Here is a 101,872-nt window from a genome sequence, read left to right on the forward strand (position 1 = left end):
TATTTAAGTAATAAAGCATAATAGATTGGAATATTGAATAGTGTTATCCATTAATGTGTTTCAACACCCTTTTGCAGCATGATACCACACTGAATCGCTTCCTCTGTGAACCCTGTGGCAGCCAGCAACAAAAAATCCTCACAAGAATTTAAAAGCTGTTGTATTTTTACCATGATGTTCAGCACATTAGACAGAAATTTGAACAAAAATCTGAAACATGCGTATCACAAATAACTAAATGTTTTTTTTTAATGTTTAATATACAGTATAAATATGATTTTTCACTGTGTTGTACATGTGGACAAATACTTTTGCCTTTATTTGTGGACACCATTAAGAATTGTAATACAATCTAATTCAATCTAAAAAGTAGACTATCTGTTTTAAACTCAGCATAGTGCTGACCTTGATTTCAGAAATCATCCTGTTTGTTTCCTGACCAGGCTAGATTTCACCCACACTCCTAAAAGTAAAAGTCTCAGTCTTCTATACCTCACCACACTACCTCCCTTCACTGATTTTAGAGAACAAAGACACTCTCTTTAATAAATGCATGCATGTAAAATTGATGGATTTTATGGGATTGTATGGTTTGCATTGTCAGTAAATTACTTTGACCATTCATCTCTGGTCTCATTAGTGTGAGACAAGAAGCAGTTTCAAGGCGAAGAAGCCTCTCAGATCAAAGCCATCACAGGGGTGACAAAAATCATCCCTGCTGCTTGTTTGAGACCTTGCAGTGTAATGCGAAAAACTGGTGCGGCTGAACAGCGACTACCATTAATATCATTGCATCATTTAACATGTCCCTTATATACAGTATAATTTCAGAAAATTGGTTGCTTATCCTTGAAGTTACAATAACTATTTTTTAGTAACAAGTAAAGGTTTATTCCATGCTGAAAAGAGAAGAAAAGAAACACAATGTTTCACCTGTGGAACCTTCCTTCAGTGTTCAACCTAGAGTACTTGAACTACTTCAGAACTATTTTTTATTCATGTTTGCTCAGATTTACCACTGAAAACTATTGAATAGAATTATACCTCTTTAATTCTATAACTGCTAAAAAAAGTGCATAACAATTCTCTTTGATACCTATAGTACAGAACAGCTAGCAAATAACACATTTCCCATATTACCCAAAACTCTAAATAGATAAGTACTTTGAGATTTCAGCTGTGACAAACAGTGGTAAATAGTTCAACTTACGTATGTAACTTACGTACTTACGTAATTAAGGTATGTTAATTCCTTTTTTCACTAAAGCTTTCTTGAGCAACTTTTTTTTTCTGTTCATTTTTCTTTTTCATCTTGAGAAATTAAGAAATGTTTTTACCTTATGTTTTGGACAGAAATCCCACATTTCTGTTGTGTTTTTTATCATTTGGAAGTCTTATGTGTGTTGGTTATATTTTTTGGTTAGATTCTATATTTACAAGATTTCGGCAGCCTATAATGATTTTGAGACAGATCTCAATTTTTCACTCTTTGCTACTATTAATAATGGAGGCCAACACTACAGAGTATGACATTGCTTTCTCTGAAGTGCAAAAACAGCATCCTAGCCACTCCAGAAGTCAAAAGAAATCACATGAACTTGACTGCTAAAAATATCTTGAGTAATGACTGCACCTCTCACATGGCTGGGTATTCTGCCTGATTGGGAATAGGATTTGATAAGCTGAATGAACATGATAAATCTGTTTGTTTGAAATAAATGGCAATCAACCTGAGTATTAATGTGCTGCATTTTGATGAAATGGTATAACTTTTTTCTACTTTGATGAAAGTGAGTTTCTGCTGAAGTCAGAAATGTCCAGATTCTCTTCCGTCAAGTCTATAACAGGTTTGGAAAAGACATCAGGAAAAATTACAGGTCTGAAGCTAACGTTTGGTTGGTAAATTCTACATGATTAAGTAATTGCATGCTCAATCAAAGCCTAACTTTGTGTACAGTATGTTATTCAAAGATCAAAGAACTCCACCAAATACCAGAATGAGTTACTGTAGGTAGTAACATTGAGTAAGTACCTGAGGTTCGATGCTGTGAAAAGTGGAAAGTTCTTCAAATTTAAATAACAAACTGCTGATCTTCACAAGAGTCATACAATTACAAAAGGAAGTGAAATGCTTATTAATATTTAACAATAATATTTTTAAGGGAACTGCAGTCCCAGTTTCTCAGACCATTTATTAAATAACGGTAACAAAATAAATTCATTGATGTTTCAGAAATAAATCCTGAACTTAACTTTTTTAAAGTACTGTAAGTCACCATGTTGACACAAACACGCATTCGAGTTTCCCACGAATTGCCATATGATGCAGCCCTCGCTGGTCACTAGTCTCCGTAATGAATGATGTAATGTGATGTACAAGCATATAAAAACAGGTTGTGCAGCAGACTTCTCACAGCAAAAATGTTCCAACATGATCTGCATGCAGAGTTAACAAGTGAGTAGCATTTGTCAGCAAAACTGTCTTGAAATCAGAAGCAATATTTCTATTGAATTAAAAGAGATGAATTCTGAAGTCTACTTCTTTGCCATGTCATAGGGCTGCACACATAACCAAACGTTTTGTTGCCTCATTCTGAATGCCTCATTCTGGGTATACCTGGAACTGTTGTCAATTTTGTGATGTACTGTAAAGTAGAGGTTTTACAGGTACTGTGTACATTTTACTGTTATTGCCGTTTGAAATACACTCATCAATACTGATTCTTTCTAACCCCAAAATATGAAAATAGCATTGCAGTTCCCATTTAACAATATTAGAGGTGGGGCTTTAGATTTTTCTATGTTTAAAATTTTAGTTTGAAGAAAGGAAACCAAGCCTTAGATATTGCAAACTGCAATAGATAGTGTGTGTAACACAGAGCACCACTGTTAATGAAATAAGATGTTTTTCTGATCTCTAACTTCAGTGCAGTGATTATCCCTCCATAAACAGAGAAGGGTCTCAGAAACTCTGAAGAAACAGACCAAGCATAGAGATCTGAATTTACCAATTGAGTCATTTGTGCCTGTTGGCTCACTGACACACCATGCAGATTGATTTGGCCATTTTAAAGAATTACAGTGGGGCTAACACGCAACTTACAATCATTCCCATTTGTTTAGCTCAAATCCAGCAGCGTCAGTATTTTAAGCAGTTCAGTGTTCTACATACAATATCCCAACTAATGACTGTGGTGGTTTATTGTGCTTTAAAAATAAGTAAATAAGAAAAGAGCAATGTAATACTTCCTACACGACTGACTCCCACACAGCTGCACTTGCCAAGAGCATATCACAGCACTTGTGTCCTGGGAATTCCCTTTCGAAAGTCTTTCCAAGATTAGAGCACAAGCTTTATTTACAATGATAAAAATATCATACGTCTATATACGTAGCTTTGGTGGAGACTTTTAGTGGGATTAAAGTTTTCAGATGCTCTGGAAAGGCTATCTTTGCAGAAAGAACTGGAGAACAAACACATTCAGCAGAGGAGGGAGTTTGTCCAATGAATTTTTTTAGATATTTGATTTTTCCTTGCAATGACCACAGCAAATTGCTACATGCTTGCTGACAATTTGATTAAAGAAATGAATACATCTGCCTTTGCTATTCATCCACAGCTATTTCAGTATTTTTACATCAGCAGTATTATGAAAATAAGTATATAGATTCAATATATATCTGGATTACCACAAATAGTATAAATTAAGCTCAGTGATTGTTGATATTATTCACCTTTAAATGTAAATAAAACCACACAGCTGAAGGATGAAGGAAAACAATGAGTAATTACTCTTCTTTCCTTTTCAAACACAATTTCAGATACAAGTGTATTTTACCATGAACAGAATTCCATTTTTCTTTCCACTCTGCACAGAAATATGTTTACAGGATATGTCCAGAATTGATAGCCACTATTTAAAGGTTTTTGTTTGTGAATTACATTTTCATTAGTTTTCTCGAAAACAGGACAAAACAAAACAACATTCCCCACCTTGAATTTCTTTGGTGGTACCCTCTTATATCTCAATAAAACATCAGCAGCACTGGGTAGTAATAACAGAGATACTGTGCACTAAGGATTTATCAATTTGAGTTGAACCCTATTTTTTTCTGTATGATGAGTGAAGCCAAACACACATTTCTGTCACTAGAAGAAGCCAAGATCTGTATTTTTCATTAATCAAAAGTACTCATAAAGACCAAGGGATATCCTTTATTAAAAGAGAGAATAAAGAAGGTGAATCCTGTTTCTGAAATGTAACCACACCTGGACATTACCAAAACATGTGTAAGTAAGGGAACACAGTGCATTCTGAACAAAGTGCACACTAGTTAGGAACTTCAAACAGCAGTGTCTTTGATGGAATATGGGAGCAAGATAAAGCATTACTAGTGCAACAGCAAGTTAACTCTGCATATGATTGGATAACTGAATGAGCACTATTACATAGACCTGGCCCCAAACCACGCCACTCTTTCATCTTGCTAAACACACCATTAATCCCACTGTCTGGAGTGAGCCTGCCTATCTGATGTTACTGTGAAACCAGTGCTTTGAAAAGCAAGATGTGGCCGTGTACTACCTAATAAACACTAATCATACCACTGGTATTATTAGAAGTGATGGCTTGAGAAAAGTATTTTTGTAGATCATTTGATGTATTTTTGTTTTCTTCTCATTAGCAAGCTAGGGAATATAACAAGGATCTTACAGTGCATGCTGAGAAAATAAGGAAAATTCTAAATCTTATTTTTCAGGATTACTGTGTCTGCACGCAACCCAGTAAACATTGGAAGTACTGTAAACATCAAGGTTTAGGCACAAAAGGAATTCTTAATTATTATTCTACAGAAGGCTGATTTTTTCAGCTAAATGTATTTATAGATAGAAGAAAGACCTTACATGTGTGAAAATGTTGTTGTCAAGTCGGAATTCTTTTAAACAAATAAAATAATGTGGTAAATACAAGTTCTATTTTGGTGGACATAAAATATTTATGCTCTGAAGTACACTTTCGCATGTAGAATTTTTTCTGCAAGACCACTGCATCAGTGCTCCACCTAAAACACTCTCCCTCTGTCTCTGATGCTAATGGACCAGCTCAGTCTCAGAGAGGGAAGAGATGCCTTTTCTTTGTAGAGCATTTGTTTCAAAACCATCTCATTGATGATCGTACTAAACATATTCTTCTCTGATGTTAGAACTGAACATTTTTAGAGAAAAAAAAACATCAGTCCAACCAACATGCCATTCAATTAAACTTGCCTGCTTATCAGTATTATCTGTCATGATGCCTGACTTGAGTGGGTGTATGGGGTGTGTTGGAATGAACAAGGTTGTTGTTGTGTTTTTGAACATTGAATAGTTCATGAACTAGCGCAAAAGGGTTTAGTGATCAATGGTGTGTGGGTGTCTATCTTTACTAATCATCTAATGTTGAATTCACTAATTCAGTTTACATATTAGCTTGCCATTGTGTATACTGTATATAATAAATACATGGAAAACAGCATGGTGTATTTCAGTGGATGGGTCAAGGAATAATTACTAAGGGAAAGAGGAGTGATTTGAATTAGTTCACTTTATTGGCTTAACTTAACTGGCAGAGAGAGAAAATCACAACCTGGTCATTGAGACAAAGGTGCCAGGACTCCCTTCCCAAGTTTTTTTTGAGGGATGAATCAAGGAAGTGCTCACCCATAGGGAGGTGAAAGTGGCCAAGATTACAGTTTGACCTCTTCCTGAACTTTCACTAAAAAACCCCATAAACTTATTTGAACATTGCTGCACAAAACACATTTCTGACTATCAGCATTAATTCCATTGTAAAGTGTGTCAGTATAAGGCACTGTTTTATTATCATGAGTGTTTTGTACTGAGACTCTGCGTAGCCAATTAGCAGGAAATCCTCTGCTCTAATTGCACTGATTAACTTTAATAATGAGAATTGTTATCTTACAGAAACATCTGCTGCGTGCAAACATGCAAACAGACCAATAGTCACACATGGCACTGTAATATACTGTAACAAGATACGTTTTTGGAAAGCACAAACATTAAAGACACCATGGTTTAGTCACTACACCAACCAAATAATGAAACATGTTGAAAATTAATGCCTTACTATTAATTTGAACTGCCTTCTCTGTGAAAAGCAGCCTGTGCAACTATTTGTCAGTGACTCGTTTTATTTTATGATTTAACAGCTTTCGGATTATCTATTTGTTACTGTACGTTCGTTTAGTTAAATTGTGCTATTGCATGCGGTCAACACGCACTGTAGTATTATAACATGCGCAAAACACTGAAAATTGTTAACGGATTTCACAAGCAACCGGGGAATAAATGCTTGGTTTTCAATCTCTAAGGACAAAAAACTAAGGTAGTTTTTCCAATTTTAGTAGTAAATTATACATATCACATTTGAAAAACAGCTTATCCTCCAGAAAACAATACATTAGCTTTGCTATATGAACACTATATTTCATGTATGCATACTGTACATTGTTTCTTCCAAATCAGCAACACTAAAATAATAATAATAATAATAATAATAATAATAATAATAATAATAATAATAATAATAATCGCAGTTTCTTTGGTCAGTTCATTAAAAATAACGGCATTATTTGCTCAGTTGTCTCCAGTTGCCCCCGGCGTAACCACTTAAGAAACAACACCATAAAATATACAGTAATATTAAAAAAGTTGTACACCCTGAAAAATGCATTCTACTATCTTTCGATCAGTGTAACCACTGTAAGAGACCACTACAGTTCTCTTGGCACTGAACCCTGAAAAGGAGATGAAAATGAGCCAGGCGGTTTGAGCGGCGATGGTTCTAGCACAACGCAAGTACGCTCAGTGGATCGCAGCATCACCTGGTCTCCAGACTTGCTGTGCAACCGCTGTGCAACCTGATCGATTGCACACCATTGGCTCGGGACGCCGTCGAGCCAGTGCGAGACGATCTCATCTTTCGCTCGGTCCTCGAAGCGCCGCTCCGCGCTTCAGGTGCTCGCTGTGCTGCTACCGGAACCTCTATGGCAGTTCTGCGGCTGTCTTTGGATGTTGAGTGTCAGCTGTCTGAAAGCCCGTGAAACAGGCTAGCTCGGATTTCCCCTCACTGGATTGTTTCATGTGGATCTACACCTACAGTACAGTACAATGAAGTTGTCCCCCACTGACAGGAGGAAAAGCATGCGCGACCTTGCTTTAGAGATTGGGATAAGAGTTTTGCTCTTCGGAGTTTTTGTGTAAGTACTGGAGCATTTCATACTGTATAAACAAATGCTAGTGGGATTCCACTGTAGTATAGTATTGTTCCACGATGTATTATTATTGAGTATCCACACACAAAACGAAGTATTTATTAATAAAAAAATAGTAACCTCAGTCAAAGCTAATAAACTATTTTAAGTGCTACATTGGTAAATATTTTAATAGTAATATTAGTAAAACTACGCTTTTTAGATTTTATTGTTCTTCTGAAAGTATTAATTAAATTAAGGTGCCTTGAAACGGTTATTTCTATCAGGAGGGCTCAGCTTTCATCTTTACCTTCTTTTTCGTTATTACTATCCAGTAAGTGAAACTTATGTTTCTATTTACACTTGTTAAGATGAGGTGAAGATGATAATGATAAGATATGCATGCCGCAATAACACTGTCGATTTATAGGACGCGTATAATCTCTATTTCCTCTTAAACCTCGTGCTTTACTTTCTGTACTCCGATTAAGTTTTCCAAGACGCTGTTTTTTCGTGTGACTTTTATGATTTCATTAAGAAGATTTTGCACTTTTTAAATCCAGGTGTCGTTGTACAGTGCATTGAATGACAGTGACAGAATGATTGCAATTTTCCCTTCGACTTGCTAATAATCACTGCTCTAAAATGAAGTAAAATACGCAGCCTATACAGTAGCTGTGCTTGGTTCTGAAGTGACAGCTCTTGAGTGCTGTCTTTTAGCTTGTGCACTTCTAGTGTGCAAGAGGCAGAAATTTAACATCTGGCACATTATGTGGCTGTTTAGTTTTCCTCGCGTAAAACATAACGCTTTTCATCTTCTCTTGATGACGGGTTTGGACATTTCGATGTGCAAATGAAGGGTGTAATCAAATCTTGTGGACCTGGGTTTTCGATATCTGTGTTGTCTCGGCGTTACAAACTCCTTTGCTAGCTCCTGCACAAAGATCTTCGATAATTCAACGTACAAGCGGAAAAGAAAGAAGCCGGCGTGGTGTCATCCAAATGTACTGTAGCCCCTTACACTTTAGCTTTGCCCATATCGCTTACATTCTCGTTGAAATGCAGGTCAGGGCTACATACAGTAATTCCATTCTGAAACACCGACACGTAAAAGCTTTTCTACTTGTGGTTTTAAACATCTGCTGTTTCGGCTTTTATCACTTTTGACTAGTACTACTTGGGTGACATGCTCTTTGCCTGTCGATGTCTTTTAACAGAGGTAAACAGTTATCAACCCGACAAGCAGATGGAAGATGTTGTTGCTACCCTGCAGGACATTTTACTGTATGTCCTGTTTTTTATTTTGATTAATGTTTTTTTTTTTTCTGTGCAGATTTATAGCGCGACCCAGAATAAAAAATGATGAGGCTGGAGAGTTTCGATACTGAAAGTGGAATAGCCTTTTGTTTAACAAGTTGGTGAAGAGACTTAAGATTTGTTTCCCCACAAATCATTAGGATCTGTTGATGCCACTGGCTCTGTGTCCATCTAGACAGCACATATGAATGAAGGGTTCATACATTCAAGCTCTGTACTGTATATCCATCAGGCAGGAGGTACTGTACACGTTAGGCAATGTTACTGTAGCTCTCTAAGGTCATTCATCCATCCATATGAAGCATTTTCAGTACAGACAAATACAGTACATTTCTATAGACAAATACAGATATTGATTTCATTGTGGAATCAATGGTTCAGTAAACTGGATTTATAGTTTCTGTCTTCAAGTTCTCTCCTACCATCCTTGAACTGATTTATAAACAAACATACATTTTGATCTAAAAGTTTCATCTTTAAATATTGACCATACAGGAAAATATAATAAATACAGAGGAAATCCCACTGTACACCATTTCTGTCAATGAGTGTCCCACATTAATGGCTGATTGATGACAAAAGCTGCTCCATCGCGATCCATTTAATCAACCCTGATTTGATCCTTCTTTCTGGAAATATATTACTCACGCTTAGTAGCATCATTGCTTTTTAGTGGTGTTATTAATCTCTAATCAGTACAGAGCCATTTACTATAAACGTACTGTAGATTAGGACAATGGAAATAAATAATCTTGTTTCTTCTCGCAAAACACATACAAAAGACACCTGCACACCCACACGCTTAGACACACAGATACAGTATACTGTACATCCACGGTGTAACACCATGACAACTGTTTTTGTTATTTTCTTCACTTCATCTGGCAAGAGGGTAAATGTAAGTCTTTTCTTTTTCTATGGAAACCATAGCAGAGCATACAATTGCAGAGCATAGATTTTCTTGTGCAGAATCTTTGTAGCAATTAAGCAGCAGCACAATGGTAGATACATTATGTTCATATTATTTCCTAAAGTATTTAGTGGGAACAGTGGAACAGCATCTCCCCTATTTTCAGTTTATAACATTCCCTCGGTTTTTACTGTGTTACCTGACAACCTTCTGTTGTTTTGCTTTCTTCAAGATTAATTAATTCTTTTATTGCATTAAAAATGATGCACCCCGTTAAACAAAATTATTTGGTACAGGCACCAACAGATCCATGAAATGCTTATGATAAAATCATTTAAAGGATACTGGAGATGTGTTAAATAAAGTGAGCAACTAATTGCTTACTACTGCTGAAAAACTCTTAGGGATCATGAGAAATATTAGTCTAGTTGATCATTCAGATGTCAAGTGATGCCAATGGTTACGTATGAAAAGTAGTTTAATTTTCAGGCAGAGAGCATGTTTTCAGTAAAGGCCGCTATTTGTAGCAAGAGTTGAGCCCTATAGTCCAGATGTGCTCTGTTTGATCTTGGTCGGTGTCTTCAGCGTACTGTGATTCATCATGTGGCAAAACATGTTGGGGCAGCTGAGCTTTGGGAGACTAAAGCCTGTTATGGTGTCCTCTGCTTGCCATGCATTGGTGACCCCCATAATATTCCAGGAATGTACTGTATGAGCCTGCATTGCTTTCAGTGATGAAAATAAAAAAATCTGCATCTTCATATTCAAAATCAAAGAATTACTGTAATAGTACTGTTTGTCATATATTTTTTATTTTACCTATGATTTTGATCATGCTTTAGTCAATATGATATTACATTGTCTAAAAACATTTGACATGATCAATTAATATTTTTGAATTAAAAGAACATAAGAAAGGTTACAATCAAAAAGAGGCCATTCGGTACATCTAGTAGGAGCATATGTTCAATTGATCCAAGGATCTCAATCAACCATTTCTTAAAAGAAGCCAGAATATGAGCTTCAACAACATGGCTGGCAAATGTGTTCCATACGCCCACAACACTTTCTGTACATACTGTGAGTACCTCCGGTTCTCTGTTTTAATTACACTTCCATGTGGTTTCCACTTGTGTCCTCTAGTTCATGATTTACTGATGATTCTGAAGAAGTCCACTGGACCCAAAATGTATTAATCTTGAGTGCTTCTCGTACCAGAAACACCTCTCCCTCTTCTGTGTTAATACTTTGTCCTTCCATTGTCTGAGACATGTTGCTGACTTCGTCCTCAGAGGACCCCTGATTGAAATGTTAATTTAGTACATCAGCTATTTCCCTCTTGTTGTCTGTGTTTTATGCTATGTTACTTCCCTGCGCAGTGAGCTCCCAGGCAGGTGTGACTTGGTCAGCTTTCATTCAGTTCTGACAGCAGCTACTGTACATGTCCTGCTGCCCATTTCAGACTAGCAAGGTAACTGATGTGACAGATTAGTAATTCCTATAGAAGAACATGTAGTCATAAAGGTGTCTTGTTATCTAAGACTGGGTGGCTGTGCTTTTTCCCCTTGGCACTCCAGTGAAGTGAACACAAACTGATATGTGGTCCTGATGATGACTTGAGCACTGTCTCTGGGGGTACGCTCCTTAAAAGTGAGGGAATGGGCTGGTCACTTGCCTCATCAGCTGCAGACTGACATTTGCATTGCTGTTGTGGAGCAGAATACATTTCTTGAGCTCTATTACCAAAGCCAGGCGGATTCAGCCTCCGGGAGCAGTGCTGTAGGAACAAGCATGCCCAGCGGCAGCCAATAAACGGCTCTTAAACCAGGGCAATGTTTTAAGGGGAGAAAAATTAAAATCTATGAACTGTGTGATGGATGTGCTTGCTGCTTAGATTCTTGTCATCGGGGGTATTTTGTCTCAAGCTGGAATAGAATGGCATCCTAGGAGACTGATCATAAACTGCTAAGGGCTTTGATCCCTCATGCATTTCTTTGGGGAGGAATAAGTGCACTAGGTCTGTGAATTTCTTTAAGGAGACAAAACATCATAAAGCTATTGGGAAAATAAACATGCTGTCGTTTTTGTGTGTGTCAGAGTAGCTTTTTATTAATACTGATACGTCTGCACTTTTGTAAACTGACTTGTGTAAACTGGAAGACTTGTGTCAACTAAAAATTCTACTATCATCCTGCAGAAAAAATCTGAAATACTGCAAACATTATGAAAAAGAAACCAGATTGCAAGGGAATGTATTAGATGTTTGTGTATGATTACAATCAGCTACCTGAGGTGAGTGTGCCTTGTGCTCTCTCTTTGAAATAAGGGTATTGTTAACACTGTCCATGTTGAGCCTGGAGATAGGGGTACTGCAGCTAAATGACTTTCATACTGCATATTGTATACCCATTTTAATTAATATATTAGTCATATTAAGGAACAAAGTGAGGCATTTATATAGTATTGACATTCAGTAATTATAATGCAGTACAGTTATATACTGTAGCATAAAAGCTAAACTGCAAGCCAAGGTATTCATCAAGTAATTGAGGCAATTCATTGTGCAAAGCGCTGGACTGGCCATATGCAGTAGACCATTTTCCACCACACTGCATTAACCTCATAATTTTTGAAAACGTAGAGAAAAACATCTTTTGGCAGTAAAGATGCATATACTGTATGCGTAGTACATGCATATGTGTGTACAAATAATCTTAATTGACTCATACATATAAAAATATTTATTATGTATAAATATTGAATATTTGTGTGACATGAAGCATTTCCATTCTTAGGAAAAAAAGATAATCCTAACAGGATGAAGCCGTAGAACCTATCTTAGCAGGGTAAGAAATTAGAATACAGATTTCTTAATCAGAATGAGAAATTATTATACTGTTAAATTTGCTGATTAAAGCTCTTTTTTTTACAAGTAACTATATAAAGCTCAATAATTCTGAATTGTGTGCATGAACCACAATTATAAAAGGTATGTACTATAATTCAATAGGATTCTGAGTATTTGGCTTAGTGTCTACTATTACAAAGCACCTCAATTTACACACAATGGACCTTTTTCATAACATCGATCTTGCATTGCAATGGAATATAATGTTCAGAGTTATGGAATATTTGTTCATCCTTTTAGATAAATTAAGATGTAAGTATAGCTTTAGAAACCCAACTATGCTTAATACTGAGAGGCACAACTATAAATTAAGAAATGAAAGTAATTGTAACGTTACCAAAAGATTGTTCATCCTTACAATTAAACAAAAGTGATGAACTATGATAACGAGCTAAAGTAAAAATAAAAGAAACAATAAAAAAGCAAACATAAAATAGTTGAGTAGCTTTCTGTCTTCAGGTACAGTACATACAGGATATGAACTGAATTTGACTGCTGACAGAACTTGTGTGCTTCACAGGATGCACAATGTACTGCTGAAACTACAGTAGGTGTGGCGGACTGATCACGTCTTTTTAAAATCAAGAAAAGGGAAAACATCTGTTCGTTGCACAAGCATTAGCCTACCAAACAACCAAAATGATTGCAAATGTGCATCATACTCCTTTCCACATCTCTGACATTCAGTAGTTTTTCTTGATTTTAGACTGTTTTGTCTTCTTTCTGCTTTTTTTCAGCTGGTCAGAACATAAACCCTTAAGCCAGATGTTGCAAAGTTCCAAGCATGTACTTGATGTCATACTGCATCCATTACCTCCTTTATGGAGCCTTGCCACTCTCTTGGGCATAGTCCTGCTCAGGTGTGCTGCCATGCTGGTGTTTGTTCACTAAATCCATTATTTGCTGGTTGTTCCCAACAGTAAATATCCAAAACCACTATTCTTTTAAAGATTGAGAGTACAAGCAAAGGCAGTTATTGCTTTGTGTTTTTTTCTGCGGTGTTTGTTTTTTTATTCTTGTCTCATACATTTGAACTTCCCAGTAATTCATTTTCTTTTATGGCTTTAAAGAGTGCCAGCGTTTGGACTTTGAAACTCCATTTAAGGGTAAGCTGTTCTCTGGGGGCTGTGTTATTGCTCAGGAACCACAGGCTCAGCCTCATAAACCCATGGTCAGAAATGAGGTCAGGGCCATCTCATTTGATGCTTTGATGCCAGGGGAAGGTTTACGATATACAGTAACTGAACTGGTTGATGCAGAGAGCCAGTTCCTCCTGGAAAATGAGGTCTCAGAAATTAGGCTGCTCCTGAGCATGGGTGTAGTGGACTTTATACCTGCAAGAGACCACGAGCCAAAACACACACACAAATCCTGTCATCCTCATTCTAACTTCTAACATGTGACATGCTCAGAAGTTTTTTCATTTTTTTTCTGTATTTTTTGCTTATTTTTTATTTTTACTGTATTTGGATGATTTATTTGTACATTTTACATTACACTGTTACGTATTATTGTACAGTATATATTTTAAGTAACACTACTATTACTACTACTAATTTTCATCATCATCATTATCACTCCACTCTCTATAGTACTTCATCCTTATCATCTCCAGTCTTCTGTATTTTTGGATCACCAAGATATACAGTAAGTAGTTTTATCTTTTTGTTGTCTGTTTTAAATGCTCAGGATGTAATACTTTTGGTTTTTATCTAAACAGGCTCTCTTAAGCCATTAAGTTTAAACACATCTGTGTGCTGAGGCATGCACACTTTCTTACCAGTGAAAGATAATGACATTGCCGCATTAGACTACAGTACAATCTTTATAGGCAAATAATGCAAGTGTTAGACCTGGAAATGATCTCACTTTTATTTTTTTCTGATCTCACAATAGGTTAGAGGGTATTAAAAAGACCAACATCTTCCAATGTGACTAAAACGTGGTGAAAGGGTAATGGAAAGGTCTTAGAATTGAGTCATTTCATGTGTCAAATTACAAAATAATTGACATGTAAATCACATGACTTAGACAGACATTGACTTGTTCTGAAAATGATAAACATGCATCTAAGAGAAAACAGATGAGATCCATTTCTGGTATCTGTAATGTGTGGTGAGTTTTATGGATGGTTTTGAAGTTGAAACTCTCACAGAGATGCTGCTGAGGCACTGGAGATTCCTCTTTCTGTGAGAAAATATCCCCAAGGACTGGAGGGGGAATCAACACTGACAGGGAGTCGGGTTAAAGGTGCCCTGAGAGATTAAAGAAAAGATACTGGCTGAGGTGTGGAGTCGTACTATACATGAATGCGGAGTTGTAAAGGCTGGGGAAGGGATGAGGAAAGGGAACAAGCATCTTTTATACATTCAGCAGTCAGGCAGGTGTGCCCTGGAGCAGAAGGGTTAGACATGAAAGCCGGGGCTCGTTAATATCAGTTTGGTTTAAACTAATAGCAGAGAACTGGGAGGCCAGGGACTGGTAACAATGAAGAAGGAGAGATCCTGTCATCCCCCAGTACTGCAAGAAAAACAACCTGAGATTGTGTGGTGAAAGTCTTATTATGGCAAAATTACCTGACCTTCCATAGTGGTATCTGGAGTCGGGGACTGGAGTGAATTTAGATTGGAATTTTACTCTGCACAGACTACCATTCTTTCTCTGCCTTTACCAGTGTAATTAATTTCAATTGACCTGTCAGAATCAACTGATTACAAGAAATAATACAATATATATACAGTATACTGTATATATTCTATACAATATATTTATCTCGATACATATCGGTAGCTATAGATATCTATAGGCATATCTATTGTTACTTGTCTAGACAAATAAATATATACAATTTATTTCACCAGATAAATCAATTGAGATCACATTCTCATTTACAATGATAACCTAGCCAAGACACTTACACTATTGAAGCATAGAAAACAGAACAACGGCAGAAAAAAACAATCAAGAACACGTGCTGTGACAAGCAGAAATAGTTTAAACATACTGTACTGTATAAATGGAAACACTGCAAGTTACAAAAGTGGACATTTCTCACATTATACTAGTCATTAGTATGAATTTAGAATCAATTTCACCCCAAAGTGGCACACAGAACAGTAATAAGGAAGCAGTTTTCCACTTAAAACTATGTAAATTAATATACTGTACCAGTAAGCAATGTTCATCTAATATAAAGATATGTCTAACCAGTAAAAGAATAAAGATCACAATGATAATTCTTATAGCAGAATGGTATAAGATTTTCAGGCTTCTCATGAACAGCTGTAAAGCCCATTCTGTAGCCAACATTCTCAAGTGGATATTAAGATAAGGAGGACAGACATTTGAACTGATGTACAGCTAGAGGAATGTACGTAGAAACTAAAACTAGATTTGTTGCAGTAAACCAGCTTCAGTTTGTAATTTATCAATACATGTTTTGAACATTAATTATTTATAAACTGACCTAATCCAGCTTTATATATAGTACTGTGCTGGTATATACTGTATGTAAATTGGAATTTCTTTAGTATGTGCAGTCATTGTATTTTTTCTCTAGATGTCACTCTAGATATCTGCTTTCATGATGCAGAAAGCACATAAGAATATTTGTTTTCTCCAAGTCAACCCACTGAGCAATGAAGTTTTTAGGATTTGAAGGCATTGATTTGGCTTCTTTTTGAAATCACTTTGCAGAATAGATGTGTGCTGACATAAATTAGTTGGAAATGTTACTTGACTTGCTCTGCTGATATACTGTAGCCTTATGAGAGACAGTCTTATTTTGAGCACTAGAATAAGGCCATGAGCCATAAAAACTACCACCCAGCTGAACACTTCTGAATGGAGAGCCAAGTCTTGTTTTGAACTAACAGTGATTATTCAGTTTTTCTCAAGGTTAGAGTACTATTCAAAATCCTCTCCTTTAAATGCAGTACAGCTTGTTCTAAGGACAATAGCACAGAAATTTAGCTGCTCTGAGAAATGGCACTATTCAAGTACTAAAATAACAGGATAGGTGTTTAGTTTGTCCTAAGACATGTGAACTACAGTTTTTAACTGACAGTCTTATCTGACCACACTGCCTACATGATACTGTATGCTGACATCTCAGGGAGCTACCCTTGGTTATTGAGCTAGAGTCTTCTGGCATTGGGAGCTCTTATTGCAATTCTTCTTTGTATGCATTTGTTACTCTTCATTGTAATTGAGAGGAAGACCTTGTGATATCTTTTTATCCATAGGAAGTGAAAGGAAGTGAAATCTCTGCCCTGGATGGCTAATTCTGGTTTTCATTCCAGCTTCAGCTCTCAGTTGCTTCTTCTACCTAATTATTTGTGTAATTGGAAATATTTAATATTTTTCAGAATATTTTTCTTTACGAATGCACAAGTCAAGCCACACTTTATGTTACACATTCTGCAGACCCTACCAGTTTGCATTTGTCTACTAATCAAATACATGCTTGACTTGTGTGAATGGGTAAAACACAAAATATACTGCAGTTCTCCAGGAACTGTATTTGAGATGTACAGTCTTGGATAAAAGATTACTTATTTAACTATGTTTCATTGTTACATTGTTTTTTTTTAGAATGAACTCTTGAATAGTTCATAAAATGCCTGACCTGAGGGAGAATTCTGCTGCAATGAGACACACATGTTGGAAGACAACAAGACTGTTTTTAGACAGTTAACCAATGGTTTTCCTTTCTTATCCAAGGGAGTTTAGCTCTTCTTACACTGATATCAGCACCTGGCTGACCTTGGACAGCTCCCAGCTCAGTGCTAGCACATTTCCACTTTCACAACAATAGTACATTACTCTCTATGGATTATGGAGTTGAAAGTCACCATGCTCATTCCTTGTGCTTTTTAAATAATAGAATTCTGAAAATTTTATTAATGTGGCTTCTCTAAAAACAAAGCAAATTAAAGACAAATGGACTTAAGATCTGTACATTGTTGGGTGATATTTGTTCTCATCATGTTTAACAGGACCTTAACATTTATCACTGTGAATAATGAAATATTGATGAAAAACAGATAGATAATTGACTGATACCTAAGCTGACTCAGTTCAATGTTACTGTTTTTTTTCTTACTTTGAGTTCACCTGTTTATTTAGTAGGTTTATCTGGCACATTTTACGTAATCATTTATAAGATTCAATATATACAATGATCAGTGAAAAAGGAGATAAACCTTTTGCAGATTACATTCTGTAAGATTATAAAATCTTACTGTATTTTTGCTCTTCTAAATCTCCTAGGCACAAAAGCAGTTCTTAGATATCAAAATATGTTTTTTAATCCTTTCTCCTCATGCCTCTGAGCTATTTCCCCATCACCCGTGTAGTAATCTCTTTTGTTCTTGTAACAAGTGCCTGTATCAACATCAGACTATGACCAGGAAAAAAAACAAAACATCAAAAACACTTTCAGGCTTCATCTTTTTTTATTTTTTTTTTAGACACTCCACAGCTTAATTGTTTAGTTGTTTTTTTTTTTTGCAGTCTAAAACTTAAAAAAAATAGATTTTATCTTTCTTTTATTCTGGGAATTTAAAACCCTCATGTACTCTATGGATTTGAAAGGAATATTCTGTCCTTACCTACATGTATTAAACCATATTGATATAATTGAATTCAGCTTGTGTATATTACACGTGAACACTGAGATCAACCTTGTTGTTCTCTACCGCTTTCCTTGTAAAGGTTTAACAGCTGTTTTTGAAGTACAAGGGCCAAAAAGCAGGGTGGAAGAGTGTTGTACGATAAGAAAGTTAGAGCTGTCTAATCTCATTAAGACCGATTGGGCTCTGCCCCCCACTCGGTACCAGATGCAGTGGGCTGGATATTGTACGTCAAACACTTAGCGCCGTTCAAATTCTGCATGGTTGTACTGTAGCAGAACAAAGAAACCAGTTTTGCAATAGGAATTCTCGTAAATGCCTGAAGGAGTCTTTGTCAATCCTTCAGCAATCAGTTGCTTTTTCTCATCTGTACTAGTGAATCGGAAAGCATACAGAACTAGTAAAGTGCTAAAAGAGTTATGAACCCAACCCCATTTTCACCTTTTGACTTAAAACACCACTGGAGCAGATCAACACTCTGGAAATAACCTGTACAGATTCCATATCGAGTAAGGACAGGTGAAGCCAAGATAATCATGTCCTCTGTTACCATGTTGTTTTAGTGGAAATTGGAATTGTCTGGATCTGACTCCTTTTGAGGTACAGTATGGCTAAATGAGTGTCCTTTAATGTGTCTGGAGGAAAAAAAAGGTTGTCATCAGAACTGGAAGTTTGTGACTTTAAATTAAAAAATTAAGAAAGTGCTATTTTTTTTTTGGTTAGGGGAAGTGCATACCACAAGATACTAAGTTTTGTTGACTGTAGTGAGATAGAGACCTAAATAAAAGGATACATTTATTTTTTACTGCTTATGATTCAATGTCATATAAACAAGGGATGCCAAAACTATTTGTTTTTATAAAATGCTTTAAGACATATGGTGCTTCTTGACTGATCTATTAAAAACAAAGATTACCTCCTTGTGACAGTACTAGAGGTTGCTACAGTACATACATTAAATAAAGTATATGAGTGTGAGGAGAGTGAGATAAATGTCAAGTCTTGAATGAGCAAGACTGTAGTCCATGCCTGTGCACTGCAGTCCAGTCCATGTTCCCCTGCTAAAAAATGCTCTGAATACTCAAAAAATCAGATGATGCAAAATATATACTACTGTTTATTTATGTAATGTTTGAAGTTTATTAGAAATGTTAGGAATGTTAGAAATGCTCTTTGTACATTGTTTAGCTATACTGTTCAATTCATCCAAACTAATTGTTTGGTAAACCCAGACGTTTGACCACAGGAGTCTGCATTCCTTTTTATGTCATATTTTTTAGCATTGCATTTCTTTCAAGTTAAAATTGATATAAGGATTGAGGAAGGTGTGTCCCCCCCCCCCCTCAAAAATTCATAATCTCAGGCTTTTTAATAGAATTTGCATTTGAAGTAATCTCCTTGACAGGTGGCTGAAACAGAGTGTGACTATAATGGCTTGTATACAGACAGCGTGTCCAGTCCTGCAGTGACAGGCGTATTTCCCAGCCTGTTGCCTGGCCTCTGTTTGAGTGAGCAATGAGCATGCTGTCAGGGTGCTGCTTGTGGAAGGATACTGGAGCCTGCACATCGCTGACACAGCTGACTGGCAGAGCTGCCAGCCATAGTGACAGGTCTGTTACCAGGTTACTAGACATGAAATTGAAAAACTGTTTCTCCCCATCAGTCAATGGTGTCCACCTATCATGCAGCCAGATTTATAATAAAGTTGTCCATCACAAGTGAAAACCATCACGTCTGGTATCATCCTACACTTCTTATGAAAATAAAAATAATATTTATATGAAAATAAAATATAAAATAAAACTAATATTTACCTATTCTATGAAAATAAGAATAATATATTTTATGCTTTTCTCTAATTTATTTTAGCTCATCCACCTCCTAAAGTGACAGAAAGAAGGGAGGATACACTACAAGAGAATCTTTATTACGGTCCTGCACCAATTACTGTCCTGGAGATCAGCGGGTGAACAGGGTTTGATAGCTTCAGTCACATGATGGTGTATTTGTGTGGGAGTGTGTGGGGATTTAGAAGGCTGTGAGAGAAACAGAGTTAACACAGCACAGAACCCTGCCTTACAGTAGCTCTCATCAGCAGGTGCTCTGTGCTCTGAGAGAACAGCAGATGGGTGTGCTCCCATACTCCCAAGTATCTCCCACAGCCCCACTGATGATGATCTCTTTCACAGAAGGGACATTGAGGAAACCTCTGGGGAGGTGCAAGGTTAAATGTTTTCATATTCTCTTGACACACAGTTCATTTCTCATTAATTTTATCTGAATGTCTAATAGGAAGACAAATAATGCTGTTAATTGTTATATGAGACTAAAACCTGTTTTAGAACTGCCTGGGCACAGGAAAGGGAAATTGTAGCAAGTCTGCACTGAACTAAATATGCAAATACATATCTTTTAATGCATTTATCTATAGTTAGAATTAATTTTCTGTACTACAAGAATAATGGATATTGAGGTATTCTAAGAAAACTGATGAACACATAATTATTCTTTTTGCTGATACATTTATTGTCAGGATAGTATTTTATTAATATTCTTGAATGTTTACAGTAATGATGGTAATCAAATTTCGTGAAGTGAAGATTGCAGTTTGCAAGTGAGTACCTAGTCAACCAATGTTCTGTGTATACTTCGCATTATACAGTATTCTTTTTTATATGCTACACCTCGGACGAAGCTTCTTTCTTCTGAAAAACAAACACTGCACAGACAATCCGCAGTTCTTTCATCCCTCCTCTAGCTGTTGTGAAGGATTTATAATGGGTTTGCTGTTGAGCTGTAACAGTTCTTATCTTATCACCACAAACATTAATGTTGTCATATCTCAGTTCACAATATGCAGCTGCCAAATGAGAAAATATGCAGCTTATAATGAATTATTTCCTTCTGACTTATTTTCCTGGACACAGACATGTATAGTACTGTATGTGTAGAAAAAAATAAGAGGAACCTAAGACAGGTGCACCATACACCATTTTATCATTTCCAGACAATCATTCAGTTAGGGAATGAAAATATATTATTTTTATGAGGTACATGCCATACCAGTAAACAATATAAAATATTATAAAAATTCAGACCAGGAAACACCAGGAAAAACTTGATTGTCCAAAATGCATGTTTTATCCCAATAAGAACAGTTTCAACTGAATGATTTCTCCTTGAATCATATAGAAGAAATAAAAAAATTAACAATGCCAACTCCCTTTTTTAAACCACTCTGGAAATGCAATGTTAGGTTGTGTTTCATGAAAATGTTAATTCACTGGAGTACCTATTTTTTGTAAAAAATGCTTAAAACATTAGTGACCAAACTCATTCCAGCTTTAGGGTGATATCAGATGGAAACTGGTATATTTTGAGGTGTTTGCATAAACCTTATAGATTGTGCTATTATGTCTGCTATACTCTTCTGTTATATGCACACTTCTTACAGCTGTGCCTGCCACTTGCACCAATGTTGTTTTGAATGAAACAACAGGATGAATGTCTGCTTTTACATCCATGTCACCTTTTATTCACAGCTAGACAAATCAAGAGGATGTCATTCAGTCCACCTAGCTCATTTGGTTCCTCATAATTAAGCAATTTGAGGATCTCATTTCATGAAATGGCTTTAACAACATGGCTAGGTAGCTTGTTTCTGACACCCACAACCCTTTAAGTTCCATAGTGTCATTCTGCTTTCTCCCATCAGCTCTCTTATGTTTCATTTGGTATTTTCAGCCACGTTCACGACTGAGGCCAGTTTTCAAATGCGCCGGTGTTTGCAGTTGATTTATTGGTGTTCATCTGTGGAAGGCCTCCCTGGGGAGAAGCTGCTCTTTGTTCACTCTATCTCTCTGCGTAAAACTGGCATCAGAGGAAAGTCTTAAAGACCAGCCGAGGTGTAGAGAGTATCTGAAAAAGCAATGAGTTTATTGTAAAAAGCTGAGTGAAGAGTATTTCCCAGCATCATAAGAATCAAGATAGAGACTCTTCAATTTTTATTCAATTTCTAGAAATGTGCTTTTGAGGACTTGTGTGATGAGATGGGGGAGAGAGATGCTATATGTTGCAAAACACAATGAACAACACTTGCAAACAAAAGATGAAAACAATGCCACTGCATCTAATAGCCTCATGCCCCTCACCTGGAAGATTCTGTAGTAAGTTGTACGGACTATAAGTATAAGTTGTACTTATAATTGTGGCATGAGTCCTAGCCATGTCAGACAGAGTAACAGGAAAGTAACACTGAAGACTCGGTTGTGCCCTGGTTTTCTAAATACTAGGATTAGGGGTATGTAAGATGTTGAGAAAAATAGAAGCAAGCTGTTAAGCATGCCCTACATATTTTTGCAGCAGTGCAGAAATTAGGAGACACAGAGAGAAATGCAGAAAAAGAGAGAGACAGATGGTAAGTAAGTTTAATGAGAGGGAATAACTGACATACAGTAGGAGTACTGTGCAACATAAAACAATATAGTACAAAGCAATGTCAAACAGTAAAAGTAAAAAAATAAAGCTCTTCTAATTCTGCTCTCCTTACTGTCCCCCAAGCCCGTCTACATTGTATGGGTGACAGGGCCTTCTCCTGTTATGTACCCAAGCTCTGGAACTCTCTACCCAAGGACATCAGAGTCTCACCTTCTCTAAACTCCTTCAAATCCAGACTCAAAACCCTCTTCTTTAGAAAAACCTTTACTTAACTGGTTCAATTCTTCACCCCTCTGCTTTTCTTAGTACCACCATCCATGTCTCCTCTGTATATTGTAATTGTGTGTTATCTTGTGTATTCTTTTTATTTTTTGTTGTTGTCATCCTTTAAAGTGCTTTGTGAAGCCACCTTTAAAGGCACTATATAAAATAAAGTTTATTATTATTATTATTATTATTATTATTATTATTATTATTATAAAGCCGATCCATACCCCTTTTGTCACTAAGAACAAATTGCTTTTTGATACATTGGGTAATAAAATATATATTCTTAAATGTACTGTATTAAAAACGCTAGTTTTAAATACAGCTGAATACACGAGTGCTGTATATTCAGTTTTTTTTTTAGAATCAAGCTTTTGCTCTATTTGATGCTGTGCTAATTTATATTGGTGACACAGACAAGACAGCTTTAAAGGTGAGTTTGGCTGCGGACAGTCACAAGCCTTACAAGACTCTTGGCAACGAGGCTGTCTGCTGTGTTGTCTGTCATGCTTTGAATGCTTTTAGAAATTCTGATTTCACAGGGCTTATTTTGTCTTCCTCGTAGCTGTTGAATTCTGAACTAGCTATAACAGGCACAGCAATGAGAAAGTTCACAAAGACATATGCCCCAGAGAAACCATTTCTGGAGGACATAAAACAGGCCTGTCTCAGCATCAGGACCAACAGTGCATCTTCACTCTTTTGCAGGCAGCTCAAGAGATGCCTGGAAAAATCCTTGGTAGATGCCTGAGTACCATAGGATACAAATAACATTTACATGAAAAACTCACATTTATGAATGTGAGCATTATGAATAAAAAACACAACAAAGTCTTAATTAACTCACATTGTTAAGAAAGTCACTGGCAATCAAAAAACAGCTTCTAATTTCATGTTTTAGTGAAAACATTAAGGAGAGTTTATATAAAGAGAGCTGAAAGTTTTAAAATTCTTTGACATCCAACACTTAGTATCAGCAGCCGATGATTGCGGGGATGCCCCAATAGCTGTATTATAAATATATTCATGCAGTTGATTGTCTCCAGATTACTGATGAAAGCTACTTTATTTCTAGAAGTTTAGTTTGAGACACAGCAGAGCAACTGGTAGAAAGGGGTAGTGTTTGTTAATTTCGAAAGATAACAGATGTGTGGTACTGTTTTTGTTACACTGAATTCTCAGAATAATTCACAGATCTTGCAGGAGTCATGGAGCCCCATGCCATTCAGTCTTGCCCAGCACAATGTCCTTGCCTTTCTTTCACAAACTGGTAGCTGTATTCTCCTAAAGACTTTCACCTCCATCACTGTTGGGTTAGAGGTTTGAACATACTGTACCATAAAAGTAGGTGTTCTGTAAGGCATGCCAGGAAATTTATAATTAAACCATACAAGCAATGGGAACAAGGGTTCATTTATTATAACAAGGCTTTGCTGCTAGATGTGTTGAGGAAGCCGTGGCATGCTAATTGCTGGATCCTAGCTGATAAAGGGACCCTCAAATAAAGAAATGCTGAAGAATGGCTTTGCTGAATGTTAAAATAATTCCTTAACCATGTTATGATCACTCTCTGACAAATTTTCATACACAGAGCTCTCTGCAGTATTTTGCAACTTCCACATGTATATCAGTTTTTCAGCTACATTTACTGTATTTGCTTTTGTATTTCTTAAATGCTACGTTGTCAGCTCAGAATATCCTTACAAAATTCTCTCTCCCTCTCTGTCTTAAGTTATTCTTATACAAATCCAGAAGTACTGACACAGAAAAAGAGACATTTCCTTTCTTAGTTTTCTTTTCACTGCATTAGCTATTTTAATAAACTATATCTGCTGGACTTTCGGTGGTTGATCACAAGTTGCACCATGTCTTTATAATGTGAGCTGAAGAGTGTTTAAATATATATTGAAACAATCAGCACAGCCTTTCCTGAACTGTCAGACACTCAGGATCTCTTCTACCCTTCGGTTAGATAGACGGCAATGCCACCGGGGATGACTGACTGGCTGATTTATTGATCAATCTGAAAGCGCATTATGGAATTGCTCATGTTGTTTATTTGTCTAGTCAGAACATTCCACACAGACCTACAGTATCCCTGCCTGTTACTGCTTCATCCAATTTAAGTGCAAGGTGGGACACAACCTGGACAGGAGGCCAGTTCATCGCAAGGCACACTCAAACCTGGGCCACATAAGCCAACTAACCTACCTCTATGTCTACACATGAATGTGGGGAGAGCATACAGTACAAACTCCAAGCAGACTGCACACAGGTCGAGAATTGAACCCAAGACCCCAGCGCAGCAAGGCAGCAATGAAAATCACTGTGCCACTGTGCCGCCTGCCTTTTATTCATAATATAGCAAATGTTTTATTATTTCATGCTCTGGTTCTCACTAATTGCTCATCCACCTTCAGCACAATTATCTCCTCCATATAAATATAAAGACACCTAATGGAAACAATCCCAGGAAATGTATAGTTATGAAGAGTGTTTGCATTGCCTTTCATACCTTGGCAAATAACTGGTCTATCTGAAAAGAGAAATGTTTCCTCTTGTAAATTATATTGACTAGTCTATCTAATCCATTCAGGTATACACAGTATACAGTGTAAAGTAATTTCCTGGGGAAAACTGAAAATGGTGCAGTCTGTTTTACCTCTTTCATGCTAACATCTTTTGTCAGGAAAACTATGCTAGTGATTAATTAGAGAGGAAGGGAATTTTGTTGAAGGTGGTCTTACAAATTTAGTAAAATATTCCTCTTTGTAATCTTTCATAGTTTAAAGAGGAGATATTTTTTTATTCTTTCAGATAACCTACTATGTGATAATTTCATGTGATAATTTTGCATTTTTGTTCAGGTTCACCGAATTCCTGGAGCCTTTCGAGAGAGTTATCCAACCTGAAGAGCTCTGGCTGTACAAGAACCCCCTTGTGGAGTCTGACCACATACCAAAGAGAGTGATGTTCGTAAGTATAAATCCATAATCATTGGTACTATCATGAAAACCAGTAGAATAGTACTGCTACTGATACAGCTAAGAAGGGTGAAAAGAATTTAAGTTTTTTTTATGTTAATTTTTAAGCCTGAATTACTCCTACTGAATTACTTTTAAGCCTCTATACTGTACTGTAAGAAACAAAAACACTCTTCAGCAATTTATTACCTACAAGGACTTTGGAGACTGCATCTCATGTGTATGTGTTTATTCACATTATATGAGTTCTTCTCTGAATGAATCCCTTTATAGTGTGAAGGTAACATTAAATCCACTGAAAACCTCTCTAATAAGACAAAGCAGATCCACAGTGTAGAATTCATTTCCAGCTCTGAAGTATATTGTAAAACCTTGCTCTTTCCAACAGTGTAATTTCAGGAGTAAACTAATATACAGCACATAAAGTAATTTCATTAGTAGGGCAAAATGGTGCTATGGCAATTTGCACTGCTGCCTCACAGTTCTTATGTCGTAGGTCCCACCCTGAAGTGTCTTCTGTGTTCAGTTTGCAATGTTTTTTTCAAGGTTTGTGTAGAGTTTCTCCAAATGCTCCAATTTCCTCCCACCTCACAAAGACATGCTGGCAATGTTATCAGTATCTTCATTTTTTGCTATGTGTGTGTGAGATGGACTGGTATCCTGTGCAGGATGAAGCCCTCCCTTGTGCTCTAAACGTCCCATATAGTCTGAAAAGCAACAGGTAAAGGTTTATTCCATGCTGAAAGGAAAAGTAAAGAGACACAATGTTTTGGTTGTGGAGCCTTCTTCAGCTGTGATTCAGGTGTGGAGACTGATTCCCATATACTCCCCAGGTTGCTCTGATCCACATGAGGAATGAGTCACTTTCTGATAAGGGATTGGTATGGTATTTGTCAGTAGTATTTTTTCCTAGGTAAAAATGTAGCTGATTTCTTCCCTTTCATGCTACAATTCTCTCACTAGGGTTCCAGAACACAAAAACAAGAACGGATACAAACGTTGCCATTAGCACCATCTAGCCCATTTGATAGTTAGTACTGTACTGTAGGTAAAATTTTCTAACTTCTGTGTTAGCTGGAGAAGTGGTACAGCTAATAATGACAACCCTCAACATGTGACTCTCAGGTTCTCCAGTCCTGCCCATTTTCTGTCAATGAAAGAAAATTCCAAACACAGCATCCAATTTCACTTGGAAAGTTTTGTGTTAATTATTTTTCCCAAAATCTGTATGATATGTAGAAGTCATTGTTTTTGTACACTGTTGTACAAAAGCCCAAAACATCTTGTTTACAATAAAGGGTTGCAATTGTATGTATGTTATGAGCATCAAAAGTTTATTCATATCCTCTACCAGTGTTTTCTATTATTATAACAACTTTGACTGTTATTAATAGAGTTTAGTTGAGGAGAGAAGAAACCAAGTTTGCAATTTAACAATCTTCAATTACCACTGATTACAATCTTCAAAAACATGTTTATTGAAGTACTTCTACTTTTACCTACTTTTCCCTGCTTTTTCCTACAGTAGTTATCCATCACATTTACCAATCAAATCAAGTTTCAATGGTTCCTTGTCTTTGTTTTCTTCCTACAGTACACATCCATACAACAAAAAGACTACTTTTGGGCTACAAAATATGGATCTGTCAGGATTTATGGATTTAGTGTAGTGTATCTTAAAACCAAATCAGTAAAATGTCTGTTGAAAGTCACCACAGAATTGTGTTTATGTATAAAGAAGGAAAAGCACTGAATGTAAAGAACAAATAATGCTGAATGTCTATATCTTTTGCAAAGGTGTGTACCGTGTGGAGTGTGTATAGATGTTTTTCTATCTATATGAATTCTGGACTATTGCAGCTCTCCAGAAAAACCAAGCCTTTCCTTTAGCAAACAATTCCTCTGAGAACAATATGAATGTTGAAATGTTGACCATGGAACCTTTTCCATAGAAGCTCCATTATTCATATCAGATAATAACTAATGGCTTTGGACTTGTATCTCCACACGCACAATGGTACACTAGAAATAAGGACTGCGAGTTGGACTAGCCAATTCAGTACAAAATGTGCTTATAGTTCATAATCTGTAGGTCCTTTAAACTGCTTTAGATAGATAGATACTTTATTGATCCCGTGAGGGAAATTGCAGTGCAACAGCAGCTTATAAAACACAATTGTGTTAAAAAACACAATGGATGCCTCATTCTTGTCAGGGTCCATATACTGTAAGTGTTTTAGGCACTAATAAAAACAAAAAAGGCAGATATAATAAGCTACAGCACAATAACTAAGCTCACCCATCATTAGTGTTCTGCATTTTTGCTGTCAAATTTTTTTGCCACAAGAAGCTCCTTTAGAATTATCTTTGGCCAATTATGTTTCCCCAATAAAAACAGTAGAGTTCTGTTAATGAGTAAACAAGGCTGGAGCTGAGTTTTACATGACACCACAGAGAGTTTATAAATGATTTCTATCAGTAATCCTTGTCTTTCCGTTCTGCAGTTTGCTAACTATGTGTACATGGTTACGCATTTATTTTCACCTACTGCTGAATGAGACATTCAGCTGTTTTCTTTACAGAACAAAGAAGTATGTGGTGTGCATTAATCATCACTGATATTTTAGAAAAATATGTTAAAGAATGAATTGAAAATATTCTGTATTAATATGGCAATGGATATGTTTTGCTAAACAGTGATCCAGTGACAATTCAGTGACATCTCATTGCTTTTTAAATATATGTTATTGTAAAATAAATCTTGATCTTGGTGTATGAAATTGATGCTCTCAGAAGGACACATCTCTAAATCACAATGTCTTTACTTACAGGGAATGGACAGGAACACATTTTTAAAAGACCAATGAGTGTCCTTAAAATGGACAGTAACTCTGTTCCAGATGTTGCAAGGTCGAATACAGGTCTTGTCTTTAACTGGGATTCTCCAAGCAATAGCACACAATTGGCCCAGCACTGCCAGAGAGATGGGTGGGGATTAGTGATTAGCACTTCAGAAGTGTAATTTAACAAATTTCTTTTTGTTAAATAATGAGCTGCATTCTCCTGCAATGCATGGTTTGACATGAACTGGGTCTAAATCAGCAATGAAAACAGTGGAAGTGCAGGTTGCAAATGAACATGTTTATAGTTGCTTGTGACATGTTTTGAAGGTACAGGCAATGTGTAGAACATATTGTAAACTTACATTTGAAATCCAGAAATTCTGTTAAAAACCCGCAAATAATCTGAAATTTAACAACATGTGAGAGTTGGCAAAAGCAAAGTGTCATGGCTAAAGTTCAGTAAACAACTCAAGACTCAAAGCAATCAATGCACACAGGTCCCTGATCAGTCAATGAACCAAAGAAATCAGCCAGTGAACGCGAGGTTCTGTTCAATAGAGGGCTTGTCCAGGGAGCAAAATAATAATTGTTGCAGCAACTTCTGAAAGTCTTGTTTAAGTCTTAAACATTGTGACCTACCATCTAAACAACATTATTCTATAGATGCCAGGCTGGCAGTGGCAGAGAGACATTTGTGTAATTATTGTTCAACATTGCTGATCTGCCCAGGGACAGGATGTGACTGATTGTCAATTAAACACTTTAATACTTGTTGTGTTGTCTGAATTTTGCAGTTCTAACATGTCTCTTTTATGTACATAGGCAATTTCCTTTCTTACTCCCCTGGCAGTAATTTTTGTGGTGAAAATCATCCGTCGGACAGATAAAACAGAAATCAAAGAAGCTTGCCTAGGTACAGTAAATGAATCGCTAAATTATATCTATTTTGTTGTTTTTAAAGTATTTTGTTTTCTGTCATTTCTAAGATACCAACACCATGCTTCAGTGGGTATTATTTCAGGTACACAAAGTTATTGCCTTTGAAGAAAACAGAAAATAATGAACCTTTTTTGTTTTTAAGTACACTTTATGGAGGAAAACATGGTTCATTTATCCTAATTGGCTTGAAAATTCTTTGCATTTAATACATACCACGAGAGGAGTGTACAAAATAAGCCACTGTAAAAAATAATGTAACAAAATCCATTTAGAAGAAAGTAAAAGAATCAAGGATGCTTACTCTTTGAAATTCAAGGTAAATGCTTCAAATCTTTCTGTTTCCATTCAAAAGTCATTTGAATTGGTCAATGGGATGACAACAAGCTGATTAAATGAGACATGTCTCAGTCCAGTCTTTGTGTCTAACCAGAAGCTACTCACTGCTGTTCTGTGCAGAAGTCAAGCCTTTGAAATACTGTAATACTTCACAGTTTCAAGGCAGACAATTCTTAACAGACTTCCAACACCCAACAATGACAAATTGTTTATTAATGGATGAAGAATCTCACTGGCTTGTTTTCAACACACATTAGCTGCTTTCTGATATTTTTTATGTTATTTCAAAATAATTGTTGGTTAAAGTTGGTTAATTGTAAGTGTGAACATTTTCCACAAAAAAATTAAAAATTTAAAATAAGGCATAAAACATATAGGAAAATGCAACTCTTTTGTGTGAGCTCCATACTGTATACAGTCCATACAAAAATACTTGTGTGCATTCTTTAATTTGTTTTGTGGAGCCCATATGTCTGATTTAATCAATGGTTTCTTTTATGTAAGGTGGCTAGAGGGATATGCATTAACTTTTATACAGTATACTTAACTGCGATATACTTTACTGTACTGTATGTCAGAACAACATGCCTAAGCATTATCTACTATTACAACATTTTAAAATGGAATTTTCATCTAAATGCAAGGATTACATTGAGATTGAGATCCAATTATGGATAAAGTAATTGTTTAAATATTAGTTCTATTCTATGTATTTATTGAGAGCAATAAGTCAAAAATAAGTACAATATACTGAGTGCTTTAAATTTGAACACTTAAGTACTAGAATCCTTTTGACACCATTTATTCCAAAGGGAAATTTTGTAGTGCTCTCTGCTCTCTAAAGAATGATGAAGCACTGGTTTAATGTTGCTGAAAAATGGAACCTGTTCTTCAGTTATGTTCTGGGACTCTTTACTTCTCCTATCTAACTCATAAAAATCCTGGTTGCTTTTCTTCCAGCTGTTTCCCTGGCTCTTGCCCTGAATGGTGTCTTTACAAACACAATTAAATTGATAGTGGGAAGGTAAGCTGTTCAGATTCTCATTAGAACATTTTATTACATGGACAACAAATAGGCTTGCTGAAGTCTGATCATTCAAATGTGTTATGTTATTATTATTATTATTATTATTATTATTATTATTATTATTATTATTATTATTATTATTATTATTAGTAGTAGTAGTAGTAGTAGTAGTAGTAGTAGTAGTAGTAGTAGTAGTAGTAGTAGTAACTGCAACTTTTAAATATATAATATTCATACTAAAAACTGCTCAGAACAATCTCAACTTTCCCTGCAGTGTTGAAGCACAATGGCAAAAGAGTCAATACCTTTTAAATTTAAAAATCTGCCAGCAGAATGCTGGAATGTGACTTCAGTCATGTTTGACCATTGTCTTGATAGAAATGATAAATAATTACAGACAATGAACCAGGGATGTAGAAATGTGTCCACTTGTGGACAGATCAGCACAAATTTAAATGTTATCAGAGAACAATACCATAAAAAAATGTTTAATCTGAGCTAGAAATTTACATGGATCCCATTGCTGAGCTTCAACTATGAATTTCTCTGTTGCTCCCATTTAGACCTCGTCCAGACTATTTTCACCGCTGCTTCCCAGACGGACAGGTCAACGCCAAGATGCTGTGCACTGGGGAGCCAGATATGGTATCGGAGGGACGCAAGAGCTTTCCCAGCAGCCACTCCTCCTGTAAGTCCTTCCCAGCATACCTCAGCACCAAAGCAATGCTTTAATAAAATTAAAACACATAGGGAAATTCCACTATAGAGAGCAGCAAGAGACACATACTGTACTTAGAACATCACAAAAACTGCAGGAAATTAAAGTGCATAGTGCTGTCATAGTCTACACCAGCCTACTTTTAGGACTGGTCTGTGAAGTTTGCTGCACACAGGGAAGCAGGTATGAGTCCCACCTCACAGCAGTTTCACATTTTGATTCCACACACTTTTCAATACAAATGTCAGCAGAATAAAATAATATACTTTTGGAAATATGCACCTCCTGGTGTTGAATCATAGAAGTTATAAAACTAGAAATGAATCTAGAAATAGAATTCTCATCTATTTCCCTGATATGGGGCGAGGTTTAGAGAAAAATCTGCAATCACAGAGTCAAACACAGTGTGTAAATACACAGGAACCAAAGATGGCATATTGCTGAAGTAAAGCTACAGTACTGTACAGTATATGCTCTGATATACAAAAATCTAATCTAGCAATATCTTTTATGATTTACCACTATACAGTATATAATGGACTTTTTTAAACAGATGTTCAGAAGGTGGTAGAACATTTATCTTGCCCATTTATGATTTCCCACACACATATATATCTCACCTCCTGAGCATCCTTTTGCACATCTTTCTCACATTTGGCCATTTTTACCAGTGACACAATTTAACTCCCAGTGCTCTGTTTCTGATCTTTACCCATTGTAGTACATGCACATCACCCATTCTCATTTTTTTGGCTCTGAGTTACTCCAAATTAATTTTCAATACTCTGTAACTATAGGTTTCAAGATTTCAACAAATTAATTACAAACTGAATGAAATACTGTTAAACGTGTGTGATGCAGCCAGCAGCCATATCACCCTGCACCTCACAACTGGCAACCCACTGAAGCTGAGCGGGTGTGAGCCTGGTCAGTACCTGGATGAGAGACCTCCTGGGAAAAACTCAAGGTTGCTGCTGGAAGTGATCTTAGTAGGGCCAGTAGGGAGTGCACACCCCATGATCTGTGTGAGTCCAAATCCTTGTGAATATTCTCCAAACTGAATACAGTGCAGTCCACTGTATGAGACAAAGAAGCAATGAGAACAGCATTTACATCATGACATTTTCATAAAGGAAACCACTGCCTGTGGTGTCCTTTTACTTACCAAGCAGACCAGCAAATAAACACATTTTATGAAATAGACTCTTGGCACTGAGTTTTCAAGCCACACCTTTTCATAAATGCAAGACAGAATTCATATTCTTTCAAATCCAGATATAGCTGGTGCCTATAACCTGCCAAGAACTTTTAGAATTTATAGATACTCAATTCAAGCAGAGTATCAAGTATCAAAATCAGAACTAGTCAGGGAAAGCTTTTCTTTTGAAAAATATTTATTATTTAGTGTACACTCTTTTCTCATTATTACACTGTTTCTGGTTAATATATGTATTTCATTTCACCAGCAGATGAAGAAATGTGATTTGGTGCCCCAAAGTTATAAAATACTGATCTGCAGAAATTTGCAGAGAAGCAGCTTGCTGTTTTCCCATGACTGGGTTTGTCTGGAGGTTTGTTTTTTTATACAGTGTCTTTAAATTTAAAGACCTTAAATTGATAGGGTCAGGTCATGGCCTTTGGACAAATGGAACACTTAAATGGAGTTTTTCATGAAAGTTCGGGAGGAATGAAAGCAGCCGAGCTCATTCGACACAGCTGCCGCAGTTCTCACTAATCATGACGTAAGCAACCGGTCTCCGGTTCCGGCTCCGTTCGTTTTCTGCATCCCTCCTCCACCCCCTCTCCACCTTTGCAGCTACCCCATTGGTCGCATGGGGGTCCTATCCTCCCCGTCCAACGGCCGGGAGGTTGGCCCTCAGCCAAGCGGGTTACGCCAAATCTCCACATCTCAATAAATGATTCTAATTTCTCCCAAGCTTTCGGCTGCCGTCATTCCTCGTGAAATTGTTAAATGGAAGGGAATGCCTTATATTTTTGGATTGCGTGCAAATAGGGTTTGTATCAGGTATGACCTCCCTGACATTTTAAACAGTCCTAGAAGCATGGACACTTAGACCTGATCAGCCTCTGGACAGGTTCATGTGAGGTTTTCCTGTGTAGCTGCAGCCAGCAAATGAGGGTTGACCAAATCACAGAAGTCAATTGCAGTCAGATAAGGAGAAAAATCTGCTCACAGGAAAGCCTCAACATTGTTTTCTTTAAACTGTGTCATTGTGATCATAGCATAGCATGGACTTGCATTGCCGTACTGAAAAATCCATACCAGATTGGCTTCGCAGGAATGGAAGAAGTTTTGATTCCATTACTGTTTTATTGTTATGCTGAAAAGTAAGGTTCTTTTCATTCTGTGCCAAAGGAATTCCTTTTTTAATTCTTGTTGTTTGGTGATGTCTTCATGACATCTTTCCATATCTTGTCCTCCAAGACTGTTAGATGTACAGTATTAATGAATAAAATATTCCACCACTCTCTGTCTGTCACCACCTCAGGTGCTACAAAAAACAGTGAATTTGTCTTGTACGTTTGACACCTGAGTCATCTTTGAGCTTTTGGATCATGTTCATACAGGTGGAAATCTAGTTATTCTTCTGATGTGTGAAACTTATTTCTTTCTGGAAAGTCTCATGTGGTAGCCACTGCAGGCTGAAAACAATTAGACAAACCAATCAGATGGATGTGATGACCTTATGTCTTCAATGATCCAAGATGTGCCCTGTCCCTCAAAGAGCCAGGTTTCTCTGGATCCATCTGCTCAAAATTGAATCAGAACATCTCATTCCCTAGGCAACTTCTCAAATAGACATGTTGATATTAATCCAGTGATCTTCATTACTCATGCAAGGCATGGTCTTATCTTTTGCTGTTTTGCATTAAATAAAATTATTTCTTTCTAAAAAGCTGTTTATACAGATTCATAATCAAACAATTTTGACAATTTTAACTCAGCTCTGAAAATGAAACACCTAGCACCTGGCATTTTGACAAAATCACGTGACCTGAATTAAATATTTTGATATCCTAAGAAAAAAATACTCTCGAACAAATGTATTTGCTCAGTATGTAAAATTTGAAATGTAAATATCATTATGTGTGTGCCTAGTGAGCTTGATTCTTTCGTATTCATTGTGCAAACCCAAAAAACTCTGCATCCCTCTAGTACCAGTGCCATGGAACTTTTGAGAAGATAATTTTGTTGTTTTCATTTGTTGTTTTCATTGTCTCTTGATATTTGAATGTATTTACGTAATATAAACAGCTTTTAAATAAGGTATCTGCCTTCTCTTTAATGCCAAATGTCTACAAGAGCCCATTTGAAAATAAAAGATAATAACATGTAATCTTTGCAGATGGTTTGGCAGCTGTTGTGAAGTTTAAAAGCAGTGACAATTTTTTTATGTTTTATATTGTGTGAGTGTCAGCTTCCTTCTCTCTGTTGTCTGTCTATTGATTGCCTAGATCTGAGGCCAGAGCTTCTAACTAATCTTTTGTTTTTGGAAACTCAGACAGGGAATGGAAGAAATATCTTAATTAAAATGTTCTGTTGTCAGACAAATGAGTGCATTACTTTCATGATAAACATCAACTTATTTGTCTTGGGAGTATATGAAATGACAGTCTTTTCAATTATATTTAAAAGACGTATGCATCCTCTGACTTATACAGTATGCACATACCTGTATAATGTATACATTCCCTCATAATTATCAAACCAAAGTTCAAAGAAGAATATAATTGAGATTTATCCATTTCATATTCCTCAGTTCTATATTAGCTTTCAATCGGATAATTCTACAGTATACTGTATGTACTGTATATCTATCTTCTAGTAAATTCCAAATTCATTTGAAAAGGAACTTTGCATTTGTTGACTGTACTGAATTGTTTTATTTTCTTTAGCTCCTTTCATTTTATAGCAATGGAATCTTTGAGCTGTGAATCCAGGCTACAGAGCATAAAGCAATAAAGCTTCATGTCAGTCTGGGGAATGTTTTTGTTTATAATTGATCAGGAAGGGAGTATGCTTACCAATGCTTCATAGATATGGTCCTTTCGTAAAAATAGGTCATTTTTCATGATGTGCACTAAAATCTTTGGATACTAGTTTGATGTCAGCACTTGTTCCCTTCTCCTGAGTTTAGTACCAACAATAGAAAAGATTGTTCTTCCACTATATTAATGTAAATGTATCCACAGCCAGGAAAGAGTGCTGTCTTAGTTGACTTCTATACTTGATAGAAAGTTTATAGTGTGAATGTGGGTCATTGTTCTAATGTGATTAATCTCACCCTTAGGTACACGTTTAAGCTATTTCAGTAAGTGATACCTGATTGAAACTAAAAATTAAACAAAAATAAAAGGATTAAAAGCTATGCTCTTCTTGTACAGAACTTTTTTTGCAATCAGTTTTAGTTGTGAGTCATTAGGTAAGGAAAAAGTAGTAGCATTTTTGTGATGTTATACTGGGCTGTGTGTAATTGTTTCACACTCCATTATGTCTGTGCATGATGGTGGTGCATCTCATTATAGACAGGATGCAGCTGTATGCAATGTCATGTGCCTGGAGGAGAAGTAAACAAAGTCATTCAGACTTGTAAAGAACCTTACCAAGCACAGATACAGAGATCATTAGCAGAATGTTGCACTTGTGGACATCCATTATCTGTAGCATGCCACAGTTTTAAAAGCTTTCACATTATATCATGAGAATAAGTGAAGTCTGCACCATATAATATTTAGTTCTGTAATTTTGAAACATTACTCCTCGCCATTGAGATCACCTGATAGTCTTCAGTACTTCCCACTAGTCTTTCCTCTTTTCTGTTTTTAAAGACATTTCTCTCTTGCCACTACTCCACAGCAGGTAGCAGTGTGAATAATTGTCAGGGAACCTATAGGTAGAATAGGAAGATCCTTATGCGTGACTGGAATCCCACAGAACGCAGAGTAGCAAAGGGACGATCCAAAAGACGAAATCCAAAGGCTGGGTCGATAAGGGAGGCAAAGGGTTCGGTAACGAGAGATATCCAAAAACAATCCAAAAGGCAAAGTCCAGGAGGCAAGGTCGATAAGGGAGGCTAAGAGTCCGGCAATAAGAGATATCCAAAACAATCCAACAGTCAAAATCCAGAAGGCGAGATCAAGAGGCTTGAAAAGGCTTGGAAACGCGCACTGGAGAATACTACGAGAGGCTTCTCAATAGTGAGTGTGGGAAGATGTGTGAGGGGAGTTTAAATACTGAAAGGAAAGGGGTGTGATTGGATGATTGGTTAGGGAGTGAGAATTTGAGGAATCTGATGAATGTGAGAATGTGGTGGGTTCAATCAGGGATGAGATTGTGAAGCAGAGGGAGAGTGTGGGGTGTGACAGGGACAGAACGGCGTTTCCTAGGTAGAGTGTGGAGCGTGACAATAATAGACTTGGTGCTCTTCAGTGTACTGTAGGTCAAAATGTGACCTGGTGGCAAAGGATGGGAGGCATCCTAGCACAGCATGCAAAAGGTTTAAGGAACCATGCCTCCTGCAAAGCTCCTGCAAAGCTCAGTGGGTAAAGGCACTCACCCAAGTGCAGGTTGAGTTATCATGAAGGGTTTTAGTCTGCATGAGGTCAACAGGTGACTGTGAAAGGGATTCCTCATATAGAGCAGAGTGGTTTTCATCAGGTCTGGGATCAATTGTCTTTCAGTTACTCCATCAGTACCTATAGGCATGTAGTGCTGTCAGTAAGGGATGTGCTTATCCTCCAGTCAGTGCCAAACCGCTGGTAAAGAGCTGTGTTCCCATGATGTGTTCCAACTTGAGCATGAAGAAGGAAATAGGTCAGAGAGCCTACACTACCTCATTCATCTCTGTGTGCAGTCTCAGGGTTCACAGCCATGAACTGAGACATGAAAAATACACACCTGACTATTCCAAATCACCCAGTTCAACACAAATAGCTTCAGATTTATAAAAGAGTGAAAGGGGGAAGCTTGAAAGAATTCTGGTTCTCTGGGTGCCCGTTGCAGGTTTATTGTGATACAGTAGGTAGGAGGTCTGTATTTTGAGATATTATCTAGGGGTGCCTGGGAGTGTCCTGGGCAGAGTTCAGAATGAGTTACTGTACATCCTGAGTCAGGATGTTAAACCCCAAATTTTGTGTAAACCTCATTTTAGGAGGAAAAATCGTCTTACCTGCATCATGTAATCCAGAGTCTTTGAAAGAGAAACATAAAAATATCACTAGTGTTTGTACCCAAGAATCCTATCGAATATCTGACAGTCACTGTAGCTGTTGATGAACATGAATCTGTCTTTACTATTAAGAGTTATTGTTTTATCTGTAGCCAGATAATAAAGCATGCTCTGAAATGGAGTCAGCTCAGGAAACACATAAATACCCAGTTTCCTACACATATAAAACAGCCTTTTGTACACTTGTACAAGGTCTTCCAAGTTTTTTTTTCTATATTTTTAATAGTGGTAAAAGTAGAGATTAACCTCTTTATGAGCAATACGTGGTATGTTAATTGTGATTCTGGTTTTCAGCCATTGCTGCATTATTTAGTTATAACAATTGCAGTACAGTACAAACAGTAAGATTTGCAGAGAAAACACTAGTCAGTCTATTAAGAGCATCATACCTACACTGATATAGAAATCTTGTGTTGAATATTAAAGACACAAATCGCATACTTTTTCTACACAACACTAACCTTATTGAGTTTGTATCTATTTCTGGCTTGTTTTTGAAGGCCTCTTTCTATTACCCACTTAGAAACAACCAATCACATAATCCTCTAAGCCCTAAGACAGCAGCTTTTGCTTGTTGGTTCTTTGATCCTTTCTGAACATTTTGCTTTAAGAGCCGTTGCAGCAATGATTACCAGCTGATGCTTCATAAAAGGTTCTGAGACTGGTCAGACTCTTTTCCTGAGCAACAATAGACCTATTGGAGAATAGAACAATGTGCAGTGTAGGAAAAAGTGTTGCCACTTTAATACATTACTTATCATTATGCTTGGCTGTAGTCTGAATGTCAGTATTTTAATTGAATTCCTCCTTTGGGATCTCCATGCTTTACAGAATAAATATTCTTTCCATACCCGATGTCAGGCTGCATTTTAAGTGCTTGCAGCAAGCAGCTGTGGACTAGGTTCACCTCCCTTGATTATAAAAGGTTGGCCTGTGAAAAAGCACATCTCGAGAATTATTGGTAAAGAATTTTAGTTAATGAAATCTATAGCTGATCTCGAGTCGTAGTTTACTTGAGATATGAGAACTTGTTTAATATCCAGTCTGCTGCCAGTGAAACTTTCCAAACTAAGAATAACAAAGGCCAAAGGAAATATGCATAAATTCCAAGATTGTTGTAAAAATTATTGAAAACAGATTATAGAAAAAGAATCTGAGACCATATTTGAGAAAAAGTGATCTTGAAAACCACTTGAATAGACTATGAGTTTTTTTAATGATTCATTTTGACACTGGTGTAGTATGAATATTGATTATATTGAGTAGGTAACCCATCAAGGTGGAAGATATGTTAAATTCTAAAACCATATGCTTATTACATTAGTTATAAGTTCGGCATGTTTTGTAGATAATCAATAAATCATCAATATATAATGATCTGTATCAACTAACCAGGTCATTATTGTTACATTGAGAAGTCCAATTTAAAGATCATTTGGAACACAAATCAAAATATCGTTCAGCCCTTTAGATAATTAAACTGTTTCCTTAATTGAACAAATTACTTGCTTAATTGAACAATAACTCCTGTGTGTTTCTAATCTTTTTTTTACAACAAGGAAATACAGGACTGGAGTTCCACAGCACTAGCATATGGCCCCCTAATATAGAACTGAAGAGAAACAACCCATTGACTGCCTGTCACGTTCGTAACCCCTCCTTTTAAGGATGCTCCAGCCCTTCCTTGTTTTTTACTCATCTCCCACACCTGCTCCCTGTTCCAGCCCCCTTTTCGTTTCACCTTAAAAGCCAGACGCTCACTCTGTTCCTGGCTCCGCATTGGTTTCCGTACCAGGCACCTGGAAGCGCCTGGTCCTGTGCCGGTCCCAACCCGGTTTCTGTTTTTAATCCCGTTTGTCTTGGATGGACCGCCCCGGCTTTGGACTTTTGCCTTGTCTCGTATTCCCCCTTGGACTCACTTCTGGACTGTTTGCCTCGGCCACACTTCCCCTGAACACCAGCGCACCATAGACACGCCCCCTGTTTTCATTCCCGACTCCGGCATGCTTTTTCCCCCGTGTTTTCCTCACTCTACCCCGGATTGTGTCGTCTGCATAGGGTCCTGAAAGAACGCTTTCGTTACATAGCCGAAAACATAAAAAACGAATCATACCATGAGAAGAAGGGTGAAAAACATCTATCTTTCTAAGAAAAAATAACCTGTGAAAAAATAGAAATATAACAGATACTATGATGTCTGCATGACGACTGACATTACTGCAAATTTGACGAAAAAGGCTGTCACGGACGTCCAAAGGGACTAACCGTGGGGAGCAGGAGAGCGGAAAAAGACCCATATGCGTAGCGGCGAGATGGGAAAAAGGCCCGGGCTCATTAGTGCAAAGAGTTCAGGAATGCCGTATAGAAACCTATGCCCTCAGGGAGCGGACGTGGGGCGCCCTGGTGCTAGGCGGGTCTCAGGACATCCGAACGTCAATGCTGAGCGAGGACAGAGTGCAAGACCCGGAAATATATAGCCCAAGGGAAAGAGAGGGACAGGAAGGACAGCAGACCAGAAACTAGGGACAGGACAGAGAAGGAGCGCCCTCTGGCTGCAGAGGGCGTGACAAAGGCTTTTGTGTGAAAAGACCCAATTTCACTATTCATTGTAATGTTTACTGTATATACAACAAGTGCTGACTAATGTTAACAATCCACATTCCTAGGACAGAGGCTGCTATCAATCTTCGTGAGGTTTATTTGCTGTGACAACTGTTATAGCACAGGCATGACATTTTAATTACAGCCAGTGTTTGCACCTAACAGAAAGATATTTATTACAGGCAGTCAATAACAGTCATCCTTCCTGCTTCTGATACATTTTGTGTTATGGTTATGATGAGAGACCAGCTGTGGTGGATACAGCAAGACAATTTACAAGGTTTTGCATATGGAACGCAAAATACAGTAATGGCTCAAGCACACCTCATTTCCTTTTTGCTGTGCGTTTTGTATGAGTATTAAAAAAACAATTTGGCTTTTTATATATACATATACTGTAGCACTGTGATTGTTAATAGCAGCTCAAGAGTACTTGTACAAATGTCGGGAAGAATTTATCTTTTTGTCCGCTTGATACCCGCTATGCTACTATGAATAAACAAATTTATAAAACTATTTCCTAAACTGTAGCTGTGGATATTTGTTTATTTATATAAATATCCATAGCTGCAAATACCTTACCTTTAAACATTTTGCTCACCATGGTGAGGAGGCTACATAAATTTAAAAGCAATGTTCTGTTTAACACATTCTTTCATTGCACAAATGCCAGCTTTTCTTTTTCGGATTGTACCTTAACCCACACTTTGTAAGCCTACTATAAAATCTGTAGCAATAAGAATTCAGCTAACTTGACAGAAAACTATATCCCCTTTGAAACTTTTAATAGAACCTTGAAAGCATCACGAAATCAGATTAGCATCAACTCCCTTTAATGACTTGGAATCTAATTTATTTGACTATTTATACTTGGGAACAATTATTTCAACATGTTATAAATATGCATGAGGAGCCATAATCATGATGCTTTCTTTTTTTAAAACACTGTTCTTGACAAAACTGAGGTTTTTGCCGTTTTCAGTCTCATGTAAGTGTTTCAGTGAGTCTGAAGGATTTAAAAGGAAAGTACTACATTTCGGAATTAAGTCTCTGCTTAATGGATTAAGAAACTAGCACTGAACTTTATTTAAATCAGTTCAATTTCCCTGTAGTTCTTGTTACATGACAGGCAGAGTTTCAGTATAAGTGAGCCCAGTGATTATAAGGTAATTTATTAATCTCTTGTAGGAATACAGAAGACACTTTTGTAAGCAGTGGGAGAATGTACATCAAAAGTATGTGGTGTTGCCAGGACAACAAAATCAAAAGGATGTGGTGTTACCAGGACAACAGATCACATACACCTTCTGTTTCCATTAACCAAGTCAAAGAAAATCTTTCAATGTATAGAAGAAACAGTTAATTGTATTAAATATAACACTTAAAAACAGGTAATCTAAATCTGAAACTTATCTGAAATTTAGCTGCAAAACATTTGACTTAATACCTAGCATTATACAACAGTTCTTGTACATTTTACATTTTCAGTTCTTAATGTCTGAATGACATTCATATCTAACAGCTACATACAATAAACCTACCTTGTATTTTATAATTTCCTAACAAAACAAAAATATTTGATGTTGGAGATGCTGTATACTGTATCTGGACACTGGGCAGCAACCTATGAATTTGCTTGAAAGACAATTTGTTCATGAAAGCAGCTATAGGGGTTGCTGGGGCTTTATCCTGTCAAGGTATCTGTCTTGAAGGCAGGTTGAAAGATGAGAAATTGCCGATCTGAATCTAGAATATCTTATCAGTTCCGGTCTGTCCTTGCAATCTCCTGCATTTTGTGCGTGATCAATCAAGTGCAACATGCTTTGAGAAGTAGTAAAACATTAAAACTTTATTCATTTCTCTTTCCGTGCCTTAAAAATTAGGTATGCTCAAAATGTTTTCATATCTTCCTGATCTGAGCTCCCCTGAAGCTGACTCTGCCTGATCTCAGTGTGTCTGTGGTATTGCTCTTTACAAATTGTCAGTTAATCTGTGTGACTCCACAGTGTCAGTAAACAAATGACCTTGTCTTGTTGCTGCCACTAACAGTTTTGTCATCGGGATTTAATTTACAATTAAAATGCAGCTTGGTGCAGTGATTCACGGTGCTACAGTTATCTTTGAATAAAGTTTTAGTCCTCTAAATAGTCATATTATTCTTCAAAAGCATTGTCAGTATGGCTACTTAGCTGACATGTCTAAGCACCCATTTCCATTAAATCACAGTGTTACACCTGATGTGCAATTTGGTGCCTGTGGAAAACATGAGGAAATATTGACTGCTTTTGCAAAGATTTGCTCATTAGTTACAACAAATTACTCAGTCTTGTCAAGCAACGTTAGACTGGTGGAATCTTGTTATTTTTTATTTCTTTTATTTTACCCAGTACGTTAATTGAGAAGAAATTCTTGTTTTGTGATGACCTTTATAGAGAGCCATTATATACAGGTATACAGTATATAGCAGGGCTTAAATGGATCTGAGTGAAGTACAGTATCTTGCTCAGGGGTACAACAGCATTGTCCCACCCGGACTTTAACTATACAGCCCTCTAGTCTGGAGTCCAGAGCCCTAACAACTGCTCTCCACATGTTTTATTATGTATGCACATTAAGCAATTATTGCTTCCATTTATAGCCAAAAACTAACACTGTGAGGGGATTAGGCTTCTGGCTGTGACTGTTCCCTATGGCAGCTGGCACAGTAAGTGCTACATTATGATACAATGCTTGCAAAGCCTCATGTTATGAAGAATGAAGTACAGTGCACAGGAATTTCTGTATTCAAATACCAAACATTAATGTAATCCAATGTGCTGAAGAAACCTCACTGTGATGGTCAGGAGGCAGATTTGTCTGTGTACTGTATTATAAAAGGTTTCTAGGGTGGTGGGGATGTTTAGTTTCCAAATGACACCATGTGTTGGAAGCGAAGGAGGGGAAATTAGCTAAAAATCTGAAGTAATCAATTAATTATATAATTATAAAGTAATATGTGGAAGGTTATTGAATTTATGTTGTTGAATTCATACCAAATTCTTGTTGTTCTTGTTCCATAATTCTTGTTACATAATAACACTATAGGTCATTATCATTATGACTTAATTATACTATTTCAGTAGCGGTGGAGATTAAAACATAAACAAATATGGTTAATTCACTACCTGCCATCAGATCTAATGGATTGCAATGTTGTCTGTATTTGGGATTCCCCTTAAGAAGTGATAATAAACAGTGAAATGTTAATTATGTGGCTAGGTACAGTACATTAAGCATGATTGTTGATATACGTACAGTATGTGAATGTATTTGCATACATAAAATGGGAGCATGTATACAGAAATGTCTTCTTTCATATTTAATGTAGATCAAATGATTATTAGACTGCAGATTACCAGAGACGTTGCTCTGGTTTGTTGACTGGGGGTAAGAGGCTATGCTGAGGCTCCATGAAGGGGACTTTCCTGGCTGCTCTAAGGAAAGACGCTGGGGCAGTGGATAGCCTGTAACAGACAAATTCACTTTTTAAAAAATAAAAGGAGTCTTCTGACGCTTCCCTGTCTTGGTATGATGATGGCTGAAGAGTTTAAAAATCAATTTTCCAAACACAACAAATCTCTGACACAGGAGGAAAAAGTGCTTCATTTAATCCTATCCTTACAAATGTAAAACATCTGATGACAATCTCAAAAGCAAAGCCTAAAGCACAGACTTTTTTTGGCTTTCAGGGCAAAACATGAAATATTTAACGGGACACAAAGAAGAATTGTGTTTGTATTGTATTATGCATAAAGAATATTCTGTCTCAGCCTGGAGAATATGAAGTTAATGTGAGGAATGCAGACAATGATAAAACATGGGCTGGCAGATCCCCAGAGAAAGAGTTAATTATTTCAGCAGAAGGATCTCTATACTGTATATCTGAGGAGACATGTAGAACTCTATTGTATATGGAATCTCACTGAATCTGGATAACGGTGGTACCTAATTTAATTTATTGCAAAAGCCTTTATAAATACTTAGAATTATCCTATTAATGCTAAACTTCTAATGAGAAACATTAAAAATTTGTACTGGAAAACAGAGGCATTAATATTAGAGTTCATTATAGTGGCTTATTTACTATACTGTATATTTGGTTAATGGTACTGTACATTGAACTACTGTATATTACCCTTAAATATGCCAATGGTACTTTAAATATCTAAAGGAAAATTATGAGCAGATACTTCTCTATTTGGCTAATTTGTAACATTTTACAGTTTGAGAGAAGAGGTGTGTTATTTTCAAGGTGATAAAGGCTTTGCAAATAGGATCTGCAATCCTTAATTTAAAGTGTTACCAGCTGACTTGTTAACATCTCAATACATAACCTGATTCTCTCTGTGTCTCTGGTGCTGTACCACCCTGCTCTAAGAACTCCCTCTATTTCCAGTTGCATTCTCTGGCCTGGGCTTCACTTCCTTCTACCTGGTGGGGAAACTGCAGTGCTTCACTGACTGTGGGCGTGGCCGAAGCTGGAGGCTCTGTGCTGCCATCCTGCCCCTGTATAGTGCCATGATGATCGCCCTGTCCCGCACCTGTGACTACAAACACCACTGGCAAGGTCTTTATTCATTACATTTATTCCCATTCTCCTTTTCTTTATATAGTCAATACAGAATATACAGTATTGTGAATATCTTATACTCTGTTGGTATAATAGAATTGTTTTTACCTTGACATTATAGAGTATTCTCTGTTGATCAATGGGAGTAAATCCCAATTAAATGGAATCAGGATTCCATATTGTGGACACAATAAAATGTGACAACTTCCAAGAGGGGTGTTTTTGAGAGCCACTGTACATTGTGAGTTATAGGCTTAAAAGCCATGCTGCAGAACAGGAGGGATAAAATCAGCATTATGATGGAGAGAGTAAAGACCTTTATTTTCCTTTTTAAATTGTTTGCTGCAGTCAGCGTGAAGCAATCCCAGCCATGAAACAATTACACAAACAGAGACCATTGTGTCAGGTTTTGACTTTCTGGTGCTGTATTTGTCTGCTCTGAAAAGCCTAATCAGCTTTTTCACTGTCCATTTAAGATAACACCTTGTAAGCAGATATTTGAAGGTCCTGGAGCAAAGATCATCAAGAAATACATTTGCACAATTAGTGTAAACTGTAAAGATTTGAAACATTCGTTTTTCGTTGTGGGACAGATTCTCACTAAACCCTGATGAGCAGAGCATTTGATTTCTCACTCAGAACAAATACAAGATATCTTTTTTCCAGGCTTCAAGAAGCAATGCAATCATTGCTCGTTTTGCATCATCTCTCTTTATTTGCTTTTATGTCAGTGGATGTGTTTAATCAAATTGCAAAATTGAAAGTTGATGCAGACACAAACATGAGGCCTTAGCACAGTGCAATAATGCGTTCAGATGTCAGCAGAATTATCAGAGAACATTGTTTAGAACACAGAATTTAAAATATCTGTAGAATAGAACATAGAACTCTATAACATTTCCCAAATGACAAATTGACAGATTAGAAGAAATAAAGGACAAAGGACATAATGAAATGGAAAACTGTGGCATGATAAAAATAAAATGTATTTATTTTTGTAGGCCTATTATTTAATAGTATTTAAAAATATAAATATGATAATATTATGTACATTATTTATGAAAGTACCCCTTTCTTATATACAGTGACTAGTATTGTGAAACATACTGTAAGGGTTTATCTGGTAACAATTGTACCTCTGATTTTGATGTTTTTAAAGATTCCTACACACCTAGCAGCATAATAACAAAACCCTTTACTTATTAACTCAGGAACCTTAAATGATACACTTTAGCTATTTTCCTTTTTAAAATATGGGCGATTTTAAAATAATGCATAAATGGAAATATGCACTCATCACTTCAGATGAAATACACTTGGCTCTTGCTGAAAGAGCCTAATGGAGTAGTGAAGTGCAACCTTGTGATCTCTAGCGCAGACTTTATCCATAGACAGTAATTACACAGTCATTTGAATACATTCTCAATAAAAAACAAGCAACAAATATTGTGTACAGGTCTGTAAACATACTTGCAGTACAGACTGTAGGTTGAATGGAGACATTTTTTTGCCAGTGTTTGCTTGACCTCTGGATGGATTTTCATATCAAGGTCATCAGCTATGATTCCCCCCCTTTTTTTAGGAAAAGCATGTCCTTTCCTCAAGCTCTCACAAAAAAATGACTTTAAAAAAATGTATGAAACAATTTGAAGATATAAGAAAAAGATAAAGAAAAAAGAAAGTAATATCACCTTTTATAACTTCAAACATGGAAACTGCTTATTAATGCAGTTGCAATAATCCTGCAGGCATTTAAAGTCAATTGATTTCCAGGGGAAGAGTTTGGAAAGAGACAGGGTTGTACTAAGTTGTGTGTTTACTTCAGGGGTGAGTTACCCTTGGAAATTTGAGATGAGCATGCAGATATGGAAGTGTAGAAGAAAGCTTAGTATGAATACAACTATCAATCACTGGATATGATCAAAATCCGATTGCCCAGTAGTTTTCATGAGGTTTGTAATTGGTGTCAGAACTAATAAACAAATTAATGAGTCTCAGAACTGCCTCCCTTCAGGTGCATTAGCTAAAATTGTAGTTGGTATCTGCACAACCACTCCCTTCCTGTAGGGTTGTCTGATACATCAGGGTTTCCCCAATTCTGGTCCCAGGGACTTGCCCACCTGGTTTCTGTTCCACCTAAGCTTCCTTTTTAATCATTGAACCCTTTATAGACCTAATAATAAGCTTAATTTTTTCCAGTTCCTTATCAAGTTGGAGTTTGTCTTCTAGTGTGTTTCATAAGTAACTCCACTTTTTGAGTAGAAAAAAACAGCTTGTAAAGATTCCAACTGAGCAATATATTGGTTAAATTAAGGATTCACTTCAGAAAAGAGCTCAGCTGTAGTGAAAACCTGCAGGTGTGTGAGTGCCCAGAACCAGGACTGGGAACCCCAGAAATTCATTGTCAGTCTGTTCATCATGCAGTGATCGTCTGCTAAAAGCTTTTTAATTAAACACTTTAATGAGAGAGTAAAGTCTTAACTAGCATGTTGAGGAGAGTTTGAAAAAAATTCTTTATACTGAAGTTAGAAATAATATTCTTTAGTCAGGGTATTTTTGAAACCAAGGCCTTACTGCAGATAAAAGTCTAAGCAACCCAATAGTGTAATAGCTAACAGATTGGGTACTAATTAAATTGCTGAGCTGCAATGAAAATGAGCAGACAAAGGGGTCACCCAGGACTTTAAGAGCCACTGGGATAGAGTACAAGATTTGCTGTGCCTCTTACAGGCAGGGTGTTAATGAAAGTAAATCATTGTTTGATCTGTATAGATGTGTTTCTGTAGATCTGAGATGGTGGAAGTGCCATATAATTTTTTTGATTGTAGTCAGACAGATTAATAAGGAATGTTGTTTTTTTGCTGCAAAAAAAGAATGCATACATTTCTAAGTGAATGAACAGAAAAAATAAAAAAGCGGGAAAGTGTCTGTATGAACAGAGATGAGAGAAAAAGTCCAGGCTGCCCCCAACAGACCAACTGAAAAGAGAAGCTTCAGCTTTTGCAACATAATTTTACAGATTAATGATGGAGGGCGATGAGGCATAAGAGGCATACGAGCCTGGCTGTTCTAGTAGCTCATTAATAAGCAATGAGAGAGTCAGTTCTCAGTTTTCAATTCTTTCACATCCTATACAGTCCTAAGACATTATGAGGTATAAATTGATCATGAAAAGTGCCACGTCTATGTTTTCGTGAAAAAGCAAACAATAAATTACAGTAGCCTCTCTATATTATTGTTACAGACATTTGTATAGTGTTATTATTTAGAATAATTCCCTCTAAGGCTGCTTTCCTTTTTCAAACAGCTGTGCGTTGGAGGCTACAGTATCAAGCAGAGTGTAATCAAACATGGCACACATACAGTATAAATGAGACCATGGAGAACATATTTCCTAGACACTGGGCAATAGTAGCAGGCACCAGAGGGATTGACTAGCAGGACTAGGTCAATACCTGGCATGCAAGCTCAGATTGCTTTTTGGGGTGCAGATGCACACTGTAGTTGTCAAAGTTAGTGAGTTTTCTATATACAGCTGTGTGAATGGTTAAATGGTCATTCTAAGAGCCCCTATACATTCAAATAAAAATATACATAAATTAACAATATAAAATGTATGATATCATATTCTGAATGCCTTTCATTAAGCTCTCTGCACAATTCTGAAAATTTCAATATATATGTAAAATTGATATACGATACAATATCCATATGGGAATAAACAAAGATTTAATTGCAAATTTACCTCAACACAAAGTTGTAGTTGTACAGGGACACATTCCTTCAGGGATAAAGTCATTCTGACAGCTCTCATAAAAACAACACCAGTTATAATTAGTTAAAATTAATTTAAAATATACAATAAATAATTACAATGTATTACATATATTTACAGTTAAAGTTATACTTATTTTTCTTCTCACTGGCATTACACTGGGAGAAGCCATAGCCTATAATCCTCTAGGTAATATAATGTCCTGAGTTTAACACTAGAACCAAAATTAGTTATGATTACTAATCACTGATTAGTTATGTCCAGAATACTCCAGAATATTCTCTCTATTGGAGAGTAGAATATAACTTGACTATTTAAATGACTAGTTTACTCTACAATTGACCACTTTTGAACAGTATCAGAAAGACAAAACTACTTAATCTGTTATGTGCTTTTATTTAGCCTGTAGATTCATTATCAAATATAGCAAACATTGTCCATTAAATCTGATCAAAATTAACATCATGGGGACATATTTATATTTGTCTTACTTTTCATAAACAGTAATTGTATCTGTGATTGTAACAATAGCAGCTTTATAAAACAACTAGTTCCTCTGCTGGCGTGTTAAGAGAGATGGGGAGGTTTGTTGGACAAGTAGGGCTGGGGACAGCCTCGACAGTTACTGCATGGCTGCTTGTCTGCTCTTCTGTGCAAATTATTCCTCCAGCCATGCTCCAGTGACCTGCATAGTTACTGTACAGCTGGGCTATAGTAATTAGAATAAGCGAATCAGAGTGTTTTTGACAGAGTACTTACACCCTGAGATTGTGTAGCTGTATCTGAATAAAACGTCCTCTAAAGCATTTAAGAATAAATAATGTGAGTGACACTGAACTGGTGTGTGCATATATCTGATGTGAAGTCCTTTGAGGCAGTTGGTTATTGTAGCAAAATAGATGAATGTTTCAGATTCCCAGTGCTCACACATAAGAACTGTTGCTTCTTAGTGCCTAGCAGCTAGCAGCAACAACAGTGCTAGTTTAATTCATAATTAAGCAAGAAAAGGTACAACTTGTTTCTTCCCTGAGGAAGTGTGATACAGCTGTTATTGCTCAAGTAAAACACAGAAACACTTCATGAAACTGGCCTTTATTTTTGTAAGAGTAAGATTAAATATTAATAAGACTACAAATTGAGACTAAAACAAAACAATGAGGAGCAGTTTGAATTTGTTATAATACTTAATATTTTGATCTTTCAAGGTCATGATTCAGGTCAAATCGTGATTTGTGACTGTTTACGTACAGTGTATACTCAAGTATGGACAACAGAAATCCAATGTTGATATAAAAACAATGAAGGTTAACATTGATCTTGACTTCTGTGCAGTCTTTTACATTTGATTTTACAGCTATGTTCTTGCACACTATCAAGCACAGTGATGAAATGGTGCTCCTAGGCAGATGATGTCAAAGGCTATGATGGCGCAGTGTTGTTGTTCAGATGATGTCATTGCAGGCAATGGTCACCTAGTGTTACTCTAAAGATTAAATCGGGCTGTTTTAAAGTAGTGTTAGTGACAGTGCAGTGTTGTTTTGCAGATGCCTTTGTGGGCGGGGTGATTGGCCTGCTCTTTGCCTATATCTGCTACCGGCAGCACTACCCGCCCTTCCTTCATTTGGAGTGCCACCTGCCTTATGCCAGCCTTGTGGCTTCGCCCAACGATGCTCCAGAGGAAGAGGCTCCATCTACCGACAATGCAACAAGCCTCCCTTTGGAGGGGCTGACTGAGGGGCCAGTATGACTATCGCAGCAGCTCAATGGACTTCTAGCACTTAAACATTCCAATGAACAGGACGCTCATTTTTAACTTGTAGCATTCAATCTATAGTAGATTTCCAGGAAAAAGTACAGTTTTGCATAATTGTATCATATCTAAGGTTTCTTGGTAGTATTAAGGATTACTTCACTTTCCAAAATGATGCATACTGATCTTACATTAACATTAATGTCACAGCAAGTTTTTTTTTCTCGTTTGTTTTCTTTTCATTGTGCTGACCTGACCTGATTATAACCATTTCTCTGTGGTTAAAAGGCCACATCCACAAGGAGGAGATCCCAACATAAAAGAAGAACAGAACATATCACTTTCCGAAAGTCACATCGGGTAACAGACTGATTAATAATCCCAAAACCACACCAACTTGATCATGGTAATTTACAACTGCAATAACCCCAAAAAACATGCTAATGTATTTTAATATGTGACAGGTGCACCAGTTGCATAAACAGAAAACACTGCTTTAGAGTACATCATAAAGCCATGTTCAATATTCTTGCAGTTTACGCTGACATCATGAAAACTGATCCACTGCTGAAAATGTCTGTTCATGCACATTTTCATTTACTACACTAATGGGATGACACCAGGAAACAGACTTTACCTGGAAACTGCTAACAAGAGTAGCAGGAACTTTACAATTCCTCTCACACCTTGTGCAAGACGATATAAGGGAAGCAGAATATTGGAGTTAAGATGTCAAAGACTCTCTGGGGAATGACTGCTGCCAGATAATGCAAAACACATTCAACTTTCTTCATTTTGTGATGCATGGCATCTATGTGTTTATTTGTAACCATTTAATGATTTGCCCATGGTTGCCTGTCACTGCCTTAACCCCATAATCACGCACATTAAAATGTATTATTCATAGCCAAAACATTTTTTTAATAGCAAGTATGACATGAGATTAAATATCCAAAATAAAATGAAAAGAAAGAAAATCAAAGACAAAATCATACCAATGCTTGACTTACCTGTCTCTGTATATTAATTTCAAAATGAGTACTTGCTATTAAGCTATGCAAATTTTAAATAAACACATCTGTGTGACTTTAGACAGACTGCAAGCATAAAAAGGTAATTTCATTTATGTGCCTCCATTAATGTTTTTTTGGATCTTACAGTGTGATTTTAAGTGAGAGGGATTTTGTTTAATATAATGGTGGAGAGCTGTTTCTGTGGTCCTGTGATCTCAACATAGTGAGGTAGAAGGAAATAAATGATTATTTATTTGAAATTTTAACTGCAGTATTTCAGAGAAATTATGTATTTTTTATCATTTCAAACTGACTTGCACAAGAGAAGATTAAAGTAAGTACAATAAAGGTGGGTTCATGCATTGTTTGATGAAAGAAACAGAAAGATCTTTTTTTTTGTTTTACTCAGTCATTTTAAAAAAGTCTAGGATTTTTTTATGACTGAAAAAAAATAACATTCCCTTTACATGCAATTATAAAAGAAATACTGCATGCATATATTTTTGTAATGTAGCGTATAGGTTTACTATCATCAATAATCATCCATCTCTATTACAGCTACCAAAACTAATTCTGTTGTGTTTTCAGTATAAGGCATATTCTTACTTCTCATCTCTGAGAGAGTGGAAAATAAGACACAACATATTCCCATTCTCCTTTGGAAAGATTCTTGTTGTCCATAGCAACTGGCTGACAAATACAGGCTTGGTCTATTTCTTCAGATGTCTTTTGCTCAGTCATAATATAAAACACAATATAGGGATAATAAAAGGTCACAAAAACTCTAATCCTTTGTGGATGGGATGGTTACACATAAGAACTGTTGCTTCTTAGTGTAAATGCTGGTAAAAAGCAGGAGATTTAATCATAAACAAATCAATTAACTAAAATGGGGGAAACTCAGAAACTGGCAATGAATGCATTTTTCCCTCTATAAAGGTCTGGCACAACTAAAACAGTCTAGAAATTCAGTTTCATAACCACTTTGATATCATGGAATTCTGCACTTCAGCCATCTTCCAGAATGAACATTGCATTTACAGTAAGTGAACAGACACAATAATAGAGGGATGTTTGTTGTCCTTGAACACTTCCTACAAAAAAGGAATAGTTTTTCTAAATATCGTTTCTAAATGTCATTTCTGCACCTTCACGTTCCATCCTTAGTAACTGCACAGTTAGAGGTAAGCCACGGAAAAGAGGCAGCTCTTCATATATTTGTGTGAAACACCTTTTCTCATCCTTAATTTTGAGAACTCGGGGTAGTAATGTTCTCCATATCCCATTCTTGTCATAAGCATTTTGGATTTTCAGACCAATTCCTGCCTCGTTCTTCATCTCTTAAAAAGTTCATAACCATACTTTTCTGAAAATGTAATGGCTTTCTTGCTGTATCGACCCGGTGCAAGAATATTTAGATAGAGCTATTTGTGATTTAGAGACTTTCACAGCCAATACTAGTGGTTATGGTGCAATAAGCATATCTAATGAGCATGACCTTCATTTTGTTTGTATGATAGTGTGCAAAAATCTGTAGGTGCTAAGCTGTTTGACCATAGCAATGAGTTTTGTTAGAAATGAGAATTGTTGCTAAGTTGACTAAAACACAAATCTCAGTTTACATTTTATGCAGGCACTGCCTGTGTAATAAGAAAGAATGGATTTAGTAAGCATTGTTTAAATACATTACTTCAGGAGACTGGCTCCAACGGAATTGAGCATTCTTTATTGAATTTACAGATGTTTAATTTTCTTCATTAAAAATTAATACAATCATATACTGTGGCATGCTTTTGTGATCAGATTTTCTATGGGAAAAGCATGAAAGGCTGTAAATGAACTTTTGAACTGTGTATTGTTATTTATAAATGTATATATAAAATGGAAATGCAACCTTGTTCATGTACTGTACTAATAGAGTAATTTTGAAAAAGAAATGCATATAGGAAAATATTTTGATTTTATTATTTTAGCAAAAGAGAGAAAGAATACCCTATAAAAACAACAATTACATTACTGGCAAAACAAGTAGGTAGAGAATGGTAATTGCCCATGAATTTTGGTGATATAAAGGCCTTTTGTGAAACACTGTATGTTAACATTGTGCTCTGCTCATAGTGAAAGTATGTGTAGTATTGTTATGCTTCAATAAAGCTACACATGATTGTGGTTTGTTTGAAACAAATATGCTATTCAAAATTATTTGTATTTCAGTACATCTAGCGCAATATCCAAATAATGCAAACAGTATGCTTGTTAAAATTTGCTTAAACTTTTCTTTATCACTCTGACCTACAGCATTAGCAGCACTGAGCTCATAGAAGCTCAATTCTGTTTTTGTAAAGCAACCTATTTTTTATTCTGGAAATGCTCATATGAAGATAAATGAATGTCAAAGTGCTTTAAGAAGCAGGTTTTGCTCCACTGTGAAATATGAAGCATCTGGTCTGGGTTGACATCCTGCACATTAGAATAGGTACATTAAAGCAGCATTCACTTGTTCATCTATTTCTCACAGGACGACTGGGGCGTTTGCCATTTCTTCAGGCCAGTAGCTGTCAGTGGGTGTTTTCACAGTATTAGAACTATCTTTGCTGGATCGCAAGAAGAATCGCTTTATGTACCCAGTGTGATCTCCATTATTCTTGATGAAATCTTCTAGCCTATTGAATGATGTTGGACATTTTTAACATTTGTGTGATGATCAATGCTCAGTTGAGTCTTGCACTATAGCCCGCTTTGCATCTGTCTCTGTCATTCAGTTATAAATTTGGACTGAGCTTGCTAAAGTATAAGTAAATGGAAAAGTATAGAGATGTGCTGGAAGAAAAACTAATGATATTTAGTGTATTTCCAGTCTAGGATTCAATGATTGAGGGACAGTCATTTACAAAATACTAAACTTTTTTCTGAAGGTTAGAGCTTTACTGAAGCTTTTATTAATCTCAAACAATATTAAACTAAATAATTAAACTGTACAGTATTTGGCAAAAACACAAAAAACTTAAGATTATTTCATTTGTAAGATCTACAGTGAATAATCTTACAATAATCTTACCTTTTGAAAAGGAAATCTCTAGCAACAACAGGGACTGATGTTTTACACACTATTCCCACAGGAAGAGCATCTTCTTCCACCTGGTGTGGACAGTGCAATAAAGAGCCTTGCTGTCAACACCTTTATGCAAAAATATCTTCAAAGGGATCCTCACTGTCAATTAATCTCTGAGCAGCATGGGTGAGAGTAGACAACGATATTCCTCTGCAAATGATTTTGACTTTTAACCATCCAGTGATCTTTTGAATAAATCAGGCAAGCCATGAAAAGCAAACCCAGTCAACATGATGTTATATCTGTTGCACATTTCCTTTGTCTGCTTAATGTATTTAGTTCATAGCTGTCAAAAATAAATGTGCAACATAATTCACTTGTTACATGGGAACATCTGCAATTATAAAATGCCTAAATCTCCTTTGACTGCAGTAAGATTGCAATACAATATAACATGAATCATCCATTGTACATTTAGCTTACACATCAAGATTTATCACAAGAAATGTAATATTTTCCTGAGGGTATACTGACTGACAAAATGTTGTTGCAGAAGTTGCCCTATAAATCCCATGGGATAAAGGTTTTGCACACACATTATACTATATATCAACTTTTGAGAGCAACATATAGCAACTTTTGAGAGCACAATAAGAATAGAGCTACTTGAAGTTGAACGTGATCCACTGCTGGAATGTAAAATGCTCTTACTGTTGACATTTTGTAAACATGAGAAGAAAACACATTTCTCTGATGCAGTGTACACACAAAAATATTGCAGAGTTAGTTTATCAAAAACCAAGCTGACTTATTCAATTCAATTATTCAATTATTGCAGGGTTAGAAAGTACTGAGATACATATTGTATAGAACTTTCATTCCTTCTACTGTATATTAAAGGATTTACATATATTCACATACCTACAGTATTGTAAACTAGTGTTGCAAACTAATCAGCCTTTAGTTGGGTGTCAAATTATCATGCCACATCTGGTGGGTTTTTTTTTGGCCATGTCCTGTGATCTATACTTCACTGATGTGTGAAAATCAAACTACCTACTGTGCGTGGCCAGTTAATAACCTCAGTGACATGCTGTAGAAACACTTTGAGAGAGCCAGGTCCTTGTCGTGATTAAATAAACAGCCTTTATATTTTAAAGAAGAAATAATGAGCTACCAACCAAAACGGCACTCAGCTCCAAGTCGTCTGCTTTACAGCCTGCTGTGCGACTCCGGGCTGAACTCTTCACCCCTTATTCTTACAAGTCCTACAATTACATTTCCTGTATATTTAAATTACTTGTGTGTCCAGTACATCACAAAAAAAGACGTTTGATGTGGATATGTAATTTCTTACAGGAAAATGCGACCAGGTTTATTCATTACCTTTGAGAAGGAAAATGACATTTTCAAGTAGACATAACATTACTTTCCCCAATTTTCATCCATTAAAAAATCCCATTTGTCCAGGGCAGTAAATGATATATTAGATAACCTTTAAAGCATAATGTACAGAGTAGTCCTGCTGGAAAGAAAGTCCTACAGGCAAGATGAGTCAGTTAAGATTAGACACAGACATTTGTTTCCTATATGTCAGTATGTCTGTGAATGTGTATTGTACATCCTGTATTAAAAACATTTTTCTGATTTTTTAAAATTAAATTTAAGTTCATTTCCAGTTTTTCCTTTCAAGGTCACAGGTTTCTTTTGTTGCGCACCATTCTAAACATATTCTACAATAAATCTATGGCTGAAAATGTAACTGTAATTCAGTACCTGAGTCTGAGAGAAGGTCCAAAACAAATCACTGTGCACTGAGTATCACCTGCACTAAATTCTTCAATTGAAAGGAGTGTAAGATGTGTGGGAATGTGTACAATACAGAGCGAGAGCTGAGCCTACAGTCACATGGATAAAAGTCAGATTATTTGTGTCTTCGGTAGTCTGTTTTCCTGAGAGACTGATCAGTAGATGATTGAAAAACAAGACTGTAACTGGAGTCCCTTTACAGTACTCTTCAATTTAAGGAGTAGTACGATACTCCTGGATGCACGAATAACAAACTAACATAACCATGTAAATTTCAAATTCATATAAACTATGGTGAAGTAGAACGAATAGTTTTGATTTTATTTTATTTTTGGGCTGGATGCATATATGATAATTTTTTTGTTCATTTATCATGAGGTACAGTAGGTCTACTGCCCTAGAGGTGGTGCTGGAAGAGCACATTCCATGGAAGTATAATATATTCAGTCTCAAGTTCTGCAAACTTCAAGCTGCAGGAATGCTGGAAGGGCAGCTTCATGAAATGTGTTTCTCATTACAATTTCAAATAACCTTAAAAGAACGTTCATAATTATGCAGCACGCGGAGTGCTATTTCAGAGATGGTACAGAGGGCACAGACGATGAAATGCATACCCAGCACAGACAGTTATTAATTGATGAATTTGTCCAAACTATTTTCTGCAAAAAAGTTGCTTTTTGTACTTCTGCACTGGTTCTTACTTTCCCTGGATATCATACTAACATTAATACACTTTGGTTTGTTAATGACTCAGCAAGAATGATTCAGCAAGAGAGCCTTTTAGGTCACAAATGTCAAACTTAAAGTACAGGAGGGTTACAAGGTTTTTCAGTTTTCCATCTGTGCAAGGCCTCACCTGTTAAATTGGTTTAATTATTTAATTAAGTGGAAGAAAGTGACACTTCTCTACAGATCTAAGGACAATTATACAGCTACAGTAATTTGAATCATGTGGCTCAGTCTTTTTTCCAGAGGGCCTACAGTCTTCTGATTTTTGCTCCATCCAAAATCTCAGTTAACTAAGTGGTCTATTTATTTAATAATCTATAGTACATAACTGTAAAACTGATTTAGTGAAGTTTTAGAGAAAAAAATTCCATATACAGTATGTCTAAATTAGAAAATACTCAACTGTAAATGAATATTACAGTTAAGTATGGTTGCACCAAAAGCCTGAAAACATAAAGCCCTGTGCTACTGGGTGTGACAACACAGCAATGCCGATGGGGCAACCTGTTACATTCATCATTCTAAATCAAGGCCACAACTGACAAACATGATTATTTTTCATTCATTAACGGATTTTTTAGGAATGAGCTTACTTGAAAAACGTTTTATTTAACATAATGTCAACAAAATAATCAATTGAATAATTTTGGAATTCCTTGGAGCCCAATGTTACTGTCTCCAAGGGACCTGAGAGTCACAGGTTCCCCAGAACTTCCCTAGAGTCAGGAATTCTGAGACTCCGAAGAGAGCAGAAACAGAAAAATCTCCCTCAAACACTATTAATTGTAGCTGTATTGTGAATCGTCAGTAAATCCATTCATAATATAAATCTCTGCCTCCCACATACTGACTATATTGGGTCTCCTATGTAATTTACATAGTTATAAAACACCAGGATAGAGATGAGTCTCTGATTTATTCATGGGCATTCTTTTGCTGTGTGATTTACAAGCTTTTTTCCAGCACTTTGAGAGTTTTAAATAATAAATGAACTCTAGTTCTCCACAAATAATAGACAGTTATCACACAGTTCTCATATTTAATGTATCAGCTTCTAAATATTACATTCTGAGTCTGAGTGAATTCACCTGATAGTGCCTCCTTGATTTGCAAAACAAACCTCTGTGAAATCTCTCTGAATTGCAAATCTTTTCAAAACATATTTATACTGAATTCCTCAATTTATTATTTATAAACATATGGTTGATTGTAACTGATTTTTTCTCCTTGACCTATGTAAGTTTTAAAGTGAAGGTAAATACATGTATTTTCATTTTTAATGTAATGTTACCATAAAATAAGTTGTCATGACTAATTAGTAAAAATGTGATATCATTAACAATTTGTTAAGAAGGCATCTGTAACAATTATTAACACTGAAGTATCTATTAATAAAATATTTCATGAATTAAGAAAAACGTTATTCTTTTTAATAATCAATTAAACATTTAATTCAATCTACTAATCAATAGTAAAAGTTGGTTCCAATTAATTGATTATCTACCAATCAATAGATTTAGTTGGTTTCTACCAAGTTAGGAATATTCTCTTAATATTATGATAATCTATTACAGGGCATAAATAATTTATTTTATTATATGCAGAATAATTATGGATCAATAATTATGGATGCCTGAACAACACTGTTTGTTAAAAACAATGTCATAGGAAGCTGATAAGAGGCCTACGGTTTTCAGATGTTACTCCTGATTAATTTATATCGAACAAATTAATCAAACAAACAAATTCATTTGTTTGACCTATTTTGAAAAGGTTCTTTTTTGTCTTTCAGTTGGTATACATGAACTCATGCAGCACATCCACAGTAATTACTTTAGTCTAATCAAGAACTTGGCAGAGGCATGCATTTTCAGACCTTGATGGAGATGCAGGGGAATGACCACATACAGTATTATTCTCACGGTTTTCTCCACAGCATTGATTGCCATTCCTCCAGGATAGAACAAGATTCACCTATGCCTGTCTCTGCTTCCTTTTTTTGTCACGTCTCTTCACTTGGTGCTCAGGCTGGAAGAAATGACAGAAACTTGTAGTTTTGGTTTGCATGGCATCTTGGGTCGTTGCGTTTTCCTCAGGCTTGGGCGGATGAAAGACACAATACAACAGTGTGTAATTATTAAAGAAAGACCATCTGATTCACAGATTACAGGAGTTCATTGATATGGGTACAAACGAATTGTATAGAAAGGTAGAAAAGACATGTAATCTCTTGGTCTGGATATGGTAAATCAGTACAGCCTCCTTAACCCGAGAACAAAGCCACTCTCCCAACCCAACTGCCACATACGGTATAGGAGCATTTTTGGTACTGGTTAGGTTCTAGATTTAGTACTAGTCATACTGTAGGTTATTGTGTAGGCTAATTAATTACTATGGGATTAATACCTGCTTACAGGTTAGTCACTTAATTCACTAATTTTTATATTGCAATTTCTTCTTTTTAAATTGCCCTACGTTTCCATTAAAAAATGCACCAATAAGAAAACTCACATTGAAGCACGGTAAATGGCTTGAGTTCAGCAAACTGACTTTATTGCTGTGTTCCAAAATTGGAAGAACAAGTTCTATGAAATTGAACACAAAATCATTGGAAGTATTTGCATTTCTTCTTTACAGAAAAGGGGGAAAATGCATGTAAGAAAATGAAAACTAATTGGGTAGGCAACAGACCTTTTTATAGCTGTGACAGTAGGCTGAATTAATGTACTATAAATGTTATTGTTTACCATTCTGAATACATCTTGTATGAGTAGGATGTGCTTGTCATGTTTTCACCTTAAAACCACCTTTCATTCCTTCTCATTCTGATTGTTTCACTAATTCAAGGTGCATTTTTTACTCAAAAATGTAAGCAAAACATTACAGTTTAACAGCCACATTTGCTTTTAGATTGTAAGTATATTTTTTTCTAACACTATAGAACTGCAAATACCGTAGTGTCCCACATTTGTATAGCATCAATTTTACATAGCATTTTCATTACATTACAACCAGGACATGTAGGTCTAGTCAGTAAAGTCACGCATAAATAATATACTTAAGAATATGTATTAAGCAGAGATGTACTAATTATGGTACCACACATTAATCACAATTTAGAAACATTATAATCAAGGGTGTTGAATTGCAAAAGTAAGAATTTAGAAAAGTCTACATTTGCTAATATTTTTGGAATAACAGATTAACAAAGCAATGAAAATGTGTCCTCACAAACTATTTACAACATAATTTCTATTGGATTAGGACAGGCTCTAAATAACAGAAGGCTATTTGCCCAGTCTTGATTCTATGCAGATACTGTAGTTACTTATTTCCTGAAAAATCCCAAGGTGAAAGTCTTTTGGCTACTGTTTCTGTCCTTTGAATTGTTATTGTTTCCAGAAAATAGTATGGCAATTAAAATAAGTCTATTTCACATCCGCTCCACAGTATTCACAGTAATGGTTTCTCCATTAAAATCTATCTTGTAACAACAGAAGTACCGTTTATTACACGAAAAACAATTTCAATGATGTTTTTAACCAAGGAAATTTGTCTTCCGGTAATTCCAGTTCTGTCAATTGCCAGCCAGACCTCCGATATCACACACTGGAAATGCTGGTCTAGCAGCTCCAAGTTTTAGTTCACCAGTGTGACATAATTAAAAAAGGCTTTATACATGATGAACAACAGAACATAAAGTTGTTGTTATTATTATTATTGTTGTTGTTGTTGTTGTTGTTGTTGTTGTTGTTGTTGTTGTTGTTATAATAATACGTTATTAAATTAATTAACATTTTGTGGGCTGTGCATATTTGTGACAAAACAAAGTATTTGAAAATACTTTAAAAAGGGCAGCCAATTGTGATTCTAGCAAAACAATAAAAGAGAGATTGAGCCTGTTGAAGAGCCTGATACAAAGGCTCAGTCTTGAGCTTTCATCTTCTGTGGGAATGGGTCTCCATAGGAATTAAGCAGAGGTCACATGGTGTGCATCTAAAGACATTTCCTGCACACATCAAACAAGAAAATGTCCAAAGGTTGAATGCAACTAAAACTCAGCCATGTACTGAATTTGGAATTTGGGACTGACAGGTAGGCTGAGGTTTGAATTAACTCTTGGGATGAGTAAACAGGTTAATGCCATAGTGAGCTCAATGTTACTACAGTATCACTTAATGAAGCAAGTGTAGATTAAGATTAGGTTTGCTCTCCAGGGGCAGGGAATATAAGGTACAATATAGAAAAATCACAATCCAGTTCTTGTGGTTGAAGAGTAATTCAACATAATTTAAAAGATTGTGTTTTCTTACTAAAGGTTTATTTGAGAGGAAGAATAAGGAGAACATTGCATTAGTGTTTGATAAATATGGAAATATTTATTATAAAATATTAAAATATTAAAACAAATATGGAAACGGGGAAGTTTGAAGAACATCACCATAAGTGATCAATGACAAAACCTCCCCATAGCCATTAACCCAATTAATTCTTCTATAATTGATCAATTATATATGATATATGCAAAGAGCATATTAGTCACCAAAAGTAGAAAGAGCTATGCTTGAATGATGTTCTCCTATTTTTATGCAAGCGTGTTATATGTAAACTATTAGTAAAATTAATCTCTCACTGACATAAATGCCATACAGTTTGCATTCCATCATCTTTTCAACATTTATAATTACAAAGCACCAGGATATACATGGGTCTCTGATTTATTTACATATCTGTGCCAATTGTTTAGCCGACAGCAAAGAAATCGGTTGGGCATTTAAATACAGTTTGTGTATTATGAACTGGGAGTGTTTGCTGGAATGCCAGCAGAAAGTTGGTAGTTGGATTCACTTTTCCCAAAGTCCATGCTGTTGCTGGCATTCCTGAATTCTCTGACTCCCGAGCTTTGATGGAACTTTTTTTGCTTGGGTTCATACATTCATGAACATAAGAAAGTGTTTTTTCTATTGATGTCTAGACATTTCACTTTTTTGCATTTTGTGTTTGTTTTATCTTCCATTCAGAGTCATACTGCATCTTTTTCTTGCTAGTTCTCAAAGGGGACCTGTGCCAAACATTTCTAAGCTGCTTGAGTCTGAGACTTTAAAAGGTCAGCACTGTAAAATTTCTCTAAAAGAATACATACCAATCAGTACTTCACAGTCATTGTGAACAGTAGTACACATCAAGAGCAATCCCAGAAAAGAAAAAAAGTAGTTTTGTTCATTAATCCTATACTGTAGCCTGCATCTTTCAGCCATCAGTGTCTTGGGAATATATTACATACAATATGTAAACAGTGTATACTGTATTAAACCCCTGACATTAACGTTAAGTCCAAACTTTAATCAAGTAAAAAGATCAATTCTTTCACCATGTATCACAAGGATATCTTATTAATTTTCCTTGTATGTCATACCATACTATAATACCCCTCATTAGATTTTTTTTATCCAGTCCTTTTGTTCACAGTGCTGGAGAAAAAAGCAATTTTCTTCAGTAATCTTTGGTGATCAAAATAATTACCAAGAAGAAAAGGCAACTCATTCCTTTGCTCTTGAAAACGGTCTTAGTTACTCCTGGAGAAATTGCAGCAGTCACTCAGGATTTGTATTCTATTGTGTAATAAATGTCAGCTTTGACTTCTTTGGCATGTGTGGCTTTAAATGAAAAAGTTTCAGCTATTTATTCCAAGTGCTCTTTTTTATTTCTTTAAGGTTTTGCTGAAGTCACAGTGTTGTTTCTTAAAGATAAAAATGTGAATAAATGGTAAAAATGCAGGTCTGGTTTTTGTCTTTCAATGAAAGGAGAAAGGATATTGAGGTCTCTGGTTGTAAATGTTGCAGTTTGTAAGGGATAAAAAATAAAAGTTAAAACAGGATTTAGCTAGCTGCTCCTACTGACATCTCAATGGAAGAGAAAGACAAAAGAGGCCCCTGGATCCCCCTTTTTATATGATACGTATATATGTAACCCCTTTTGTTCTTAGTTTGTTAATATAGGAAAAGTAGGCATCCAGTCGTTAACCTGTATTCTTTCATGGTGCTTTAGGATTCCTCCTTAGCGAAATGTCAAGGTCTTATTATTTACAGTACCTTTATTTAGTACCTTTGTTTAACTTGTCCTAGGTGGTCATGTTTTAAAGCATTGGAAAAAATTCAAGTAATGCACCCATCGTGTTTGGTGATAAAACAAAAAAATTAGAAGTCAACACTACAACAAGTCCCAGAGAAAGCAAAACTAGGGTAGTACAATATAGCAAATAGAGGGACTAATAGTACTGTTTGCAATGTACTGTACTGCAAATGAAGTAGCATGAACCATTATTTCTTATATAAGGCCTTTTCATTAGGGACAAAGGAATTTTCTGTTGACAGGACCTTTGCAATGTCCTATCATCCCAATATTCTTAACGACCTTTCCAAGATATTCAAAAATATTTCCTTAAAGGAATCAACAGCACAGCTTGCCAAAAATATTGATGTGAAGTAGTTCATTGATGTGTTGCTCCTGCAAGTGCCCCGGCTCTCATTTTCATCATGCAGAATTAACTGGGCCTGTCGGCTTCTGTTTTTTACTGTCATTGCTGAGCTGAATTAAGCAAGTGGGGAAGAAAATCATCCGGATTATTTATGTATTCTATTACGCCATCCTTTTTGGCAAGATAATGTGCAGAGGTTGTCTGCAGAGGTTGTCTGCACAATCGAGAGCTGTCAGGAACTACTGAATACAACTTCAACACAGGCTAAAAGATGTCTTGGAATGGCTGGGCTGCTCAAACCATATACTGTATGCATTACAAGCCTATTGTGATTAAGCATGTCCTAGGGGCTAATCGGAAACCTAGAGCTTGAGATGATGGATTGCACTTTTCAAAGAGCTGAGTTGGTGTGGTGTGTTACGTAAAATGTGTTTGCCTGACATGAACAGAGTGAAGTCAATTGCAGGATCTTATGAACGATTAAGAGCAGAGGCAATGGGCCAAGCAGGCAGTTTTCAAGAACAAAAAAGAATACTTTGGCAAAATGCATGGCATTGGCATTCCTCAACAAATGTGAGAAATATAATATCTGAGGTCTGAATTAACATGTATGCTCAAATACGTTCAGGAAATATCACAGACCACAACTACTCAGGAAAGAGAAAGTAGACACAAATGAAATATTTGAATAATCATTGTACAACACGCAACTGAAATTTTATAGAAGCAGCACTGAGCAGAAATCAATACTTTTCCATTTGCAATTTCAGATTCCTGGCAAGAGAAGACAACATAAACTTACCTTCTCACATACTTTTGCATTTTTCCAGTCTATTTACGTGTTCTGTCTAATCTATTATGTTAGGCTAAGCAATAAAGAAGTGCATTTAGCCAGATACAAATCAGGCAATAATCCTTCGTTGTCTCATAGACTAGATTAACAATGACAGTTCTACAATTTCTATCTAGCAGAGCTCCTTTTGCCCCTTTTTAATACTTTTTTATTGCTTTATTTTGTTTTTGTTATGTAGGTAAATTAAAAATGCATTTCTGATTTCTAATACAGTAGAGTGGTACATTCTTGAAATAAGTATGCAAATAAAAGCCACTAGTTCCACCAACAAAGGGAACTAAGGCTTATAACTCAGCATAAATTACGCCAGCAGCCATATCACCCTGCAACTCACAACTGGCAACCCACTGAAGCTAAGCAGGTGTGAGCCTGGTCAGTACCTGGATGGGAGACCTCCTGGGAAAAACTAAGGTTGCTGCTGGAAGAGGTGTTAGTGGGGCCAGCGGGGGGCGCTCACCCTGCGGTCCATGTGGGTCCTAATGCCCCAGTATAGTGACGGGGACACTATACTGTAAACAGGCGCCATCCTTCGGATGAGATGTAAAACCGAGGTCCTGACTCTCTGTGGTCATTAAAAATCCCAGGGCGCTTCTCGAAAAGAGTAGGGGTGTAACCCTGGTGTCCTGGCCAAATTTCCAATTGGCCCTTACTAATCATGGCCTCCTAATAATCCCCCTCTATGAATTGGCTACATTACTCTGCTCTCCTCCCCACTGATAGCTGATGTGTGGTGAGCGTTCTGGCGCACTATGGCTGCCGTCGCATCATCCAGGTGGATGCTGCACATTGGTGGTGGTGGAGGGGAGTCCCCATTACCTGTAAAGCGCTTTGAGTGGAGTGTCCAGAAAAGCGCTATATAAGTGTAAGCAATTATTATTATTATTATAATTAAAGCATTTAAAGTGTGAAGTTATTTTGCATATAATGGAAGAAATGGAAACACACTACAAATAATTTATTGTAAATATTTCATTGAAAATGGGGGAAGTGCAAAAAATGACCTGGATGAACCTTAATAAAAAAACATAGAAAATGAGAATAATGCACTAGTGCTGTAGTAGGTGAATTTGAAAAACAGTTACAAATTAAAAGTAGCAAATTTGAATACATTTCGCAGCCGAAGAAAAGGAAAAGGAGGTGAAGCAAAGAAAAAAATATTTTCACAAATACTTTACATCCTTTAACATCCTTTTAATATCTACTTGATGTTTAATTTGTAAATGCACTGGACAGAATCTGCAGTATCTCAAATGTAACATACAAAAGTTCAGAACTGATAATAAAGGAATTGTGTTTACCAGAGAGCAAGACGGCACAGTCAAAATGTTCATTGTTTATGATTGCATCATAAAAATTACATTACAAATGCTCTTTTGTCCAGGTCAAGTTTTTGGCATCCTATTTTTTAAAGACTGCAGCTTGAAAAGTAATGGTATTTTTGCAGGTTTCTTTATGTGGTGCTGTGGTTTTGTAATTCATGATGTCTAGTCATGTACGGAGAATTCTGCCAAGACTGATTATGCGACAAATGAGTACTGGTCCACAATCGATAGCTGATTTATTCTACAAATGTCTCTAGGAAAGCCCTTATCAACTTTAAATGCTCATTGAACAAGACAAGTTGGGGACATTGATGATCTTAACAACAAAGACTCCTTACCTTGATGGCAGATTAACATCAAAGCATGTTAGAAATTTTTGAAATTGTGAAATTTAAAAAAATAATATATTTCCCTCTGATCCTAACTATACCTTCTGTCTTACTTGTCTTTCATCTCCATAAGACATTGCATAGCTTTATCACATCAAAACTATTTACACATTTGTCTTCATTTCCTGCACACGATATGGACAGTATTGAAAGCAATTACTGGTTCTTGCTTGTTAGAATGTCTGGAGATTTTTGTGAAGTCTGTGCTATATGAGGAAGCTATATACTGTATATAAATGTTCATTCTGCTGATTTCCTTTTTCAATGAAAGGTTGATATGCTTTACTATTTATAAATGTAATATCCATTTTTCAGACACTAACCAGCTTTAATGTATTGTAGTTTCCATTCCTTTTATCTTTCTTCATTTAATTAGCATTTAATTGACCAGAAAATGAGCATAACTGAAGGACACATGACATTGATAGATTTTCCATAATTGTGAGTGTATTATTGAATGTAAACAGTACCGGCTAAATGAGAATTATCTAAACTATAACCCAATCTACTGTTTTTGTCATGCCCTCTGCAACCAGAGGGCACTCCTACTCTGTCCTGTCCCTAGTTTCCTGTGCTTTGCTCTCCTTCCGGTGTCTCTCTCTCTGGGACTATATATTTCCGGGTCACTCATTCACCTTCGCTCAGCATTGATGTTCGAATGTCCTGAGACCCGCCTAGAATCCAGGTCGCCCCACATCTGCTATCTGAGGGCATTGGTTTCTATTCGACTCCTATACTGCTGAGCCCAGGCTAATCCCCCGTTCCCCCACTACGTTTATGGGTCTTTTTCCGCTCTCCTGCCTCTCCACGGTTCCGTTTTATTTTTACATTTCTTTTCTCTTTGTTGTGCCCTTAAACACTGTGCTTTCCAGCCAAAGTAAAAAAGTACAAATTTCGCGCACGTGACCTAACATTTAGAAAACAAAAGAAACAAAGCAGAATAATAAGCTGTGTACTTTGCCACTAGTATATTGGAGAAATGCTGCAATACATTTATATTTTTCAACATTAATTCTTAAAGCAAAACAATTAATCTCACAGATGACGAGAATAAAAATAGTGTCCGGCTGTCATGAGGCAAGTTTCAATCAGACTGATTTGCCCTTGTTTCTCTTTATTTTTGTTGCTGTATATATAAAATCAATACGGTGTTTTACTGCATATCTAGTAAATATGCATTAACAATTTCCTTTTATTTTCTTCTATACAACAAAATTTAACTCCAGCCAAATATTGACTGAACAAAGAACGTATATAAATGAGAATGAGGTTGACTACCAAAATAAATGGTCATATAAAATAAAAACAGCCATTTAAAATTTTAAAGGAGAGAAAATAGCCATTTTCTCTGAAAACATCTGTTCAAAACCAGTGAACAGAGAACAATATTACCCAGATGATTTCTTCTACTGCCTGTTCACCCTTCTGTAATTCCTGGGTCTGAGCTTTACACGAACAAATACTAGAGTGAGCACTGGAACTCAAACATCTTGAAGAAGAAAACTGTGCTGTTTTATTGCTGGGGCAAGAAACAAGGTGTTTTTTTTATTCCGTATGCTTTCTTTGCATTCCAGGATGCATATACCTTTAGCCTTTCTGGCCATGTATCTTATCTTTCTTGCTTGAACATGCGAAGGTGAAGTGATGCTAAAACTTTACCTGAAGGGTTTAGAGAGACCACTTGTTAATGCTTATCACAACAGGATGAATGATCACAGTCTAAATTACATGAGCATCATAACTTATATAGCTTGATTTCATACCCCCGCATTTTTAATAGTGGGCAACAATTTATACCAAAAATGAATGTGCCCCTTCATATGTAATTAAGTGATAATAATATTTATTGTGCCTTAGGCAGAGTAGTATAAGGAGCCTAGAATAAGACAAATGAGAATGCCTTTGCAATTGAATGAATCTGTTATCAAAGCTTTAAAGACTTTATGATTTAGAGTTATGGGGCCATTAAAGGAGCAGAAATAATATTTCAGACCAACGATACTAAGCCTAAAGGCAATTTAATTCACACACAAGTGTCTTTTCATGAAATGAAAGGAGTTTTAACATTGTTACACTAAGCTGTCAGAGCGGCGGGTTGTGTGGGAGAGAAAACGGGAGAAACTAATCTGAAACTTGTTTACTTGAAAACTCTTCTCTAATGTCTCTACATTGATTTCCTCTGCATGTAACACATTCTGCAATACTGATAACTTCATTTCAAACGGAGAAATCTTGTTACTCAGCACTTCTCGCCACCCATCACAGTGAACTTGATGTGTCTCCCTGTTCAGTAGCTGTCTAGCAATGCCTTCTGATTGCAGACCAGGCCGGAGCTGTTGAACATCTCTGAGTATGTTCATGCAAAGCAATGAACTAGAAAAGCTAACTGTCTTGACAGTGAGCCTTAAGGAATCTAATTGACGCAACCAAACATGTAAGGGTTTCCTCAGAGGACAGTCTTTTCTATTATAGGTCCCTAGCACACACATTAATCAGTGAGCATCTTTGGCGTAACTTTCCTGTCTTCACACTTCAAGATTTGTACAATCCTAATTTTGTTTTTCTCCTTTTTTCAAAACCTTCAGTACTTTTGCAAAGAGCTATGTGTAGATGTGGCAGGTAGAGCTCTCCCTGCCCTGGTCTTATGACGTGGTGGGATTCCATCCTGATTTTGTCACAGGCTCTGAGTACACACAGCACCACTGTCTAGAACACGTTGAATTTTCACCTCTCCATAAGACCAGGTTCCCTGCTGCAAGAGAGATTTGCAGCATCTAGATTTCAGAATGGTGTGATGGGACTACCATAAGCTTTTCAATCCATTTTCCTGTTTGGCAGATATATGTTTTTCTTTTTACATTTTGAACTCCTGAATATTCCTGAAAGGCAAACATGTATAGCAATGGTGAACCAGTGGCAATTTCTTCTTTTTTATAAAAAATCTGATTTGTCCCAGGGCACCTTAGCCATCAAAAGTCAACTCAACCACAGTGGCACTCATTATACAGTATATTGCTGCATGGTGAATGTGTGTCCCTGTTACCTACTGAGTCAAATTTACACTGGAGATGTGTATGTCTCAGCACTCCATGTGTGCTCTGAATGTGCTCCTTCACGGTTGAGCCACTTGAGATCCCCCAAAGCAGTGATAAAAAGTAATTTGATACTTAATTCAGCATTAAGTTAATTAAATTGTTAAGAGCTCAGGTGGAGTGAAAGAAAACTGGGAGACACCGAAGCATTCAACAGAAAGAGTGTTTAATAATGAAAGGGAACATGAATTCCACAAAATATTGGAAGAAATTAAAATTTCTATCAAAAATCAACATGGTACTATCAATGCTTTTCTCTCTTTTATGCACAATTTTCCCCTTGTGAGATGGAGTGGTGCTAGACCAGCTGCAATGTGACACATACCAGCCTGTACAGATGCCTATGAAATGTGGGAGTGAAATTCTCAAATGATAAACTTGTTTCTTTTAACGAAGCACATCCCTAAGATAGCATTTAAACATCCATCATCTACACCCACAAGAGCAAATCAACAAATACTCTCCACCAGCTACATTACAAAAGTATAAAAAGTGCATTTTAAGCCTTTGAATGAGCATGCAAGTCTGTTTCACCCAAGCAGGTAGCAAGAAGCTCCAGATTAATTTTTCATTGAAAACGTGTAAGTAATCCATATTGCAATCATGTCAGGGAAGTATTCAAGTGTGTCACACCCATGATCACTGGACCACAAGCACCACTAACAATGCCAATCCTGTCATTTAATCTGTAGCCATGACTACATGCTATGGGCAGCAATCAGTGCCATCCATCAAACTCTAATCTCATCTGTCTTTTAAGACTCACCTTTTCATCCTCTGGTGTTCAGTCTTAGTTACTTGTGTTAGCGGTCTCCAGTCACTTACGTTTAACAGTGCTTGTTTTCCCCATGTGTTCCTGGATTGCCCCAGTACAGTGCTTTGTGATTCTTCTGGATTTCAATTCTGACTTGCTGTTTCTACTTTGTTTCCATGTTTCTCTGAGGTATTTCATTCCGATCCTTCCCGGATCTCCACTTGTTTCTGGCTATGATTTGGTTTACTTGTTTGCTTGTTTTCTGAACCCGCAACTGAATCCAGTTTCCAAACACAGACCACTTCACCGTAACTGTGAGTACAGTGATATTGTATTATTTGTATTAGTTATTGTCTATTTTATTTTTTGTTTACTGAACAGTATAGTATAGGGTAATGAAATGTTATAAATATATACATTTGTTAAAAGGTAATTCTAATGTATTCACTGTACACTTTTAAGTATGCTGTATTATTTAATTATTCTAACTATAGAGCTTTAAATCATTCTTTTTAATTCATTATGTAAACAGGGAGGTTTCCTTTCTCTCTCTTCCCCATGGATTGCAGGATGCCACCACATACTCCAAAACACACATATAGCATTAATATTACAATCCATACTTAAGTAGATCTGCCTACACAGTAATGTGGTCATGGAGGTAGGTTAACTACTGATTATTCTCGTCTTTCACTGTAACATTCCAACTGTAAATTGCTATTCTAAAGAGGAATGTAACCGTAGGAGAATAACAGGACCAGACATAAACTGGACTAAGTTTCACCTTCACTTCTTATTCAATCTGTATCTAACTTTATTTGCCAGGTTTCTTCTTGTGTCAAAATTGTAATGGGGTTCCTTCACCTTAAACTGGTGGATAAAGTTTCTCCGTCCTTCTGAAATCTTTTGTCTTCATTCCCAGTGAGGTTCTGGCACCATTGAGGGTGAGATCACTGGTGGTAGATGAATGTATTTGTTAGGCAATCAGACCATACTTCCCTCTTCACATTTCTAGAGTTAACCTATTCCTGCTAACACATGTGAAATGCCTTGGTAATATTAGTGTATAGTTTATGCGGTTGCTTATTCATTTGTTGCTCAAACTGATTGTCATGATCGCAAACCCATCCTCTTAAGGGCGCTCCAGCCCTTCCTCGTTTGTTATTCATCTCCCGCACCTGCTCCCTGTTCCAGCCCCTTTTCAGTCCCCCCTTAAAAGCCAGATGCTGACACTATTCGGGGCTCTGCATTGGTTCCTGCATCAAGCGAGTCCGGGACCTGGATGCGCCTGGCCCTGTTAAGCTTTTAGTTTCTGTTCCTGTTCCCGTTCCCCTCGCCGGTCCTGACCAGGTTCTGGTTTTAATCGTCTGTCTCGGATGGATCGCCTGGATTTGGACTTTTGTCCTGTTTTGGATTTCCCTTGTTGACTCATCTCTGGATTGTTTGCCTCGGCCACACCTCCCCTGACCACCAGCACTCCATGGACACGCCCCCCTGTTTTCATTCTCGTCTCCTGCATGCCTTTTTTCCCTGTGTTTTCTTCACTTTCCCTGGATTGTGTTGTCTGCATAGGGTCCAGAAAGACCACATCCTGACAGAATGCAGAGCCGAAACCTGGACCCCGCGGACGGCACTCTGGCAGCCTGGACTCCATCCTGTTTTTTATTTTTCCTTGTTTTTTGCTTAGCACTTCGGAGCTGCCCTGGAAAGGAGGGGGGCACTGTCACGATCGCAAACCCCTCTTCTTAAGGGTGCTCCAGCCCTTCCTTGTTTGTTATTCATCTCCCGCACCTGCTCCCTGTTCCAGCCCCTTTTCAGTTCCCCCTTAAAAGCCAGATGCTGACGCTATTCCAGGCTCTAAATTGGTTCCCGCATCAAGCAAGCCCAGGACCTGGATGTGCCTGGCCCCGTTAAGCTTTTAGTTTATGTTCCTGTTCCTGTTCCCGTTTCCCCTGCCGGTCCCGACCTGGTTCTGGTTTTTTAATCTTTTGTCTCGGATGGATCACCTAGCCTTGGACTTTTGCTCTGTTTTGGATTTCCCTTTTGACTCTTCCCTGAATTGTTTGCCTCGGCCACACCTCCCCCGACCACCAGCACTTCATGGACACACCCCCCCCGTTTTCATTCCCGTATCCTGCATGCCTTTTTCACAGTGTTTCCTCATTCTACCCTGGATTGTGTCGTCTGCACAGAGTCCGGAAAGAATGCATCCTTGACACTGATCTAACCCAGGAAGACTTCCTGTGCTCTCTACCTATGTAACGAGAAAACTGGAATCACATTGTACAAACTTGCACTTGTTTTCTGTTTAATATGCTCTTAAACTTAAATCTTGCATAAATTCTGAAAGATAGCTGCTCAGTTACAAGTGATTTGATTGCAGAATGCAGAATGAACCCACTTATTGCAGTGCATTCAACATTAAATCAGCTCCGTCACTGCCATAGCGAGTGTACATCGATGATGGTTTCAGCAGCTGGTGGCATTAGGCCTATGCTTAGTCAGTCAAGTGTACGATCGTCATCCCTCCTCTAGAGGGTGCCCCGACCCTTTTGTGTTTGTTTCATTATCGCGTACACCCGTCCCTGGATTCACAGACAAGTTGCCCTACATCCGCAGCTTGAAGGCATAGCCTCTTACCAGCGTCCTGACCCAGCTGAGTCCGGGGCTCGGAACACCTGGCTTCGTCACTCCATTTTTAATTTCCTAGTTTCTTGAACCTGTTCCTTTTTTTAATCCTCTTGTCTTGGATGAATCACCTGGTTTTGGTTTTTGGACTGTGCCCCGGATTTCCTACCTTGGACTGCTTTTGGACTTGTTTGCCTGCGTTCCCCCTTTTGCACCTGGATTCACTGTTGGCAACACCCGCTGTTCGCTATCCCTTCCATTCCTAACCATGTTTTCCCCATAGCCCTTTTCCAGTCACTTCTGGATTAAACCATCTGCATATGGTCCTAAATATGGCCTACACGGGAAACAGGACCAGCTCCAGCCATTCCTGTTACATCAAGCTTACCTTGGGTGCATGTTCCTTCTTCTCCCAGAGTCTGCCTTTCTCAGGAACCCTTTCTCAGAGTCTCAGTCAGGGCCTTTTTTTCTTATAGTCCATTTCACTCAGGGCTTTCCTCTAAAGTTTCAAAGTGCACACAACAGGTTCTGGAGGAGCTGACATTGTAACCTCCTGCTGGTCCTCTGATTTTAGATTGTAGTCTGAGAGAAATATCTTGCTCACTGTCCATGCTGCCTTCACCAAGTCTGCTCTCATGAGGGCAAAATAGCACAGACAAAACTCAAAGCTCCTTGCATTAAATATTAAAGCAGAAAACATTTTGATCACAATATATTTTTCAAGTAACCAACTATGGCTCTGGCGCTATGAATGTTTAATAAGTTGTTAATATTTTTTCTACAATTGTTTCCCTGGAGGTGGGGGCTGAATACCCACATGGCTCCTCTTCTGAATGATTGTGGCTTTGTGTTCTGTCATCAGTCTTGAAGTGGCTATTAAAAGAAAATTATTGTTACCAGGTGGCATATCGGCGCAGTGGTTAGGAGTGCTGGGGACCCTGGGTTCAATCCTGGATGTGGGGCGCTATCTATATGGAATTTTCTGTGTTCTCCATGCGTTTGCATGGGTTTCCTATGGGTTTCCAATCACAGTCCAAAAACATACTGGTAGGTTACTGGCCCTAGGTGTGAGTGTGTTTGTGCCTGTGTCTCTGCCCTGTGAGGGACTGGTGTCCTGTCTAGTGTGTACTCTGCCTATTGCCCTCTGCTTACCTGGATAGCTTCTGGCTCCCCTGTGACCCAGAATGAAAGATGTTGCAGAATAAAATGGATGGACGAAATTATTGTTACTGGCTCTTGCATGTTTACGTACTGTATACTGTCTGTATCTTTGTGGTTTTCCACCTCCCAAAAACAGCCTGTCACTTTGATGGCTATTCTGACTTTTTTTCCTTTCTCCACGGGCCTGTGATGGATCACAGCAATCACATGCTCTTGATCTCTCAATGCACCGTATGATTCCAGGATAGGCTCTGGGTTTCTTCAACCCTCATCAGGACAAGAGGCTTCAAACGGATTGAAACCGTTTTGTTACGTGCCCTCTTAAGACAGGATATACTTGGAAATGATATGGAAATTGGTTGATGTGGAGTATTTTGGACAGTATGTTACATAATATACAGGTTTTGCTAATGAAACATGCTTGTCATTCATATGAGTAAATAATAGTCTAAATTATAGTGTATATTATAGTGCTTTATTTTACTGCTTTGGTGTGAAAGCAAACAGTATTACTGGCGGTAAACTGTGTCAGATTAGTTTTTCGCTAGTCTTTCATTAAAATATTTATTAATGGCTGCTCCCTTTCAGTTGCTGTTAGTGCTTAAACATGCAGCTAGAGTCATGAGCTCAATTCTTTATCTTTGCTAATTTGTTAAGATACTTTGCCCCAGGCTTGTGTGAAACATACAGTGGCATATCTATGCTATCTTGGTGCTAGGATCATGGTTCTGTCAGGTTGGTGAAGCTGTCTATTCTTGCAATAAAAAGAAAAATTACTAGTCCAAAAGGTTAAAGATTTTGTTTTATTCATTATTTCATATTGCTCATCATCAAAATGATCTACTGTGACAAAAATAATTTTCTGAACCTTTAAAGAATATGAATTAATATGAAACACATAACTACAAAAACAAACACATCTGTTCTGGAGTTTCTATATACTGTATGTAACTCTAGGGTTCAGAGTCTAGACATTTTTTCAAAGTTCTCTAGAATAGCAATCTTGTTGCAAGTCAATGTTAAAACATTTTTAGGAAATCATTAAATGAAAACTAAAAATAGGCCACTTTTAAGTATATTAGTAGAAATAACACGATATACTGTATGTACCAGGTATGGCCATCAAACAAAACCCTAATACTGTTCATTTTAGACTGAACCAACATTCAGAGCAGACATACAGATTATATATATATAGTTCTATATAGTTCAGTAGATGTGGATTCTTTCTGGTTTTTATTACCCTGAGTTCCCTCATTCACCAAAGAACTGGGAAAGACAATAACTGTGCTTAAGTAAGCAACTAATAAATTAGAAAGTCAGGATGGAAAGAAGTCAGAAATGTACGCTCTTTAAAGAGTGGATTGTGAGCCTCATTTTTAGCATTGACTTCCTTATGTACTGTGTTCAAAGTCTGAACCTCTGAGAGGACATACATTTTTTAACGATGTGGCTCTAAGGCTAGGTGGATGGTTCTGAGTCTACACTAGTGTCAAAGTATTTAAGAGTTATAAAACTGGTCTATGTTTAGTCTATCTGACAAAAACCCCATAGATGTGGGATCTTTTTAAATGGTTTGTCAATTAATTTAATATGAATACAGATCAAAAAGTTGTAATGCAAACACTTACTTCTGAGTAAGACATTATTGTTGTTTGGCTGCATGGATCTGGAATTTCGCACATGAGAGCTCCACCTCAGAATGATGTAAATTAAGTTCCAGGATATTACTTGTCTTTACTTAGCAAGACAGAAAAAACAGGGCAAATATGTTTCCCCAAATTAAAGACTTCTTCAAAGTTATCACTTTGCTACGACCCACTACTTCCAACCTACTATTGTCAAACTACCTCTTGGGCCTACAAAGGTGTACAGGTGTACAGATGAGCAAACAGACAAACTCGTATACAAACTCAACAATCTGAACATTCATGCCCAATTAAAATGTACTGAAAGGTACCGCATAAAATAAAGTTGATGTTAATGATTATTGCAGAATTAGTGAACAAAGTGCCTCTAGTGTCAGTCCCATTCTTACTGTGCCCCTTTTCAGGGCAACCTGCCACAATTGGTTAACGGATTGTCTAATTAATCAATTAAGTGTTGCATACACGTATGAATATGAATGCTTTACAGGCATTTATTTTAGTTAGAAAAGCCTTGAGAAAGATACCTTGATAGTTTTATTTTTAGATAGAGGTTATTGGCTTTTTTTTACTTTGGTAAAGCTTCCAGCTGACAGGATTAAATGGTTTTCCATGATTTTTAGAGAAATAAAACTTCTGTCACCTTACTCCAAAGAGCTAACAGAGAAAATGACATGAACAGAGGAGCTAGAAATGGGGCTGAGAAGAGTACAAACTTAAACATGTCTGTCAGCTCTATGGACATTTACATATCACATAAACAAGATGTACTAAGATTGTTTTTGTGGAGAGATTTATCGAGATATGGAGGAAAATGCAGAATATTGATGGTAATCAAATCAGACAAAGCTTTATTTTTTCTTCCTTGAAGTGCAGCATGTGGCTTCTTCTAGTGTTTTATTTTTACTTCTCACCATAAATAATTATTTATTTATTATTCTAGCAGCCTTTGTCTGTATGTGTGTATTATTGCTTTATTCTCTGTCTAGTGGGAAAATTGCCCTTAAGTGTGAATGTGTGTCTCTCCTGCAATGGACTGGCATCCCAACCAGTGTGTACCTGTCTTGCTGCTGTTGCTTGCTGGGATGGCTCTGTCTCTCCTGCAGCCCTGAAATGGAAAGTGCAGTTAGAAATGGATGAATGGATTTCCATATTCTTGAATACTGTGAAGCATTCATCATGGCCCTCTACACAGTCACTGTTTTCATATTAATCTGTCAGAATTACAGTCAGCATAATTATTTACATTACATGCAGTATCACAAATGAAAATGTGACTCAACAATGTTGAAAAAGTCAGTACCACCTGACCAGCATTAATCTTTCCAAAATATCTCACTGCATTTTTTACTTCTGTTGTGGATTTTTATACAACTATCAATAAATGGTCTTCTGCTTTGCTAATTGCTTGTAATGTAACAAAGTCTGCAAGGTCCAATGCTGACCACTGTATCTGACAAAACAAATATCACTTTTGGCTGTTTTCTTGAAGCATTTGTCCCTATCAGATCTAAAGTCAAACTCAGACAAGGACAAATAAAACTTTAAAGCTAATATTGTAGTTATTAATTTCTATAGTATGAAGATCTTACTCATACAGTATATATAAGCTATATATTTTTTGTGTTTTTCATAGAAGATTGCTGAAATGGCAATAAAGATATTGTTGAATAATATATACTGTATGCATTCTTTTTCTTTCTTGCTTACAGTAGCTGAAGTGTTATTAATCATTATCATGGAGTATTTTCCCTTCAAAGGTAGGAAGAGGAAATATAAGTTCAAAGTGATTCATGAGAGCGAAAGCAAAACTAATTGCAGGCATTTAAGAGTACAAAGGACAATATTCAATAGTAGAGATATTGGAATGTTGTAGGTGTGGAGAGATGTTTGTGTGACAAAGGAAAAGGAAAGGCAAAAGTAAAAGAAAAGGAAAATTTCAGTCTTTCTGTTACAGGGCATGGGGCCGAGTTGATGCCAAGGAGCCACAAGTCTACAGGGCCAGTGGCCAGGGGAACTTGACCCTTTAGAGTCAGACCTCTTGACAGAAGGATACTGCACTGCTAAGCAGAATGGGACAAGCACAAATGTGTGAATGAAAACTTCCAAGATTTGTGTTTGTACAGACAGAAGAAATTGTTCTCTTTTACTGTAATAATAATGATGTGTCCTGTGATCATGTGTCCCCTGCAATGAATATCGTATATATTGTTAAGCATAATAAGCTACAGTATATCAATCAATACAACTCTCTTTTAAATGGAAGTTCTTACCTGAAGTTCAGGAGGGATAACAACAGATGAGCCAATCTCATGCAGCTGTTTTCAATAACAATTATTATTGACTGTCGATATTTACTGTATATACAGTAACTCTTGCGCACACCTCTTCTCATATTCTTTTACATTTATCCTGCCTGCACCCCATCTCCACTTTTGCAGCTACCCTTGGCCAGGAGGCTACTGTACCTCTTAAACAAGCGGGTTAAGCTAAACCTATTATAATTAAATACTCAATAAACAGTCGCAAAGCATCTGATTCTTGGATGGCATTATTACCTGGGAATTTATGTAAGCAAAAAACATTTAAAAACTTTTCAAATAAACAGACACATCAAAAATGAACTCCGTTTTGCAGTATGAAAAATTATGCCCTATCTGATGCGGATAAATAAAATAAAAACAGTTCGACGTACATGAAGCATTCCTTTGTTTTCTCAGACTCTTTCTGTAAAGTGGTAGAAGGAAGGTTTTGCCCTCAGCATGTGCTCTTTAAAAATAAATTATATTTACACCAGTTTACAGATGGTTTCATGTCTATGAAACATTGATGAATTGGTGGGTGGTTTGTCAGACATGTAATAAATCTTTTGTGTGACTAATGTGTCTCAAGCAGTACCAGGTAGTCTGAGGCCGGTGCATTTAAAATGCCCCATTTTTAGACAATGTTTTTTTGAGCTGTAAAACTCATTGACAACAGCTGCCCTAAACTTAACCGTCTTCTGAATTTACATATTTGAACAAATGTATGGCCATTTGGCTTTAAATACAAATGACACACCAATCCCTAACAGATTCCTAGGTTTATATTCCATAATTCTAAAATGGCTTATTACCAATGGTGTTACCAGCAAAGGCCAGTGACTGTCTTTTTAGATATAACTCAAGCCTGCAGCAGACAACTCTGATGTAAGTTGTTACATTACAAAAAAGGAAGGACAGACAGAGCTGCACCACAAATAAAACTGAGCAAGGATCAGTGTCTAAGTGAGACAATTGCTGTGCATGTGCACCACACTTATGTTTTAACCAAGGATCTTGTACAGAATGTCTACAATAACCAGCATCCTGTCTGCCAGTTACCCAGGCCAGGACAGTTCAATTTATTCTTACATGCTCTTATAATTTGATCCCAGACAGGTTAAGGGAGTAATGCTTTGCTTTGACATGCACATATATTTTTCATAAATTACAGGAAATACTATATGGTGCTGTTCCTCCATTTTCTCCTGGTAATCTTTATTTTGCTCTGATTAGTAGTGAGTTCATCCGTTGTGTAGAGGGACTTCATCTCAAGAGACTATCCTGGCAAGGAGTTATTTTGAATAAAGAAAAACAATGCATAATTCACCAGTGGATTTAGAACCATCTCATAAAATTTCCCTTTATTGCACACAGAGAGATTTTAAATTAAACATTTTATGGGTATTGTTTAAGGTGTGATAATTATGATCCATTGCCGGATTTCTCGAGGCATCATCATTAATATGCCTTTTCTGTGATTCCTTGCAGAATAGACTGATGTTTAAAAACAAAATAAAAATGAAACTACATATTTTACATACTACATATTTAACTGCATGGTATGTGGTGAAAATCTTGTGGGATCTTTACAAAAGTTCAACCAAAGCATGATAACCTGAACAATAACTCTCTCTAAACTAAAAGATTTTCTCCACAAACCATATGGGCAATGTGCTGTTATTAAGACCCTCAAGTTTCCAATGGAAGAGTAAGCAAAAGATGTGAGAATCTCAATGCTTGCAAAGGCAGGAGCAGAATTAAGCCTCCAATCACCATGGTCTCTTTATCATCATTTCTCATGTTGACATCATTAAGAGATTCAGGTGGGTAGCTGCGTCAGCATGCGTAGGCTGCAAAGGAACAAGTAATAGGTTTATTCCATGCTGAAAAAAAGAAGAAAGAAAACACAACGTTTCAGCCGTGGAGCCTTCTTTAGGTGGGAGCATCATTTATCATTGAGATGTAACATCAAGAGATGTAACATCACCTCAAAGATGCAAGTGTGGCCTCCAGTCACTTGAGGAATGGGTTTTTGAAGACCATCAGACACAAAAACCAAGTTACTGGTCTTTCAAGATGTCATGATCCACACATTCCTCAGTGGTACTGAAATGCTGACAGCATACACAAGACATCAAGGCACTGAAAAATTATCTTTCAAACACAGCTGAAAAAACAGAGGAAGGAACATTAGCATCCTTTCACAAGCAAGTACTGTATAACAATCATCAAGACAGTGATCGTCCAGCATGAACTTTGCTTTGGCCAGACATGTCATTCAGTTATTGAACTCCCAGCTTTCAAAAGCAAACACTTTTCTCCAAATTCATCATGGCATATGCTCAATAGGATGGCAGAGAAAGCATTTCAAGGAAACATGAAGAACCGCAAATCGGCACCAGCTCATTGAAGACTATTGTCCACCTCAAAGATAGGAAAATTCTCCAGCAAAGATTTCAGCACATCAACACCATCCAACAGCAACAGGAGATTCAAAAGCAGGAGTGGCCAAACGTGTTATGGACAGTAATCCAATAATGGTATAGCAATTCTACAAAACACTAAGCTGCAACACAGTCTGTCTATAATGGATTAGCCTCATCAGTCATCTTTGGACCAATTGGTAACATTATCATGGAAAAAAATATCCTCAGCTGTGAGAGAAGCCAGCAAGGAGATGAGACAATTGCTTCTGGCAATGAAATAAATGGAATCATTAAATATATGATGCATATCCTCTCTGATATGTATAAAAATTGTTTTTTGTTTTACTGGGACATTAGTATGGTTGTTTTCTTGCTACTGAGGTCCAAATTTTCTATACGATGGTGACTTGCTGTGGGCTAATTGTGTAGCTGTAACATTGGATACATTGATAACCCCTAAGTACTCAGTACTAAAGAAGTTATCTTCATAACTATATGTGCAAAACAGAAAGGCAACTCAGGTGATGCACAGTGCTGTATTTGTGAAGATAAAGTATTTGCTGTAACAGTTGTCTCAGTTATAATAGATTTTTATGAAATAATATCACAGTTTGTGCTGAGTAGCTTGAAGAAAGCCCTTAAGTTTAACACTTCAGTTGTGTGCAGAGGCTATCATCATATTTAAATTTTTCATGAAGGACATGAGAAGGCTGCACACAACTTTATTGTATTATTAAGAATCCAACAAAAGGGAGCCCACAATATAGTGAAAACACAGTGTGCTTCCATGGCCCCTGCAGAAGAAGCTACAAGCACTCCTATGAACCTTCAATTTTATATAACAATATGAAAACAATTTGGAAAGACATAGTTGATTAATAAAGTAAAACGTTGCTTTGTTGAGTGAAAACAAAAAATAAATAACTTTATCTGGCAGTTTATTTTCCTGAATTATTGATTTGGGTTCTCAATTATAACAGCCAATTTACAAGTTCCTTATTGCCTAAGGAAGAGGGTGACACAGTGAGAGAATTTTAATGGAATTTCTAGATCGAGTAAAAGCACTACCCTCCTTTTTTAAATACATCTTGGGGATGTGTTGAAAAATTCAGGTCAGGCTTAAAAGTGCTAGTTTCTAATATATGTTGACAACATCCTCCGTACAAAAAGCAGTTACTGGCAGCATATCCATTTAGTGCACAGCTTTCTCAACACATTGCCATGGATGTCTATGTCATTAGAGCAGTCAATCAACAGAGCCTCTGAAAACATAATTCATCTTGGGGAGACATTTTGGAACTCGACAGTAACGTCTCTTGAGGTTCTTGAGGTCAGTCCAATCAATTTATATTGTTAAATGTGTTTGTTATTTCATTAATACCTATTTCAGTTTTCAGGCTGTGTACTAGAGTACTTTTATGTTCGTTCACCTAAAAAATTGTAACACATTTATTGGCCATTATTTAGCCATTGGAATAAAGCATCTGCAACTGTTATGCAGGGTTATAAATATGCCAAATATGTCTGGAAGCATAAAGCTTGTTTCTACTCAGTGTGCTGGGTCTGCAGATGATGTGAGTGCTGGCTGCATGCTCTGGTGGGCTTGGCTGGAAGAGGACAGACTGATTTTCCTGCACAACAAAGACCTAGTAATCTTGTTGCAGAGCACTGGCATCTAACGCAGCTCAGTGGAGTGGAACAATGCTCTTGAGAAGAGGCCACACGAGCAAAAGGATACCAGCCGAGGACCTGCTGTTTGTGCACAGCAGTTAGACCCTGGTTTAAGCCCTGACCATTTTGCTCACAGTTTAAGATCACACAGTCTGCTCCTCTTCTAAAAGTTTCAATCTGACCCAAATGTTATCAGTGGCACCTAATACTGTATTTGCGCATTCATCCATGCATTTTCTAAACCACTTTATCCAGTACAAGGGTCATGGTGGAGCTGGAGCCAAACCCAGAAAGCAAAAGACATGAAGCATGATACATCTTAGACAGAACACCAGTCCATTGCAGGCACACACAGGCACAAACACTCACACCAGGGTCAATTGTTACAGAAGCCAATTGACCAACCAGTATGTCTTTGGACTGTGGGAGGAAACCGGGGCACCCTGAGGAAACCCACTGGAAACAGAGAAAACATACAAACTCTACGCAGACAGGACTCCGGGAGTTGAACCCAGGGCCCTAGCACTGTGGGACAGCAATGTTAACCACAGCACCACAGTGCCTCCAGTAATTTGTCCGTTAATGCTTAAATGGTGAGTTATGCATTAAATTGCCCAATACACTACTAACAAAGCAGTTTCCCTTAGGTGCAAAGAGCTGAGTGTCACGCCCTCTACACCTAGGGGGCGCTGCTCTTCTGTCCTGTTCCTAGTTCCCTGTGATTACTCATGTCTTTCCATTGTGTCCTGTTATGTAGCCTATTTACTTCCTGTGTCTGTTCTGCTCCTGGCTCAGCATTGAGGGTACGGATGTCATGAGACCCGCCTAGCACCAGGTCGCCCCACATCCATGGCCTGAGGGCATAGGTTTTGTTTACCGACATCGATTGATCCCCTGAGCCTGGGCTAACCCCTGTGTCGCCCCTTTTACCGCTATGTATAGGGTCTCTACTGCTCTCCTTGACCTTCTGACATTCCTGACACTGAGTTGAGTCTGAGATACATAAAATAGAGAAACTCAGTTTTTACCCAGTTTGTACCCAGGCCCCTGTCATGTGACCAAGAGTAAGATCTTTTCATGTAGACAAAGGTAGGTCTAAAAAAATGAAACAAATTTAAACTTTCTTTCCACACTGATGTCTAAGATTCTAAAAATCAGTATTGGCTTGTTTGTGTTCTGTTACAAAACTGTGGACAAGCTAAGCACTCCTGACCAGATTTGACTTACTGTAATCAGCTCATTCATTTTTTTCCTGTGGACTTGGTAGATTAATAATGTGGCATGAAGCTCTTTCCGCTTGTCTGAGTGACTGCCTTAGAGCTAATGGCATGACAACAGAGACAGATTGCTGATTGAAGTTGTCTCCATCCCAAGTTTCCGGCACACAGAGTAAGCAATAAAGGTGTCATTTGCCAGGAGTACACTTCTCATACAAAGAGAGCATTGACACTCTAATATTAAAGAAATTACATTGTGTGCTCAACTTTTTATATCAAGGAAGAGTGTGTGTGAAATCTATCCTTTGTTTACTACTTTCAGCCTTCAACCTGTTAAAGTAAGCAAAACCTGTGGGTGCTTTTTAAGTATATTGGCTTAATGTTTAGATTTTTACAATAAAAAAATTGCAAAGCTCTAGGAAGCTGTTTATACTAAGGATCTGCATTTATTAGTGTTTAAAGTGATTTAATAAAACATTCCATAAGCTGCAAAAGCTATATAATAAGAACAGTTAGAAGCTGAATACAAAGACCAGTACAGTTCCTTCCTCTATGCTAAAAGAAAGATAAAGAAGGTGCATCTGTCCTTTCACATCATCCCACCAAGTATGTGCTTAATGAATTAGCTTTTGTATAACCACGTATATAAATCACCTATAATACTTTCCCTTCAATGCAAATTATAATGAAAGCAAGTTACAAATTAAACGGCTATTTAAATACTATGACATGTATTGTTCTCGTGCCAAAAGATTATTATTTTTCAATTGTTGTCTGCATCTACAGTATGTGTGTGTCCTGGGTACAGTATTTGATTACTGGCAATGTATACGATAATCGTATAATGGACTGGCATCCCATCCAGGGAGCCTGGGTGGAGTCACATGCTCTGTAGTTAACGTAATATTACATAATCCAGGATGAGATAAACTCTTCTTAATGAGCCACTGTGGGTCCTGTATGGACTTTACCTTTATGCCACATCCAAGGTATCCTAATTTTCAATGTTTACAAGATTTATTGGAAAATGTGTTACATAGGTTGAACACCCACGGATGTGCTCTGATCATCTAAAACCTCTCCAGTTATGTTGAAATTAGGTATGTCTTTTGAACCATAGCAACAAAGGGGAAGAGGCTGTTAGCCTCCACCTACATGTGGGTCCCTTGTGAACTCTTTTGCATCCCTCTAGCATCCGTCAGTGTGTACAAAAGCACTTGTTAGGATAATTAAGCACCTGAAGGTATGTCTGATTTTGCTCAGGATGCTTCATTTACACGCTAACTATTAGCATTATCCTCTGAAAATTAAATGTTATAGAGAAGTTTCGAATAATTTCTGTCATTTAAATGATTATAGAAATGAAAATAAATTCTAATGAACTGTTGTATGATGCCTCATTAAGGTGATTATTCAACACATCTTATAATTGCTTCTTTGGTTTATACAGCTTACATTTTTGTCTGAATTTTTCCTCTAGGTAGACTCTGAAATATTAATTTTCTGCACCGTGACAGTAATTACCTAGATTTTATTACAGATGCTAAAAATATTTAAATGCTGACATTTTGGTAGTTAACTGAGGAAACGGCTTACTTGACATCACTAACAATTCATTTAATGTTTTGTTCTTTCTGTTTGCTTGTTTTAAAGGCTGTATCTGTATGCAAGTACACACAAACACAATTGCTTTTATAAATACATTGTGTGGGCCATTATTTTTAAAATATATAGAAAACTGTAATTAAATTGATCATTTTTCAAATTCATTGAATAAGCCATTGAATTCAATTGGAGAAGACAAAATTCCATTTCAAGGTACAGCACAGTAAGTAACCTAGATCCTGGATAATGAGGCCCTTCACAGAACTGCTGTTGGAAGGGTGTGACAGTGACACGATGCAATACAAAGCAATACAATTTTTATACAGTGACATTAGTCAGATTAAATTTGCCAGATCATACAAAAAAACTTTTAAAATGGGACTTTAATGCAAAGTACCAACCTTACTGGGCATACAGTACTTTTGAACAGCTTTATGAATTTATGATTGCTTAAGGAGTTACATTCAGAACTACAGAGAGAAGATTAGCTAATTTAGATGCTTTTGTTATCTAGGCAGCGTAACATGATACAGGATTATAATTCAGACTAGAACAGGGTGATTTATATTGGACCTAACATTATTAATGAGATGGTCTGCCTTAGAGACTAAATTGTTTTCCATTAAAAATGCTGTATTTCCCACAAAAATATTTCCCAAAATATTTTTGTATTTCCCTCTGTTTGAATAAAATTACTGTTTTTCCAAAATTAAAGGACAGGTTTACCAGAATTGAACAAATGCTGTAATGTTTGGAGGAATTACAAAGGGTGTAAATTTGAATTAAAATGTATTGCTCTTTTACTGGCAATGGATAAAAAACAGATATGCAGAAAACAGTCCAGTTGTGAAAATATTCCCTTAGAGGACTGAGATGAAACTATTATTATTATTATTATTATTATGTATATAAAATGATTTCATTGTGACAAATGAGTTGAGAAGACAATAAGCAGAGAGATAATAATCCAGAAATTCTCATGAATCCTGTGGCATTGCATTGCTTATTAATATAACTGTAACAAAAAATATTTAGTCTGCGCTTTATCGTGAGAGCTGCGTTCTTACTCTGACATTTATATTAATTTGATTTTATTTATTATCTCCTGTAAGACAGATCAGGTGACTGAACTGGCACAAACTCTGTTATCTTTCATCTCCACACAGATCCATATGGATGTTCTGACTCTGGATGTTGTTATTCTCCAAGTTGCCATTTTCATCCCTGCCCTAACATTTTTGTCACAGGCTGACAGTGTTCCATTCTACACTCTACATAGTATACCAAATGCAATAGATCACACTGCATGAGCATGACCATATAGTGGCATCATGAATCATAAGTGAAATAGTGGTTATTAGCAGGAACACAGTGTTTATTTTCTCTGATGTTTCATGATTTGTCTAGTCGTTGCTATAAAAATCTCTTTATTCCTTTTGAAGTTATTTCAGATTCATATCATACTGCACTGACAATCTTATTTTACGGCTATTGACTCCTTTCGCAGAGAGCCCTTGAAGTCCATTCCATCTCCCGTGCAGGAAGATATCTGGACAGTGAATTGCTTCTCCTGACAGGAAGTCTTTCTCTCAAGAGGATAATTTCAGACTCTGTTGAGAATCTTTGCCTGGTCATTTGTTAGTATTGATTGCCCTGGTTAATGCACTGGATGCAAAAGAAAAATGCATAAAAAAGATTAAACTAAAACATCACCATAGAGCATTGCTGTTGAAATGACTTACCTCACTCATTAGCACTGGTGAATATTTAAACACAGTTTGATACTCTCCAGCACTGCCTGTGTACATGAGCAGCATTCGAAGAAAGTACACTTGGACATGACAAGAAATGTTTTATTCAGTGTGCCATAGAGAATAAACAGAAAGGGTGAACAAGACATGAAACACTAAGTTGATTTTAAGTAATTAAAGATTTAATACAATTTCAATTTAATTGGAATGCATTTTTTCATTGTTTAATTTGCTTTAATGTGTTTCTAATATCAGAGCTATTTTCCAACGTATTTATTCATCTGTAAAATATTACATTCGGATTTATGGCTTCCTGTTTGTTGTGTTCCGAACAAACTGAAATCTAGGTCACACAATGACTTCAAATTTGGCTTCATTTCATGCTCATAACTGTCACGCCATCTGCAGCCAGAGGGCGCTCCTACTCTCTCCTGTCTCTTGTTTCCGGTGCTTTGCTTTCCTTCCGGTGTCTCTCTTTCTCTGGGGCTATATATTTCTGGGTCTTTCATTTGCCTTCGCTCAGTATTGACGTTCGGATGTCCTGAGACCCACCTAGCACCAGGTAGCCCCACGTCCGCTACCTGAGGGCATGGGTTTCTATATGGCATTTCCTGAACATCTGAGCCCAGGCTAACCCCCATCTCACCACTACGCATAGGGTCTTTTCCGCTCTCCTGCCATTCCACGGTTCGTCCTTTCCGACATCCGTGACAATAACCAATGCATTAGTAACACGCTCGGGACTTTTCAATCTTTTGAACATATCATTCTCCTTTATCTCGTGAACGCTTCAAAAACAGCATTTATACCATTTGTAAGCCCATTTACTAAGAAGCAGAACAGGCTGTGTTCACAGAGTTGTTTTGTGAAATGCTGCCAAGCCTCACTGTGAAGTAAAATGGACACACAATTTTAAAATGTTATTTTAGATCTTTCCCAGGCTGCATGTCCATTTCTAAGGATGATAATTAATGTACACAGTGATTGGTTGGCTCATCATTATTCTGGATGTTCTCACATATTATGTTAGTGCAGACTGTTCTGATCCTGTCCCAGCCTCTTCTCAATCTCACTGATATTCTTGTCCAATGGAAACGCCTTCCCCTGCCCTGTGATTAACAGATGAGAGACCTTGTCTGTGCAGCTTCTTCCTGCAGGACATGACTGATGAATTCCAGATGGCGGGAACAGGTGGATGCCAGCTCACCTTCCATAATGGATTCTACCCACTTCCTTGATTCCAACTGCCCATCCGTAGCAGTGCAGCCTAAATGGAGGACAGCCACTCCTCTGAGAGAGCAGAGATGGGGACCTCTGTGTGGGCAGCCAGACACAGCACACAGGGACAGCTGCTGGTCTCACATTCAAGGCACAGTCATGGTATATGTGCGGTCTGCCTCATGCTTGAACAGCGAACCTTTCACAGGATTAAGACACATTAAGGTCTGTTAGCAGCAATTATTTACAGTCTGTCACAAAGTTAAATGAACAACTAACACCAACATGAAATAACTAATCCCAAAGGCAACACAGAATTGCTTTCGTATTTGGAGCTCATCTCAAGATTAAACTACAGGGCTCAGGAGCCACACTTTACAGTTTATCTGTGATGTGAGAAAAGTAAGAAAAGCATTTAAAAGTTAGAATCTTGAAAAATTTCCATGCAATATCATGATGTTAAAAACAAATGGAGCATTAGAGTCTTTTAAAATATTTTTAGTTACTTATTCACAAAACAGGTACAGTATGTCATGTATTTATGAATATTTGCTAAGTTTTTATGTTTTTGCCAAAGTTAATGAACATTTTATGGGGATTCAGAGCATATATTCAAATCTACATGTAAAGATACATATTGTATCACACTCAGGCGAGTGGTCTTTGACTGTGTGATCTTGTCACTGTAATTCCCCATCACAACACATTAGCAGAGTTTCCAATCTTCATCAGTGGCAGAGTCACAGTCCATGGGGATCAGCGGCTGTGCGCACTCTGAAAAGAAAGAACTACAATGTCTGGAGCTGTCAATCTGCCTCACTCCACAGACTGCAATCACTGGTTTGTCATTGTGCTGCAACTCCTGCAACAGAGAATGGAGAGACATTAAAAAAGGCTAATAACACTGAGACTGGAGCTTAATTTTGGAGGTTTTATTTCCTGAAGTGTTCATCTCTGTTCTTTTATTCACAGTGTTTTCTGTTTTTAAAAAAGAGATTTATCACAGATACAATAAAATCCCTCAAGCATGAAATTCCACTCAGACTTTGTTTTATTGCTATACTGAATCCTTTTTCAAGTCTGGTATGAAATGAATTTTGCTGAAACAGTTTATGGATAATTTTCTCTCCAAAGATAAATAGTGAAGATGTCATGAACAGATCAATACTTAAGTAATGCATCTCCAGTCATCTCTGATTGAGCAGGCATGGGAAAAAAAGAACTTAAACAAGAACAGAATTCTCTAAGAACATACAGACATAGTTTCTAAAAAGGTTTATGGTTAACATAATGCAGGCAAAAATGTATTGACATCGGATACATTCTTGGAAGCCTAAGGAAACTTGACAGTGTTACAGTGAGGCTTTATGTTCAGCTCTACACAATACTTGTCATTTGTATGAACTGAAACTTTACAGGGTTTATCCCTGGTCTCTGGATATTGCTTTACAATCTAATAGGAAGTGTCATCATTCATATATCTTTACAAAAAGTAGTCCAGAACTACTATTGCAATATTATGGGACAGGTATCAAACACACGAGTGCTCCCTTACCAGTGTGTAGTCTGACAGCTAGGAAGTGAGACTCCTTTTGTACCACAGAAAATACATTTTAAGGTAAGACCATTGACTTACATGAACTTATCTCTAAGCTGTGGATAAACTCACAACTATTATACCACAGAACTAAACCATCATTTGCAGTTGCTTGCTTCTGCTCTGCCAGTGTCAAGGCCAGTCATTTGAGCCTCCCCTCTGCACTCTCAAGACAGCAGCCACATGCCACAGATTCTGCTCTGAGGCTGTTTCTTTTGTCTTTTATTTCTGTTTTTTGGAAACTATTGTCTGTTACGGTCTCCAATATTTTTAACTGCAAGGTCAACCCATATCAAGGTCTAGAGAGCAGGGGCCAAAACGGTTTTAAAAAATAAACAGAGAAAGAAGCGCTTAATAAAATGATTAAAAATAATCTGGTGACATATCTTTTTAATAAACTCTTCTATCCTCTCTTTTCCTTTTCTTTTCTCTTTTCAGAATCCAAGATAAACACCCAGCGGATGACACTAATGCAGGCAAGTGCAGAGTGTTACATGCAGGTAGCAAAAATGTAAACTATAAATGTTAGATGGGAAACACTGAGCTTAATGAAGCTTCTTATGAAAAAGACTTAATAGTTTATGTTGACAGTATTTTCATATTCTAAAAAATATGTGGTAGCAACAAAAATGGCAAACAGAATGCTTTGCTATTTAATTAAAAGTAAAATTTTGATCAATCTATATAGAAATTGTACAATGCAGTAGTAAGACCTCATTTAGAATATTGTTCACAGTTTTTGTCATCAGGATACAAATAATTCCGTACAGGAATCAACTGATATAAAAGCAACCAAATGCAACCAAATATTCCTAGGTTTAGAAACATCCTGGACGACAAGCTAACACAACTGTATCTTTTCAGGCTTGAACAAGAAATTCTATGCAGAGAGTAATTTCAAGTATTTAAAATCATTAAAGATATTAGCAAACTCAAACCTAGTGATTTCTTCAAAATCAACAGTGAAACCCAAACAAGACATAAATGTAAACTAAGAGAAAGTGTATTTAAAATTGAAAAAATAGGAGTTACTTCTTTACTCAAAGAATTTTGGGAGTCAGGAACAAATGAACACTATCATGTTCTTGAAACCTACTCCCTGTCTCCTTTCAAGAAATAGCCGGATCAACCTACTAGCAACCAAATGAGCTAGATGTGCTTAATGACCTCCTTGTGTTTTTAATTTTTGTATATTCTTTTTGTTTTATTGAAAACTAACTGGAAACCTAGAGGATGATTCTCCAGTTCAGCAGATACACAGAGATCTGTCTTGCCACAGACACAATTGATTACTTTTGTTGCTCTGTTGTTATCAATTTTGCTTAAAGATGACCTTGCAATGTGTTACAAAAGCTACAAAAAGCTAAATCAATTCCTTGCTCACACATTCACTGCTGAGGTCATTCAATTATTATTTCAGTAGTCTATAACATTTATCCTTTTAGTGAAGGAAATTTAAATCAATCACATGTCATTAAGTCCTGCATTTTACTGTGGCATTACAACCAGTGTGGTGTTTTGGCAATTACTTCGACAGTGGTTTTGCACAAAAAGGAAGAGTAAAGATTTTAAGGATTAGTGCTTCAGTACCTGGCTCTAGGTATTGTATTTCTAGTCAAAGGCTGCAATCATATGAAATGCAACAGATTCTTTCTGCATTCACATTACGATAGTTTGAAGAAAGAATACTGTATCCACTTGACTGTGCACAAATTAATCAATGAAAAAGAACACAGTATATGATGACAACATTAGGCAGAATGAGAGAAGGCAGAGGAAGATGCAGATTTCTAAGGTGAGAGCAAAAAAGATTCCAGAATACATAATGACTGCTTGATTAATGTCCACCATTCTGGCTGGGACTGCTTGAGCAGACCCATTTACAAAGTGTCCATTCATCCACATAAAACCCTTTGTGAGAATACACTGCCATTGTTTCTGGTACTCTAAACTCCTTTGACATTACTCAGTGTGCAGAAGTAATATAATCTACTCCAAACTCACATTACCTTTTTCTCTAATCACTCTTGAGAAAGGAAAAGAACAAGCCAATAAAGTCAATAGTAATGTAGTGGAAATGGGGGAAATTATTTATGGGAGATTCATGGATACTGGATGGACTGGAATATTACTCTTGACCCACAAGTGTAGAGCACAATTACATGTATCTTGTAAATGTCTTCAAAACTGAACTCACTCTACTGATTGAAATATTGTGGATATTGTCAGTGCCTGCATACAGAGGCTGTACAAAAAGAAAGAAGCCTGATGGAGGTTTCATTCCTCTGTACAAATCAGTGTTACGGATGAAGGGCAAACTCTTAACGGGTGAAGACGCAAGCATTCTTCAGATACTGTCAAGACAAATACACTCCAAAACTGCATGATGGTTGACCTGACATTTTAGTTTTTATGTGAAGCATCCCAATTTTGTTTCCTGCACACTCTGTATTAATCTACTCCTATAGTGAGTGCATCTGGACTATAACCTTGTGCTATTGATTTGTTATAGTGAAATGGGCTTTGCACACAGGAGGGAATGTGGATTGGGATGAAAGCTGTTAGTATCATCTGCTAGTCTATTACCCCTCAGCAGTCATGCATTCCTGAATCTGCAGGAAGGACATTATCTTAATTGAGAGACTGTTAATTAGTAACTAGCAGCTGAGATGCTGTACAGAAATCAGTTTGCCCCTATTCTGAAGGAAGATACAGTTTAAGGTTGGAGGTTTGAATCCTCTGTTAAGCACTCCTAATTCTTGTTAAGATACTACTACTACTACTACTACTACTACTAATAATAATAATAATAATAATAATAATAATAATAAAAAAAAACCACGGACAGGATACCAGTCCATTACAGGATGTACACACACTGTGGCAATTCAGAATGATTTTGGACTGTGGAAGAAAACCAGATTATCCAGAGAAAAAAAAAGTGCTAATACAGGACTTTCAGGAAATGCAAATGACATCCAGCATTTCGGGAAGCTATCCTGGCAACCAAAATTTTAAGAGAACACATTAAAATTAAGTTTTAATTAAGATTTAGGAATTCCTACCTAATTTCTGCCATTTCTGAAGCTTGTTATAAGAACTTGCATAGCTCATTAAACTGTGATACATACAAATGTTGTAATGATTACATCCCTGATGTAATCCCTGATAACATCTAAGGTGTTTTGTAATAATTATATAAAACAAACCAAGACAAGAACTTATATTTCAGCTGATACTTTATTTTTTTTTATCTGATAAGTTCCTATATCTATTTAAGCACTTTAGTGTTTCATATATTACTGTTGTAATTGCTAATCAAGTTTCATTGCAGGGAACCCTAGAGTTTCAAATTTAGAGATTTAGACCTGCAGTGTTATGATATTTGACATCACCTTACTGTCTGGTTTTAGACAGTCCTGGAACAGCAGATGTCAAAGTTGTGAATGGCATATCTTATCTCTGGCAGTGCTCTAAGCTAGTTCAGAACTTAGCTTTCTGTTATTCCTTTGATTTTTTCTTTTTATGAGTCGCCTAGAAAATATGAAGTTGAGGTTAAGTTGCAAAGAACGACTTAGTGTTTACTCTTGTATTACGCAGATGCAGAGGGCTTTGTCAACTGGTGTATACGAGCACTTATGAAGTATACTGTACTGTAGGAATACTTAATAAACCAATTTCTCCAGAATAAGAAGTCACAACTTCCAGAGCCAATGTATTTGTTAATTTCTCTGTAAGCACCTTGATATTTGGGAGCTAAATGCCTTTGAAATTTAAGAACTGAACATTGGATATTAGAAAACATGTCCCAGGATAAACCACAACCTCCATAGAGGAAGAAGAGCACTCATTAAGTAATTTAAATGTCTCCAGCTCATATGACCATGGTCAATGAAGTAGTGAGGTGGTCTTAGACCTTGAACAAGGAGTTGGATGTGAATTGGAGTGGATAAATATTAAGAATTAATAAGAAGTGCTCTGTCATAGCACTAGAAGTGCTGGGCATTACAAAAAAGAAGAAGAGATGAAAATTAGAGTGAAAACAAAAATATCTCAAATATTCCTTAAAGAAAAAAATAATTAGAAAGTGCCACGATATGATCACATTTTATTTGAAATTCACAAAATGCTAAAAAATATATACCTTTCTTCTGGAATGTGGTAACTAGTGTGCATTTTAATTACCATTATTTCTTTTCTTGTACTTGTTTTTTAAATTATTTCCCTTTAAAGGGTCAGATTACTTCCTCTAAAAAGTTAAATACACAACATGACATTGCAACCTTCTATAAGAATAAAGTCTTAAAACACCTGGAAACAACTCAATGCATAGTACACCTCTCTCACTGGAGAATTGTGCACCTTCAATGATGATGTAGCTGTGTGGAATGAAGGCAGGTAAGTGGGTTCTCTAGGATATATGTACGATGTAAATCAGTAGTTTCCTTTGAGACACACTCTTTTCATTCTCCTAACCCACATGTCTTTTCGGATCCTGTTCTGATATAAAAAGAGGGAGAATGGGCATGATGGGCATAGCAAGTTAATAGCACATCGATATTTCACATCCATTCTACAGAACTGAAATCTATGGAAATTATTATTTCATCAGCAGAACAGTTGAAATCTATTGTATACTGTACTTTGTTTAACAGTTAATACTCTATTGTAACACATAAGAACGTCTGTGACAAGAGCTAGGTCACTCAGCTCATCAAAGCTCTCCTTATCTGTCACGATTGTCATCCCTCCTTTAGAGGGCACTCCCACCTTGTATTATTAGTCATTACTAATATTAGTCATTAATAATAATAATAATAATAATAATAATAATAATAATAATAATTGCTTACACTTCTATAGCGCTTTTCTGGACACTCCACTCAAAGCGCTTTACAGGTAATGGGGACTCCCCTCCACCACCACCAATGTGCAGCATCCACCTGGATGATGCGACGGCAGCCATAGTGCACCAGAACGCTCACCACACACCAGCTATCAGTGGGGAGGAGAGCAGAGTAATGTAGCCAATTCATAGAGGGGGATTATTAGGAGGCCATGATTGATAAGGGCCAATGGGAAATTTGGCCAAGACGCCGGGGTTACACCCCTAATCCATATTATGGATGATAGTCATCATCCAGGTGGATGCTGCACATTGGTGGTGGTGGAGGGGAGACCCCATTACCTGTAAAGCGCTTTGAGTGGAGTGTCCAGAAAAAGCGCCATATAAGTGTAAGCAATTATTATTATTATTATTATTATTATTATTATTATTATTTTTATTATTATTACACACACTTGTCCCCTGTTCCACTTCTTATTATTTAAGTCTGGAGTTTCAGGGCTCAGCTTTGGAAGACAGATGCCCGGAAGCCCGCCTATCACCGGGTTAAGGAGAAGCCCGAGGGCACAGGCTTCATCACGGCGTCCTGACCACTGTGCCCGGGGCTCGGAGCCCCTGGCTCCATTATTTTCTATGTTCAACTTTCAACTTTCTATGTTCCTGGATTCCCTTTTCCCTGTGTTCGTTTGGATGGATCTCCCAGTACCTGGACCCTGGACTGCGCCTGATTTCCCCCTGTTGGACTTCCTCCTGGACAAGTTTGCTTTCGCTTCCCCCGGAGCACCAGATCACTGTCTACACGTCCCCTGTTCGTGATCCCGTCTAATCCTTGCCGTGTCTTCCCCATTGTCCTTCTCCAGTCACTTCCGGATTATACCATCATGCATAGGGTCTGTACTACGGACTACACAGGAGTCAGGAGCGGCTCCTGTGACATTATCCTTTTTCTTGTCACAGCTTCAGTGTAAAGGTAGAAAGACCTAAGAACATGAACATATTCAATGTGTCTGGCCATTTTTTACATGCATTGAGAATTCTCTGTGTATGATGCAGAATGTGTTCTACAGTAGGTACGCTTCCTTTAATATGAGAACAATAATTGAGCATGGAGAGAATATCATAGGAATACCCATGGGAATTCAGCACACCTCACTTCCATGCTTAAAAATGATTAATATCCTCTGATGGGAGCTTAAAATCCAACATGCTGTTCAGTAAAATAAATACATTAAAGTCCTTTTAGGAAGTATAAGTAAAATCAGAATGATAGTCTCTAATTGTTACAATATAAGAATGAGAGCTTGGAGCTTCCTTATTGCTGGCAGCCATTTCCTCTCACTACAACAAGTGAAGCTCATTAACAGAAAGTCCTGTTGCTAGTATGATTTTCTTCACCCTTAGTCTTATAATTGTACACAATTTGTGACTTGAATTACTTAGATGTTCGTTAACTGAACCTTTCCTTTTCTGAATGCTTTCGGAATTATTTTATCTTGCTTATGCATTCTGTTCATTCAGCTAATGACCCCTATCCCACAGTTTTCAAAATTACAGAATGGGGATTCAACCACATGTCTGAAACGCAAGAGCGGTAATGTGACATTTGTGGCATTTCTTTCTCAAAAATACAAATGTCATAATGCGTACTGGTATAATCTTCAGCGGGAAGATTTTATTTAACATTAACCTCATGTGAATACAAAAATTAAGCCAAGGAATGAACTCCTTTAACACATACACTCCCACCACTATCAAACAAACAGCACATGACTAACCTAGGGAAGCTTTGTTTAATATTGAAATAAGTTCAGACTTATTCAGGCTCAGGAGCCCTGCCAGCAAGGAGGAAGGCAGCAGATGTCTATGTGTGCTGCCTGCCAGTGACTGCCATTTCTGTGGAAATTATAGAAATTAAGAATCAGGGCATGGAGGAGTGGGAGTATGCTATGGAATTCTGATTGTACTGCAGTTACCAAAGAGCCTGAGCAAATCAGGAACATGCATGCATATTAATCAAAATTGTAATTACATCATAACAGTTATTAATGCATTGAACAATCCACTAATATATCTTACAGTGACAAGCATTGTTTTACTCAATGCTAAACTAAAATGTCTTTGGTGACACTATGTGCTCCGACATTAAAAGCATGTCTGGACTAATGAAAGTAGTGGTCTGCGGAATTTGCAACAGACTTGCGAAAGAGCACTGTCTGACCGGAGGGCCTTAATTTAAAGGTCATCCAGACACTTCTCCAAGAAACTTTTCAAATAGTTATTAATGTAACTACTGCTATGTTTGATTTACAATTCTGTGTCCTTCTGTGTCTTGTGTAAAACTTAAGATTCTGAAGCTCTTTTACATTATTATTATGTATCTGAGTTTCAGAATGTGGAAGAGTACAAGAGAACACAGGTGCCCACGGGTCTCTTAAATACTTCCACTTATTAACTTTCTAGTAAAAATGTGGCATACTGTGATATAATCCTGTAAATCTACAGGGTGTACAGTAAAATAAATTGCTGTGAAGTAATGGGAAAGGCAGATGCAGCATGTAAACAAATGTTAGAAATGGGCACCTATTCAATATGACATGCACAATTAGCATGACATTAGGAAGCAATGTGAAAATGAAATAAAGCAACCTGTTAATGTATGATCAATAAAATGTATTTTTTAGGTGTCCCAGTTCCAGACCACATCTGTTTCAGTTGAAGCATAGAGCACACCTTACCTACTGTAGCACTGTGCATATGATGTCAATCCATTGGTGAACCGACTTTCATAGTCAATATGCATACTATACTTTGGACAGCCATTTATCTTCTAGATGATTTCATAAAACAACTTCTAAATTATCTATCTAAATTGCAAATGAGAGCAAACTATAATCCATTCTTTATTTGATTCGGTTATTTTAAAAAATACTGTACTTACAAAAAAGGCTGGAGGAATGTTTTATAGCTTTACTGTTTCAGCCCAGTATTTGATAGCACAGCCTCGTTGCGATAAATCTCAGCCATCTGCTCTTTGGATACACTCACCATTGTGATTGATGAAGGAATTAACACTTCTGTCTAAGGACTCTGGCCTTGAAAATTTCCCAAGATGCCTGAGGGCTACTCAATATTCTGATGACACTGTACCTGCAGTCTGTCAACGCCCTTATTGAACTGCCTCCAAACTTCACTAAACTACTGTAATATGAAAGGGTTTCATTGTGTCCAGAACAATTTTCCTTTAAAATGTATGCCCTGGTGCACAATCTAATTCTTTAGACTAGTATCTCTTTTCTGGCACACAGTTTACAGTACATAATGATTTTTCTCTGGTTAAGTGCATTTTCATTTGTTTCGTATAACAGCCAATGGATGTGTGGTCTTGTTGTGTGGTAATATTATTGTTGCTGTTTCCTGATTAGCAAATATCCTTATCCAGGGCAATTTACAATATACAGTACAGTATACCAAGTTTACATTATGCGATAGTACAGTAGCAAGGAATCATGCAATTGTAGTTACTGACACCAATACGACGTCATTTAATAATTTATTTGAAATATACATACAATAAAATTATACAGCTTTTTTTCTTTATTTTGATGGTACTGTAGGAGTCTCATGCTGACAGTGCCAGGATGGGGTGTATCAAAACGGAAGGGTGGAAATCTCAAGCCTCACTGCTTCACAGCCACAGTTATTTCTTAGTGGAACTGGAAAGATATATGCTGGGAATACCTTAATTGTTATAGCTTGGAATCCATAGTTGTGTTACAAAATATGAAAAAATAGAGTTATGCATAAGTGCAATACAGCATATCTAAATTCACCATAGCCATATTTTTAAAATTGTATTATTTTTCTTGCCTCACTACTGTGTGCATATATTTTACTGTGTTGTTTTAAACTGTATTATGTTGTATTGATGTAACACGTTCTGCCAAGATAAGGAAGCCAGCAGGGTTTTAAGTGCCTCGGATTTTGTGTCCAACATGTTCTAGAACTACTGGAACTGGAACCTGATGCCATCAGATTTGGCAAACTTTTTCATTCGGCTATATGTGCTCAATACTTTTTCCTTATGGTGCCTTAAATATTGCAAGTTTGCAAGCACAGCTTAGCATTCATAATATGTTATGTAAAATTTACAGTATTTGTGTCCCATTGAGAGTGTACTGTATCTCGTCTTGCGTCCATTGCTTGTCTGGATAGTCTCCAATTTCTTCATGATCCATGATTGCATGAAGCGGTAGAAAATGGATAATTTTTTGACTTGTTACAATATTATGTATGTTACATTATTACATCCACTACATGTGTTATTGCAATAGCTACAAACACAAAATTAAAAAAAGAAAATTAATTCTTACACTTATCTTTTGTTGAACCACATGTTTTCTGTCTAATCAAAATCAACCCTGGGGACTTATTCAAATAACAACAACAAAGCTACAAATGAGGTTTAATCAGACTGTTCTATTTGTAAAAAATAAATAAAAATGTAAAGCATTTTTGCAAAGACCCCTGGCAGACGCTGTTCCAGTCAAACAGCAAGAAACTAAACTGGAATTTTGAAAAAAGTGCATTCGGGTGAAGGATTATAGAATCTGCTTCATCAAAACTCAGGTTTCCCAAAACAGAATATGTGTGAAGGAACAATCTTTCCTTGTAAGGAAGGAAGATACAGGACGTTTCAGACTGTAATATGAGCTAAGAAGAATATCTTAGACATAACCATGTCAGTCAGTCTTTTGAATTCTATACTAATTAATATTTGTTTACCTGGCAGATGTCTATTTGGCGAGATGAACAAAGCTCAGTAGCGCTGACAGGAAAATACATCAATAATTACGAAATCACAAACCTCCAGCAACAAAATCTGCTGTCACTCTTGGACTATTATTAGTGAACGGACTGTACATGATTGCTGGAAGGCACTTCGACAGTGACCAAGGCTTCTGGGTGGAGGCATTCAGAGGGATATCAGGATTCCTCCCTTTTCTAATTATTTATCAGTCTTTTGGAGTTTTCTTTATAGATCCATCAGTGCTGCTAAGTTTCCTATTTTGGTATTATCTGCAAATAGTGTACAAACTATTGCAGTGTACTAACTGTTCCAAAATCCAGATCACTGATATACAGGACATTAAGAAGAGTAGTGGTCCTAATACAGATGTCTAGCTCTATTCCACTAATTACTGTATATCACCCATTGATCATTCACCCCTTATCTGTCATCTGTTCTCTATCCATTAACCAGTTATCAGTACAAAGACACTTACAGTTTTTCCTTGAATATTTGCTGTCTGCATTTTGAGAATTAATCTTTTAGGAAAAACTTTAGGAAAACTCTTCTGAAAATCTAAATATACAGTACCATGACATATGATCCATTGTATTCGCTACCGCGGGAGCCTGTTAAAAGAACATTAAGAAATTAGACATGGACTGTGTTTCCACACACATTGGTGTTAACCACAGCATTCTTAGAATCCCGTGATTATAAGGTCATTCTCTAGTTCTTATCATCAGTTCTGTAATCTTACGTAAAATAGAAGCAGAACACACACGTACTGATTGTGAATAAAATTAGCCATCCTTTTGAGCTTCAGGCAGGAGTCAAATCATTTCTACTAAGAATTATCACCCTGTAGAAGAAACCATATTTACTTCCTATCCTTCTTAAATCCATTCCTTTATACTTCATGCTTACTATACTTTTTATAATAGCGATCTCTGCAGCTATTGCAGCTAGAATGCTTTTGGGTTGTAAATTTAAATACCTCACTTGAATTAAATTTTGAACTACAGGTCATGGAATCTAGAGTAGGGATGGGCAACTCCAGTACACTGAACACTTGAGGACTTCATGGCTTTTGAGGACTGCTGCCACTCCTGATCTAGAAGACCACTACCTGCCAAAGCCAAAGCATATTATTATGCATTTAAATCATAAACACTTCACAGCATTGATGAGATGATCTTTTCACAAGTTTCACAGAAACCTTTGCTGTCTTCTTATAGATATTTTAAGCCTTCTGACATTTAATTATTGCAGCTTCCTCTTTTAATTCCTGAGCTTCAGTTGCACTCAGAAAGTGATCTCCCAGACATACAATATGTATTTCTTTACAAGTTCTAAAATCTCTCAGTGCGTTTCACCTCAGGCAAGAGACAGCATGAACACATTTGTAAAGAGCTGATATTCTAAGAAAGTACAACGCAATCCTGGGCAACAGTGAGCTTTGATAATGATCTCTCTAAGGTTCTGCTGAATATAATTCTGCTGATTGATCTTTGGTGAGCTGAAAAGCAGTCCTACCTCTTTCAAGATGCTTTGCCCCTTTGTGCAGTCTGAAATTTCAATCACAAAAAGGTTGCTCCTTTTTTATTTAATTTAAAGCTTGTACACATTACAAAAGTTAGAACCAAAAAGTCACACTTCTATCTTCTTGTTTATGTACTGTACTTGTACTTTCAGGTCTGTATCACTTTTACTGTAGTTTCTTATAAACTTTCAGTGAGGTTATGTCAGACCTAATAGCACAGAGTATGTGAGACGATGACCACCCATTTCTTCCCAGAGCAGAGTTCAGCACTCTTCCCTCGTTAACCAGTCAAAAGACAGAGAAAAAAAGAGAAGAATATTTACTATAAAGTATGAAACCTGCAGTCAGTGAATGGAAACAAGGTAATTTCTGTGAACTTTATTGCCATATGTAACCGGTACTGGTACAATGGAATTCTTACTTACAGAAAGTCTCTCGATTATAAAACAAGTGTAAAAAACAAAAAACAAAACAAAGTGCAAACAGTGCATCAAGACAATGTACAAACTAACAATAGACAATGTGCAAGTAAACATGCAGACAGTTTGAATGTAAACAATACAGACGTGTAAACAATGACTGGAGACGTACAATTAATAAATTACAATGAGGTAGATGGTGATGGTGTAGGTGTGGTCCGAGGGGGATGGCTAAATGTGTTCGCCAGTCTCACTGCTTGTGGATAGAAGCTATTGAAGAATCTAGTGGTAAGTGTCCGTATGCTCTTATATCTCTTGCCTGAGGGCAGTGGGGTGAAGAGCTCATGCCCTGGGTGGTGACTGTCCTCTGTGATGGCCAGAATTCTACCACGGCAGCGGTCCTCATAGAGCTGTTTAATCTCGGTGAGACCGCAGCCGATGATCTTCTGGGCCATATTGACCATTCTCTGCAGTGCCTTTCTTTCTCGCGAAGAGGTGTTGCCATACCACACGGTGATCCCGTTGGTGAGGACGCTCTCAATAGTGCAGCGGTAGAAGTTCACCAACACATGTATTGGCATCCCCCATCGCTTGAGGCACCTCAAGAAATAAAGGCGCTGCTGAGCCTTCTTCATGATAGAGTCAGTGTTCACAGTCCAGGTTAGATCTTTAGAGATGTGAGTTCCCAAAAACCTAAAGCTGGTGACTGTTTCCACTTCCGTTCCATCAATACTGAGTGGGCTGTGAGTGTGTGGCCTGTGTCTCCGAAAGTCCACTATTAGCTCTTTCGTTTTCTTTATGTTCAAGTCCAGGTTATTGCTATGACACCACCTAAGCAGCTGTACAACTTCATCCCTGTAAGTGGACTCGTCATCATCACTGATCAGTGTAGATTACCTGTACTTCAGTTTGTGTACTGTATGTCACACAACAAAGGAGGTTGTACAACTAAACTATAACATAGTGTCTCACGTAGAAACACATACTGGATAGCCCCAAACTCAT

The 101,872-nt window shown here is 37.0% G+C and overlaps 1 protein-coding gene across 2 annotated transcripts; it reads left to right on the forward strand.

Annotated features, from left to right (window-relative positions):
* The first annotated feature begins 6,591 nt into the window (after nt 1–6,591).
* plpp4 (phospholipid phosphatase 4) lies at nt 6,592–78,419 on the forward strand. Of its 2 annotated transcripts, none has more exons than XM_088635242.1 (7): nt 6,592–7,260; nt 25,594–25,702; nt 29,376–29,466; nt 30,789–30,852; nt 31,419–31,543; nt 44,861–45,031; nt 77,443–78,419. In XM_088635242.1, the coding sequence occupies exons 1-7, from the start codon at nt 7,172–7,174 to the stop codon at nt 77,505–77,507; spliced, it is 714 nt and encodes a 237-aa protein (XP_088491368.1). In that variant the 5' UTR covers nt 6,592–7,171; the 3' UTR covers nt 77,508–78,419. The 2 variants fall into 2 exon arrangements, with proteins under 2 accessions (XP_088491368.1, XP_088491367.1); XM_088635241.1 differs by lacking the exon at nt 77,443–78,419 and adding an exon at nt 50,354–53,757 and having other exon boundaries at nt 6,595–7,260.
* The last annotated feature ends 23,453 nt before the right edge of the window (nt 78,420–101,872 follow it).

Source organism: Lepisosteus platostomus, chromosome 6, assembly GCF_059453375.1.
Source record: "Lepisosteus platostomus isolate fLepPlt1 chromosome 6, fLepPlt1.hap1, whole genome shotgun sequence".
Classification (NCBI taxonomy): Eukaryota; Metazoa; Chordata; class Actinopteri; order Semionotiformes; family Lepisosteidae; genus Lepisosteus; species Lepisosteus platostomus.

What these genes read in the sequence shown, in the direction of transcription:
- plpp4 (XM_088635241.1), top strand. Translation starts at nt 7,172, where the DNA reads ATGAAGTTGTCCCCCACTGACAGGAGGAAAAGCATGCGCGACCTTGCT. An exon ending in ATTAAATTGATAGTGGGAAG is followed by an intron (nt 30,853 to 31,418) that starts GTAAGCTGTTCA and finishes GCTCCCATTTAG; the next exon opens with ACCTCGTCCAGACTATTTTC. An exon ending in CTACAAACACCACTGGCAAG is followed by an intron (nt 45,032 to 50,353) that starts GTCTTTATTCAT and finishes GTTGTTTTGCAG; the next exon opens with ATGCCTTTGTGGGCGGGGTG.